The sequence below is a fragment of the Trifolium pratense genome, linkage group LG7 (genome assembly GCF_020283565.1).
Source record: "Trifolium pratense cultivar HEN17-A07 linkage group LG7, ARS_RC_1.1, whole genome shotgun sequence".
In the NCBI taxonomy this organism is placed as follows: domain Eukaryota; kingdom Viridiplantae; phylum Streptophyta; class Magnoliopsida; order Fabales; family Fabaceae; genus Trifolium; species Trifolium pratense.
In genome coordinates, this window is record NC_060065.1 from 18,386,410 (window position 1) to 18,511,947 (window position 125,538).

At 36.9% G+C, this 125,538-nt stretch overlaps 10 protein-coding genes and 1 long non-coding RNA gene across 17 annotated transcripts; 6 read left to right on the forward strand and 5 right to left on the reverse strand.

The window, feature by feature from the left end:
• Positions 1-18,849: 18,849 nt before the first annotated feature.
• LOC123895994 lies at positions 18,850-19,407 on the forward strand. Its single transcript, XM_045946454.1, has one exon. It carries the CDS (start codon positions 18,850-18,852, stop codon positions 19,405-19,407), a length of 558 nt encoding a protein of 185 aa, XP_045802410.1.
• Positions 19,408-22,107: 2,700 nt separating this feature from the next.
• Positions 22,108-26,271, reverse strand: LOC123898376 (aspartyl protease AED3-like). Its single transcript, XM_045949312.1, has 3 exons — positions 25,752-26,271; positions 23,597-24,071; positions 22,108-22,748 (listed from the first exon to the last, which is right to left on the reverse strand). Exons 1-3 carry the CDS (start codon positions 26,220-26,222, stop codon positions 22,390-22,392), a joined length of 1,305 nt encoding a protein of 434 aa, XP_045805268.1. The 5' UTR covers positions 26,223-26,271; the 3' UTR covers positions 22,108-22,389.
• Positions 26,272-37,225: 10,954 nt separating this feature from the next.
• LOC123899735 (hydroxyproline O-arabinosyltransferase RDN2) lies at positions 37,226-44,615 on the reverse strand. Of its 3 annotated transcripts, none has more exons than XM_045950943.1 (9): positions 44,449-44,615; positions 42,942-43,421; positions 41,632-41,699; positions 41,343-41,544; positions 40,480-40,577; positions 40,307-40,376; positions 39,779-39,850; positions 39,413-39,526; positions 37,226-37,581 (listed from the first exon to the last, which is right to left on the reverse strand). In XM_045950943.1, the coding sequence occupies exons 2-9, from the start codon at positions 43,335-43,337 to the stop codon at positions 37,519-37,521; spliced, it is 1,083 nt and encodes a 360-aa protein (XP_045806899.1). In that variant the 5' UTR covers positions 43,338-43,421; positions 44,449-44,615; the 3' UTR covers positions 37,226-37,518. The 3 variants fall into 3 exon arrangements, with proteins under 3 accessions (XP_045806899.1, XP_045806901.1, XP_045806900.1); XM_045950945.1 differs by lacking the exon at positions 44,449-44,615 and adding an exon at positions 44,273-44,382; XM_045950944.1 differs by lacking the exon at positions 44,449-44,615 and adding an exon at positions 43,847-43,970.
• Positions 44,616-50,139: 5,524 nt separating this feature from the next.
• Positions 50,140-52,254, forward strand: LOC123899736 (pentatricopeptide repeat-containing protein At5g38730). Its single transcript, XM_045950946.1, has one exon. The coding sequence runs from the start codon at positions 50,315-50,317 to the stop codon at positions 52,076-52,078; it is 1,764 nt and encodes a 587-aa protein (XP_045806902.1). The 5' UTR covers positions 50,140-50,314; the 3' UTR covers positions 52,079-52,254.
• Positions 52,255-54,026: 1,772 nt separating this feature from the next.
• LOC123899737 (putative disease resistance RPP13-like protein 1) lies at positions 54,027-56,432 on the forward strand. Its single transcript, XM_045950947.1, has 2 exons — positions 54,027-54,442; positions 55,253-56,432. The coding sequence occupies exon 2, from the start codon at positions 55,342-55,344 to the stop codon at positions 55,933-55,935; it is 594 nt and encodes a 197-aa protein (XP_045806903.1). The 5' UTR covers positions 54,027-54,442; positions 55,253-55,341; the 3' UTR covers positions 55,936-56,432.
• Positions 56,433-69,074: 12,642 nt separating this feature from the next.
• LOC123899740 (disease resistance protein RUN1-like) lies at positions 69,075-74,611 on the forward strand. Its single transcript, XM_045950950.1, has 5 exons — positions 69,075-69,873; positions 70,802-71,906; positions 72,153-72,428; positions 72,532-73,329; positions 73,921-74,611. Exons 1-5 carry the CDS (start codon positions 69,323-69,325, stop codon positions 74,473-74,475), a joined length of 3,285 nt encoding a protein of 1,094 aa, XP_045806906.1. The 5' UTR covers positions 69,075-69,322; the 3' UTR covers positions 74,476-74,611.
• Positions 74,612-74,707: 96 nt separating this feature from the next.
• Positions 74,708-80,326, reverse strand: LOC123899739 (putative disease resistance RPP13-like protein 1). Of its 2 annotated transcripts, none has more exons than XM_045950948.1 (2): positions 76,374-80,326; positions 74,708-75,086 (listed from the first exon to the last, which is right to left on the reverse strand). In XM_045950948.1, the coding sequence occupies exon 1, from the start codon at positions 80,162-80,164 to the stop codon at positions 76,418-76,420; it is 3,747 nt and encodes a 1,248-aa protein (XP_045806904.1). In that variant the 5' UTR covers positions 80,165-80,326; the 3' UTR covers positions 74,708-75,086; positions 76,374-76,417. The 2 variants fall into 2 exon arrangements, with proteins under 2 accessions (XP_045806904.1, XP_045806905.1); XM_045950949.1 differs by having other exon boundaries at positions 74,708-75,080; positions 76,374-80,320.
• A 5,227-nt stretch (positions 80,327-85,553) lies between these two features.
• On the reverse strand, positions 85,554-101,780 carry LOC123897985 (nucleosome assembly protein 1;2-like). Of its 3 annotated transcripts, XM_045948827.1 has the most exons (12): positions 101,763-101,780; positions 101,613-101,672; positions 101,469-101,515; positions 100,795-100,848; positions 100,638-100,718; positions 99,821-99,890; positions 99,674-99,735; positions 99,387-99,562; positions 99,170-99,302; positions 99,036-99,079; positions 98,757-98,895; positions 85,556-86,080 (listed from the first exon to the last, which is right to left on the reverse strand). In XM_045948827.1, exons 2-12 carry the CDS (start codon positions 101,656-101,658, stop codon positions 85,763-85,765), a joined length of 1,170 nt encoding a protein of 389 aa, XP_045804783.1. In that variant the 5' UTR covers positions 101,659-101,672; positions 101,763-101,780; the 3' UTR covers positions 85,556-85,762. The 3 variants fall into 3 exon arrangements, 2 of the variants coding, with proteins under 2 accessions (XP_045804782.1, XP_045804783.1); XM_045948826.1 differs by lacking the exon at positions 101,763-101,780 and having other exon boundaries at positions 85,554-86,080; positions 101,613-101,736; XR_006805171.1 differs by lacking the exon at positions 101,763-101,780 and having other exon boundaries at positions 86,068-86,080; positions 98,757-98,890; positions 101,613-101,736.
• Positions 101,781-106,498: 4,718 nt separating this feature from the next.
• Positions 106,499-121,137, reverse strand: LOC123897131 (clustered mitochondria protein-like). 2 transcript variants are annotated; one of them, XM_045947631.1, is made up of 11 exons: positions 120,809-121,137; positions 119,976-120,097; positions 112,637-112,741; positions 111,855-111,973; positions 110,706-110,814; positions 110,523-110,621; positions 109,992-110,123; positions 109,626-109,796; positions 109,377-109,463; positions 107,726-107,860; positions 106,499-107,562 (listed from the first exon to the last, which is right to left on the reverse strand). In XM_045947631.1, exons 1-11 carry the CDS (start codon positions 120,846-120,848, stop codon positions 107,389-107,391), a joined length of 1,293 nt encoding a protein of 430 aa, XP_045803587.1. In that variant the 5' UTR covers positions 120,849-121,137; the 3' UTR covers positions 106,499-107,388. The 2 variants fall into 2 exon arrangements, with proteins under 2 accessions (XP_045803587.1, XP_045803589.1); XM_045947633.1 differs by having other exon boundaries at positions 120,788-121,137.
• LOC123897132 (clustered mitochondria protein-like) lies at positions 112,687-118,095 on the forward strand. The gene is made up of 7 exons (XM_045947634.1): positions 112,687-114,313; positions 114,395-114,435; positions 114,627-114,748; positions 115,610-115,919; positions 115,994-116,101; positions 116,736-116,807; positions 117,129-118,095. The coding sequence occupies exons 4-7, from the start codon at positions 115,620-115,622 to the stop codon at positions 117,654-117,656; spliced, it is 1,008 nt and encodes a 335-aa protein (XP_045803590.1). The 5' UTR covers positions 112,687-114,313; positions 114,395-114,435; positions 114,627-114,748; positions 115,610-115,619; the 3' UTR covers positions 117,657-118,095.
• LOC123897133 lies at positions 118,290-118,793 on the forward strand. The gene is made up of 2 exons (XR_006804833.1): positions 118,290-118,511; positions 118,633-118,793. It is a non-coding gene; the product is annotated as an uncharacterized LOC123897133 (long non-coding RNA).
• Positions 121,138-125,538: the final 4,401 nt, after the last annotated feature.

The following is a 125,538-nucleotide window of genomic DNA, read 5'->3' on the forward strand; positions in this document are numbered from 1 at the left end:
AGGAAACATAAGCAAAAGGTTAAATCGAAACAGTATGAGAGTATTTGGCAAAAGAAAAATGCATATATAAAGCCAAGTTACCTGTAGTCTTGACTTGTTGTTCGATTCTTTTTATCTGAGGTTGAGTAAAACCACTCTCCAACCTCGAGATAAGCACTGCATCTCCTAGGTGTTTGCTGTCGAAATATCGCCTCCACCAGTTGGCAAACTCTTGTGTACAGTAGTAAGAGAGGTTGAAGTCAAATGGCTCGAAGCCATAAACATTCTCACGACTAATCTTCATATACCTTTCATACAAAGTGGAAGTCACAGTAGTCCCAAGCACGATGTTCTTCTTTCTTATATACATGCTCTTTGTTCGAAGCTGTGAGAAACCAAACTGTCTAGAGACCAAATTCGGTTGATACCCAATTAATGCATATTCAGAAGATAAGGTACCAATTCGAATAGACAGGATGGTAGGATCTAAATAGGCTGTCCAGGTTTCATTTATCTCCTCCTCAGCATTTGGATTCAACACTGGTATCTCTTTGACGAACCAAGAGGGACCGATAGTTCTCTTCACAAATGGAGCGTGTTCAGGCTTGAATTGGTCGATGGCTAAGAAAATTTTCATGTACTTCATGAAAAGCTGTTGAGAGTTTTGTTCGAGGGGATTAGGTTGGAGCCTTATCAAGCGGGTGCCTTCGACTTTCCTTTTAGCTATCGAAGCATGATGTTCAGTAGGAATGAACAAACCAAGCTCTTTTTCAAAGGTGGCATTTAACCACAATTGTAATAGCCACATTGGCCCAGCAGCTTGAAAGCATCCATCTGTGGCGGCTTTCTTCGATTTTGACTTAGCAGGGACTAAACCTTTCAGGTTATCACAAACTTCTCCAATAGACTCATACAAGGTTGCCAGCAGAAGGCGTCCTAAGGCAAAATGGCATCCTTCATGTATTTGCACAGCCATAGGGATAAATTTCCTAGCAATTTGAAGAGATCGAGAGCAAAATACATAATGGGATAGCCATAAAGTGAGAAAAGCCACATGTTCTTCATCTGAGACTTCTTCATTCTCAGGTCCTGAATGTTTGAGGATATAGGCAGAAAAGGCGTTCTCTTTGTAGTTCAAAGTGATGTTATCACTAACATCATTGGGGCTGTAAGTTTTGCCAGTGGGTCTTAACCCTGTGATAGCTGACACATCGAACAGGGTGGGTGTCATCATACCACTTTTGAAGTGAAAGGTGTTGGTAGATTTTTCAAAGAAATGCATCGCAGCAATGAGCATTTCAGGTTGGTATTTGGGCCCTATCCTAGAAAATTGTATTAACTCGAAAATTCCATAATCTTTCCAGAATTTGCCAAAGGATTGTTCTATTCGATCAAGCCAAGTTAAGTAAAGGCTATTTCCGTAATAAGGATGAGATCGAAAAGGTTTATAATTTGTCAGCATATATTCAAAATTATAGGGTTTGCTGTCAAAGATTCTGGGTTCGCAAGTTTCGAGACATGGAAATATCTCATCTACTTCCCTAGTCAAGTTCATATCATCTGGAATCGGACCACCAAAAGCATAAACGTTTTTATTAATAGCAAAGGGAATCATTACCTGACTTTCCCAGATTTCTCGATGTTCTTTGCTACCTTTAGGTTCTGGAACGTACTTCGTTCCATCATCAGCAATGGAGAAGTCACTCCATTTTCCAGCGAAAGGGACTTGAGTCTTGTTGGATGAAGACGCCATGGAAGCTCTCAGAAAAAGAAGAAGATGGAAAGATGTAGATCTGAGATCTTGAAAAGATACGAATTGAAGAAGATAATCAAAGATCCGGTGAAGTTGAGAATCGTTTTGAATCTTTGTTGTTTCAAGATTGGGAGAAAGATTTTGAGAGATTTCTGGAGCGTGAGAAGCTATGGAAGAAGTTGGAAAAGTTTCAACTGAAGTGGCAAAGCTTTATTTATAGGCGTTCTTGGATTAAGACAAAATTTATTTAAAAAAGGAATAAATGCTGAAAAAGCGCTTTTTGTCTATTCCGATTCAATTTCTCAGACTGACACGTGTCCCACTACTCAGAAATGGCGCAGAACGTGACAGTTTTGTAAGAAGTGAAACGGTTATCTTCTTAAATGCCATGACATCATCAAATCGAAATAAAGGGATGGCGTTTGGGAATAAAGGTACTTTGAAAAATGCCAATCTCTTATTTCATTCGAATCATTCAAATCGAAATAGGCATTTTTGGGGGCAATTTGTTATCCCATATTTTAGCTCAAGGTAAAATATGTTATAATTCCAGTTCCAAAGACATTTATTGCTATAGAAACCTGTTAAAATGGCTTTAGATAGCCTTAGTCTTTAATGTCTTCAAGAACAAGAGAGATTATCTCTTATCTTATTGTTTAAATGAAGGTTAAGGGTAATGTCTTTAAGAGCAAGAGAATTCTAATGCAAAAACTTCATAGCTCGAGACTGAAGATTATTTCGATAGAAGCCAACGAATCGAAGTAGTCAGAAATTGTGAACTTAGAGCATTTTTCATCATTTAAGTGTGACTCGACTTCGACGGTTACAACGGTTTAAAGGCCTTGGTTCATTTCAAACGCAAAAGGACGCGTGGCTGAAGTTTAGTAGTTTAACGTTAGGGTAGACGTTACTTAGTTTTCTATAAATAGAAGTATGTATAGTCGAAATGGTGGTCACAATTCATTTACACAAAATCTCAAACACTCAAAGTATCCATGTTAAGGCGAGAAACGAGTTACTCGAGAAAGATGTATGAATCGGTGAACCTTTTCAATTTCTTTGTAACTTTTACATTCTTAATGCAAATTTACTTCCATAAGTCTTTACTTTTTAAAGCATTTACAAATTCTGCTTTTCATTAGTTCTCTCGTTCGAGTGAACTTGCTTTAATTATATTTAACATATGTTTCCGAAATTAAACATATGGTTCTTTTGTAAAATAAGGATGTATTTAAAGATAAACTTCCGAATTTCCTTCAAAGAAATGCATGAACAATTGTCCCGAGATTTACTAGTTGATCTCTCAAGTAATTAATTTAAACTAGCGGTTGTTTACCAAAAATCAGTGTAAACAGCGACGTACTCTGCCGATTTGGGATACCACAAGCCGTCGTCACGGACAACGGGATACAATTCACGGACAAAGGATTCCAAGACTTCCTCGCTGCCCTAGGGACCAAGCAACATTTCACTTCCGTGGAACATCCCCAAACTAACGGACAAGCCGAGGCCGCCAACAGAGTAATCCTGCGCGGCCTACGACGAAGATTGGACCAAAATAAAAAGAAATGGGTCGAGGAGCTCGAAAGCGTCCTTTGGGCCTATCGCACAACACGACACTCCACAACCGGGGAGACTCCATTTAGAATGGTATATGGAACAGAAGCAGTCATTCCCGTGGAGGTGGGCGAGCCATCTCGCCGAACCGAGCAACCGCTCGAAGAGGAAATGAACGACGAAGCTCTCCGTGAAGAGCTTGATCTCGTCGAAGAGATCCGCACGGGGGCATCCCTTCGGGAAGCCACCCTTAAACAAAAAATAGCTGCCCGACATGACGTCAAAGTCATCAAAAGAGAATTTGAAGTGGCAGCCTCGTCTTAAGACGAAATGCTAAGGACTCCCAGGATGGTAAACTGGCGGCCAACTGGGAAGGACCATATCGCGTCATTGACAAAACAGAAAATGGCGCGTATTATCTCGAGGATCTTCGAGGAAAGAAACTTCCTCGACCTTGGAACGCCCAAAAATTAAAACAATATTATAGCTAAGTTATTGCCAAAGTAAAAAACACTTCTAAAAGGCTGCTCGGATCCTCTAGCAACGAGCCCGACACCTCGACACCGGAAAGCACGCGGGCACACGTGCTCGATCCAATAATTGAAAAGGAGATACTCTAGCTCAGGAAGGGCAGAGCGTCTCCCCGACGAGGATGACCTTTGAGACAAGCTCCTCGTCTTCGTGCCAAGGCTTAACGCCCAGCTCGCGATGGGAAGTTCAAGCCGCGGGGGCGGGCACAACAACGTGTCGGCGTCCGTATTAGCCTCAGAAACAACTCTAGGCGCTTAGACAATTCCCTAAACTGTCTAAGTTAAATCCGAGGACGACCTCCTCGACGACACGCGCTCGAAACAAAAAACTTGCAAATATAAAAAAACGGTTTTGTTGGGCAGGCATTCGACAATGTCGAGCAAGTATACAAATGACAAGCATAAAGACATGCATATATCACGAACAGGCATAACTTAGCAGAACGAAAACGGTAATTTAAACATACAAACGAGGAGCATAAAATAGACGAGCAGGATTAACAAAACGGGCACTGTCATAAAATACCGGGCATAAAAACCCACTTGTTCAAATATTACAAAACCAGGCACGCAGGCCCCCAAATATTGTTCAAAATAAAACAAAGAAAATTACAAGTTAATGGCGCGCAGGCCCAAATAAAAGAGTCGAGGAGGATCAGGTGCTCTCATCGTGACCCTCTGGGTTATCATCCGGTGCCTTCTCCTCCCCGACGGCTTCCTCCTCAGCTTCCTCCTCCTCCTCGTCATCATCATCACCACCCTCATCATACTTCTCCTCCTCAAGGGCCATTTGCTTATATTCTTCAGGAATAACAATCTGCCCGTTCTCAACCCGTTTGAGCTTGTGAATGCCATCAGTAATCAAGCCATGCTCGGCATTCACAACCTTGAGTTGGGCGATCGCATTCTTCCACCCGTGCACCATGCTCGCCAACATCAGGCCCCCGAGCCTCTTGATTTCCTTAACCAGGTCTGCTCGACTTACCAGCCTGGAAGTTTCAATTGCCTCATCGGCAGCAGGAGCAAACTTGAACTGCAGGTCAGCTATCACCGCTTCCAAATTCTTCTTCTCCTCGGCACCCCGGGTCTCCACCTCCTCGAGCTTTTTCTTAGCAAGCTCCAGCTCATCCCGGCTTACCCTAACATCTTCCAGCAGCTGGCCATAATTCTCTTGCTTGCCCCTAAGATCAATGAGCTCCACCTCCAGCTTCGCGATATGCCCCTCCAGCCTGGCATTCCGGGCAGCCAACTTTTCCACCTCATGAGTTGGCCCCCCTTCATTTAACACCAAGGCTGTCTCCGCCAGCCGGATGACAGCAGCAACATCTTCATTGAGCTGGTTCTGTCGGGCAGATGAAGAAGCGCCCAGGATATAATTCCTCTCCGATGCAGGCACCTGGAGGGGATTCTTATCAAAAAATTTCCTGTTGCTCAAGCACGCGGGGAGGACAAAGCCACCGTCCCCCTCCGACAGGTCGACGATAGGCGTCATCTGCTCCTCCCGCTGCCTCTTTACACGACCTCCTGGGGTCCCCGCTGAGCTCCCCACCGGCGAAGACTGGCCAATGCTCCCCGAAGCAGCTTGTTCAGCAATCAAAACATTAGGCTTGGATTTCCTCGCCTTCTTCTTTGACTTCTCCCCTTTTTGCTCAGCAGCTATCCTCATCAACTCGGAAGCAAGATCAGCCATTCTACCTGCAAAGTCAGAAACATGGTCAGAAACACGGGGAGAAACTCAACATCAAAAATGCTGAATATAAAACAAAGTAAAAAACGGGCAGGAATCAAAATAAAATACCCAGCAAAGTATTCTCAGCTGCAGCAGTCTTGCACGACAACAACAATTTTGTATTCACAAAACGAGGTTCGATCCTCGGTTTACCATGCTTATCTAAAGCAACCTCCCCTAAACTAGTCATAACCCTACACGGCTTAAAGCCATCCACATAAGCCTTAAGCTTCTCAAAGCCTGCTATTTCGGCCGGGGTAAGATCCTCGGCAGATGTTAAATACTCGTCGGTCCTCAACACAAAATGCTCCGACGACCACGACAATGGGAATCGAAGAACCCACTCCATTACTTGCTCCCCTTCCTCGTCCAACTGAGGAGACCCATCCTCGAGGAACACGGGCCTTTCCATGTGCAGAGAGTCCAAAGCAAACTCCGTCACCGGCTTCACCACGTAGTACCTCTCCTTGAAACCCCGAGCAGACTCGACGAACATCTTATAAATTTTGCTCGACTGGTGCTTCAAGGAAATCCAACCCTGCCGGTCCCCGACTTTCTGTCGTTGGATTTGGAAGATGTAGAAAAATAAGGCAACAGTAGCTTCCACCTCCAGATACCGACAAAGGATCTGGTACGCCCGGATGAACGCCAACGAGTTCGGGTGAAGCTGGGAAGGAGCCACCTTTAACCGGCCAAAAATCCCAGCTTCAAGGTCGTTGAAGGGCAGCCGAAATCCCAACTCCTTAAATGCCATCTCGTACATAGTAAATCTACCTCCTGTGTACGACGAGCAAACCCGCTCCCCTTCGGCAGGTGCATGAACTTCCCAGTTTTCCGAACCAGCCTCCTCGACGACAGTAAAGAGCCGCGGATCTTGGGCGGTAATCGTTGAAGCAATTCCCCGAGGCTCGAGCGCAACCCATGCCAGCTCTGGGTCGGTAATGGTGTCGACCAGCTTGTGTTTCGATGTTGCTTGGCTCCCCGTCGCTTCCTCTACGTCGGACATTTTGAAAACCTGAAAAGCAGCGAAAAGACAGTGAATTCGACAGTTATCAAATCCACCCTTTCACCGCAATTCAAGTGAAAGGGCGTGAAAAAGGGCGAGGACGCTGTCCCCGACCAAAAGCCCTTATCAAAATGGCAAAACAAAGACGAAAACAGAGGAAACGAGGAGAACCATTTAACAAAGCCTAAAAACGGGGAGAAGGTCCCCGACACAAGCTCAAAACGTTGCTCGACGCTTAGAAGCAAACTTAGTTTTGCATAAAAACCTAAAGTTAAAAACGGGGAGAAGCTCCCCGACACAGAGTTTCTACAAACTCATTTATCTACAGATATTTCCTAGCGAAATAACGGGGAGAAGGTCCCCGACACAGAGTTTTTACAAACTCAACGAAAAAACGGGGAAAAGGTCCCCGACATTCATACAATTCATAAAGACACTTAAATACTCGCGAAGGCGAAATCGGGGAGAAGCACCCCGACACGAGATTCAACTAACCTAGCTTTTTGCTACAATAAACGGGGAGAGGAAACAACATCTCCTCCCCGACACAAAACGCACAGAATCCCAGAAATTCGAACATTGTTCTTCGTGTTCATCAGGTTTTTCCAGATACATATGAATGTTTATCAACATTCAAGGGGATTTCCCAGAAATCCATCACTATCCGCCCCTATTTTCCAGAAAATTTCAAACGAAATTCAAGGGACATTCATAATGTTCTTTTCAGAACTCAGAAAATCAAGCCAAAACGCTAACATAAAGCGAAAGGCACTGGTAAGGGGCAAATCAAAGCCCAAATCATACCATTTCAAACAAAAGCAGACAAAGATAACCACCAAACACAGTGAGAGTTGGGTCACTAAAAACCCAAAACACTACTACACACAGTGATCTAAACTACTAACAAACCCAAAACAAACAATACAAAATGGGTATGAAAGAAGAAGGCATGCAAATCAAACACAGTTCATGAAAAATTGAAATAAACAAAGCACTTTACCTTTGTGAAGAAGAGATTCGAACTGTGAAACTTGAGGAAAAACTTGAACTTTGCAGAGGAAGGAAGCAGCAAACGCAAATAAACGAGGTTGCAAAAAGAGGAAAGTTTGCAATGGACCTTTCCTCCCTTATTTATAGGCTGTTCCAAATCCGCGTCCCTGTATCACGAAAAGACACACCTTCTCCAGTATCAACCGTTGATCAAATCCAATGGCCCTGATCAAGAGCCATCAAATGGCCAAGATTCAATCTGAAGAGATACCAAAAGACGCGCTGATCTAACGGCTAGAGTGCCTCCTCGTAAAGCGAAGCAATAAAGTGTCGTTTCCCTAGGCAATTATTGCGTCTCCTCATAGCCCACACACGTGGCTTGAAAAGACGAAACGCCTGTCTTTTCAGGTCACTCCAAACTGACGATGCGTTCCTCGAGGAACTCAGCATTATCCCCAACGCGAATATCTCCTCGACTACGCGAGCAGACAAAATCACGGGCAATTGGAACAAACCTCATAAACAAACATGCTCGCAGAAACAGGCAGCATCAACGAGATGCAGTTAACACAACACTTCCCCGACAATCCGTCGAGGAACGTAAAAGCAAATGACTTTCAAAGGCAAAATCCCTTCCCCGTAATTTCCTCCACGAACATCCTGGCACGCATCACGAGCAAAGGGAAGTTTCCTCCTCGGATAATTCTCCTCGTCGTGCCGCGGAGGAATTTACGAGCAACATAACAATGCGCTCCTCGCGCAAACGAGCAACAATCATAGTCAATGAATTATGAACTCCTCCTAGGATTGACGGGGAAAACAACTCCTCGACATGCGGGCCTGGACCTTAAGTCATTACTCCTATGCCTAGGAGCAACGACTTGGGGGGCTCCTGTTCTGGACTGGGCCAAGAGCTGGCCCAATCACTTCTGCCCGACATTTGGGGCACAGCCCACTAAGGGGAGACTTCCCCGACACGTCAGCCAATGACGTGCCCTGCTCGACATAATGGGTAAGCAGCACGTTAAACATGTAACGACCCAATTTTCATATTATCATTTTTATGTGTTAAAATATTTTATTTAACGTGTCATTTTAATTAAGATAGTAACTTTAAGTTATTTATCGAGAGTTTTAGTTAACGCGCGAGTTAGTGAGAGTTAACGCGAGTTGGGCCAAGTTAGTGGGCTTGAGGCCCAATGGGCCTTGTCTCATGAGTGGGGGGCGCTACTTATAGCCCATTAGAGAGAGAAAGTTTCATTTTCTTGTTTTTGGGAGAATGAAGAGAGAAGGGAGAGCATGGAGCTAGAGCAAGAGCTTGGAGAAGGGATTCGAGGAGCAATCTTCGTGAGTTCGTCGATCCAAGGTAAGAGAGTAGATTTCATATTCGTGGGTGACTCGAGGAAGGGGAGAATGTCGATTTCTCCTCACCCGAACTTCCTCCACCCCATTTTCGTTTTAGCTTGGAATGGATTTTCTTGATGGAAATCGTTCCTAAGGTTCTCATTATGTTTAACATGCTTTTAACATGATTAATGAAAGGATTTAATGGGTAAAAAACGAGTTTATGAAAGATTAAACTCAAGAACTTTGTGTTCTTGAGAGTTTGATGAAAAAGTGTTCAATCTTTACTTTTTCGATGTTTATGATGTAGATCTGAGAAATGAACTGTCATTTTGTGTTTATCCATGTTTGTTATGCTTGAATACAAACTCTTTTGGGATTTATAACATGAAAAATGGGATTTTTGGGTGATTTGGTGTAGAAAACGCCAGAGTTTCGCCCCAGGCGAAAATGTTTCGCCTCAGGCGAAAATATTTCGCCCCAGGCGAAAATGTGATCAGTGAGCAACCAGTTCATTCTGCAGTTATTTCGCCCCAGGCGAAAATGTTTCGCCTCAGGCGAAAATGTTGCAGATTTCACAAATTTTCATCTGCTATCTTCCTTTGCATGTAGTTTCAAATCAGTGTCTTATTCTTACATGATTGTTGATGCATGTTGATGCTTATAATGCTCATTGCTAATCGTTAATTGATTGTTAATCATGTATGAAGTATAAATGAAGTATATTAAGGTGTTAATCAACTTAATAAAGAAGGATATTAGAATTATGTTATTCTAATAAAGACGGATATTAAGGTATTGATTATCTTAATAAAGACGGACGTTGGATAGTGTTCCACGTTATTGTTGACGGGCTATATGCCAAAATTGTTGATGAATATATTCATGAGTTTTGAGTGCATGCATCATGAATATTTAGGGATATTGGCTTGTCCAATAAAGAAGGATATCGAACTATATTTGTTTGATAAAGACGGATATCGGAGGTGAAATACTCTGATAAAGACGATGGTACCACATGCATTAGAGGTGTCTAGAGGACATAACATGAATGTGAAGCATTAGATTGCATTAGGGATTATGTGTGCATTTTATAATAAATGATGTTTGACACATACTTGGTAAATGTTGATTGTTAATCCGTATGTGAGGAGCAGAGTCCGTCATGACTATAAAATGAACAACGCAGGGTCCGTCATGACCATAATCTGAACAATGTATTTGTTGATGTTTTGGTATTGTCCGAGACGACGTGAAACTATATGTTTGATGTATTATGTGAATGATTGATTAGGTGATAAATGAAGTATATGCATGATATATGAATATGCATGAATGATAGTGATGTATATGTATAATGTATGATTATGCATGTTTTATGAAGAAGTGTTTAAGTACCCTTTACTTACACTTGTATATTTTGAGTATGTTATCTAACTCTCTTTTATGTGTTATGTGCTGGACCGTTGGGGGCCCAGATTTACAGGTTTTGTGGTATTCGATGTCGAGTCGTCGGTGAAGCTCTGCTCTGATTGTGACACGGGAAAAGGGGTTTTATATGTATATAGAGTCTCCTTATCTAGGTTGTTTTGTATAGCTAATAAATACATTAGTTGATTTAACATTTGTATAAACAAGTATTTTTACTAATTAACTACATTAGTATTATTTTGGTAGAGGAGTGTAATACTCGAACCGACATTCAATAAATTAAATGTGATTTTCCGTTGCGTATTTTGAAAAAGATTTTACTAAGGTAGAAATATATAAATAATGGGTTTGGGTGTTACAATTGGTATCAGAGCCCCGTTATCTTCGGACTGTGTGGGTTATGTGTCGATCAGAGCAGGTCTGTGCAGTCAGACCAAGTGAGTATTGTGTGTCAGTCGTGTTTGTCTAACAATTTTGTTGTGTTTGTTTTGTGAAATCACTTATGCTGTTCATTTAGGAACTATGAGTGATGTGAATTGGATTAAATTATTCGTTCTTTTTGTGAGTAATGGTGTGAGTGCTATACTCCTATGTTTATAATAGTTGTATATGCGTAGAGATTAACCTTTTTGTAGTTTAAACTTGATGGATTGATGCTTATTTGCTAATTGTTGATGATCCGGCATGATATAAAACTGCATGTGATGATCCGGCATGATATAAAACTGCATGTGACGATCCGGCATGATATAAAACTGCATGTGGTAATGATTTGAAATAATTTTAAAAGAAAAACTAATATTATTTCTTGATGATGAAGATTTTGGTGAAAATATAAAATTATTTTCTTTTAAGTGAAAACTAATTTTTTTTTCATGAAAGTGAGAAGAGTAGGATGTTAGTGAATCCTAGTGTGTGTTGTTATATGTTTGTTTATAACATGTGCTAGATGATTACTAGGAACTCGAATTGTCATGCGTTTTATGAGTAAAAATATAAAGATCTCATAATTCTATGTTGTGTTTGTGGATGCATGATTTTAATTGTACTTTCAAGTCTATAATGATGTTATATGCTTGAAGTCTTGAATTTTGTGGATCGGTGAGTCGAGAAAACGAGATTCTAGTGGGCGTAAGTTCAAAACCGTAGCAGAGCACCCTGATTTTTTTGATGTGCTCGCTAGGCGAAGAATGAACCTCGCTAAGTCTTGCTAAATCCTGTGAATGTTTTTGACTTGTCTCGCCGGGAGCTCGCTAGCTTTTGCTAAGCGAGGGAGCCAGACAAGAAATTTATTTTGTTGACGTCTTGTTCTGAGTTGATTGAATGTGAGTATGAATTATTGCTATGCAATGTTCATTTTTCTTGTGTTGTTTTGATTTCCTAACTTTGAGAAGTGAGGGAAGTATAGGTTACTTGAATGCTTGCATGAATTTGTGTTAGTGTTTAGGTATCGTGGGTTAGGTTTTGTCCCCTGTATGCGACATGCGTATAAACGATGTCGATACTAGTTTCTTCTTAGGAAGAATATGTTTAGAGACGATAGAACCGTTAGGTGTGAGCACCAGAAGTTCTAGTGGAAGAGTGTAGGTGGGTCTGAGATAAGTGGGGGAGAAGGTTATATCCCTCCGAGATGTTTCGATCGTGAGAAGATGAGATGAGTAGAGATGTTCTTGAAGCGGAATATTCAGGAATTGGCGACGTTGTTCGAAGTGGAATGAATGGGCGCAACAAGTTGTGAGAAACTACTAGAAGAGAAGTTGTCGGACCGAGTTAGTGAGATTGGTTAAGTGAGATGAAGAGTATGGAGGCGTGTTTTGTGGACCAAAGTTGAAGTATTTGTTTGATCGAAATGAGTCGAATATGAAGAAGAGGGAGTGATTAAGATTCTTGAGGAGGTGATGATTTTGAAGTAAGTTGTCATCCAAGTGGATCGGATGTTGTAGCAGATGCTTGAGTAAGAAGTTTTACATGAGTCGTGCATATGGTAGTAGGTTGAATTGGTTGAACAATTTGGAGTTCTAAGTCTAGTGTGTGGAGTGACTTTCGGAAGAGATCTGAGAAGCTTAGAGAAAGAGATGTGAAGATTAGTGAACCGTTGGTGTTAATTAATCGATGAAGGGAAGTAGGTTTTAAAGTAAATAAGAATGGAATTGAGAAATATCATAATAGGATTGGTATGTTTGTTGAATCGTTGGAAGTGAGGATTGTATGAGTAGTCGAGTTTATTCGAAGGTGGAAGTAGGATAACAATTCGAAAGATTTTGTGAGAGGCTTGCCGAAGAAAGGGTAATTGGATTTGGATAATGACAGGGCAATTTGTGTCGAAGTTGAATGAGATCCTAGAAGTGGAGATGAAGCTAAAAGAGAGGTATCATTTTTGAATGATGAAGAATAAGAAAGTTAGCCGTTGAAGAACGTGTAGAGAATGAGTAATACGAGGTCATGTTGGAAGTGACTTGTGTTAGAGGAGAGTTTGCGAAAAGGATTACCGCACATGTGAGTAGATATGGTGTTTGGGCACATATAGTAAGGAGTTGAAGGCGATGCCTAAGGTAAGTGTCGGAGAGCATTTTGTAGTGCCCACAAGTTAAGAGTGAGTAACTATTTACTAGGAAATTTGGATTTATGGAATAGGAAAGTCGGTGGAGACTAGTATTGTTAGATGCATCGTGGATGTTGATGTAGTATGGTCGTAATCGGTGACAATGAAGTAAAGGATTTTAGATTGTCTCATCATGGATGATGGAACGGTAGTGACTTGGTGTATAACTTAAAATGTATTTTGGACGAGGATTTTAGAAATTTTCTAGAGATGTCATATTGGGATTAGACAAGGAGTCATGAGTAAGAATACTAAGTCAAAGGTTGATTAGAATTTAATGGATAGAGTTAGATCGTATGGCGAACATTTGGAGCTTGTGGATTAAATTCAAGAGTTTGATTTTGGTATCGAATGTACTAAGGAGAAGTTTAAAGATAGCTATCCATAGAGAGATGATGATTAGTAGAGGTTAGAATTGAATAAGAACCGACGGGTGAAGAAACAGAGGAGAAGAGTATGCTTGTTGCAATGCAAGATGATGGGGAACATGGATAGATGGATTGTGGGCGAATTGAAGATGTCGTTTGAAACTAATGAGATAGAAGTTATGATTGTTTGGAGAACCAATTTTAGGCAGTGGTCTAATTTTTGAAGTAGCGAATTACTAAGGAATTAATGAGGAGTGGTATTAGGAAATGGTTGCGTTAAGGAATGCAAATGTTGGTTGAAAGATTACTTGGGAACAGAATAGTCGTATTGAGACTCGACTCAATGATTGGAGGTATGTGAGAAAAGGAATTTGATGGTTAGAAACGATAATTTCTAGGATGTGTCGAGGAAGATTTGAGAATGTTGGTCATCAAGTGATTGTTGGTTATCGAGTGATAAGTTGGAATAAAATTCGAATATGAATAAGTGGTGTACCACGGTTAAGTGATTCATGAGGGAATCAGAGACTTATAGGATTTGTGGAGTTGTGGAGTATTCCACGGGAGTACCTTTCGGAGTGTGTTCAATTGGTTGTACCAGTTTTAGGGTAACGTTGTGAGGTCGTAGAATGTGAATCTATGGATGTTTCGTGCGAAGTTGACGTTTTAGCGGTTTGATAAGAATGGTTTATGCCGATATCATGATTGTTGACTATCTATCGACAAATTGAGGAACTGGCCGTCCTTGATCTCTTGTTGATAAATGGACAAAAATTGTGTTGGATGGGATAAACTAATTTTGTCAAACTTAGTAGTGTGTAGTGTTTTGAGCGTTTCGTTGGAGAGTCGGATACAGGAGTTATCCGGAGTTGTTTTAGTAGCATAATTTTCGAGGGCGAAAATCTTTTAAGTGGGGGAGAGTTGTAACGACCCAATTTTCATATTATCATTTTTATGTGTTAAAATATTTTATTTAACGTGTCATTTTAATTAAGATAGTAACTTTAAGTTATTTATCGAGAGTTTTAGTTAACGCGCGAGTTAGTGAGAGTTAACGCGAGTTGGGCCAAGTTAGTGGGCTTGAGGCCCAATGGGCCTTGTCTCATGAGTGGGGGGCGCTACTTATAGCCCATTAGAGAGAGAAAGTTTCATTTTCTTGTTTTTGGGAGAATGAAGAGAGAAGGGAGAGCATGGAGCTAGAGCAAGAGCTTGGAGAAGGGATTCGAGGAGCAATCTTCGTGAGTTCGTCGATCCAAGGTAAGAGAGTAGATTTCATATTCGTGGGTGACTCGAGGAAGGGGAGAATGTCGATTTCTCCTCACCCGAACTTCCTCCACCCCATTTTCGTTTTAGCTTGGAATGGATTTTCTTGATGGAAATCGTTCCTAAGGTTCTCATTATGTTTAACATGCTTTTAACATGATTAATGAAAGGATTTAATGGGTAAAAAACGAGTTTATGAAAGATTAAACTCAAGAACTTTGTGTTCTTGAGAGTTTGATGAAAAAGTGTTCAATCTTTACTTTTTCGATGTTTATGATGTAGATCTGAGAAATGAACTGTCATTTTGTGTTTATCCATGTTTGTTATGCTTGAATACAAACTCTTTTGGGATTTATAACATGAAAAATGGGATTTTTGGGTGATTTGGTGTAGAAAACGCCAGAGTTTCGCCCCAGGCGAAAATGTTTCGCCTCAGGCGAAAATATTTCGCCCCAGGCGAAAATGTTTCGCCCCAGGCGAAAATGTGATCAGTGAGCAACCAGTTCATTCTGCAGTTATTTCGCCCCAGGCGAAAATGTTTCGCCTCAGGCGAAAATGTTGCAGATTTCACAAATTTTCATCTGCTATCTTCCTTTGCATGTAGTTTCAAATCAGTGTCTTATTCTTACATGATTGTTGATGCATGTTGATGCTTATAATGCTCATTGCTAATCGTTAATTGATTGTTAATCATGTATGAAGTATAAATGAAGTATATTAAGGTGTTAATCAACTTAATAAAGAAGGATATTAGAATTATGTTATTCTAATAAAGACGGATATTAAGGTATTGATTATCTTAATAAAGACGGACGTTGGATAGTGTTCCACGTTATTGTTGACGGGCTATATGCCAAAATTGTTGATGAATATATTCATGAGTTTTGAGTGCATGCATCATGAATATTTAGGGATATTGGCTTGTCCAATAAAGAAGGATATCGAACTATATTTGTTTGATAAAGACGGATATCGGAGGTGAAATACTCTGATAAAGACGATGGTACCACATGCATTAGAGGTGTCTAGAGGACATAACATGAATGTGAAGCATTAGATTGCATTAGGGATTATGTGTGCATTTTATAATAAATGATGTTTGACACATACTTGGTAAATGTTGATTGTTAATCCGTATGTGAGGAGCAGAGTCCGTCATGACTATAAAATGAACAACGCAGGGTCCGTCATGACCATAATCTGAACAATGTATTTGTTGATGTTTTGGTATTGTCCGAGACGACGTGAAACTATATGTTTGATGTATTATGTGAATGATTGATTAGGTGATAAATGAAGTATATGCATGATATATGAATATGCATGAATGATAGTGATGTATATGTATAATGTATGATTATGCATGTTTTATGAAGAAGTGTTTAAGTACCCTTTACTTACACTTGTATATTTTGAGTATGTTATCTAACTCTCTTTTATGTGTTATGTGCTGGACCGTTGGGGGTCCAGATTTACAGGTTTTGTGGTATTCGATGTCGAGTCGTCGGTGAAGCTCTGCTCTGATTGTGACACGGGAAAAGGGGTTTTATATGTATATAGAGTCTCCTTATCTAGGTTGTTTTGTATAGCTAATAAATACATTAGTTGATTTAACATTTGTATAAACAAGTATTTTTACTAATTAACTACATTAGTATTATTTTGGTAGAGGAGTGTAATACTCGAACCGACATTCAATAAATTAAATGTGATTTTCCGTTGCGTATTTTGAAAAAGATTTTACTAAGGTAGAAATATATAAATAATGGGTTTGGGTGTTACAAAACACGTGCTCAGATATCCACGCATGTTGATCCATTCCACCGTAGCTTAACAGCTAAGCAGCACGTTTAGCACGTGCTCCTTTATCCAGCCACAGCTGTCACGGAGCTTATCCCTTACCCGCGAATAGCGGAACGGCTCCAACCAAGATAGAGGCAAATAACGGCCTTCCCCTACGATACAGGGACTATCTTGGCAGTTGAGTCTATTGGGCCGGTTATCCCGGCCCAATAGACCAACCTTTGGCCCAGCGCTGGGGGCACTATATAAGTTCTCCTAGACAGGAGAGCCAGGTATTCTGAATCATTCTATACCTTACTTTCTCTCTCTTCTCTTGTATATCCCTTGTTCTCTTTGCTGACTTAGGCATCGGAGCACCTGCAGGTACAAACCCCCCCTTCGGTGTGGAAGCTTGCTCAACGGACCGGCCTCAACCTTTCTGATCAACAGGTTAGATCACCAGGAGATTACCAAAGAATCGTGAAATTATCGGTACCAGCACCGCTCGCTGTCACCCTCTCTATCCGTTTCGCCGTCGTCGCAGTCATTTTCACAATCAGTGTTACGGTAAATGGTGATTTGATACATTAGTGATTTGATACATTAAAATGTTAATAATTTGATACATTAGTTTCACTATAATAATTTGATACATTAGTTTCACTATAATATTTTGTTCTTCTTCACATTCTTAGTTAAAATGTTAATAATATGTTTACAAATGTTGGTATAATATGTTATTAAGATGTACATGTTTAAAATATTGGTTTCACTATAATATTGGTTTCTGCTATATACTAACACGAAGAAGACTATACTTTTACAGATAACATGAATTCATCATCAATTCCGGTAGTCGATTGTGTCGATAAATGGGTGAACAATATCCATGAACAAAATGTGCAACCTGGACAAGACAGTATTGTCGATAGCGAACCACACTTGGAAATGAAGTTTGACTCTGACACATTGGGATTTCAAGGCATGTTGACACAATCAAGTCTAGTTGACACATTAGGACTTCGCAATTTCTTTTAGACTTATTTTGTATGGCTTTTGATGCAGCTGATTTTTATTACTTTATAATCCAGATTTTGTAGCAGATTTGTGTTACTTTATAATGCAGACTTTTGTTACTTTATAATCCAGATTTTGTAGCAGATTTGTGTTACTTTATAATGCAGATTTTTGTTACTTTATAATGTTGTTACTAAGTAATGCCGAGTTTTGCGCACAAAGCTCTGTCCCAGGCCAAAACCTCATATGCAGCAGCCCTTCGCAAACCAATAGCTAGACACTTAATAGCTTTATAGTGACTACAATTCAATACAACTTGTATCAATTCTTGTATGATACTGTGTTCCTGTACATCATCTAGTATATTATTTTTAAACTTTTGATAACAACCGAAGTGTGATAACAACCTGTAATCCTGCCGGCAATTTCGACTCATCTCACAATCGAAAAGCATGTGCCAAGTATCCTCACTTTCTCTGCTACACAACTCGCAGACTAAAGGACATTGTACATAGTGCTGTCTCAACTGAGTTTTTGTTGGAAGACAGTACCATTTTTTTTTTTAAATTTGCTAAAATTATATATAAATGAAAGAAGGACACTTATCCAGAATAAGATATGCTAAAACACCATCAACACAAAGCCATCAACACATAGTACAAAGCCATCAAAACCAAAAGCAGAAGTACTGTAAAAATAACAATTGTTAATTTTTCTTTATTATAACAATGTAGTGGTACAATATTTTTTTTCTGCATAAAAAAATGCAGAATCTTCAACATAACCAAAAGAGAAATATTACAAGCTAAAATTGAAAGCTAAAATTACAGTCTAAAATTGAAAGTTAAAATTACAGCTACAATTGATTATTACAACAAAACGATCCTAAAGTTGAAACCTAATCGCTCATGGCACTCGTTTGTCCTAAAACTAAAGTTGGTAATAATGGTGAAAATGACGGCGAGCTGCGATGGAGAGAAAGAGTGAGCGCTGCATCGTGCGACGAAGAGGAACAACGAGCAAACCATGTGGTATCAAAACTTTGGCGGCGAACAAATCGAAGTAAAAGTCGGCGGCGTAGTAACTGTGTCTTTTTCTTGCTCTCTTGCTGCAAATTTTTAATGTTGTTGAAATTTCTTCATGCTATGTCGTCTAGATTTTCTTAAGTGTGGATCGAAAAATTGCAGATGGAAAAGAGAGAGAATAGTGGAAGATTGCAGATCGAAAAGAGAGAGAACGGAATCATTGAGAGAGAAAAATATTTTCTTCTGTTTTCTAATTAAAAAAACATATTAATTGCTGAACCGTTTGATTTTCTTTGTGCCACATGTCACAGATCTAGGCAACTAATGGAGGAAAAGGAGAATATACAAATGGAGCTGATCTCAACTCGTTTGGTATAAATAGATATCTCACTTCATTATTTTTTTCATTCACATCTAGCCTTAATTATTTATTCTATCTCTTTTAAATTATTTTTTTCACATTTAATTTGACAATGAACCCCAATCACCATAACTCTTGGTCAAATTATATACAAAATAGTGGCAATTCTTCTCATATTTCAAATCTACAAAATAGTGACAATTCTTCTCATATCTCAAATCAACAAAACTCATACTTTGGAAATGCACCTTTTAACCCAAATCCAACTTTTAACCCGAATTTTCAAAATTCTTCTTTTATTCCAAATCTACAAATTAACCGACACTTTGGAAATTATCCATATCAATTAACTAACCCCACTATGCTTCATGGGATTCAAATGAGTAGTAGTGGCATGCAATCAAATGATCAAATGCCTGAAACATCACATTTTTGCACTCAAGGTGGGTTGGAAACTATTAACCTCGGTGAAGAAGTTGGATCAACGGTTGTTAAGACGCCAAAAACAAGATTCCAACCAAAGGAAGATGAAGTTCTCATTCAATCATGGCTCAACAGTTCAAAGAATGCAATTATTGGGATTGATCAAAAAGGAGAAAGTTTTTGGAAGATGATTGGTGAAGCTTATAACAAGTATCGCGACAAAAAGTATATAGAAAAAATCCAATGACACTAAAAGGTCAATGGCACAAAATATAAATGAGTAAAACATGTGAGACCCAATGGGACCCATTTAAGAGTTTTTGTTGAGTTGCTTAAATAATTGAAAAGTGTAAAATAATACTCGCTCCGGTCCTTTTTATAAGGAACACTTAGGGCAAAAAATTTGGTCCTTTTTATAAGAAACTTTGACCAATTTTCAAATGTTTTAAATGTTCAATTTCACTTATGCCCTTATTTATTATGAGAGAGAATTTAAAAATAAGTAAGTTAGTTGAATAAAGAGTAATTAAATAAGGGTATACATGGAATAAATTAAAATTTATAAGAGTATTAAATGAAAATAACTATGTTAAATGTGCTTCATTGGTCTATGTGATTTTTTCAAAGTGTTCTTTATAATAAGAACCGGAGACAGTATAAAGAATGAAATATGACCCACTTAAAGAACTCATATTGAGTTTTGGGATAATAATGCTTTAAGGTTGCCACACTCTAATTTTCTCTCACCTCTATCTCTCACAGCTTGACTTCTCTCTAAAGATATCTTATCATTTGAATTTCAATGATACCAAATGCAAATATATTTGAAAAATAATCTGAGAGACCTTTGTAATCAGTGTTTTAAAAACCGGACCGGACATCGAACCGGCGAAGGTACTGGTTCATTGGTTTATTGGTCGAACCACTAAGTTATTGGTCGAACCGCATGATAAATCGGATTAAATCGGATTAAACTGGTGGAATAAACCGGTCGCTATATAGTTATTGAACCGGTATATAGGTAAAAAAAATCATAAAAAATATGAAAATTTCATAAACTCGTAATGTCACATTAAAATTAGTAATAAGTCCCAGCCCAACTGACAAAAATCTTTTCTTTTACCATTTGTTTTTCTTTATTATTATTTTTGTTTTTGTATTTGTTTACCATATTTATCCCATTTTATTTCCTTTTTTATATTCCATCCATTAATTATCATAATTATTATTATTCCCTTTTTATTTTTATGCCATTTTTAATTACTACCTACCACTATTATTATTATTATTATTATTATTATTATTATTATTATAAATAAATATAAAAAACAAACAACAACAACAGCAAAGTGTCCCCCACCCCTTCTTTTTCTTTTTTATTTTATTATTATTGTAATTTATATTTAATTTCTATAAAACTCAATAAACCACAACATAAAAAAAAAAATAGTATTAATGTAGTGTTAAACTTATCCTATTTTCAAGGCTTTTATTAACTGCTTTTACTAAAAAATAGCACTCAATTTTTTCATCTTTCACGATGTTATTTTTACTTCACACCAAAATATTTGTGTCCTTCCCAATGCAACCTCTTTTTCTTTCATTCTTTGCCTTCAATAATGGTCTCTTCTTTTTTTTTTTATTAAAAATAAAGGATATTCATTCATTCAAACTGATAGAGTACATCGATGTAATACAAATTCAAATTTGCTAAAAACAAAAAGGATGAATCTGCAAACAAACTCACAACATCCATGTTAATAGCATAAAACGGCAAATTACATAAGCCTACATATATGACTATATTGAAGTGTCTGGAATGTCCATGCCTCCAGATCTGCAGCGTTGATGACACAAAAGTCGACATTTGATAGATTTGTACTTGATCGGATCTAATCCTTCAACCTGAAACAAATGAACACCGCACAAAGACGGGAAAACAAAATACACCGCACAGAGACGACACAACAGAATACACCGTACAAGGACGGGATAACAAATAGCACAAAACCAAACAAATATGTGAAAAATCACACTTATTTAATAACGAGAAAGAAAAAACAATTTGGAGGGGTGATTTTAGGTCAAGATTTGACCTGAAATCACCCCTCTTTGATAAACTAAGAAGAAGAAAAAAGGTGACGGCTAGGGTTAGAACTTAGGAGATGAGTGGTCTCTTCTTTTTTCTATGTTTATATTCAATGTACTGTATTCCATCTTTTTTAACTTCCTACTCAGTGAAATAAAAAAGGAAAACTCATTGTTCAAATTCTTCTCTGTTTCATCTTTTACTTCAACAGTTCAACCCCTCAATTTCATGTGATTTTTTTTTTTTGATAACTCTTCTTCCCTGAACAATCTTCATCTTCCTCACAAAAATCACTATTTTCTCCCAAATACCACCACAACACCATAAAAAACACATCATTTTAAACCAACAGAAACAGAATAGAAACCAAGAAACAAAACAGAACAAAGATGGAAGAAGAAAACATTTTGGGCGAAAAAAAAAAAGTGTAATCAAACCGGCGGTTCGGAAAAATAGCCGGTTTTTCCGGTTTTTTCCGGTTCCCACCGGTCCAATAGCTTGTCCGATCTAACGTATGAACCAGACCGGACACCCTCCGGTTTTCGGTTCGACCGATTCAACCGGCCGATCCGGTCCGGTTTTTAAAACACTGTTTGTAATTAAAAGTGTCACGTCAACAAAATTAGTTAAAAATGACTAACTTAATTGTTTATGAAAGGAAATACTATATTTTTTTACCCGAATAACTTTAACCTTAACCGTGAACTTGTAAAATCTGGTACTCTAAAAAAATATTAAATTCTAGTAAATGCAATAATCGTGTTCATTTTTTTTAAAAAAAAATAAAATAATCATGTTCATCCTACCAAAAAAATAAATAAAAAATCATGTTCAATAAAACAGCTTAACTAAGGGATATATGTCCGTGGCGCATACCACTACAAAGCAAAATATTTATTCTTCACTGAAAAAAAGCTACAATATAAATACTTGATTCAAACTTTAAATCTTACATTTAATAATTCCTTCCATTATATAGTTAGCAATAAACTCTTAGCAATGTCCAAACCCAAATTTCACATGAAGATAGAGATAAAATACCAATTTCTCAAATAATTAACTCACAATCCAAATATGACAAGATTATTATATTATTATTCCTAAACGTGACGAAAATTGATCTTGAAGAAAAACCACTTATTAGGTGCAAATCTCACGAGCAACACCAAGTCTTGAGTTAGGCACATCAAATAACACACGGTGGTTTTGTTGTTGCAAGTTGGCTATCACGTTCAACACCGAGTTCACATTGTCTGGAGCCGCCGCCATGGCTAAACATGTGGTGCTACCGGCGGTGCTGTGTATGAGGATGTTGTCCTGTGGTAGTGTTACATTCATGCCCGAAAACATGAATGTTATATTTGGTACAACTATTGGGACGTTGTAGCATGTGTCGAACCCACCTAGGGTTGTCACAACGAGTTTTGGGCCCACTCGTCGACGAAATTCATTTCTTACGGCAGTGTATACTGGTTCAACTAGGCGAGTGAATACCGTACCTGGTAGAATTCAACAACAAAATCTGATTAAAAAAAGTTCTAGTGAAATTATTATTGCGCTAATATTAATGTATTTTTGTTTCAACTTTGTCAATTTATTTTCAAGGACATCATTCTTCTATCTTTTTTAATGAAAAATGGATGTGCGGTGATTATAATTATAATTGTACTTTGGACCTAACCTCGATCTCAAAATGGTGCTTTTTGTACAAGACATGTGAAGCATGAATACAAGTCATAAATGGTCCAGTCACGTGTAAGATTTTGACAAATATTTTTGTCACAACTTGACCTTAATTTTGTCATCATACATAAGAACATGAAACCCACTTTACTTTGTTTTTTGAGAATGTGAACATAATATGACTACTCAGTCAATATTGCGCCCCATGTTTTGAATTTTGAAGGTATATAAATACTAGTATAAATTATTAGAAAGAAAATACAAAAAACATAAAACCTGGGAAAAATTAATGTATCTACCATCCTTTGTTGGTCAAGAATAATAGTATAAAAAAAGAAAATTATAGTGACCTAACATGTATTGTTATTTAATTATATTTTTGACATTGACAATGAGAAATATTTGAAAGTTAATCCCTATACTAATAAGGAGCTATTAATTAATTTTCTAAAAATAATCATAGTTAAAATGTTAGTATTTGAAATTTAATTATTTAATATGCATCTCCAAAGCTGAAAAATAATAATAACAGTAAATATTTTACTTCAAAAAATAATAGTAAATATTTATAAAAAAAATGAAAATAATAAATTTATGATTGTGCTTTGTAAAACTATACTAGGATGCATTTTTCAACAAATAGAAGTGTTAATTGAAACATTACCAGAATCGAAAATGGTTCCAGCACCAGTGGTTGGGTTGAAGGCCAATGCCGCCGGAGGGATATCGACAATTTTCCGGCCAACTTTAATAGCAACCAAGTTAACATAATAGAGCGATGATCTTCTAGGGTTTCTAAGAAGCGGTGTATACTTAATCCTCTTGGGCTGGGCCACAGGCCCAAGTCTCAATGACCCACTAAAGTTGGATGATTTAAAGCTAGGCAAACAATAAGAGAAGGTTGATTTGTAAAGGTTTTGGGTTTGGGCCAAGAGCGACAACGGGCCTCGACCCAAGCCCAATAAACCTTGTTGAGGTGCTGAAGGCCCAGTTTGTTTTTGAACACAACCAAAAGTGTAGGATGGAATTGGGTCAGTAGCTAAGGTAAGTGTGTCTTGGACCACACTTGCTGCCACTGAGGAGCTACCATAAGTGAAGTTGAATGCACACGCGCTTCCACCGCAACTGGGGTTAGGTACCTGAAAATGAAAAGATTCACATGTTTGAGATTTAAGAACCGTTTATCATTTTGTGGAAAAAAATAGTGGAAAAGTAATAAATAGCTTTTGATATTTTGTAAATCTCGTGATATTTTTTTCCTTTCCTAAAGGTAAACAATACTGACCATAGGATGAGTTTTCACCTTCTATGTGAATAAATGGGGTGTTTGGAGTTTGATGATATTCCACCAAATTAACTAAGTTTACGGAACTCAATTATTATTTTTTTGATAAAGAATAAGTTTCTGAATTGTGTATCAATAATTCGATACACAATTAATGACGAGACACACATTGCTCTTAAAAATTTAGGGTGCGTTTGATCGGCTAAAAAACAGGGGATTCGACTGGACAATTTTTGTTGTACCTTGTTTGATTTGAAATTGATTATGGGGCTGGACAAATTAGGTAACAAGAGACAGGACAAAAACAAGATTTTTTGTCCCTCAATAAACCACAAGACAACTTTTTGTCCACAGTACAATTATAAAAAATACGAATTTGTCGATCAAACGCACCTGTGTCATTCAAATATGTGTATTTACTCTATATACTATTATTTTGTAAATTAAGTTTGATTTATTGTAATAATATGACATCTCTAAATAATATTTCATTCTCTCTTAAAGACATGGAATCCTTAGTTATAGAAAGAGTATATGTCGATGATTTGAATTTGTCGATCCTTCACCTTAAGGCGATTGATTATAATAAAATATACTATAGTGTAGGTTTTGTGTATAGATATGAAATATCAATTCATTTTGTTGATGATAGTCTTAACCAAAAAACTTATATCTGGTTGGCTACTTTTGTTGAGATCTAAATTTTTTTCAATTTAGAAAAGTCGAATCTATAAGATCGTACCTTTTATTTTTAAACATATAATAAGACCATACTTAAGGAATTGTCATTAGGACCATTGTAATGTGTTTGTTAAAGAAAAATAGTGCATTTAAGTTGTACTTCGGTTGCATTCTAGCTTTAGTCCAAACCATTCAGAATTTGATTCATTTATCTACTATGATGATTTTGAACCTATCAAATATTTTGTTCAAGAGTTTGTTATAAAAAATATATATTTTCAAGAGTTCTTCTAAATATCAATGTATAGTTTTATAAGATGAGAGAATTCAATTTAAATCTTATTGGAACAATATTTGGCCAGATCTATATTACTTATCTCCCAACCAAGTATGTTTAATAAAAAAAATGTACCAATAACATATGTTTAACTTGTCTAACATTGTACAAAAAAATAAAAGAAAAAGATATACACTTAAAAGAGAAGAAAAAACCCACTTTCTTTTTGTTTATAATAAAACTGAAGATCGAATCAAGAACATCTAAAATATTCATCTAACATATTATCCAAACCACTCATCATCAGATTAAATTTAGTGGCTTAAAAATCCCACTTTATTATTAGAAGGACCTTTTAAATAATTTTCTAAGTAACATTATACTTTTTAATTTCATCATATATATAAACACACAATAAACATCATTATATAATAAAAATAATGATATCCAAACATTCCACATGCCATAAAAATGTCAATGTCAAAAAAAGGTAAAAAGAACTAAAAGAAAGATACAAAAAATATTCCAAAACAAAACACTAGTGTCAATTAAGTACTATGTTAATTAATTACTAACCTGTTTACACTGAGAAGAACCACATCCAACATTCTTAAAACTTGTGGACTTAATAGGAGCAAAAGGTTTTGAAGTTGAGCAACCAACACAACCAGTACAAGGAATCCAAGCAACATCATTACTAGTATCCAAAGCCAAAAGCAAAGTTTGAGGTGGAGTACCAATTTTACCCTTCACAATGTATGTAGGACTTTGTATAATTTGTCTAGCTGAGGCTATTGGTACAACTGATTTTCTAGCAACTAAACTAGTTAAGTATTGCATTCTAGCTTGGTCCTTAGCTTGTAATTGTAGGACACTTTCTTCCCATGACATTGGTTTTGATGGTTTGAATGGAGAACATTGGCTAAAGATATGGAATACTTTGAGGGTTGAACCATGATCTTGGATGTCACATTTGGAGGTTTGTCCTTGGACTAAGGAGATGAAGAGGCAGAGAAGTAAAGGTGTTAGAAAAATTGGGATTTTCATTGTTGAGATAATGGTGCCTTGTGATAGGAGTGAGTTGTGAGTGGTGCTATATATAAGTAAAAAAAGTTAACTTATGGGAATTTTATTTAATTTTGAGTTCAAAGATTTTTATTATTTATTTTTAAATAAAGATCCATTTTTATCATCCCAACAAGCTTAACTCAGTTGGTAGGAATATTGCATTATATGTGCAGCAGTCGAGGTTAGAACTGCGGACGCTCCACTTATTCACCTTAAGGTGATTTTTCTAAGCCACTAGACTACTTGACAAAAAAATCCATTTTTGTCACTTATAATTATTTTTCACCCTAATTTAGCCATTGAAAAAAAAAATCCCATATTTCTATACAGAAGACAAATTAGCCCTTATGTTAATTTTACAAAGAGATTAATGTGTTCATGAAGACTAAATTAAGTATTACTTCCTCTAATCATTTTTATAAACACAACGCATTGTTTATTAATGAACTACATACATTAGACCGCAAAAAAAGTATGAGTATCAAAATAGATTTTAATGTTATTTTATTGGGATATGGCTGAAGAGGTGTATTATTATCAGAGTATGGGGCACTCAAGAGGTAGTAATGTAATGGGTGACAAATTGAAGTGGGTGCATGATAATATACTGTACTCCATTTGATCCTGTAGTTTCTAGGCTACTTTTTTATGGGGGAGAAATATTCTACTTTCAATCAAGGAATGTTTAAAAATCGGACTAAATTAATTGGTTCAATATGCTTTTAACTCTTTTGATGGTTGGATTTTGATTACACTAATTTTTTATTTTTTTTCACCATCAGTATTCGGTCTATTGGATCACCTAATCTAATTTGGGAGTCAACTCTGATATTAGTGATTTCAATCTCATTCTAATCGCAGTTGCGGAGATCGAATTGTGATTCTCCTATCAAATTCAATGTTAATCATCATTAGATCAACTAATAATTAATGATTACACTATAATCTAGTTGAGTGTATGTTTTAAAAAACAATAAATTTGACAACATCATGATACAACACCTTAATCTATTTTATCTATGATTATTATATATAAATTCTCTTGGGTCTCCAAATTATTTAACCCTAGTTCTAATTTAATTTTAACTCTAATAACTAGCTATTTTACTTCTTTTTTCTTTTCTTTTTGACAAACTGATTTTACTTGGTTACCACCACCTTTTGCTTGGTTCACATTTTGTTTGTTCGGTTCAATTTCATAATTGCTACATACATAAATAAATATAATGAATGCATTTGTTTGCTACAAATAGCATAGGTACATTTCCATTGAAATGCCATAATAGACACATTTGAATTATTTCATTCAATCTTAATAATATGCATTAGTTTGATTGCATTAAACTTCAATGAAATAACACCCTTCGATTGTCCTCAAACAATGCCTATAAATTATGTATAGTTTCTTTTAACTTTCAATCATTTTCATCTCTCACCTTATTTTGTGGTGTACCTCTTTAGATTACTATATGATTCATCCAAGTATTTTCAGTAATTACATTGCATCGCAAGGATTCCATGGTTTGTACTTTGTACTCTACTACATTTCTACTCATTATGTGCTAAAGAAATATTGGGATGGTTTCATTCATACACTAACATTTTTTCATAAGTAAAAATTGAATTATAAGGAGTACAAGGGATATTCAACCCTTACAATACAAAGATAATCACTTTAGTTGCGTTGGAAGCAAACTAAAGGATTATTACACTAATCATAAAAAGTTAAATTAGCATTGCATCATATTCATACACTAACGCTGATTTCTTCATTGATTATGGAGTACTAAATATATCAAATATTGAATTTAATTAAGAATAAGAAATTGTTCTATAGTGTTTATCTTATACTCCTTCCGTTCATTTTGAAGTGTCCATTTAGAATAGTAACACCAAATAAAGAAAGTGTATTTTTGCACCTTATCTTCCTATTATACCCTAATTTTAATCCACCAATAAATTCTTTTTTGTTTTTGCACACATTTTCTCTTTCCAAACAAATTTAATATATTATGTACAGAAAAAACAAAATTTAATATGTTATGTACCAAAAAAAACTTTAATTTTTCAAATATATAGCATTAATTAGTTTTATTGAAAAAGATAAGAGTAATTGACAAAGGGTACAATTGACAAATCGCACCCTTAAAACATCAAATAACAGTTAAATAGAAACGTTAAATCCGACGTTTTTGAACACTTAAAAAGGAACGGATGGAGTAATATTTAACTCAAGAACCTTTCTAATAATTAATAATGTCAGAACTTCCAAATCACAAATTGAGATTAAAAGTTGGCGTGTCAGTGAACCAGTGATGTTATTAAGAAACATAGACCAGTCTTATAAGAATATTTTCCAATGAAACTTAGACTCATAATTACACAGATGAGGAAATATGTTGTTGAAGGAAAGGTGATGTCAGGAAGTAACATTCGTGATAAACTTTTTATACCAAGTTTATCTTTGACACCTTTTGATGCAAGAATTTTTTTGAAATTACAGCGGAGACCGTTTCCATTGGCTATATCATTTGAATGACTATTAGTAAAAGTCAAGAACAATTCTCAAGAACGTTGTATATTTTTCAAAGTATGTGTTCTCGTATGGTCAATTATATGTTAGAATTTGGCGAGTTACTTCAATAGAAGAGTTGAAGATATACTACCTCTATTGAGTGCCTCTATTGAAGATAATGTTAATATTTTTGACCTTTAAAATTTGGACTTTTAACTCTTCAACTCCTTTAAATCCTTAGTTCAAACCAATTGAGCTACCCACTGTACCCGATTTTTAAAAATACTTATTTCAAAACATTGCTTCCCATTAGATTTTTTTTTACACTTGTAATATCTACATTTAAGGGAAAAACAGAAATAAGAGAAAAAAAATGTATGATGCCATGAAGTGTTAAGGAGATTAGTATGATTTGAACACTCATTTTTGTGTGACCAAAAGTTTTCTTTTTTGGGAAGCTACAATTATATAGAATTGTTTCATACATCTATTTTTGGGTAAGAATGATTATATATTGCTTGAATTTGCACCAAGATAAAATAAAAGTTGTGGCTACTATAAGGCATGAATATTTGAATGCATGTCTCAAACTCAATGATGTGGGATTTGGATTAAGTGCATAGTATTTTTATGTAGTTCAACAAACAGTTCAAATTTTAAAATAGGATTTAGATACTTAAGAACATTTAGATGAGATGAACGAGTCTTTTTTAGTTTAATCAAGGTTCTAAGTTTAATCTCTAACTTGAACATGTAACACTGTTAAAATTTTTAGAGAGAAGTTATCATCCACTCGAGTCCCGTAAAACTTAAGGAAATAATGTCTGCAGTTGCACGCAGATGATACTCATTCACACAAAAAGAAAAAAACTAGTTATTCACAAACATAAAATTCAAATTTAAAATGTAGTATGATTTTAATCGGAGAATTCATATATGCTAACCAGAGAGTGCAAATCACTCTCTTTGTATACACAATCCCAATCCAATTATATGATGGCTTACACCTTGGATATATTATCTATGTCGGTATTAGCACAATTATGATGATATCCATATCAAAATATAAGTTATTATGACACATGACATAAGAATGAATAAACATAGCTAATTTATGGGTTAAAGTGTTATTATGCGTTTTCATATATGGAAAAAAAGTGTTATCATGCGCGCCTCATTGTAATGGAAGGTCCATAATCATAATGTATCATTTTTTTACTATTATAGTATTACTACCTTTGATATAATATTAGAAAGTTTCTTTATGCTTCATCATTTTTTTCTCCTCATATTGTGACTTTTATTAGTGGTGAAGCTGATCCTCTTAAATTGGTTTAGTTAGGATTGATGACCTAATTAATCTTAGGAATAAAGGTTATAATTTGATATGATATTTAGATTTTGTGTAATTACTTGATGTAAAATTTCTTGCAACAAGACAAGGCAAACTTTCAAACCAACAAGGACCGTGATTTCAGCTGAATTGCTATGTCCTTCTTATTGATTTCTTGGATCTACCTTTTCTTAGATGGAATTTTACTTGTATGCATCCTCAAATGACCATACAAATCAATAGTTGAAATTATATATACATGCATAATGCCATTCAAAAATAAATAAATAAATAAATGCATATATATGCATAATAAATTATGGGTGGTTATTTTATTAAGTTTTTACTTTTTACAAACTTGATAATAAGGAAGTTTCCTTATTAACAATGAATCGATCAAAGTAGTAAGGGTCTTAGTTCCCTTAAGTATGTGGTTAAGAGTTCGATTTCTAACTCATACATATGGAAAAAATTCAGTTGTACCAATATAATGGATGATTATTGATTAATGGTAACCCGAAAAAAAAAAGCTTCATTATTTTTTTAATAATCACACAAACAATAAACATTATCTAAGATTTGATAAGCTATAAACTCAACTTCTAACATCTACATTTTTCTTTTTCTTTCCGTTCTTTTATATGAGTACATTTTTACAATCATAAAAAGAGCGGTTATAAGAAGGGACAGAGAAAATATATCTTAAGTGGAATCCAACTCCTAGTCACTTGGGGGAGTGTTAGTGTGTGTGTGTATTAATGCATTTTTTCGTGGATCACATTGTAAATCAATTTTTATAAAGATTTGTTTCTCTTAGAGGTAGAAGATCATAGTGATCCCTTTTTTCTCATGAGTGAGATAATGATCTAATCGGTGCTAATTCGATCAAAATGGATAGATAAAAAAATATGAACTGAATTGAGCACTCATACTATTTTCCCTATTTTTATTTTAATAATTAGGTCATTTTCTCACTTAATAAAACAAGTAGAACTCTAATTCATCAACAAAATTTTAAATAATTTTTATATATTAATCCGCCGTGAACCACCTATTAGACTGCTTCACTTACAATTTTGAACTTTCACTTTCAAGAAATAAAATAGTTAATTAAAATAAAAATCAAATAAACCTTTGTATTTCAAAATATAAGTCAACTATCGAAAATATTCCTCTCAATTTTTTCCTCTCATATTTTTTCATATATTTTGATCCCAACCATTAAAATTTATATTTTATTGAAAAAGTTCTCTCTAAAAATAGTTGGTATAAGAGAATTCATTTCCCCATCATGGTCATGGTCTTCTTGGAAAAAAAGGTCAATAACATTATTTTACATTAGGTCAATTTTATTTCAAATGGCTTAGCTAGGCTTTCTTGAATCTAGTTTTGACCTATATGTGCTCTGAATTCTGAAAGATGTGAGAATATCATCTATTCACCGACTAAATAAGTAAGATCACAAGTCTTAGTATATACTATTTTACAGTTTTTGTTTTATTTTTATTTTTTTATAGACAAAATGAAAAAGTCATTGAAAACTTACACACAAAGCGAAGTGACCGGTTCGAACCTTAATCCTAACGTCCAACATTAACAATTTTGACATTTCTGCCAGTTGAGCTAAGATTTGTAGACACGGTTTTTATTTTTATAATAATAACAAAATAGGTTTAAAGTGATGCATAGGGGGAACAACCACATGAAACCAAATCTCATGTCCTTAGTGCCAAAATTATTATGCCCAAGATTATGGTTAATTTAGAAAAGTGTACAAAGATTCTTAGTTATCAATGTATCATAGCTTTACATTAATTAAAAAATGGTAAAAAATCTCAAAAACAGCACTATTATTTCAAGGTAGGACCCTTTAAAAACAGGACTTAATCATTTGTCTTCAATCTAAATTTGTTCCAAAACCGACTTGTGTAAGTATAATATTAATATTAATAATATGAATTAATAATACTAAGAGAATACAAATACACACGTACAAACACCTAATTAGTGGACAATCTTGAAGCATTGGCAGATCTGTTTCTTAATCTTATGTGTTTGTTTTATAAACTATATATATAGCTTTAATATTAGAAGTGAGATCTTGATCTGAAAATTTTAATTAATTATATATAACAGCATGGAAAATTAAGAGGAAACAGCTAAAAATTGTACTTTTGGTGTTTTCATATCATGTCACATTCAAGCCTCTATGATATGAAGGCTAGCTGTGTAGTATAGTGCAGTCAAGCTCAGCTCTGAATGATTTCAGCAACTAACTGAAGTATTGGTCCATTATATTATGACTAAACAATCATTTTAATTTGATTCTTAAAATTGTCTCGGACAATATCACTCAAATTTTGGAATGTATTTGAAAATTCAAAAACATTGATAAGTAGGCTAATATCACATCAATATCAGTTCGGTCCCAACGATGACTTAGTCTGAAGGAGAGAAAAACCTTTCATTTTACTAATTAAAGAGAGTGACGTTACAAAAGAATTCTACAAGAATCAGTCTTCAAATCTAGCTCTATTTTTTTCCCGAACTCAATTCAATATAGTGATTCTTCTAGGTGAATCAAATGGTGATTCAATCCCAATCATAGAGTGTGTTTGTTGCCAGAGAATTTTCTATAAACCCTAATTTGTATGTTGGTCTCAAATCCTTATTTTTCTATGCATAAAATTAAATAGTCTCTATAAAAAAATAGAAGTCTTAAAAGTTAAAAGTAGGGATAGATATGCTATAATTTGAAACATAATCAATGAAGATTTTCTTCAAATCTTCCTTGCATGCACCGGTGCATCATATGGTTATGCACCGGTTCAAAACTCTCTCGGGTTCCGACCTTCGCACCATGCATATGTGCATTCTGGACATGCACTGGTTCAAAGATGCCCTCGGGTTCCAGTACTTCTCGTCATGCACCGGTTTAAGATACTTAGGCATATGCTTTGCACCGGTTCAACTGCAACATGCACCGGTTCAACATACTCCTACTTGAATTCTTCCAAATTTTAAGTTAATCATCACAATGCAATATTTATTAAATTTAAAAAATTATGACTCTTAAAAAATTATGACTCTTACTTGACTCTTAATGACAATATTTTTGCAGTTAAAATATTAACATGATTAACGTCAACTCAATAATAAATTCTAATGAAACTGTCGCTTATTGATTACTCACTCCGTTCTCAAAATATAAGAGAAAATTAGTCAAAGAAAATTAATGTATTTAATTAAAAATTTAAACTAAATACATCAATTTTGTTTGACCAAATTTTTCTTATATTTTAAGACGAAAGGAGGACTATATATTAGTCATATATATACTACTTCATTTTCAGTATGATAAGAATCTATATGGGCAGTCTACATGTGAATATTTTACTGTTGTGATTTGTGACTGATTTTACTAGCTAAGCTAGTGACATAACATGGGCATCCTTGTTTCTTTTATTCAGAAAATCTCAGTTTCTTCTTTTGAAAATACTCAGTTACTAGTAGTAGTTGTAAACTACAATTATTTTGAAAATTTTGATTTTTTTTTTTAAACTTAATATCCAACTTAAAAATCCACTAATATGAAAAAACCAATCTTATACCACTTGGGGAGCCCATTTAAAACCATGAAATTTTTTATAATGAGTAATAAGGTTCAACTCTTCACAAATTAACCCTTAAAATTGACAATAAAGTATTAATCACTTAATAGATTTGAATAATGTTTTGTTCAAAATGTAGTTTCAATTCACTAAATTGAACACTTGATCAATAATTTTTATATAGACAAAAAATAATGAAATAATTTTTTTTAAAAAAATTAAATAACTATATGATGTACATTTTTTTGAATGTGTCAAAATCATCTTTTGTCCACACAAAAATTGCTCCACTTTAATTGTGGCAAAAAGTAATAATAATATCTTTGAAGAAAATACCACCACCGTAACCTTTTTTTTTTTAAGCAAGTTTGAATTAGTACATATACTAGTAATCATCAGCATGAAATAATTGAACAACGATTAAAACAATACAATAAAATAAAATGATAATATGATGCAAAAAACTACTAGTACATTTCCTACGGCTGCAATTCGGTTTGTAGTTTGATGCTTCTGGTTTTTCAAATTTGGTGTTTTGCATTCCCTATTTTGTTTTATTTTCAGAGTTGATTGTGTAGACTTTTGGTTGTTACTATCATAGGGTTCTTGTCGTTTTCAAAAAAACTAACTTAGATTTTTGTGAGAGGTTTTGTTGTTAGTTTTGATTAAAGAAAGGAAATACTAGAAGACATAAAAAGAAAGTTATTCCGTAGTCTCTAGTGTAAAAAATGTGAACACCGTTTTCGTGAACATAACTGAGTTGATAGGGATATCACATTATATTATATAGAAATTGTGGTTCGAATTCGGAACATTCTCCTTATTCACCTATAGTGGAAATTCTAGTCAATAAACAACTAGACCAAAAAATAAAATAAACACTTCGATACACATCGTATTTAGATGTGTATCAGTACGGCGTTAACATGTAATAATCCTTCCATAAATAAATAAATAAATGAATAAACATTAGTTATGAACCTATCAAAATTATCTATCTCAACGGTCTACATCTACCGGTGCATATTCAAATAAGATATGGGAAAAGCTAACATGTGCTCTAAGGACACATATGAGAGCATATGTTAAGAATCCAAAAATAAAAATATTATTTAAAAATTGATTGCAACTTTCAATTTAATATGGTCTTCCTGACGTATGTCCTTAGAGTTACATGTTAAGAATTGAAAAGTAGAAATATTCCCTAGAAAATTTCATAGTTTATAAGTGTTATATTGGTATTTTTAACTACTAGTACTGTACTTAATAAGAGACATGTAATTTGCGTAAAATTTGATAGTAAAGAGAAAAAAGTGATACTACACATGCATGCATGGAGTGTTTAAACAAAAATGGAAATGCTCGTGAGTGTTGCAATGCAATCAAAGAGCAAGAAGACAAGTTTGTGTGGCAACACAATTAGAATTGCACATACACTCTTTCTAAACACTCTTGTGTCTTTTCCGTTGAATTTGTTAGCCACCGCAATCCTTTGGTCGACATACTTAGGATTTTATTGTATTTTCTTTGAGCGTCACGGGACCTCGTTGCATCAAACCTCTAACATTTTGCTTCTGCCGACAGTCACATGCTACAGTACGACCGTCCGTATACGATAACGTCATGCTTTTCAAATAAATCATACAGTATTAATTAAATAATAAAACACTCTACATTAGCACAAAATAGGCAAAATATAAAGGTTTAAAAAGAAGTCACATTACATCACAAACCACAACAACACCGGCTATTGTTTAAATTAGTGTCTGATATTATTTTATATCATATCATGTCACTATCATATATTTCTCGGTTTGAGCATCAAACGAGCCTTAAACTACTTTAAAAATAAATATGATTAACACAAAACATAAACATATGATTAATAAATAAATAAAAATGAGTTACAAGTCATCAAGCACATGCTCAACACAATTAAGTGCATTCGATGAATAATTAGGGTGAGTTTAGTTTGACATATTTTAAACTTACGAAAAATAGTTCATGCAAATAAATAAAATTTTATGTTGTTTCATAACTTTTCGCTAATAAAAATTTTATCTTCATAAATTGATTTTTGGTAATTTTTTTATTTTTTTTTGTCAAGTAGTCTAGTGGTTAGAAAATCAATTTTAAAGGTGAATAAGTGGAGATTTTTCGTATAATATCTTAATAAACTTATAATAATGTAATACATAAAAATTTATTTATAAGTTAATCCAAAGGACCCTTAATAAATTGACACCTTATATATTCATTAACCATCTACCTACTATAGAATATAAGATATTTAAACTATATTAACCGTATAAATTATTGTCAATTTTGTACGTAAAATTATCACAACTCAAAAAGATTGAATTTCAAGTTCAACGGTAAACATGGTATACAGGTACTTACAAGTGCCAACAAAGAGAAACTTTACCTCTAAATTAACTATTTTATTTTATTAATTTTTTTAGATTTTTATTTTGACAGAATAATGAAATTTAATTAAGCAATCATATCAGCTGCTACAAAGGAAATAATACAACAACGACATTTTTGAAATATTTTGAGATTTTTATTTTAATAGAATCTAATCTTAGGAACTATTCGTTCAATTTTACAGGAAGCAAAGAAGATATTAACCCAAATAAGAATTTTCAACAAAATTAGTAAACATCGCTCGAATCACATTAAGAGAATATCCTTCCATGAACCATAAACAGAATCTCCTTCCGCCTAAACAAGACTAAAACCTAAATCAAAAGCAAATTAGAGAGCCAAACGAAAACCTATATATAGCCTCAGTCACATCAGAATCGGGTAAAGCATCAATTTTCCGAGTAGCAATTGCAACAACCACTTAATCATCATTTATAACTAGAGTACCAATTCCCTTATAATTATTAACTCGTCCTGCAACATCGACATTAATCTTATTACAATCTCGTTAAGGGGTAAATGAGTTAGTGTGAGCGCTAGGCGAAGGTGATCAGATGCAACCATTGCAGGAGTATTCAACAATAGTTTGTGCTAATCAATTACTTTCTAAGTCTTGTGAACTATCTTGAATACTCCTGAGGATTTTCCTTTGAATCAAAATTTATTTCGAGCAAGCTAAATGCGAACGCACAAGGGTATGATAGATTGGGTAACTTCTTGAGGAGACGATAAAATAAGAGACTCAAGCAAATGAACTTATAGTTTTTCATTTTGGTCGCGACATGTTGTTAGACATCATAACATGATGTATGATGGTACATTTTACAGTTTGTACGAACACATCGCAACATGACAATTGATCTAAAGATCTCCGAAAAACCAGAACCATTAACTGCATCTAACGATCAAACCATGATATAAATCACCCCAAAGCCACCAACTACATACTCTACATACTCATTTTTCAGTATTACTTCAATCCATGAAGTATATTTCCAACAACTGACGCCGTATGTATACTTTTTATAAATTGCGTTCAGATGTATACTCGATCCGAGCAAGGACAAAACTGAAAAACAAAATATAAACCGAAGTGTAGTAGCGAAAACAGGGATGCAAAAATGTGTCCCCTTTGAAGATACTATTCGGCAATGTGGTACGAGCCAAATATGATTCAGGAATATCACCCCGAAAAAAAATAATATAATCCTTCATTTAAATTGTCACATTAAAGGTGTATAGTGAGGTATTGTGCTGCAAATTGATCTGTGATTCTATGACTAAACACAGGGAGAAAAAAAATAAAATTATTGGCTCGATGTCTACATGTTTTTTTGTAACACTATTAAAACATGCACTTTGAATATCATAATGAATAAAAAAAAATATTTACAATTTGTCCCAATTGGGGATGTTAGCAGTAGCCTCATTCACCATCTTTACAAGAGTCACCTGAAAACATTATAACAAGCAAATAGAAGGTTACTTAATAATGCTTTATATCATGTTTTTGCAGTTGGATAAAGATATTATACTATAATATAAGACTATAAGATCAAAGAACTAGACAGCAATTATCAGTTAAGCAGTGAGGAGCTAAATATATATATTACCATCTAGCTTCTCTCAAGTCAATGAATTACTTTGAAAGGTAAACTGAAAAATCTCAACCATTGATGAAATATAATATAAACACAACAAATAGTGGATGAGTTAAGATATGAACAGTTTTTTACCCAAAAAAAAATCAACAATTTGATTTCTCATTAATGGTTGAGATGTTTTACTTTACCCTCTAAATGAGCTCTCACTATAGAGAAGACAAATCCAATAAATACTATATAAAACTAACACATAATTCTGCTGGAATACCTCGACTGCATGCATAAGGTGTAAAGCTTAGGGGAAAATACCATAATGACACAAGGTATCCAGCTTAGCGAAAAAATAATACACAAGACACAAGATGAAACAGAGTAACACTGAGGAGAAAGGAGTGAAAATGATACACATTAATAGGAGAAAGATGTCCCTCCTCAAAAACAGTTCAAGACTATGATGGTTAAAGTATTTACCAAGTAACCACCACTAAGAAAGTGTTAAAATCAAGAGAATATGTAGATTTTCTAGATTATTTGTTAGTATTCCTAGTATTATACAACTCCCTAGGTTAGTGCTTATTTATTGTTATTCAATGTATGTATTTGTCAATATGATATCAGAATCAAAGCAACAATGTATGAAAGTAAGGTTTATATTACTTTTTTTGAATAAAAGGTTTATACGACTTAAACATTAGTACTATAAGGGGGATCTAAGTCCGTTTCATTTCGGACACTGCAATGAGTGCTCTCCACACATGCTCAAATCAACTATGACGATACTCCATCTCTTTCACAATAGATATCACTCCAACTTCCTTTCTAATGCTTTGATACCTGTTCTGTACCTCTTTTAATGAATAAAACTGACCCTTAATCTAAAATTGTGGTTGAGATGATATAGAAAGGCAATGTTATACTGAAAGCAGATGAACTGAAAATATCTTTAGAGGCTGAAGGCAACCCCGCTAGGGATATCTTACTTGACAATGGTCATTAACAAATCAAAAGATTAACACATCATTATATCGATGTTTAAACCAAGGATACCACTCCATAAGAACGATATCGCTACTTATTAGGCAGTTGCCTTAATTCCCTCGGGAATTTTTCTAGTCAGACAATAGAGCTATTGGAAAACAACCCTACAACATATAGGGGAATAAGTCACACCATGATGAACAATAATATTTCTCTATTTAACGTTATATTTTCCTACTAAGGAGACAGAGAGTAGTGGAACAATGACCAAAGAAATTTGCACACCAGTACCACAATAGAAGAGGAAAACAAGCAAATGTATCGGCATTTGAGAAGTTCTAGCTACAAAAGAATCAAAAGATTGTTTCATAACATTTATCAATGATATAGATCTGGTAAGAAATCACGTTTTATAGTATCACATTTAGAAGATTCCTTCTTTGGTAATTTTTTTTTGTTTGTTTTTGAATTGATTCTTTAGTGATTCACATTTAGATAATTAACATTAACATATACATATACTTCAGGAAAAAAAAAACCACTTTCTTCTCACCTTCCATGTAGGGAAAATGAAAATAAGAATATATGACAATATAGTTTTTTTTTTTAATCATCCCATGTGTATCAAGGAAAGCATTTCTTTTTAAATATTATCAAAATAAGATGAATTTCGTAAATAAACTAGCAAGCTGTAGACATACCACACTTTCAGGAACACCTGGAGGAGGTAAGGGCAAGTTTTTTGGCGGAGGTCCTCGTAGATGCGACCTTTTGTCAAATCTCCACTCACCAATTTTACCATAAGTCAATTCACCCTGAGTATAATGAAATAAATATTAAGAGTAGTACCATAAAGAAACACGTAATTCAATAAGAGTTTATATCTGCTAAAGCAAAGTTCAGAGTTGTGCTCATTGAGAAAGCATATTTACAAGGAATATTCAAAGACCATATAATTTTGTTGACATCATCTGATGGAAAATGGTTTGATTCTTGTCTTTGTTGCTATTATTCAAAGACCATAATTTTGCAATTCAAGTATTAGGAGAAATAAAGAAATAATGTACCTTTAGATTGTAGTCACACCCATAAGTATAGTGAATAATGAACTTATTGTAGGTTTCAACATCCCACGGTGGCTGCATACAATAAAAGTAAAATCAGAGTTGGGTATTGATAACAACCAGAATTATAGAGAGCCTTTGCAAGTTGCGATTTTCATTAATTTACAAAGGAAAATACAATCAACAATGTATCAGAGCAGTTTGCTCTCTCAGAAGATAACTTCTTCTGGCCAAATAACTTCCTAATAACTTCCAACATAATAATAAAAAATAACAAACAGCAAACTTAAATACAATCCACAACCACAACCAATAACTAACTGTTTAAAATTCAAACTAACACACTAATATTATATTACTTATTTATTTTATTTTTGTTTCTCCTTTGATAAACCCTCCAAATGACGGGTTTACCCTTCTCTTTAGTCTGTGCGCTATCAGGTATGCATAATATTTGGTAACCATTTGAGCATGATAACAACATAAACTAAATAAAACATCAAGAGCTATATCTACGATATTGTTTCAAACCTGTAGCATGAAGTCTTTCCGCAGAATATGTTTCACACCATGCAGGGCAGACGCAATAGCATAACCATACCTTGGTTCCAGAATATAGAACACAACATCAGCATCAAAATATCAATAAAATTTCTAGAACAAAAAGAATATGCAGTATTTGTCTGTTAATTGGCAAGACATACATTTCTAGCACCCATCCAAAAGCTTTATCGGTCTCTGGGTCCTCTTTCATCTTCAAAGAAACATTCATCCATGTGGGAGCAATTTTTGAAATCAAATCCTGAAAGGAAAAAAAATGCAGCCCTCACTAGGTGAGCAAAAAGCATTTACTCGCCTGGTCCTATCGAACCAGCATATTCACAAGATTCAAGATAGCACGGTGATATATATTGAATGTATTGGCATTAAGATCTTTCAATGTAACGAGCTATGAACCCCTGACGCAGATACAAATAGCAGACACGTCACTAATACAGACACGTCAACACCTATAATAATTTGAGAAAATGGAAGTAATTGAGTGTAATCACATGTGTCGGCAGGGGCGAATCAAGCCGCAAATTGGTGGTGGGGGCTGTTTTTCTTTTGTTACATAAAACTTAATATAAAATCTAAAATAAATAAAATGGAATTGCTTTAATACCATTGCGTTCTTTTAAATAGGATTAAGAAAATATGGCACTAAAAACATAGAAAAGCATTGGCCCTTTTGATTAAAAAAAGATTGGCCATCGCTTCCTAGATTAATAGGATCATTAGTCTCATGGCTTCCACTATGCACTGTGTTATATTCTTTTTGACACTGCAATATGCACTGAGTTAAAAAAACACAAAATTCCCACTGTCCAGAAGCATAAAAAATCTTTTAAAAAACTAGACACACATCAATCTGTCGGTGCTACATAGATAACGAGTGCACAAGTAACCGATAAGATTAGTAAACCAGAACAATATTAAGGACAGGTGATGTCTATTGAAGTTTCAACCATCCAGAACAGGTATTAATCCAATTCAATTAAATAGAAGTTTCTGAAAGAGATTCTACCTTTCGGATAATTACAGGAGAGTTGCCAATCGGATCAATATTTGTAACCGGTCCATTTTCCTCAGGATAATACTTCCTTACGATTTTTTCGTTCTGCTCAGGCTTAATGTAAAAAAATGGAAAAGCAGCTGGATGTTCCCCAAATGCCAGATTGGGAAGAGGGCGTACAAATATGTGGTCAGGTTCTGCCATTAAAATATATCTGCATCAAAAGCAGCAAAACTAAATCAACTTATATTATTGTCAGTCAAACAAATAGAAGGTAGGTCACTTAGGATAGAGATCTAACTCTTCCTCTATTTTAGTCTTTTCCAGCCACTGAACAAAGGCCCATGGTCTATTCAGAACGACGTATCCCTGAAAAGTTCAAGCAAATATGTCAGAAAATTTAAATTGTATTTACTGATGAAAAAACAAAAATAAATAAATCAATAATAGAACAGTAAGATTATAATGATTGACTATCTATCAAAACATCAATAAGAAAAAGTTGAAAGGAAAGTACGAAGTACAAGGCAATCAAAAACATTTATTTGCACTATGATAGAATGCTGATTTAAGTAGAAGGAAATATAGATTAAATCACCCCAAATTACTGAAATTATAGCAATCTCTTGCTGTCTCGGAGTTTCAGAAACTCCACTCCATGGTTCATAAAATTGTCGCTGAACACTAAAAAAATGCAAATAAAAAGAAAAACACATAACTGTGCCATAAGCTGCAACATTGCAGTCATTGAAACTAGAACACATCAGTCATTAAAGTAAAATCCTAACATGAAAATCCTTAAAACTAAGTCTTAAGTTTCTCACAATAGAATTTCCCGATAATGGACCTTAGTGGACTTGAAGCCTTATCACATTAACTTCATAAACAAATACATATTTTAAATGGTTGGAACTTGGAATTTCATATTGATGCACAAAATATTTATCCCAGCAAATGTTAAACTCTGCAATAATTCCATTTCCATCTTCAACAAGGAAAAGATCTATAAATTTAACATTTCTTCACTGTCTTTAAAAGTTTAAGCATGCCAACCAATTCCAAACTGAAAGCATAGAATAGTTATTCTCAATGATCCTCCCTTTCGTGAATCTGATATCATCCCTTGAATTATTTCAGCACAAATTATTTTCTCGGATTTTACTTCTTTCACCAAAGTATGCTAGTCCAAAACCCCGTCCCTTATATTTTCACATGTCAAAATGGACATTAACAGGCATGGAACTATGCTAGATTATGACCCTGTTTGGATAAACTACTTAATTTAAATGCTTAGGTATAAACTGTATCTATAACAAAAGATAAAGTCAACGTCGAACTATTTTTATGTAAGCTATAAGTTGTTTTCATAAGCTATGATGGAGAGCTTATAGAGAGCTTATAATAGTTTATGGACATGTCATAAGCTATTTTCATAAACTCTCCCAAACAGTTTCACAAGTGTGTATGTCAGTAGATAAACTCAAATAAGTCAATCCAAACAGGTTTTTAACAGCAACTACAATACTATTAATTCAACAAACTGGAAAACAATATAGAAATAACAATAAACCATATCAAAGTATAACTGAAAGTCATAGCAACCAGCCTCACCCGGTCTAGACCTTCTGGAAGAGGATCAACAACAACGGTAGGAATTTCATCCATCAAGTTGTCAGCCTTTCCAGAATGCAAAATTCTAGTGAATCCTCCCATCTCCGACCCAGGTAAACTCCTTTGTTTCTTATACCAGTAATACATGATACGACATTGCCATTTGTTGTAGATAGCATCAGTTGCCGTTAACGCAACATGAAACGGTGCTTTAGATGTTTTTCGGTTCTTCACATGTTCAGGCATCTCGACAATAGGGTCAAAAAACAATCCACCATCCTCGATATCTACACTGTCTGACAATCCGTAGTGGATTATCATTGTCACCAAGTTATATGTAGCAAAGGAAGAACCAAGAACCAAACATATTACAAGTAACGGTGAAGCTCGTCCCATGGTCTTCCTATCACAAGAGATATCAAAATATCATGTGGCTGAACCCTCCTCGGCTCTTGATAGAACAAACAAACACTCTCAGATCTGTGAATAAACAAATTTCGCACTTCAACAGAAGAACTAATGAAAGTACCCTTCGGTCGGTGCAATCAATAACCAAACTAAAAGATGTTAAAGAACAAATAAGAGTGCACAGTAAGAAAAAGAGATTAATTTTGAGACCGTCGTCAACCAATCACAAATCACCTCTTGTTGTATGAAGTAGATATGATTAAAATCAAACATTTTTAGTGATCTAACGATTGTGATTGACTGACAGTGCAAAAAATCTTTACATTATCAGTTCGTATGAGTTAAATCCTAAGAAAATAGAATCAAATTTAAATGACCAGTAAAACTCAGCCAAAGATTTTGAAATGAATACAGCAGTTGAATTATACCAAGATGCAATAACATTAACAATTATTCTGTATTATGATCCTAATCAACTATTTCATCAAATTAAATACCTATAAAATGTTCATAATTCTTAGCAGAAAAAATAAACAATAAAATTAATGTATAACTTGTAAAACCAATAAGAGGAAGAAGAGTGCATAAGAATGAAGGTGAGACATAACACACATTACTAGTGAAGTAGATAGGAAAAAAAAACCAAACTTTAAGAATAGAATCTTAATGAAATCGTAAAAATGAAGAAAGTACATGTCAGGATAAAAATTCACAACATGGTAAACACTGCAACAAAAAAAAAAAAAACATTTTATTAACATCATTATTCTACATAGAAATTAACAAACAAAAAAAAACAATATTCTCTGTTTTGTAACAAATCGTGAATAACATTTTCTTCATTTGATATACAAAAAATTGAACAACAAGAAGAATAAGAGTAAAGAATGCATGATGAATTGAAGAGAAATGGATGAAATTACAGTAAGAAAACAACAGTGGAAGGTGAGGGTCAACGGAAAAATGAAGGAAGTGAGAGAATGATTTGAAGAAGTAGTAGAAAATTGGTATGAAGGAAAAGACAAGTTAGAATGGAAATAAGGATGCAAAGTCAAAGAAATAGTTAGGTAGAGAGAGAGAGAGAGAGAGAGAGTGAAACCTTTGGTTGTGATGGATCGGAGAGAGAGAGAGAGTGTGTGTGTGAGAGAGTTGTAATGTGGTTGTTTCTCCGACGACGATGACGGAGGCAACACGGCGGCGAGATTTTAACTTGGTTATATTTCTTCAAAAACTTCAAGGTTAGTAGATCTGTCAAATTCAAAGAAATTACTTGTAAAAGTTTTTATTTATTATTACCAGTATTATTATTATTATATGTTTTTTTTGACTTACTGTATTATTATGTTTCTGTATTTTTTTGACCAAAATATTATAAATAATGTTTTTTTGACTTATATTATAAATAATGTTTTTTTTTGACTTATATTATAAATAATGTTATTTATTATATTTTTTGACATAATCTTATATTTTTTATATGATAAATTCTAATATGGACCACTTCATCAAGTGGTTTATGGTGGACCAGTCACAAATAACATTATAACGTATACGAATTTTATAAAATTCACTGCTGAATTGAAAGTTTAGATCATATAGATCATCCATATAAAAATTTAGAAAAATTGAAAACCATTTGATATGTTATTGAGATACATCAAGATTAACGGTTTATTAAATAACGTAAATCTTGATGGGTCACAATAACACATCAAATGATTTTCAAAAAAATTTTAAAAATTTATGGATGATCTATGCGATATAAACTTTCAATCCAATAGTAAATTTTGTAAAATTCATATTCGGTAGATCACTTGTCAACGGTGGACCACTTGTGAAGGTGATCTAACGTAGCATTAGCCTTATTTATATTTATGTAGTATTATTATATAAGGAATCTTATCTTTGTTATTAAAATGATTCTTTTTTTTTTTGTTAAGTAGCGGTAAGAGTTTTGGGTAGTACTAGTGTCTTAACACACCAAATGAAATATATGGTGTATTTGATCTGCTAAAAAATAGGGTGCTTGTGTTGTTATGGTGGTGGGTTCTAGTGTTGCGCTTCAGGCGGCCCCTGCCTCGGTGACCTTTGGTTGGGTGTTTGGTGTTGATGTTGCTATGAGGAAGTTCCTTCCTCTGGTGTTTTGATGAGCGGTTGGTCCAGATTAATCACTAAAGCGTCAATAACTCTCTCCAAAATCTTTCGCAGCTGCGACTTTAGCCCTTTATGCCGCTTTTGTGTTTGTTAGTTTTTGATTTATTTGTCTGCTTTTGTGATTTTAAGGGGCTTACCGCTGGTGTTGTTGAAATTCTTCCTTTGTGAAGAGTTTTTGTACGAGGTGATTTTACGGATTGAGCTCATCTTGCGCTCAATTACGTTATTGTTATCCCATATTTTAGTCGAGCTAAAATATGTTTCTATCTTTGGTTCCAAGAACATTAACTCTATTAAAGTTCATTAATTCTGACTTTCATAAAGTGAGACATTAATGTCTTCAAGAATAAGAGAGATTATCTTTAATCATCTCATTTATGAAAGTTAATGGTAATGTCTTTAAGAATAAGAGAGTTCTAATGGAAAGTATTCTGAAAAGTATGGATTCGTTGTCCTATTTCTAAGTAAAAAAGGTAAAAGAGATAACTTATTTTCCTTTGCTATCAGGAAATATTGCCTTTCAATCGTCTGGTGTTCGATTGCAGTTATGAAATCGAAATACTAGTGGTAGTGGACTTAGAAAATCTTTTCATTTTAAATATGATTCGATTTCGACAGTTGCAGCGTTTCAAAGCATTGTTTCATTTCAAATGAAGAAGGACGCGTGGCAGAAGACTATTAGTTTAACGTTAAAGTAGCAGTTACTTATGTTGTCTATAAATAGTAGTTTGTAAGTCAAAATAAGGGTCACAATTCATATACACAAATTCTCAAAAACTCAAAGTATCCATGCTACAGCGAGAAACGAGTACATCGAGAAACATGTATGAATCAGTGAACCATTTTCTTTTATCTGTAAACCTTTACATTTCAATGCAAATTTAAACTTTACAAAGTCTTTACTTTCAAAGCTTTTATCTTCTTGCATTTAAATGGTTCTCTCATTCGAGTGAACTTTCTTGTCATTTATCTTTGATTTATGATTTACATGTTTCTTTTTACAAACTCTACTTTGCAAACTTCGCATTTAAAACCTTTTTGCTTTAAATACCCTTTTATTGCAAATTAATGTTGCATCTAATGACGAACATTCAAAACTTTTTTAATATAACGCACAAACACTTGTCCCGAGATTTACTAGTTGATCTCTCAAGTAATTAATTTAAACTAGCGGTTGTTTACCAAAAATCAGTGTAAACAGTTATTAATAAAATTTAGCCATTCAAAAAAAAAATGTACTGTATTTGATTGTAAAACAGTTTCAAAAACTAGACAAACTGGGAGGCAATGCACAGAATAAAAACAGAATTTTTGTCTCTTACTAAACTATATCACAACTTTTTGTCTCAAATACAAGTTATCTAAAAGTTTGTTTTGTATAGTTCGACCATGTGTTGCGTTGTTCTGTCTTGTGTTATTATATCTGGTAACAGATTAAACACACTCGTTGTATTACATATGAACGAAAATAAATATTTTAATAAAACCATTTTAGTTTTTTTTTTCTCTAAATATAATGTACTCTAAATTTTTAAATACATTTATTAATATTTTCTTAAATATATTATTTTGACTAAAAAAAGTGAGGGAGGAAATAATTACCGTCGAAAAAAATGAGGGAGTTAGTATTTGGTCAAAAAATTAAAGGACGAAGTGACTAAAGTCACATGTTAGCCTAATGCTTATAAAACAATGAAATCGTGTTTTTTTCTTATGAAATCATCATTTATGAAATACAATAATCTACAAATAGTATTTTGATACATAAAATAATCATTAATTTAGTAATTATTTGATCTAATGTATCTATAAATTTAAATTTGATATATGTACCGTAGAAGCTCCCTATTTGTATATATTGTATAGTATAATCTTTTACAAGAGTATATTACTTGAAGGAGTATCATGCAACCAACCAACTTCTTTGTTTTGAATTTAGATTCATTGGTTCATATGCTTGTACTTGTACAGTAGTACAAGTATCCAAGGGCAATAATGTCCCATGCATAGTCATCAACTATGTCTAACTCTAAGAACTTATTATAAGTCTTTGATGCATTCACATGCTTATTGAATTCACGTTTCAGAAAGTTGAGCTGTGCATGATGATCCCCTATAGTCTTGTCAACTTCATTGAGCTTCCTCAGTCATATTTTAATTAACAACATTGCTATTTATAGCGAGAAAAAAATCACGAAAGATTCATGAAGCAAAAACAAGCCAATGAAAAGCAAGAGATCGGTGATCAATGGAAAAAATGAAAGTCAACAAATTGTTGCTGGACAGAATACACATCGCGATGGGATTCGTGAGTTTTCCGTTCGCTATAAATATCATTTTTCTTTAATTAATAGTTCCACCAGAAGGTGGTCTCCCTCAGGTTTGGACAATGTTCCAGCAGACTACCTTGGATGGGGAGTAGTACTAGTAAACATCTGTTAGGATTTAAGCACATGAGGAGAGCCCAACTCAAAAGATTAGTCCATTAGGTGGGAGAGCCTCATGGCTTAAATACCACATTAAGCACTTTGAAATACTCGATGTGGGACTCCTAACATTGTCATGCCCTTTAAGAGTTGACGTCCACGGCGGCTTTCACTCTATCCGCACTGACCCGATGGTAGCCCTTTCCCTTTTGGCGACTTCACTCACCTATCAGTATTCAGTAGAGCACCTTAATCCAGCGTATATGTAGCCCTTTCCGTGGCCCGACTCTCAATGAAAGCATCAATTGTTAGGATTTAAGCACATGAGAAGAGTCCAACCCAAAAGACTAGTCCAATAGGTGGAAGAGCCTCATGGTTTAAATACCACACCAAACACTTTGAAATACTCGAGGTGGGACTCCTAACAACATCACACATCATCTCTAACTAGAAGAATAGTTTCTTCACTTCTTTGAAAATGTGGACAACAATTTGTGACCAATGAATGTGTAGCCGGTGGTGATTAGGTCTTCCAATGGATTTCATGTCATGCACAATGTGTTGAACCAAAATTGGTGGTAGAATAATTACTTATGATTATGGATTTATGGTTTTCATGATAAGTGTTAGTAGTTTTTATGACAACACTTGTATGAGAAAAAATTAGTATTTTTTTTGTCAGATTTTACTTATCTCACGATCAAATTCTAGATTATGGGTCGGACCCCTTCCCATGGAATCAAAGGATTAGCAATTTCAAATAGTATACAAAGAAGGTATACAAAAAAATTTAAAAGCTTTTATGTAATTTTTGTATTACAACAACTACTTTTTATAGTTTCAATCAATCCAAACATAATACTATAAAAATCTTCAATGCTACAAGACACTTGATATCACATGTCAGAACTATTCTTACCTAGGCACAAGCCTAAATTAATTTTTCTTAGGCACACATATATAAGTTAAAAAAATTAAAAGATAAAAGAATGGATTAATATAAGATGATGTGACTAATTTATTTATCTTTAATTTTTTTTTAATAATGTGTGTGTGCCTAAATAAAATTGATTTAGGGTTGTGCCCAAGTTAGCATTTCTCTCACATGTCATTCAAGGCTAATGCTACGGTGGACCATCTTCACAAGTGGTCCACCGTGGACAAGTGATCTACCAAATATTAATTTTACGAAATTTATTGTTGGATTGAAAGTTTATATCGTATAGATCATCCATAAATTTTTTAAAATTTTTTGAAAATCATTTGATATATTATTGAGACCCATCAAGATTTACGTTATTTAATAAACCGTTAATCTTGATGTGTCTCGATAACATATCAAATGATTTTTAATTTTTCTTAATTTTTCTATGGATGATCTATATGATATAAACTTTCAATCCAACGGTGGATTTTATAAAATTCGTATTCGTTATAATGTTATTCGTGACTAGTCCACCATAGACCACTTGATGAAGTGGTCCATATTAGAATTTACCCTCATTCAAATGTCTATTTTGACAACAAAAATTAAGTTGGGGGACGTGTAAAAGGCAAATTGGTTCTCCTCCTTTCATTTTCTCAGCACCTCTCCTTCCTCGGTCTTAATTTTACGGAAGCCCATAAGTTCTAGCTCAATTGATAAAAATGTCAAAATTGTTAGGTTGTACGTCATGACCGGAGTTCGAAGCACAACTCCCACATTTGTATGTGTAAGTTTATAATGACTTTGTCATTTCACATATCTAAAAAAAAAGAATAAAGAAAGATGTAGAAAAATTGAGAATGAGAATATACAAGCCTCGAAAAGGGTTTAGGGGGAAGAAAATTTCACGAAGTTTAAATCGTTAAAAGCATGTAAATCGAATCTGAGTTGTTGCAACTCATTGAACCGAATGGTATCTATTTCATAACTGCTCAGGCTCGATCCACACTTATGTGTCAAGTGTGCGACGACATCAGACCTCAAAATTTTGAGGACCTGAAGCCTTCAAAATTTTGAGATCCTATAATAATAATTATATATATTTTTAATGTTTATAATATATCATATGCACATCAATAGACTAGTGGTGAACTATATTTTTGTTTTGTGTTCAAGGTCTTAGTTCAAATCCTTATTGCGACATTTTTTCTATATCATTTTAAATTAAAATCGATAATTTTTTTTTTGAAAAAACATAAAATTGAAACTTAAAAAAACATATATATTCATTTACAAACTCAATAAAGACCATTTCAATTTTTGCATCAACACATCAAAACATCAAGTTCTTCGAGTGACCAATCAATTCTACTCCCCTGAAGCAACCAACAGATCAAAACACCAGTCCATAATCATTCATTCACCCACATGCAGAAAGGTATCAAATCACAGTGAGACAAATGGTTTTGATTGAAACACACAATCACTTCATTGAAAGTGTTTGTGCAATTGTTGTAAAGGGTCATTGGAACAATCTCTTAAAACTCAAAATCGCTTCTACAATCACTTCCACCACCATTCACCAAGTAATCTTGCATCTCACGCAACACTGTTATGGACCTTCTTTTATCTTCCAATTCTTCAAATGGGTTCATTGTATCCCACATTATACTCATTCCTTACAATCTTCATGGTCCATGGTTCACATACTTACGAAACACAGTAATTTCAAAACTGCACAACAGGTGCTCGATAAAATGGCGCAGAAGGAAATGCTTTCATCGCCTTCGGTTTTGACGTCTTTGGTTAGGATTCATGATGACCCAGAAGTTAATTCACATGTTTTAAGTTGGATTGTGATACATTATGCAAAGTCCAAGATGACCCATGATGCTGTTCAGGTTTTTGAGCAGATGAGTTTGTGTAATTTAAAGCCTCATTTGCATGCTTGTACTGTGCTTTTGAACTGTTTGTTGAAAGATGGGGTTACTAACATGGTGTGGAAGGTTTATAAGAGAATGGTTCAAGATGGGGTTGTTCCTAATATTTATATTTATAATTGTTTGATTCATGCTTGTTCGAAATCGAGAGATGTGGAGAGAGCAGAGTTTATATTGAAGGAGATGGAAGTTAAGGGTGTGGTTCCTGATATTTTCACGTACAATACTTTGATAGCTTTGTATTGCAAAAAGGGTATGCATTATGAGGCTTTATCGGTCCAGGATAAAATGGAAAGAGAGGGAATAAATCTTGATATTGTTAGTTACAATTCTCTTATATATGGATTTTGCAAAGAAGGTAAGATGAGAGAAGCTATGAGGATGTTCGGTGAAATCAAAAGTGCCACTCCCAATCATGTGACATATACTACATTGATTGATGGTTATTGTAAAACGAATGAACTAGAGCAAGCTCTGAGATTACGCGAGATGATGGAGGCTAAGGGATTGTCTCCTGGTGTTGTTACTTATAATTCGATTTTGCGCAAGCTTTGTTCAGATGGCAGGATAAGGGATGCAAACAAACTCTTGAGTGAGATGAGTGAAAGAAAAATTCAAGCTGACAATATCACATGCAACACGCTGATTAATGCTTATTGCAAGATAGGAGATTTGATATCTGCTTTGAAATTCAAAACCAAGATGTTAGAAGCTGGACTAAAGCTTGATCGCTTTACATATAGAGCACTGATTCATGGGTTCTGCAAAATGAATGACCTTGAAAATGCCAAGGAACAACTGTTTGGCATGCTTGATGCTGGATTTTCTCCAAGTTATTGCACTTACTCATGGATTGTAGATGGCTATTGCAAGAAAAACAATACAGATGCAGTTCTAGCACTGCCAAATGAGTTTCTGAGTAAAGGTATTTGTCTTGATGTTTCAGTTTACAGGGCATTGATAAGAAGGTTATGCAAGATAGAAAGGATTGAATGTGCTGAAAAGCTGTTATATCATATGGAAGGGAAGGGTATTTCAGGCGATAGTGTAATCTACACAAGTCTTGCTTTTGCTTACTGGAAATCAGGGAACACAAATGCTGCTTCAAATATGTTAGACGAGATGGCTAGGAGGAGTTTGATGGTAACTGTCAAAATCTATAAATGCTTTGGTGCTCCTGATGCTAGTGAAAACAAAGTGTCACAGATGTTCTGGGATCATTTGGTGGAAAGGGGTCTGATGTCAAGAAATACAATGTATAAAATACAACAAATGCTGATATGATATGATGACAATCTTGATTACTTGAAAGTAGTTTTTTCCTGTAATTGTAGGCAATGTATTTCTTCTAGTTATCAGATGGTATTCTTTCATGTTTTCACTTGTCATGTAGGATCACTTTACTAACCTTGTATGTTTTTTTTTTTTGGTTAAATATGTTTTTGGTCCCTATAAAAAACGGTGACATGCTTAACCTTTTTTTTTTGTTTTGCAAATACTAACCTTGTATGTTAACTATCGTAAATCATATTATATTATTTCAAAACCTGTTGTTTTTAAGAGGATTGGTTTTGCCATTCAAAAAGGGTTAGCGGCGCAACTTGTTGCCCGTTTGCCTTTCATTCATGTGTAATTATCCTGTATTTTAATTAAAAACCTGTTTGTGCATTATCTGGGGCAACTGTCTGTTGCTTAAACACCATTTTTTGGAAACCAAATGGTGAAAATTGGGAGAATATTTGTCACATTCAATGCATAATAATCTAAATGAGCCATTCATCAGTTGTCCTATGCATATCAATATTTATCACAGGAGGAAGAGGGTGGCTCAACCTATACAGATTTGGATAATATTCTATCAAGTTTCATTTCATATATGTTTTTGGTATATTCAACTCAATTGTTGACAGATTTAGCTTAGAGTAGTATTTACCTTAGCTGCTTGTATCCACTTTCTTCACACGTCATTATTTGTTTGTTTTTATTTTTTAAATTTTGAATCCAATTTTGTTGTCATTATGCCACTGCTTATGTTGAATTTCAACCATATATGTTGCCTGTATTTAGTGTTCATGTTTGGGGAGCAGCTGAACACTCAGAAAACGGTGAAGCGCAAAAGTTCTGGTATCCCTTCCATCAAAAGTAAAGTGCAAAAGCTCTTCCACTTGATTATTGGGTAAATTCATTTTCTCACTTGCAAACTGCCTTTAATCTTCTTAGTTCTTACTTTTTACATTATTTTGTAGATTGTTCTTTTTTCATCATAAATTCTTTTCTATTGGTAATGACATTTTCTTAAAATTTGGAGTTTATAGTGATACTCATCATATTTTGAAAAAGCACCGATAGGTGTTACAAGTTTCCAAACTTATTCATGTAAAAATAGGGATATAATATCTGTGGCTCTGTCAAAAAATTAAACAATGTTGCTTTCTGCTTGTTAAAATCTCTGCTAAAATGGAACTAATGCTTGGTAATTCGGATGTGATAGAATGTAGCTGGCTTTGTTTTCCAAAACATTGATGATCTGTTTATATGGGAACATAATGCTTAGATTGGTATGGCCAATCAAAATCATTTTCCACCCCGTTCTGTTATAAAATATAGATAAAACAGTTATTTCTTTGTTTCATTTGCAAAATTAATTACTTGTAATCTATAGCTAATACTCTGTCCATGCCTATTTTTATATCTGTTTTTTTAAGCAAAAATTAGAGTGCAAAGGCATCACAAGGTAGAAATGGCATCCCAACTATATTGGCACCCCTAGACCACCACATACCTATTTTAAATAATTTGATTAATCATTATATTAATGCATTAAGTTGGCTTGAAATTCTGCAAGTTGAAATTTCCAAGCTCATGATGAGAATATAAGGGATCTTGAAAGGCTTTATTGGCTACGTTCTGTGGAAGTCAATATAACCTAGATGTCTACAATGACTTCCAATGATGCAGGTTGAGTTTTTTACTCTATCTCTTCTAAGCTTTGCTTGGTCGATGTTCTAAAGCTACTGTTCCAGATATTTATCTCTGCTAATAACATACTTTGATGAACCTCATAAGTTGTTTGAATATCTAGTTGAAGTTTCTAGTTTCAATGTTATAAGGGGCCATTATCAAGGGAGGAAACAAGATTTTAGGTGGGAAGGGCCACATATAGTGCAGCTATAGTTATTACTATTCAAAACTGAAGTCACTGTTTCTATAGAATATATCTAGTGCATGTGAAAAAAGACAGTTTATTAAAAAAGTAGCAGGGGCCAAGGCCCTGGAGATTTTTACATAGCTCCTCTTAGACAATATCTAGTGTGTTAGAGCTCTCCATTTGCAAAGATTAATCTGAAATTTGATATATACACAAACGCTAAAAAATTCTCAAAAACTAGACATTTATACTGATTATATATTGATATATACTTATTTCAGTCTTATATATCATATTTCATATAGGGGTGGTAAAATGGGTTGAGCCCGTTAGGTTTACCCGTTTAATCCAACTTCTTTGCTGAGACGGATTGAGATCTTCAATCTGTCTTAACCAACCTTGCATAATCCTTAAAACGGGCTGTGAATGGCGCGGGTTGCTGAATGAGATGGAAGTAAAGGGTGCCGGCTGGCCAATAACTGGTAGAACCAACAACCAAGGTTATTTTGTGGATCTCATCTTAATTTTTTTTGTATGGTTGCTAGTTGTATGCTTCACACTTTATGTTTTGAATGGTTGTCGGTTATATGCTTCATGTTTTATGTTTTGAATGGTTGCTGGTTTTATGCTTCATGATTCATGTTTTAATTCTTCGTCCTTGACAATAAATGCTAGTGAAAGTTAGCTCTATTATTGAATCATATTATAATTTATAATTGCAATTTTCCACTGCTGCAGTGTCAAAAACAAATACTGTTATGGAGGAGAAACTGTGCTCTAGTCTGTGATATAGCATTCTGCCAAAGATAATAAATTAGATATCTAAGTACAGATTAAATTGAAAATTGATTAGCTGCATGGTTTAATCATAGATGATATAATACTTGAAAATTGAAATGGAGCATTATGATGGTTTGTGGTTAATTTTTTAAAATTTTAAGTTGTTTCTAAGTTACTTTATGAGATAGAAAGGTGGTGCAAGCGCGTGATTTGGTAGTACCTGAGAGAGCCATTAGTTAGCATGATTTGGAGTACACTGTTAAGTGGAGTGAGAAGTATAATGGAAGAGACACTTATTTTCGACACAACGGAAGAGGCACTTTAGATATGTGGTCCTCTTATATTCTTTTGCTGTTTTCAGAAGCAAACATTGTAATTATACAAATGGCCTTTGATTAGTCATTCTTTGCATCGAGTCAACTTCAATTCACACATTACTGCAATCCTTTCTTTGATCATTGTTTGCTCTCTCCCTTTCCTTTTGTGCCATGGCAGTTGAATTGGTTGGTGTTCTCTCTGTTTTCCTTCAGGTCACATTCGAATAGCTAGCATCTGCTGGAATTGAAGACTACTTTCGAGCAAGAAAACTCAATGAGAAGCTGCTCAGAAACTCAACATCATGCTTCTCCCCATCAATGGTGTGGTGGATGATGCAGAACTGAAGCAGCTGAGAAATCCAAACGTTAGAGCTTTGCATGATGCGGTCAAAGATGCTGTTTTAGATGCAGAGGATCTGCTGGAAGAAATTGACATTGAACTTTCAAGATGCAAACTCGAAGCAGAATCTCAGTCCAGTGCTACTATTAGCAAGGTATGGAACTTTTTCAATGTTTCTTCCAGTTCATTTGACATGGAAATTGAATCAAAGATGCAAGAAGTTCTTGACAATCTTGCTAGCAAACAGGATATATTAGGTTTGAAAGTGGCTAATAGTGGTTCTGGTGTTGGATATGATAGCCAAGTGCTAAAAAAAATCCCATCAACATCTTTGCCGGTCGATTCTGTTATTTATGGTAGAGATGTTGACAAGGACGTTATCTATGATTGGCTGACATCTGATGCTGATAATGATAACCGTCAGCTATCAATAGTTTCGATAGTTGGTATGGGTGGGATGGGTAAGACCACTCTTGCCCAACACTTATACAATGATCCGAATGAAGAGTGTTTTGAAAATTGGATGTGTATGAGAATCACACTAGAGTGGGTGTGAGTGTGGGTGTGTGATACCACAATGAGAGGGTGTGTGTGAAAGAACCACACCAAAGTGTGTAGGAAAGCACAAAGAGTGCTTCCATTTTCTGCACTCAGAACTTCAATGCACCAAAAACAGTGTGTATTCATGACAACTTAACAAGTGAGTTTCATGATCTTCTGTGCAAATGCCAAATGGAAACACATCAAAGGGCTTATGCCATGAGCTTTTTAGGTGTGAAGTATACACCTTGCATCTTATGATGATGTCATATCAAAAAGAAATTTTAATACATTCGCCACTTAAGCAACGAACGGAATCCGCTACCTAAGTAGTGAACAGGGTATTTTGGTAAATTCGTAGGATGCACGAGAAATGCGATAAGGTGGCAAAAGTAATTCTCTTTGTAATTAGGTTTATTTATTTATTGATTAGGTAGCCCACCTACATTGAAACTAGATGTTTTCTCTTCAAACCCCCCGTGATTCTTTTTAACCCCCCAATATTCCAATTTTGTCCTTCCAGAAAAATTCGGTTCGCAGAAGCAAAATTTTCTCTAGTGCAAATTCAGAGAAAATTTTGGTTTGTAGAAACCGAATTTTTTTTTTCAAGGCAAAAAAAATTCCGGTTTCTAAAAATTGATTTTTTTTGCAAGGACAAAATTAGAAATATCTTTAAAATATAGTGGACGCATATTTCTTTCTTTTTATGGGCTGGGGTTTTCTCCTGCGAGGATTTCACCGGAGGTAGTCCAGTGCAAATCCTCACTATTCAATATGTATTCTTCATTACATAGTTAATTTCACAAAAATAATGGGTATGGGAGAGGGTCTGCTCCCATCAAGCTATATATGTGCCTCTCGATCTTTTTTATAAGAAATAACTCACTTTTAGATTCATTAAATAAATAAAGTATTTGTTCTATAATACTCCCTCCGTTCCAAATTGTAAGTCACTTTGAGAAAAAAGTTTGTACCAAATTATAAGTCATTTTACATTACCAATGAATCATTTAATGCTAGTTTTCCTATTATACCCTTAACTATTTATTACTCTCTCTTTTTTCAATTCTTCAAATTATCTTTCCTATACCATTAATGAAGGATAATTTTGTATACTAACTCATAATTTCTCTTTTCCATACAACATTAATTACTGATCGTGTTGACCAGAATGATGCGACTTCGCCGGCGTTTGCGGTGGTTGAGAGCGTTTGAAGCCCCTGTTGGAGCGGAGGGGGGTTGTGTACCTGCAGGCACTCCGACGCTCAAGTCAGTATGTGTGTAAGGTTTTCTTAGCTATAAAAATGCGTACCTTGCAAATGAAGTGGAGATGCATATATATAGCCCCCAGCGCTGGGCTAAGGCCCTTGATGGCATTAATGGCCATCAAGTGGCTGCCGGAAAACGGCTAAGGAGCCATGATGTGCAGTTAATGCTCATCATTCCGGTTTACGGCCGTTACAATACGCAAGGGTATCTGACCGTTAGGACATGTTCGGATGGTATATGTGTTCGACACCCTCTGATGCTCGAGCTCGACGCTCGGCCCAGAACAGGAGCCCCCCAAGTCGTTATGCTCGTAGACGAGGGTAATGACTTGAAGCTTTATCGATTCATCTCGATTTACCGAACACAACAGATCCGAGTTGGGCAGCTGAATTTTCGCAGCGTCCCTGTGGTCAAAGTCAAGCTTTGGAAAGGGAAAATCGTTTATTCCAAGTGGTCAATCCTAGGTTTCTGCAGCCGCCTCTCGCATTTATGGGATGTCAGGTGTGGTGACTGATCCTTTGGGCGGCAAGTTTTGCTATAAATACTTGCTTATCCTTTGGCTTCCCATATCGTGAGTTTGAAGGCTAGCGATGGATAATAGGGATTCCAAGAAGGTTGTTGCTGATGGCTCTGAGTCTCGAAGAGGAAAAAAGAGAGTGGAGGTTCCTAAACCTGCGCCGGCTCGTTCTCAAAAGGGGAAAGAAGCTAAGGTGATGTTCCCTTCCTCGGATACTTCTGATACCTCAAGTTCCGACGAATCGGCGGATTTCATTGGGGCAATCGAGGAGTTCCTGAGGGCTCGTCAATCTCCCCACCTCTATCCTCCTGGCCCTGCCTCTGGCGAAGGAGGGTCCCAGGTTGGGAAAGAGGCTAAGATATGGCCAGAGGAGGTGCTGTGGATTGATTCGGATTCCGCAATTAGCTCAGGTTCCGAGCACGAGGATTAGGTGCTCGGTTCCCCTTGTAATCCTCTTCCCTTTGTAATGGACTATCATTAATAAAATAATTCTCCTTTAAATTTTCCGAGCATAATTTATTTGCACTCATGCTTTATGTATGCTCTTGATTTAATAATGTCGAGGATTTTCCGAATGATTCCGAGCGGACTTTTCGACCGAAAAATTATACTCCTTGTTCGAGCATGTTTTCGACTTTACGAATTTGTCGAGGAGCGCGGTGTTCTTATTCGGTTGCTGCGGCCTTCCCCGTATCTTTAGCAAAGAAATAAGGGGAAGGATTCCGAGGATCTTGCGTTTCCTTATTTGGTCGCAATTTTCTCGGGATGTGGTGTCTTGGATTTCGCGAGATTTGCGCGAGCAGACGGATGTGACTTGAAAGGACGAGTCGCTTCGTTTCCTTTCGCCACGTGTAAAGACTGTTCACATAGCACTTGAGTGGCTATAGCTGAGATTTGAATCTCGAGGTCGTCTTGAACCGTTGGATTTTCGCGCCTTTTCGTTTATCCTGAGATTAAATCTGAGCCACTTGATCGTGATTGATCCGAACCGTTGGATCGATCCTGTGGTTCAGTTGGGAGCGGCGCGGGTTTTCCTGTACGGTCGCGTTGGCCTATATATAGGAGGGAAGGTTTTTCGTTTGAAACTTTACAGTTTCTCACCTACTTTCTCCATCATTTTGCTTTTCCGGTTCAAGCTTTCTCTGGTGGTTTTGCTCTTTTTGTACTACAAACTCCTCACTCCCATCTTCATTTAATCAACAAGTAAGTGTTTTATCCTTTTTAATCTTTGATGATTTTGCTTTGGATTTTACTTTGATTATGTAGTTAGTTGCGTGGTAGGGGTTTGTAGTTTTGTTTCCTGTGTAGCCTGGGTAGTCCTTTTGAAGGTTGTAGGTGGTGATTAGCACCCTTTTCCCCCCAAACTAAGGGTTTTTCGCGGTTTATAGGCGAGAAATCGCTGTTTTTACCAACTGACGGTTGGGTTTTGGCTTAGAACAGTGTCGAGCACCACATGCGTTTCGTGCTCGGTTGTTTGATGAACTTAGCGCTCGGAGAAATTGTTTTGTCACCTTTAGTTTCCGTGTAGTGTTTTGTTTGAGATCCTCGCCCTTTCACTTGATTTGGCGGTGGAAGGGTGGATTTGAATGTCGAATTCATTTTTCCTTCCTCTGCTTTTTCAGGTTTTTTAGATGGCTGAGGGATCTCAAAGTCAATTCTCGTTCATAGATCAACAGCCTTCCTCATCAATTCGTATCCGAGCCGACGTTTCGTGGGTGGCGGATGAACCTCGAGAGACGGCGTCAGTTTATCAGGACTGCGAGAGTGACATCCCGGAGACGATGTGCACGGATATACAAACTCCTCCCACCGAAGATTTCGAGGTGCGGATTCCCACTGCTCGCCACCGGATCTGCGGCAACTGGGCTTGGGGGACGATTCCCATGTACGAGATTGCCTTTAAGCATCTGGGAATTCGGTTGCCCTTCACAGATCTGGAAGTGTCCATCTTTCGCCATCTTCACTTGGCCCCTTCTCAACTTCATCCGAACTCGTTGGCCTTTATCAAGGCTTTCGAAAAAACTGCAGAGTATTTGGGTCTGGGCCCCACCTTGCCTTTATTCTTTTACCATTTTGGCCTTCAACGGAGCTGTCCTCGGGGGGAACAAGCGAAAGGGAAGCTCGCAAAGGGAGCCCCAGTACCGAGCACCAAGCATGGATGGGTTTCTTTGAGGCAACGGAAACGCCTCTTTGATATGTTCGACGAGTCGGTACGAGGGTTCAAGTCCGTGTTTTATGGAGTTAGGCCAATAACGACGAAAGGTTGGAACAATTTCGTTCGTAGGGGGCATCGAATTGATGAGCTTGGACAGGAAGTGTTTGATGAGCAAGGTCTCCCTATAGAGGAGGATTTTGCTAGATTCCCGTTCTATTGGCGCAGGGATCATTATTCCATGTCGACCAAAGAATTTGTGTTTACGCTGGGAGCGTTATCAGCTGAGGAGAGAGCTGATTATAAAAAATTATTAGAGTTTGTGGAGGGCTTGCCTCCTTTCCTTCTGAGTGACTCGAGTGGCGAGCCTTTGTTTGGGGAAGATGGTCGAAGGTTGACCTGCCCGAAGGTGATCGCTACGAAAGAGTTGCTCGCCTGTGATACCTCGGAAGAATTGACTGCTTTTTGGAGTATGCTCGCAGCTTTCTTTTATTTACTTTTTACCAACTGTTTTCGCTTCTTTTATTTGCTCGCCTTCTGTTTTGCTAACTGTTGCTCTGGTTTGTGTAGGTACAATGACCAGTGGATCTGCTGCTCTCCGCAAAGCTCGTGCTGCTAAGAACAAGAGGGAGGCGAGCAGTGCTGCTACAACTTCTTCTGCCCCTCAGTCTCCCACAGCCTCAAACCTGGATCGCTCGAAGAGGATACGACTGGAGGAGGAGACCTCCTCTCGTCAGGAGCACGAGGTAGTGGATCTTTCTGGTCAGGATGATCCTCCTCGCCCCGGTCCTCATAGGTTGTCTGCTGGTGTTCCTGCCGATGATTTCGTCCTTCCTCCACTTTATGCTCATGAGAAACTGTTGACCGGAGAGACCAAAGTGAAGATTGATCCGGCAGATGAGGCCATCCTCTCGGATATGGGTCCTGAGGGTCTCCGGACTGAAATAGCCGCCCAGTCCATGGCTCTGCTCAAATTAGTCGAGGTAGCGACTTTTTTGAATGGCCGGGAATGCAAGTATCTGGAGGAAAGGGATGAAGCTCGCAAGGAGTTGCCTTTGCTGCAGCGGAAGTTGGCAGAATCCGAGGCCTCCTGCATGGTGTTCAGGGAGGAGCGTAAGACCCTCTCGGCCAATCTCAAGGAAGCGGAGGATAGGCTCAAGACGGTGTCCGAGGAGAGGGATAGTGCCGTGCAGAAGGTTGATGAGCAGAAGGGTTTGATTGGCGAGCTGGAAGGGAAATTGGAGAGGCTCCAAGTCACCGGGGTTGTTGAAGATCGGGAGAAGGAGCTCGATCCTCAAGGGGAGTATGCTTCCTCCTCTCGTGCTGATCTGATCGCCAAGATCCAGGAGCTTGAGTCCAACATGGTGGCTGCTGCGACCTTTAGTTTTAACAACGCGGTGGCTCAGCTCAGGATTCTCAACCCCAGCTTGATCGAGGAGGGTTTGGATGAGGAGAAGGAGGTGCGGGATGGAGCTATTGTCACCCCTCCTGATGATGAAGTGTAAATTTATTTCTTCTTCTTTGTTTCGCTCGGGCACTTGCCCTTTTTGATGTAACCGACAATTATGGCCCTTCGGGGTCTTTAACTATCAGTACTTTGATTTATTCTCTTGCCTTTTTACCTTTATCTCATATCTAGACTTAGGCTTTGTATGGCGATGTTTTCAATTTCCTCTGAATGTCGAATCGGCCGTTCGTATGCTTCACCGTTTTTAGGTTCGTGCCTTGATTATTTTTTCGTAGCGACGACCTGTATTCCTGTGCTCGACTAGCTTTGAGGTTTTTAACTTGGTAAATTTCCAAACATTCTATGCGCCGAGCTATGTAATTCTTCGCGCTAGTGTGTGTCTGGATGGTGGTCATCGTTATGATAGCTGGTACCATTGATGCCGAACTTAGAGGGTGCGGGGAACCATTCTAAGTGTTTGGAGATGTTAATCCAAACTAATAACGAGGAGAGGGGCTGTTGTTAAGCTTTCCTCCTCGGGGTGTGAACATCCCATCGCGAGCTGGGGTTCTACCGAGCGTGTACTACGACGATGGTGTTCCGTGGTCTAGAACTATCCTCGCCAACATCATCGAGTTCCAAATGCCTCGACTTTGTTTTATGTTTTAAGATTCATGCCCGTACCTAAGCACTCCTCCGTTGTATAGGCGTGCTTCTCATGGGCGAAGACACAGCCTTCGTCGAGGGATGGCTTGGAGCTTCCCTCAACTGTAGTATTGTTTGAGCTTTTCGGCATTCCAAGGTCGTGGAATTTCTTTTCTGTAAAGATCTTCCAAATAATAAGCGCCGTTTTCGGTTTTGGCTCGGACACGATAAGGTCCCTCCCAATTTGCCGCGAGTTTGCCCTCGCGAGAATCTTTTTGGTTGCGTCGGAGTACTAGTGTCCCAACGTCAAATTCTCGCTTGATGACCTTTTTGTCATGCCGTTTTGCTATTTTTTGTTTCAAAGTAGCTTCTCGGAGGGCTGCGCCGTCTCGGAGTTCTTCCAAGAGGTCGAGCTCCTCTCTGAGCATTTCGTGGTTGTCTTCCCCTTCGAGGGGTACTTCTGTTCGGAAGGAGGATGCTCCGGTTTCTACTGGAATTACGGCCTCTGTTCCGTACGTCAGTCGGAAGGGCGTTTCTCCCGTTGTAGAATGTGGAGTGGTTCGGTAAGACCAGAGTACGCTGTGTAGTTCTTCTGTCCATTTTCCCTTTGCTTCATCCAACCTTCTTTTGAGTCCTCGTAGTATAACCCTATTTGCAGCTTCGGCTTGGCCGTTCGTTTGAGGGTGTTCGACAGAGGTGAAATGTTGGGTTGTACCTATTTTTGCCATGAATTCTCGCACTTTCTTGTCCGTGAATTGAGTCCCGTTGTCTGTAACGACAACTTGAGGGATCCCAAACCTCGCAAGTATATTGCGTTTGAAGAATCGCAACACGTTGAATGTTGTGATGTGGGCGAGAGGTTCGGCTTCGATCCATTTCGTGAAGTAGTCGACAGCTACTATTAAGTATTTATTTTGTCCTGCTGCCGTTGGAAACGGTCCTAAGAGGTCCATCCCCCACCAAGAAAACGGCCACGGGGATGATAGCGTCTTTAGCTCGTTTGGAGGGGCCAAGTGCATATCTCCGTGGCGTTGGCATTTGTCGCATTTTTTGACATGCTCTTTTGCGTCTACTTGCATGGTAGGCCAATAGAATCCTGCTCGCAAGGCCTTTCTGGCCAAGGAGCGTCCACCGATGTGTTGACCGTTTATTCCTTCGTGGATCTCGCCGAGGATCGAAGCTACCTTGCTTTCCTCGACACACCTTAGCAGAGGGATGGAAAATCCTCGGCGGTACATTTTTCCATTTAGGATTACATATGCGCAGGCTCTCCTTTTTACCTTAGCTGCCTCCTTCTTATCAAGTGGGAGGTTCCCAGTGTTCAGAAATTCGAACACGGGTGTCATCCAGCTGTTGGCGTCGATCTCGCATATCAGGAATACCTCGGTGGGTTTCACTATGCTTGGTTTGGATAGCGTTTCCTGAATAAGCGATTGATTTCCGCCTTTCTTTTTCTTAGTGCTTGCGAGCTTTGATAAGATATCTGCTCTTGCATTATGTTCGCGAGGAACGTGCTTAATTTCAGTTTGTCTGAATTTGGTTAATTTTTCTTTGATCAAGTTTAAATATTCTGTGAGTCGCTCGTCTTTTGTTTGGTATTCCCCGGTTATTTGTGATGCGACGAGCTGTGAGTCCGTGAATATTTTAATTTCCTCGGCTTCCATATCCTGAGCCAACCTTAATCCTGCCAAGAAAGCTTCGTATTCGGCTTGGTTGTTTGTGGTTGGAAAGGCGAGCTCGAGTGAAACTTCTATGAGCGCTCCTTCACCGCTTTCGAGTATGATACCTGCGCCACTCCCTTGTGGATTCGAGGATCCATCTACGAAGATGGTCCATTTGTTTTTGTCCGGGGTAGATGGTGTGGTCATCTCGGCTATGAAGTCTGCTAGCACTTGGGCTTTTAAAGCCTTTCTGCTTTCGAAAAAGATTTCGAATTCGGACAACTCGAGCGACCATTTTAGCATTCGTCCTGTCATATCCGGCCTCGCAAGGAGTTGCTTAATTGGTTGATCTGTTCGAACCACGATGGAATGAGCTAAGAAATAGTGTCTTAGCTTTCTTGCGGCCATGACTACTGCTAAGGCCGTTTTTTCAATCTGTAAGTATCGGAGTTCTGGTCCTTGCAGAGCCTTACTCACGAAATAGACGGGTTTTTGCCCTTGCTCGGTTTCTCTTATGAGAACGGCGCTGATGGCCTCCGATGCTACGGCGAGATAAAGATACAAGGTTTCCCCTTCGTTGGGTCGTGTTAGGACTGGAGGTTCGGATAGTGCTCGTTTTAAGTGTTGTAGCGCATCCTCGCATTCTTTTGTCCATTCAAATGCGGATTCTTTTCTAAGTAATTTGAATAAAGGTAGCGCGTGTTGAGCAGATTTTGCGACAAAACGAGATAAGGCCGTGAGCATCCCGTTTAATGATTGGATTGATTTCTTTGAGTCCGGCGTAGGGAATTCAAAGAATGCTCTGCATTTATCGGGGTTGGCTTCGATTCCTCTTTCGGTTAAGTAAAACCCGAGGAATTTCCCAGCTTTTACGCCGAACGTGCATTTTTCAGGATTGAATCTCATGTTATACTTTCTCGCTTGGTCGAATACTCTTTTTAGATGGGCTGTATGATCGACTTCCTCTTCGGATTTGACGATCATATCATCCATGTAGACCTCGAGCATGTCACCGATTTCATTATTGAAGACTTTGTTCATCATCCTTTGGTATGTGGCGCCTGCGTTTTTAAGCCCGAAAGGCATTACGTTGTAATAATAATTACCGGATTCGGTCATAAACGCTGTTTTCTTTTTATCGATTTCAGCCATTTTTATTTGATTATAACCCGAGTACGCGTCCATAAACGATAGTAATTTAAATCCTGATGAATTATCTACTAGTTTGTCTATGTTAGGTAAAGGGTAAGCATCTTTAGGGCAAGCCCTATTAAGATCGGTATAATCAACACACATGCGCCATTTTCCATTCGATTTCTTAACAAGTACAACATTGGATAGCCAGGTGGTATACCTAGCTTCCGAAATAAAATTTGCCTCGAGGAGGTCTTTTACAGCTTTTTCAGCAGCCTCCGCTTTTTCGGGAGACTGCTTCCTACGTCGCTGAACAACGGCACTAGCCCTAGGATCTAAAGTCAACTGGTGACAAGCGACCTCAGGGTCGATACCGGGCATCTCTGCAGCGCTCCAGGCGAACAGTTCAGCATTGTCCTTAAGGCAGGCGATCAGCTGCTTTTTGACCAAGTCGGGGAGCCCAGTTCCAATCTTGATCCCTTTGAGGGGGTCTTCGCCCAAGGGCACCAGCTCGAAATCTCCGTCCGGAATGGGGCGGTAGATTTTCTTTTCAGCATCGGTGAGGTCCTTCTGTTTCTCTTCTTGATGCTCCTTTTTTGTGAGTCGAGCATCGATGTCGACGGAGTCTCCAATAGTGTTTACCCCCTGATTTTTCTTTTCAGTTTTCTTGGGGGTTGCCACGGTGCTCAGATTTTTCGCCGCGGCCTCGAAGCATCTCCTCGCAGCAGCTATGTCACCGTTGATGGTGGCGACCTGGCCGTCCATCGTGTAGTATTTCAGCTTCAGGTGAACGGTGGACGACACAGCAAACAGCTCCGCTAAGGTAGTTCTGCCGATGATGCAGTTGTAAAGCGAGGGACAGTCGACGACCATGAATTGCGTCCTCACGGATTTCATAGTCCTTTCCTCGCCGAAGGTGACGATGAGGTCCACGTATCCCCAAGGTTTGGTAGTCGACCCGTTGAACCCCTGAAGGTCGGGTCCTACATATGGAACCAAGTTCTTCTCCGACAGCTGTAGAGTTTTGAATAGCCCCGAGTACATTACGTCGCACGAGCTCCCCTGATCTACGAGGATGCGGTGGACGTCGAAGTTCGCCATACGAGCCCTTACCAGTAGCGGAATCTGATAGTTTGGTGAGCCCCCAGGAACTTCTGATTTGTAGAAGGCCAGCGGGTCGGAGTCCAGAGTTTTGAATAGCCCCGAGTACATTACGTCGCACGAGCTCCCCTGATCTACGAGGATGCGGTGGACGTCGAAGTTCGCCATACGAGCCCTTACCAGTAGCGGAATCTGATAGTTTGGTGAGCCCCCAGGAACTTCTGATTTGTAGAAGGCCAGCGGGTCGGAGTCCCCCTCAGGTTTGGTGACGGTGATGGGAGTCACTGAGCAAACGTTTTCCAGCTCCTCGAACTTTCTTTTTACCGATCCGAGGGTGATTTTGTTTAGCCCTCCACCTGTTATCACCAGTGCTTTTGGGAAATTTTCCCATGAGCCATTCAGGTGGGCGTTGAAATGCCTCATGAGCGCTCCCTCGTCTGACCCCGGGGATGGGAGCGGAATTTCAGGTGCGGAGATGGCAAGCGCCTGAGGGGCGATGCCTCTGTTTTCCTGCTCAGGAACATCAATGGCCATTGCGACCTCTTGAGGCTCCCGCCTTGGTGGTTGTTGTTGTTGTTGTGCTTGTTCGTCGTTCTGAACATATCTTCGGGCATAACCCTTTTGTATCAGAATCTCGATGGCATCTTTTAAGTGGACACAGTCCTCAGTGACGTGTCCATGGCTTTTATGATAGCGACAGAATTTCGTCCTATCAGTATTTGCCTTCATGGGCTGCTGTCTTGGGAAGTGGATCCCAGCCTTTTTGAAGTCCGCAGCGGAGACTTCGGCGAAAATGCGATCTCTTGACGCATTCAGTGGAGTGTATGTTGTGAATTTTCCCCGAGGAGGTTTGGAATCTTTGATCCTTTCCTCCCTTTGCTTTTCGTTACCTCTTCGCGAGGTTCCAGCTTCATCTTTCTCATGGTTCCTGGTTTTTTCTTGTCCTTTAGGCCTTCTTAGATCTTTGGCCCTCTGTTTTTCCTCGTAGGCAATGTAATTCTTCGCCTTTTCGAAGAATGCATCCAGCGTTTTCGGCTCTTCGATCCCGACAGCTTTAGCAAAGTCGCTGTCCGGATGTAATCCCCTGTCGAGGAGATACAGCTTCATGCCCTCCTCGACCTTCACTTCTACGGCTGCTTTGTTGAACCGTTCGAGGTAGGCCCTTAGAGGCTCGTTCTCTCCTTGGATAATGGCCTCGAGGGTTGCTTCGGTTTTTGGGTGACGCCTCGAGGAAGTGAAGTGAGCCCGGAAGCGGGCGCACAGGTCCGACCAAGAGTCTATGGATCCTGGCGCCAAGCTCTTGTACCAAGCCATAGCGCCTTTCCTCAGAGTTGTGGGAAAGAGCTTACACTTGATAGAGCCTCGTACATTTCTGTACTCGAGGAGAGCTTCAAGATTTTCGATGTGCTCGTCTGGGTCTGTCGAGCCATCGTAGGTATCCATTGCCGGTGGTTTCTCGAGTCCGACCGGTAGGGGAAGTTCTCGGATCCTTCGGGAGAGGGGGCCTTGGTGACTGTCCCTCTCTTCCGGGGATCGGTTCCTTTGGCGGCGAGGAGGGTTGTCCCTTCTAGGGGAATGTCTCCTCGTCGGGGTGGAGTTTCGAGATATAGCCTCGTTTCTCCTTGGGCTCGACCTCCTTTCGCTTCTGTGGCGAGGTGGTGAGCGAGACCTGGAGTAGGTTCTGCTCCTCACAGGTGTGGGTGAACGGCGAGCTGGGCGAGCTTGCGCCGTGACCCTCGACTCAGCAATTGCGTCGATGCGACGGCTTTGTTGCTCGAGCCTTTGATTCTGTTGCTCGTATCGCTGGTTCTGTTGCAGCAGTAAGTCCGACTGGCGGTTGATTGCATTGACCAGCGCAGCCATCATTTCTTGCATGGGAACGCCCGGAGGGATAGCCACTGCCGGAGTCGCCTGTGGCGGGGTAGCCACAGGGATCTGCGGTTCTTCTGGGTTATAGGGCTCGTAATGTGCGTCTTGCCCTCCCTGGCCATCTTCCGTCACGGAGGCGAATTGTCCGTCCAGCGGATGGTACGGTGCGTAGTCCATTGGTTGAACGTTGTTCTCCGCCACGAGCTCCGGGATTTTGTGGTTGTTAACGCCAGCCATTGGTCGTGAAGAGGGTGTTTTCAAGGAAGTTTTAGTTTTTGGTTTGGTTTAAACAGGGAAACTAGCGTTCCCACAGACGGCGCCACTGATCGTGTTGACCAGAATGATGCGACTTCGCCGGCGTTTGCGGTGGTTGAGAGCGTTTGAAGCCCCTGTTGGAGCGGAGGGGGGTTGTGTACCTGCAGGCACTCCGACGCTCAAGTCAGTATGTGTGTAAGGTTTTCTTAGCTATAAAAATGCGTACCTTGCAAATGAAGTGGAGATGCATATATATAGCCCCCAGCGCTGGGCTAAGGCCCTTGATGGCATTAATGGCCATCAAGTGGCTGCCGGAAAACGGCTAAGGAGCCATGATGTGCAGTTAATGCTCATCATTCCGGTTTACGGCCGTTACAATACGCAAGGGTATCTGACCGTTAGGACATGTTCGGATGGTATATGTGTTCGACACCCTCTGATGCTCGAGCTCGACGCTCGGCCCAGAACAATTACATTTCTTAATTTGTGTAATTTGTCAAAAGTGACTTATATTTTGGAACGGAGGGATAATAAACCAAATACATCAATTATTCAATGAACTTAAAAAAATCAATTTTTTCTTATAAAAACGACCGGAGTAATCTTCTCTTTTGAGATGTAATTAATTATTTGGTGAGGCTAAAGAGTGCCTCAAGAGTAATAATTAAGGAAACAAAAGCAAAAATTTTCCTCTTTATGTAGTAAATATTCATTTTTTAAATTTTAAGACATTAAATACACTATTTTCAAGATTAAATTATCATCTTTATATACTTAATCATTTCTCCGAAGACACTATTTAACATTTCCTTAATTATTAAAAGAGATGACGAGCTTCTTTAAAAGATGTCACATCATCACAATATTTGTCTTAGGAACAATATATAGGTCTGTCTTATTCATATTTAAGATTTAAGTTTCGATATATGGTATGTATACTCTGTTAAACACGAGATAATTTTCTATTCTAAAAAATATTATTTAATTGTTTATTTTTAATTATTGAAATGAAAATTACAATATTTTTTTAAAAAAAATACAGAATTCTATTAAAATTATGAATTTGACAAATAAAAAAAAAGATAAGAGTATATAGATATAGGGTCCAATCACTTTTTCTTTAAGTGGAATCATGAGTCATGACCTCCATATATTCAATCAAGTGGAATCATGAGCTGCATTATATTCGATCAAATCATCTTTTCTTTCTTCGGTCTTAAAAAATCTATCATCACTTTCTACCAAAAAAAAAATCTATCATCACTCACTCATGTCTTCCTCCAATTAATTCCTTTACTTCTGAGAAAATTGTATTAACTGACCAAACCCAAAACCGAAAAGCAATAAGGAGCTATGAGATATCTGCGACAAAAAACAATAAATGCTCAAGAACAAGAAAAAATAAGGAACCATGCGAAAGTTATTAGAGCAGCGTACCTCTTTAACACAATGCAGACAAGGAGGTATGAAGTGTTCTTAAGCTTCAGAGGCGAAGACACACGTGCTTCCTTCACTTCACATCTATATGCTTCACTTCAAAACAATGGAATCATCGTTTTTAAGGACGATGATTCACTTCAAAGAGGAGATCACATTTCAACATCACTACTGGAAGCAATCGAACAATCTAAAATTGCTGTTATTGTTTTTTCAAAGAATTATTCAGATTCAGGTTGGTGTTTGAATGAGTTGGTGAAAATAATAGAGTGTCACAGAACCATAGGACAAACACTACTGCCAGTGTTCTATGATGTTGATCCATCGGAAGTACGTCATCAAACTGGTGAGTTTGGAAAAGCGTTTAGTCTCTTGAGTAGGATTTCAAAGAAGAAAGACATTCTCAAATGGAGAGATGCTCTTCGTGAGGCTGCTTCCCTTGCTGGTTTTGTAGTTCTAAATTCCAGGTAATTTTTTTTTTGTTTGGTAAACTAACTTAGTTGCTAGAATTTTTTTACAGATGAATAAGTGGTAGTACCATAGTTCAAACTCTGGAGTATAATTTACAAGAGTCAAGATCCTCTCAATTTTTGCCATTATTAGACATTTTGCAGATCTAATGTATAGGCTTAAATGCAATTTTGACCCTTCAACTTTTTTAATTGTGCAATTTTGACCTCTTTTTTAGGTTTCAAAATGTCTACCAATCGTTAGTTGGTCCGGTGGGGATTGACATTGGTCTTGGCAGGGATGTCATAACTGATCTTCGAATCAGATTAGGCGGTACAATGAGTCAGATAGTGATGAAAATAAAATAAAAAAAATATATTATTTTTTTGGATACATCTGAGACCCAATCGATGGTTTTTAGAAACCCTCTCCAATCAATGGTGTTGCTACCCTTCCATAATGATTAGCTGTAAATTTCATGTACGATCCATTTAGCCATAATAGTCATCTGACTCTGTTCCTGAATAGCTGGGCTGAAACTTTACACCTTTGTGGAAAATAATGTGACCCAAATATTTAAGGGTCATGCCCTCGGGGCAATGGTTAAGGTAATACAAATGGAATCCAAAGCAAGGGTTTTAAGTAGAAGGGATTCTTTTTTAAAATTTCAAGGCATTGAATACACTATTTTTAAGATTATATTACCACCAATTTTTTTTCCTTAACAATTGCCCTCTGTTATAGGCATTTCCCAATGTTTAATTGGTTTTTGATTTGATGGTATTTTTGTCCAAACAAAGGTTAAAAAATTTCTCTCTTAGTTTTTATTCAACCAAACAAAAGAATAGGTATGTGTATTTCTCTTGATGTATGTGTATTTGGTGTGTGCACGGTCATGTGCGTGTGCATATGTATATTCATCTTTTGTTTGGTTCAATTTTATAGGAATGAAAGGGAGGCTATCGATCATGTTGTAGAAAAGGTTACTCTTTTGCTTGACAAGACAGACTTATTTGTTGCTGATAATCCCGTGGGAGTAGAATCTCGAGTGCAAGATACAATTCAACTTCTAGACATCCAACAATCAAATGATGTTCTATTACTAGGGATGTGGGGTATGGGGGGAACCGGTAAAACAACCATTGCAAAAGCCGTTTACAACAAAATTGGCCGCGATTTTGAAGGTAGGAGTTTCCTTGAAAATATTAGGGAAACTTGGGAGCAAATTGCTGGAAAAGCGCCTTTACAAGAACAACTTTTGTTTGATATCTTCAAAGAAAAAACAACCAAGATACAAAGCATTGAGTCTGGGAAAATTACATTGAAGGAAAGGCTCTGTAATAAAAGAGTACTTCTCGTACTTGATGATGTGAATAGTTTAGACCAACTAAATGCATTGTGTGGAAGTCGTAAATGGTTTGGTTCAGGAAGTAGAATAATAATCACAACTAGAGATGAAAATATACTTAGAGGGAATAGAGTTGACAAAGTATGCACAATAAAAGAATTGAATGAAAACGAATCAATTGAGCTTTTTAGTTGGAATGCATTCAAGCAAGCGAGTCCGAAAAAAGATTTTGCTGAAATATCCAGAAAAATTGTTGAGTACTCTGGAGGATTGCCACTAGCTCTGGATGTCCTTGGTTCCTATTTGTTTGACAGGGGAGTAGCAGATTGGAAAAGTGTAATGGAGAAAATCAAAGTAATTCCCAATGATCAAGTACAGCGGAAGTTAAAAATAAGCTATGATGGTTTAAAGGACGATACTGAAAAAGAAATATTCCTTGACATAGCTTGTTTCTTTATTGGGATGGACCGAAATGATGTAATACTCATATTAAATGGCTGTGGACTTTTTGCAGAAATCGGAATAAGTGTCCTTGTTGAGAGAAGCCTTGTAACTGTCAGTGATAATAACAAGCTTGGAATGCATGATTTGTTACGAGATATGGGTAGAGCAATCATTCGTGAACAATCGCCGAAGGAGCTTGGGGAGCGTAGCAGGCTATGGTTTCACGAAGATGTGCTTGGTGTTTTATTTGAACGAACTGTAAGCACTTCATATACATATTTATGTATTTAAAATATTTATAGCATATAAGCAATAAACATTTATGATTTAGTTGTTAACATAAATGTTTTATTGTTGATTAACATAAGAACTTTGAAAATTAGTCATATTGAGAATTTAATTTAGAATTGTCGTGCTTTCTGACTTCTAACAAACTATTGATTCAGTCAGAAGTTTTTTAAACTATCTTGTTTCTTAAATTTCTTCATGTTTTACATTTCACAGGGAACAAAAGCAGTTGAGGGACTAACTTTGAAGTTTCCAATAGATAGTTCAGAATCTTTTAGTACTGAAGCATTTAAGAAGATGAAGAGACTCAGATTACTTCAACTTACTAGTGTAAGACTTGATGGAGATTTCGAATATATTTCAAGAAATCTAAGATGGCTGTGTTGGAATGGATTTCCTTTAACAAGCATACCGTCAAACTTTTATCAAGGAAATTTAGTTTCCATTGAATTAGAAAACAGCAATGTCAGACGTCTGTGGAGAGAGACTCAAGTATTAATTTTTTATTTCAGTTTTTCTCTTTTCATGGTAAATTCCTCAATTTATTTTTGTAAGCTTCTTCCCTAAATTTTCTATAATATTTATGAATTTGCAGAGGTTGGAGATGCTGAAGATCCTAAACCTTAGTCATTCTCATGATCTGACACAGACCCCAGACTTCTCAAATTTGCCTAATCTTGAAAAGCTAATACTCGCAGATTGTAAAATGTTGTCTGAGATTTCCAATAGTATTGGAGATCTCAAAAAAATTCTTCTGATCAGTTTGGAAGACTGTATTAGCCTCCGTAGCCTTCCGAGAAGCATCTATAAGTTGAAATCTTTGAAAACTCTCAATATATCCGGTTGTTCAATGATTGACAAGTTAGAAGATGACTTGGAACATATGGACTCCTTAACCAACCTGATTGCAAATAACACTGCAATAACAAGAGTGCCATTTTCAATAGTAAGGTCAAAAAGCATTGGATATATTTGTCTGTGCGGTTATGAAGGATTCTCAAATGACGTGTTTCCATCTATAATTTGGTCTTGGATGTCACCAACAAATACTCTCCCATCCCCATTTCATACATCTAATTTGTCATCTCTTGTTCCTTTAGATGTATCACACAGTAGTTCCGACTCACTATCATCGATTTCCATGCACCTTCCAAGTCTTCGAAGTCTTTGGGTGGAGTGCAGCTCAGAACTTCAACTTTCTCATGATGCAGCAATAATTTTGGGTGCCTTAAATGCCACAAATTATAAGGAGTTGGAACCAACTGCAACTACGTCACAAGCATCAAATATGACTACTTCTTCACAAGTATCAAAACATTCCCCAAAGTCTCTTTTAATTCAAATCGGAATGAATTGCCAAGTCACTAATATTCTGAAAGAGATCATTTTACAGGTTTGACAAACTTTCTCTCTGTCCCCCCCGCATGTATGTGTGTTTATCATTCTCTAATACATTTGAATTCTTTAGTGTATAAATTTCTTAAGATATTTATTGTTAAATTGTCACAAATTTTGCTATCGGTCATTGACAACTTACTTGACAGTTCAAATACTTGTTTTTCTATAAGCAAATTTTTTTGTTAAACCTCAACAGATTCGCAAGAATACCACTGTTGGGTGGGGTCAGAGAAAATTTATAACTGAAATACTTATTTACTGGTAATGATCATATATCCGAAACGACATCTTACTCAAAAGAACATGAGTATGCATCTTCCATGCTAGTTATGTAGTTGATTTTTACAAGTACTCAATGAATATGAGTTGTTACATCATTTGTATGAAAAACCTGTTACAAACTTACAGTCTTCAAATTTAGAGTTGTGATAGTCTGTTTTATGAATCCAAGCAAATATTTCTGTGTAATGTCAAAATATGATTATTAATTACTTTATAAGAAAAATTCTTTCTTTAATTGTTGAATAATTGATAAGATATTCATATACTTGACAATTAAATTTTGAGTTTATCTTTACTTTCACAGAATATGGATGTCAGTGGGACTGGTGGTTGTTTCCTCCCCGGTGATAGTTATCCAAATTGGTTTACCTTTAATTCTGAAGGATCTTCTGTAACTTTTCGAGTCCCTCAAGTGGTAGGGCGTAACTTGAAGACAATAATGTGCATTGTCTCTACTTCATCCCGAGATAACATAACATCAAGTGGCCTTAAAAACATGTTGGTGAAAAATTACACAAAGGCCACCATTCAACTTTATAAGGGAGAGGCATTAATCTCCTCTGAAGATGAGGAGGGGCAGAGGCTAGTTTCTAGTATAGAACCTGGTAACAAAGTGGAGGTTGTTGTTGTTTTCGAGAATGGTTTCATTACGAAAAAGACAACAGTTTATCTCGTATATGATGAACCCATTGACAGAACTTTGAATCTATATCATTTACCAGATTTGAATGCCAGTTCTTGTAGTGATGATGAAAATGAATGCATTGGTAAGAGGATCTCTACTCGAGAGGAGTCCACTGATGACTTCAATCAAAACAGAAAGAAGAAAAATAAATTCTTATGTTGCTTAAGTTTCTAGATTTTATAATGATGAATATTTTAAGTCCTAAAGAGAGGTGAAAGATTATATTTTGTTATGTTACAATTCTTTCATGTCATACCTTTGAACTAGAACTTAAAGTTGTTCTCTAAATATTACAAGCTACTGTTCCATATACGTTTTTTTTTTTTTTTTTCCAGTTGATTGTATATCATGTGGCTCTTTGCTTTTTGAATGTTCCTCCAAATTCCAGATACCATCTTCTAAAGGATAGAAAGAAACTCGCCCTGTGATAACCAGAAGCTATAAATTGCCTACAAGGCTACAAGTACAAGAAAAAAAACTACTTTCCAATAAGCATTTGTTGTATTTTATACATAATAATAATTTCTTGAACATATGTGAAACCTTGTTTTTGCTAGCATCAAGAGCACTAAAGCATCTATAGATTTTGGAAGCGATCATCAACCTCATCCTCGCCATATCTTCAAACATATTTAAGGAAGCATTTGTGTTCCCTGGTTTCCAGTAAGCAAAAGCAACACAAGTATCACTTGAAATACCCTTCCACATGATATAACAACTTTTCAGCACATTCAATCTCCTTTCTATCTTGCATAACCTTCTTATCAAAGCCCTGTAAACTGAAACTTCAAGACAAAATACATTTACTCAGAAACTGTTTCATGAATTTCTAATTGGCTGAAGGAGGAACCGAAACAAAATAATAGTCAAAAACAAGAAGAAATTTGAGTTTCTTAAAAGTGGCTTGGCCTAGAAATATTCTCCAACTCCCTTTCACAAAATTCCTAGTTAAATTTCTCTTATATACTGTGGAAAACATACATTTAACCATGTCAATCATATGAATAGAGATCAATCAAAACATCCAACAAATAATCCTAGCAACCGCCACTTAAGTAGGAACCAGCTACATTGAGATAATATTAACAGTGTTAATTTAACACACATGCACTATTCTAAAGAATCGTATTGATGGGACAAAATCAAGGGTAATACTTGGCCTAAATCAGGTTAAGCATATGTTTTTGGCAGTGGCATATGTTTCTTATGAATCCATTAGTATCAACATTTTGATTCCAGCAGCATCATAACATTCCTCAACACCCAAAATAGGATTATGCTTAAACTAGCATAAGATGTTTCCCTCATTGATTTTCATTTTAGACAGAGTTTCCGTTGTGGCAAGTGTGAGGTGGGTTAAGTCCCACACTACTTAGAAAAGTGGAGGTTGAAAGTGTGGTGTCCAACTGACTTGTAGAGCTGTTCTTTTTAACTATAAGTTTGACCATCTTATAACCGTCATCGATATCTACCTCAAGTTAAATGCAATATTTTAGAACTAAGCAAATTTGAGAAGAAACACGTGGAAATCCAACAAGCATCATATGAAGCTATTTCAAAGAACAAAATTAAGTTCAAGTGCAAACAGAGAACAAAGGTTAACACCCACATAGTCAAAAACAGAAATGTCTTGCTCTCACAAAAGGTACATCAGGACTTAAATAGTATATTATGTGATTTCACATATAATTTATTAGGTCCATTTGAATTTCTTTCTAAATAATATTATGTGAAATAATAGCTGGTTAACAAAGCCAACAAGCATCATATAAAAAAAATTGTTATGTGAAAGAAAAATACAAATTCAAGTAAATACTATGCCAATCTAAGCCTGCAACAGTTCATCAGATATACAAAAACAGGTATGAAACTTGATCAAATAAGTAGGTCAAGTTATCCTTCTTTAACAGGTACTAGCAACTAAAGTGTAACTTGTGCTAGCATTATTGGCTAACTACAGTGAAACATTCTTGAAGAAATTAATGTATAAAGAATTAATTTAAAAGCGCCAAAGATGTTTTTTTTTTAAAAAAAAATTGAAAGATATATATGTATGTGTTTAGAGTAGGTACCTCGGTAAAAAATTGGATAGTATGAGAATTGAGGCATGCATCATTTAAAAGTTGTAGTTTATGATGCCATCGACTATGATTCTTTGAATGTGAGAAATCTTTCCCCAATCTTCACCATTAGGTTTCTTACATTGCTGTCTTAGCGACGGACAATAACCACTAATTTGTAGAGTTGAAATAGATTTAGGCAGACCCTCCACCGGTAAGCATTTGAGATTGGGGCAATCAGACAAATGCAATTCTACAAGAGAAGAGAGGTGGCAGAGACCCTTGTAGTCCAGTTTTTTGAGATTCAGACAATTACCGATAAGTAGAAAAGTGAGAGAAAGGGGAAGCACTCCTTGATCGGGAAAAGACTCTACATCCAATTCTCGAATACACAGAGTTTCTAGAGAAGTGTCGATTCCGAAAGCCCATTTCAGTGAGGCGATCAAAAGTTCAGAGCATCTGGCAAGAATCAGACGTTTTAGACTTGATGGCAAAATTCCATCAGAGAATGAGTCCAATTGTGGACAACTTACTATCCTTAGATCAATAAGAGATGGGAAGAGGGTGTTCATGCTTTCAGGCAATGCATTTAAATTCTCTAATTCCAAAATATCAATATGCTTCAGATTGGGTGCAGAGAATCCTCCCTTTGGAAATGATACAAAGTTTGGGCACAAAATAATTGACATAGAAGTAAGACTACAATCAAGCTTAGAGTCATGTGAAATCATTTCAAGATTACTACAGCTTTGCAATAAGAGAGTCTGGAGTTTTGGGAAGAAATCCAGCGGAAAGGTCCTTAAAGAGTCACAGCCACCCATGATGTTCAAAGATTGAAGGAAATTGTAGCAATAACCTAGAGGAATGTTCATAGTTGGGCAATCCGCAATTACCAATGATTCAAGAGAGATGTGTGATAAGGTGTGATCAACCCATTCAAGCAACGGTCCTTCAATGCAATGTCCACCAATATTGAGAATTTTCAAAGTAGTTGGATGATAATCAAATTGCAGCTTTCCACAATCAGTTAGATGTAATTCATGAAGGGATGAAGCAGATGAAACAGAACACACAAGCTGTTTGCAATTATAAATTTGAAGTGTCATTAAACATGGAAGTTGCTCAGGCAAACAGCCTTTTAGATTCGGACAATTTGTAATAGAAAGCTTTTGGAGACACGGAAAAGCACCTGTCACAGTTTTACAATCCCATTCTTCCCATCCTATCATGTTATTAAAGGTTAAGGTTTGCAAGGATGCAAATGGAATAACAGGATAAGAGCTGCTCACATTCCCGTAAAATTCACTACCAATCACCACTATCCCTGATAACCCTGTGATCAGCAGTTCCTTGAGAGATGGCAAAATTCCAAGTGGAGGCAACAACACACAATTTTCACATTTTCTCAACTCTAAGGACACCACATTTGATAATGAATTAACTCCAAACCAATCTGGAAACAGTGTACCGCCATACCTCCAGATAGACAACTCCTTCAAGTGTTTGGAAGGTTGTAGGTTCTCAAGCACTTCCCTTTCTTTCACTGAATTATCACTATTTGCATTCCATTTTAACTCTAACCTCACAAGGTGTAATTTTCTTTTCAAATTTGCTGCCACCGCATCAGAGGGATTTACAATGTTTTGAAGCTCTGAAATTGAAAATGTTCCGTGAAGATTGAGTTCGCCTATCTGATGAATATTGGAGCCACTATCTTTACCCACATAAAAAGAACTCAGTACTTGAAGGTGCTTTAGTTTTCCAACATGCATTGGCATTTTTCTCACTTTAGTTCCACAAAAATCAAGATAACGCAAATTAGTGAGTTTATGTAAATTCATGGGCAACTCTTCCAAATACTGACAATACCTCAACTTGAGTGTTTGCAAGGTATATAAAGAACATACTGAATCAGGTAGCTTTTTTATGTTGGTACCAGACAGGTCAAGATAACGGAGATGCTTGAGATTTCCTATGGAGTCAAGCAACCCATTATCCATGGGGTAACATATCAATGACATGACACGACAAAACTTAAACTTTAAGATCAATTCTTGAATAAATGTGTCAGACATCTGGTCATTCCAAGGAAAATGATCGGGTATCATGCATAATGGGAGATATGTGCGCAATCTATCAGCATTGTACAGGGGCTCAAACCTTTCAGGAGATTTATTCACATTTTCTAAAAATGAGAAATGGCGAGTCGTTTTCAATATATTATTTGATTCCTCATCTTTGAATGTGAAGCAAAAATCTCCGGATACATATTTTGCCAAATCATTGAGAAGATCATGCATGATAAAACACATTTCATATTCCCTGGATTGTTGAAAAAATGACCTTGAAAATAAATCATTGAAGTGTAGTTCACCGACTTCTTCCACACCCATACTATGTCGAGGGCATTGAAGAAAATTTTCAGCCATCCATAATAAAATTAAATGCTCCTTTTCGAACACATAATTTTTAGGGAATAAGGCACAATAAGCAAAACATCTCTTGAGATGAGAAGGAAGGTGATGATAGCTCAACATTAAAGCGGGAATAATATTGCTCTCCTCTTCTGGTAATTCCCATATCTCACTTGCCAATATACTTTCCCATTCCACCAAAGATGACTTTGTGTACAGGAGACTTCCAATTGTTTTCAAGGCTAGAGGCAATCCTTGGCATTTTCTAAGTATCTTTTTACCAATCTCCTTAGTGTCGGAATTTATTTGAGGATTTTCATCTAGGAACGCATGTTTAGAAAACAACTTCCAGCAATGATCTTCTTGTAATTCCTCTAGATGATGTATCCTAGTCGAATGTGTAACCGAGGCAACTTTAAGACTGCGTGTAGTGACGATAACTTTGCTTCCATGAGCTCCACAATTAAAAGGAATCTGCAAAGCTTCCCATTGGTCACGTTTTTCGTTCCAAATGTCATCCAAAACAAGAAGAAATCTCTTCCCAGTCAGTTTTCCCTTCAACCTCTCTTGGACCATATTTAGGTCTCTACAATCATCAGTTGAGCCAGTGACACCCTCAAGAATAGCTCTCATTACCTTGAAAACATCAAATTCTTGCGAAACACAAACCCAAGCTTTGACATCAAATTTACCCTCCAATTTTGGATCATTGTATAAGTGTTGGGCAAGCGTGGTCTTACCCATCCCGCCCATACCAACTATCGAAACTATTGATAGCTGACGGTTATCATCCTCAGCATCAGATGTCAGCCAATCATAAATAACCTCTTTGTCATCATCTCTACCATAAATAACAGAATCAACAGGCAAAGATGTTGATGGAATTTTTGTTAGCATTATTTGGCTATCAGATCCAACACCAAAACCACTATTAACCGCTTTCAAACCTAATATATCCTTTTTGCTAGCAAGAAATTCTAGGTTGTCAAGAACTTCATGCATCTTTGATTCAATTTCTTTGTCAAATGAACTTGAAGAAGCATTGAAAAAGTTCCATACCTTGCTAGTAGTAGCACTGGATTGAGATTCGGCTTCGAGTTTGCATCTGGAAAGTTCAATGTCAATTTCATCCAAGAAATCCTCTGCATCTAACACAGCATCTTTGACAGCATCAAGCCAAGCTCTGATGTTTGGATTTCTCAGCTGCTTCAGTTCTGCATCATCCACCACAGCATTGATGGAGAGAAGTGTGATGTTGAGTTTCTTGAGCAGCTTGTCATTGAGTTTTCTTGTTTGAAAGTAGTTTTCAATTCCAGCAGATGATAGCTTTTCGAATGTGACTTGAAGGAAAGCAGAGAGAAGAGCACCACCAACAAATTCAACCGCCATAATTGCACAAAAGGAAAGGGAAAGAGCAAAACAGATTTCAAAGAAAGAAAGGATTGCAGATTTCAAAATGTACTGTATGAAGTGAAGTTGACTCGATGCAAGACACAATCACAAATCAACTGTGTTTAGTCACAAACACGATAATATAAAAAAAAATGACATGATGTGGACTAAATTTTTTTAAATTTTTTTTTTTTCAATTGATTTGAGGGTTGTCATAACCGAACCGGCGAACTTACCGGTTCAAGATTCAATTGGTCGGATCGGGTTCAATCGGGGTCGAACCATTTTTAATTAAATATCTATTTTAATTAATATATAAATAAAAGTATATGAATAATTACTCAATATTTCACAATTTCACACATTAAAAAGATAAAATATCACAAGTCAAAATAAAATAAAATTTATAATTCAAACCAAATAAAAAATTATATAATAAATTAAATTCAATAACACAAAATAGCACCATAACATCAATTGACAACACACTGCCTTCAAAAAAATCAATTCCTTCGATGAAAAACAAACCTTTCCTATTCCTACGACGTGTTGTTTTGTTTCATTTTTTTTTAAAAAAAAAAAAGAAGTTAAAACGACGTCGTTTTGCCATGTTTTTTTTTAAAAAAAATCTGCAGAACCGCTTGGACTGTGCCGGCCGGTTCGCCGGTTTAACCCGGTTCAAAACCGGTTCACGCATTTTTTGCCGGTTGGTTTTCTATCCGGTTTTTGCTCATAATCGAACTGTTTTCATGACCGGTTCACGGTCCGACCGGCGGGTCCGGTCCAGTTTTGATAACCTTGGATTTGAGTGTGCGTAAACATTTCTTATTTAGATTTGTGACGAAGTAAGACTTCCTTCATTTCATCATTATTTACTCTCTCCATCATTTTAAATTTTTTATTTTTGCTTTAAGAATAACATTAAAAACACCCACTTATTTTATCTATTTTTTTTTTATTTTTTTTACAGTTATTTTTTTTTATCTATTTCTAAGCGGAAACAAAAACACAATTTTTTTAAGCTATTAGGTTTGATTCAAGGGTGAGGATTTGGATAATATATGTATGAGGTCCTAGATTCGATTCTCAACTTTATTGCAAACAAAAAAACACAATTTTAAAAATATTATTTTATTTATTAAAATTTATATATGATTGGACGGAAAAACTTCAGTTGTATCATGTTTGATTTTAAAACTATTCATGAAACCTAACAAACTGAGGGCAAAGAGACTATAGACAAAAACTGAAATTTTTATCTTCTACACAATTTGTCTCAAATGCCAAAATAACTTTTTGTTCAAGCGGACTCTAAGGGTGTGTTTGGTTTATAAGAGAAATTGTGAAGAGAGAAATAGGTAAGAGAGAGTGTGAGAAGAGAGAAATAGGTGAAAAATAGAGTAGATTTTATGTATTGTTTGGTATAAGAGAATTAGAAGAGAAATAGAAGAGAGAGAAGTATCTTTATTTTTAAAATGACAAAAATAACCTTTACTAAAAATTACTATTATTCAATTGAGTTTTATATGCTTACTTTAACAATTTTTTCGTTAATATTATTTTTATTTAATTCAAATAATTAGCTTAGTTATATTATTAATGTAAAGAAACATGCAATAAATTGATGTATCATGTATGTATGTTATGTATGTTTTCAGTTATCCTCCACATATATTCTCAAATATGATACCGTGCGGTTTTGAAAAATTAAATTAGGGCAAATAATTACTTGAACCTTCAAGCAAAATTTTCAGTAATTGATAAGAAACAATGTTTGTTTTAGATGGACCACTAACGACGAGTTATAAACTGTGTCGTTCTGGATATTCTTGATGCATCCATGAACAACAATCAAAAGCTTCATTTTTAATTTCTTTGCAATTTTGACTGTGCAAAGAAGACAGGGGCAAAAACGTCAAATTAGTTAAAATGACCACTTCTCTCCTCTTTCTTAGCTCTTTTGCGGAGAAACAAAATACATGTGGATCCCACATTTTATTCTTCTCTCTTTCCTATCTCTCTTCAAACCAAACAAGGGAAATTGGACATTTCTCTTCAAACTCTCTCTCCCCAATTTCTCTCTTCCTTATTTCCCCAAAACCAAACACAGACTAAGGATATCTTTGGTTGTGAGGAGAAAATGAGAAGAGAGAAAGAGGTGAGAGAGAGTTTGAAAAGAGATAAAGATGTGAGAAATAGAATAAATTTGATATGTTGTTTGGTATAAGAGAAATAGAAGAGAAAGATGTGTATTTACTTTTTGAAAAGACAACGATACCCTTATGTTTTATTTATTTAAGTAATTTACTTGATAAAATAAAATTAACATAAATGACTTGTTTCTTTTCTAATACTGTAGTAGTATTCGTAAAAATGATTTATAAACAAAATTAAACAAAATAATGTGACAATTTAGTTGAATTGCTAACAGGTACGATGCTACTTGAATTGCGACAAAATATTTAAGGTGATACTTGATAATTTTTTTTGAACAAGTGCTACTTGATAAAATTAATCGTTGAAAACTTAAAATTAATATTTTTCTACTTGAAGTAACAAATCTAAGTAGTGGCCACTAGCCAATTAAGAAAGAAAAAAAACCACCGCAGGCAAGCAAATTTGTGCTTAAAATGGCTAAAAATTTCAGAAACTGGTGAGAAAAGAAGCAATAGGTAAGAGATAAGGGTAAATTTGTAAATTCAATAAATAAAGTTGTTTCTCTCTTGTTTCTCTCTTTTGTGATCTTTTTCCTGATTTGTATGTTAAAGAAGTGATCAAGAATGTTAAGGTTTCTGAACGTCTGCGATGAAATTGTTTAGTGCCATTATGGAGGTGGAATTGGTCTGAATCGTTGAGTGTGAACGAAGCTCAGCAGCTTACCGAATTACAAGGTCTGTTCGATGGTTTTTCCCTTCACAACAATAATCACGATCAGTGGCGTTGGATTCCGGATTCGAATGGGTTGTTCACGGTTAAATCCTGTTACACGTATTTATTAGACCTGCGGCAGGTTGAGCTTCAAGATGCTCATGTGCTCGAGGCCATTCAGCGCCTTTGGAAGTCAGATGTTCATTCGAAAGTAAATGTTTTCGGTTGGAGGTTATTATTAAACAGATTACCAACTAGAGCAGCTCTTCATCACCGTGGTATTTTAACTAATCATCATGAATTATCATGTGTTTTTTGTTTTCAACAAGCTGAGGACGAAAATCATCTTTTCTTTTCATGTCCTTTTAGTAAGAGAGTATGGAACAAAGTTTTATCTTGGTTAGGGATATCGTTACAAAACGGAGTTGAAGGTAGAGATCATTTTCTTTTATTTGGTGATTTGTTCAAAATGAAAGACAAAGGTCGTGTCCGGTATTTGGTATGGTTGGCAACCACTTGGAATATTTGGAATCTTCGTAATAAAGTAATTTTTAAGGGCAATATTCCGGATGTTTCGTCATTATTGGAGACAATCAAACTTCATTCTTGGTTGTGGTTCACTAGTCGGTATGGGCGTAAGACTTGTACTCCTTTTCCTTTTTGGTGTTTAAATCTTATGTCTTGTATTCTGAGCACTTAGTTTAGTGCTCTTTGTTGTAAGGGTTTGAGTACTCCTTTATACTTCCTTATAATAAAATTTTGATTATATAAAAAAAAAAGAGGTGGGGACCATGGTTTTCTCTCTCTTTGCAGTATTTCTTGGCACAACCAATCAAGAGAACAGAAATGCTATCTCATTTCTTGGCACAACCAACCAATTTTTTTTTGGTACAGAGTGCTAAAGAAAAGAGAAAAAAAAACAAAAGAAAAAGCAACAGGAGAAAAGAAATAAAAACTATATTTTATTCACAAATAAAAACAATGGGAATTGGTAAATTAAAAAAAAAAATAATGATTATGTACAAATAAAACGTGGATTTGAACCAAAAAAAAAGGGAAAAACACTTGAATAAAAAAAAAGAAAGGATATAAAATAGGAAATGTTTGATTATCTATTTATTATGATAAAATTTGTTTTTAATTAGGTGATTTTAGTGTACATTAATTATTTTGGTGACAGTTTTAAGCCATTAGATTAAATAAAATGGATGGATGAGATTTGATGTGAAATAAATTTTGACATCTTGGTGTCAGTTGATCCTAAACTATATATATATATATATATATATATATATATATATATATATATATATATATATATATATAAGGTTAGGATCAATTGACACCGAGGTGTCAAATTAAATTTGACAGCAAATCTAAACCGTTGATTCTATTTAATTTAAAAGCTTTGATTTTATCTCTGATGCCACGTGATAATAAATATTCTAATTTTCAGCGATAAATGGAGTTGAGATCCTCTCAATTTTTAATTATTTTCACGTGATAGAAATTCAAAAAGGGTTTTTTCTAACACGTGCAATATTGCACAGGATAAGGAACAATAAATGCCTCATTTTATATGATTTTTCTAAATTTTATTAATGCACCACATAAAATGGTGCATTTATTGTTCCTTGTCTTGTGCAATGTTGCACAGGTTAGAAAAACTCATTCAAAAAATGTAGTTATGTATTCAGACTATTGAAATTCAACGGTTTTTTTTTAAAAGTTTGTCGTACGTTCAATTGAAGTTATCAGAAAAAGTATCAAACGGTTTTGAATTTTTATAAAAATTTGTGGAGTTGATCTACTCAATGAGATTTTTGAATTCAACGGTTGGATTGAAGAAATATAATGCCGATATCGAGTTATTAAGCGGAGTAAGTCGATGAAGACTTACTCCTGAAGTCAACAGATCCCTCGTCATAGATAATAAGTATATTCTTGAACTCTAGAATAAGAAATGTAATTAAAAAATTAAATAAAATAATAAAGGGAAAATTGAAAGGATATGGATTGCTTATTTTCCTACAACAATGTCTACCTTATTCGAGGTTGGGGTCTGCCTTATGCTAGCCGTTAACTCAATTTCTCTACCAAGACTAGAAAGAAAATCATGTTCCTTTACCATCCTCATTCTATGTTCTTTGAATTTCACACTTTTCATCCTTTCTGCTACATCATTTGCACCAACCATTCTCCTTAAAATGCCGCCAACATCATTCGGCGTGACCAATTACAGATTCCTTAATTAAAAGGAGTCCCTGAGCCCCATAACCATGCGATCAACTAGAATAAATCAGCTAGAACAATTACAAGAAGAACATTGGTGGAAGTTGTTTTCCAAACTTGAATTCCTAGATGAAAATCCTCAAATAAATACTGACATTAAGGAGATTGCTAAAAAAGTAATTGAAAAATGCAAACGATTTCCTCTAGCCTTGAAAACAATTGGATGGGCTGAATTTTTTTACAATGCCCTGGACAGAGTATGAGTATGGAAGAATTTCTGCTTCATATTCAATGATGTGGAATCACATAATGTATTGAAAAAGGCTCGCCATTTTTCATTTTTAAGAAGCACACTTAAAAGTATCCAAAATATTTGAGACCTAACACAATGCTAATAGATTACGCACATTCTTACCATTTAAGACCTACATAATAATTAACTCCATCAAACTACTGGATTTCTAGCACATTGATGAAGGAGTTGTTCTCAAAGTTTTAACTTATTTTGTGTTTTGTCTTTGTCGTTTCTCCGCTCTCAACAAATGGATTCCCGACGCCTTGATTCCAAGTAGTGGGATTATGATCAACCGTAAAATCGGGAACAATTAAATCTGCTGACATGATCGACTGATACATTGAATCATCCGGGAGACTTGTAAGGAAGGAGTCATCGTTTAGACTCTTCGGCTGATCTAAATCAACATTACCAGGGTGATATATATCCTCCTCATCATAGCAATTATATGGTTGGTAGAACGAATGTGAGTTGCTCCTAACCACCTGATCTTGCTGATGATGCTCCATGATTAAGATCTGGACATAAATAGATATAATATATCAACACGACTGTTGATTAGATCGATGTCATATTAACTTTTTTTTTTTTTCAAAAGCAAGTGAATATTGACTTTCATGATATATATATATATATATATATATATATATATATATATATATATATATATATATATATATATATATATATATATATATATATATATATATATATCATGTCTATCCACGGATAATGAGATAAAATTAAATTAAATTTTAAAAGAACTAAGTTAATAACAATTTCAAAAATATCAAATTAAACAAAATTCAAGTTAAAACAAGTACGTTAAAAATTCACGGATAAAAATATAAATTTAATAACTTGTTCATATAAGAGCAAACTAGTAACTTGCCACTACTAAGTGAAGCCAAAAACCATATGACTTTAGCACTTGTTTCATTTGATCAGAAAACTCACTTCTTTCTCTCCCACTCTCACACATAACACACCCTCCACCCTAACTTTACAAATTCAAATTTTCCACTCTTCTTTCCAAAAGAAAAACCCTTGTGATCTTAACTGTTGATCAGAACAGGTAGAAGGCCAGCTGGAAGTCCGTTGAGCAGGTGGTAGGCAGCAGGTCCGAGCAGATGATCCACGGAGGGGGGGGTTGTACCTGCAGGTGCTCCGATGCCTAAGTCAGTAAGGGTAGAGAGCAACAGAGATACTAGAGAGAAGTTAGAGAGAGAGAGTAATTGCAATAATGAATAGTGTCTACCTTGCTCTCCCAAGAGGGAGAGTATTTATAGCCCCCAGCTCTGGGCCAAAGGTCCTCTTAGTGGGCTGGATCAGCCAAGGCCCATTAAGAGGGACTGCCAAGATATTACCCTTAGATAGTGGGTAGAGTAGTAATTTTACCCTATCTTGGTGGAGAGGTTGTGCCATGTTGACATGGAGGTGGTTGGACAAGCCATGTGGACTTTGTGTGAGGGTCTAGGTGGACTAGCATTAGTCTAGTCCAGAACAGGAGCCCCCCAAGTCGTTGCTCCTAAGCATAGGAGTGATGACTTTAGATGTGTGCCCAAGTGCAGAAGGAAATCTCCTTGCAACCTCTCTTGAACAAATGTGGACGAGGAAGGTGCTCGTCAAAGCCTTGCTCGTAGCAAGCGCTTGCAATGTTTTGTTCAAATGTGTTGCTCGTATCTCCTGCGAGGAGATACTGCACAAGATGGAATAGTTGCTCGTATCTCCTGCGAGGAGATATTGCACAAGATGGAATAGTTGCTCGTATCTCCTGCGAGGAGATACTGTACAAGATGGAATAGTTGCTCGTATCTCCTGCGAGGAGATACTGCACAAGATGGAATAATTGTTCGTTGCCATGGCGAAGAGATAACAACGAGAAGTATACCTGCTCGCGACTATGACGAAGAGATAATATCAATTGTTGCTCGTTGCTGCACCTAAGAAGTTAGCAACGAGGAGGTAAATATAGCCCTTTTGCTTGATGGCTTGCTCGAGTGAAATTCGGGGAGCTTTACTCGTTGGGAATGTGAAAGGGTGCATTTACTGCTTTGGTTTTTACGAGGGAGTGTAAGGACCATTGGATCAAAGCGTCTCTTCACTTTCCTGGCTTGATCTATATAATAGAGGAGAGTGAATTTCATTTTTACTTTTCACTCTCTCTCTTCAATTGTGAATCTCTCTGAAGTTTTAACTTACTAGTCAAATCGTTCTTCAGATTTTCTTCATACTCAAGGTAATTCTTCTTATATTTCTCGTTTAGATCTATTTCTTGTTGTTTCTGCCCTGTTTTGGGCGTTTTTCTGGAAATTCGTTCATAGATTGTTATGAATCTATGAACTTTACAATGAATATGCCGGGCACTCTATGAATTTAGTGCCGGGGAGCTTTCCTCCCCTTTGAAACTCTGGGTTAGATAACTAGTGACGGGGAGCCTATCTCCCCGTTTCAAACTTTAGATAGTTTATTTAAGTGACGGGGAGCCTATCTCCCCGTTTCAAACTTTAGATAGTTTGAATATGCCGGAGAGCTTGTCTCCCCCCTTTTTTAACTTAGAACATTTTTGATGAAATTTTATTGCTTAAATTTCATGCCGGGGAGCTTACCTCCCCGTCCTTATTTTAAGAAGTCTAACGAAATTTGTTGTTTAAATTTCATGCCGGGGAGCTTACCTCCCCGTCTTAACTTAGAAGCTTTGAGGAAATTTCGTTATACAGCCTTAGTGCTGGGGAGCCTACCTCCCCGTTTTTGCCTGGCTTACCCTCCTCGGTTTGATTTTGATTGCCATTTGAAAAGGGCTTTGGTCGGGGACAGCGTCCTCGTCCTATCTTGCGCCCTTTCACTTGAATTGCGGTGAAAGGGTGGATTTGGTCATCGAATTCACTTTGTTTTTACTACATTTCAGGTTTTAAAATGTCAGAATCCGAGGAGGTTGTAGAAGCGCAGGGTGCAGAGAAGTATATGTTGGTCGACTGTATAACCGATCCTGCACTGGATTGGGTTGCTCCGGAACCCCGGGGAATAGCTTCGGCGCTTACTCCCAAGGATCCTAGGTTATATACCACTGTCGAGCAGCGGAGGGCAAACGAGCCCCAACAGTGGTCGACTCGTCTACCCAGGGAGGATGAACGGGTGTGCTCGTCTTTTGACGGGCACGATTTTGCTATGTACGAGTTCGTTTTTAAGGAGATGGGGCTTAGACTGCCGTTCAGCGCTTTTGCGGCCAGTGTACTCAAAGCCTTGCAGGTGGCTCCGTCGCAGCTGCACCCTAACTCCTGGTCATTTATAATGGGGTTCGAGCGTCTCTTCGTGTACAAAGGTGTTCGTCTCAGCCTTCCCCTCTTCTTTAGGATCTTTAAAATTCAGCGCAAGCCGACGAAGGAAGTAGGACGAGCACCTCGCCAAAATTGGGTTTCGTTGAAGCATCACGAGGATGTTAAACTCTTTAAGATGTTTGTGGATTCCGTTAAGGATTTCAAGGAGAGGTACTATGTCGTCCGGTCAGAGTCTCCATCTGCCCGGGAGAGTTTAATGGAGCTGGAGGAAGATAGGGACGAGCAAGGTGTTGCTCGTAAGGATGCCAGCGGGCAAGTTATAGTTCGGGCAGTTCCTAAGTTCCCGTTAAGCTGGTCGTACACCCACTTCCAGAAGGAGCCTAAGGAATATACAACCGGGGACGCAGATTTGTCTCCCGAGGACATGGCTGCCTTCGAGAGTTTGAAGGCCTTTGTGGCCGGTTTTACTCCCGGGGTCTGGACGACTCGTAAGGGAGTTACAATAAGAGATGAACACAGGGAGCCTAAGGCCTCTCCTCGTTTTATTAATACTAGGACCCTCCTCAAGTGCAAAAATGCTGGGGAGGTTAAACTGTGCTTGGGTATTGCTTCCTTTCTTTTTAACTTAGAAAAATTTATGTTATTGTTGTTCGTATTCCTCGTCCTTTACTAACGTGCTCGTCATTTTTTTGCAGACGAAATGGAAACTATTGCCGAGCGCATGTTGAAGGCCAAGCAGGATGAGAAGGCGAGCAAGTCTGGCCGAGGAAAAAAGAAGATTGTCGCCAGAGTTTCCCAGGAAGTGAGGCCGGGGACCCCTTCCGTGCAGGTTATTGGGACCTCGGTTGGTGGTTCGGGCACCCCTACTTCAGCTCCCCGGCCTCCTCCAGCGAAGAGGACAAGAGAAGAAGATTCCCCGGTTGAGGAGACGGGCATGGGAGGATGCAGTCAGTTTCCAGTTCCCCGGTGCTATACGGTGGAGAAATTTTTTGAAAAATATCCTCCTCAGGTTTTTGATGCCGAGCGGTCAGCAATTCTTAATCAGGAGCCGGAGGTCCGTAAGCAGCAACATGCTCGTGATATGGCTGCTATGGTGCGAATGATCTCGAGCTCCCTTGTCCTTGGTGACGAGCGGGAATCTTTACTCGAGCAGCTGAACAATGCCCAGGCCAGGCACGAGCGGGCCAAAGGTCGGATCAATCAGCTCAAAATTGATGTGGATGACCTTAAGGAGAAACAAAAACGCTGGGGTGATCAGCTGGATGAGCACCGTAAAAGGGGAGAGGAGTTGGAAGCTGCTCGGGCTGAGATTGAAAGGCTCACTGCTGCTACGGCGCCGGGCGAGAACGAGCACAAGGCTGCCGAGGGGTTGACCACCCGAGCAGACTTGGTCAAGGTGATTGCTCAGCTGTCCCATGACTTTGTGGAGGGCACTGAGTACGCCTTTGGGAATGCCGTGCAGCAAATCAAGTGCCTTAATCCTGACGTGGAGTTGGTGACCCGGGGAATGCATGTGAACGGGCAGGTCATGGATGGCCAGATTGTTATCCCGGCTGGCCTGGGCGACTCTGATGAAGAGGAGGAAGATGCTGAGGTGGTGTTCGAGGAGGGTCATGAAGACGAACAGGGTGACGGGCACGAGCAGGAAGATAGATGCGAGGAATAGATGTCCCCATCCTTTCTATTGTAATTTATTTTGTCTCTTTGAATTTTTGGGGCCTTTGAGCCATGATTTGTAATTTTGGAACAAGTGGGCTTTTGTCCCCGTCTTTTATTTTTATGACAATTCCGGGCAGGTGCCTGTTTATTTATCTATGCTTGTTTATAAGTGCTCGTCTACACTTGCTCGCATGTATGTTTCCTCGTCTTTTTAACTTAGAAAATTTTACGAAATTTTGTTGTTTAAAATTTCAACCGGGGAGCCTCCTCGTCTAATAATAACTTAGAAAATTTTATGAAATTTTGTTGTTTAAAATTTCAACCGGGGAAGTCTGGTCCCTACTTTTAACTTAGCCACATTTTATGCTAATTTCTTGCTCAATATCTGAGCCGGGGAGCTTGTCCCCCTTTTAAACTTAACGAAATTTTGCTGTTAAAACTTTCGTGCCGGGGAGTTTACCTCCCCGTTATTGAGGTGCTCGTCTGGGCATGCTGGTATGCTTATTCGAGCAAGTTGGTGTGCTAAGTTTTGCCTGTTTATTTTTGTATGCTTATCATATTTTTGCATGTAAAAATGCTGCGCTCGTTGTTACTTTGCCGGGGAGGTTTCCCCTGCTTGATACTGAGCATGTTTTATTGAGGGTAGTCTCCTCTGTTTTGACTTAAACAGTTTAGGGAACTGTATAAGCACTTAGAGTTGTTTCTAAGTTACGCGAATACGAGCACGCTAGTGTACCTTTCTTCGCAACCTGAACCTCCCATCGCGAGCTGGGTGCTAGGTCGTGGCGCTGGGACGATGGGCTCGTTTCGAGAGTTATCCTCGTCTAGCAGGAGTTCTATTTCCCTTATGGTGAATTAGTTCCCCTGCTATGGTTTTAGATGAGCACGTGTGCCATGGTGCCCTCCGTTGTTTAAGGTGCTAGATTTGTTGTGTTCTGAAGTGCGAGCAACCTTTTTTGGTGTGGCAATAACTTAGCTGTAATATTGTTTCAATTTCTGAGCATTCTAAGGTCGAGGAAGTTTCTTTCCTCGAAGGTCCTCGAGATAGTATGCACCATTTTCTGTTTTGTTAATGACGCGGTATGGTCCTTCCCAATTAGGTGCAAGTTTGCCATCCTGGGAGTCTGCATTGCGTCTTAGGACGAGGCTGCCCACTTCGAATTCTCTTTTGATGACTTTGGTGTCATGCCGGGCAGCTATTTTCTGCTTCAAGGTGGCCTCCTTTAAGGAAGCTCCCGTTCGAATTTCTTCGACGAGGTCAAGCTCCTCTCGAAGTGCTTCGTCATTTTGCTCCTCGTCTAGAGGTTGCTCAGTCCGACGAGATGGTTCCCCAATCTCTACGGGGATAACTGCCTCCGTTCCATATACCATTCGGAAGGGGGTCTCTCCAGTTGTGGAGTGTGGGGTTGTTCGATAGGCCCAGAGTACATTGTCAAGCTCTTCGACCCATTTCTTTTTGTTTTGGTCGAGTCTTCTTCGTAACCCTCTCAGGATTACTCTGTTGGCTGCTTCAGCTTGCCCGTTGGTTTGGGGGTGTTCGACCGATGTGAAGTGCTGCTTGGTGCCCAGGGCAACAAGGAATGCTTGAAAATCTTTGTCTGTAAACTGTGTTCCGTTGTCTGTGACTACCACCTGTGGTATTCCGAATCTAGCTAGCACACTTCTTTTGAAGAAGCGCAGGATTCTGAGTGATGTGATGTCGGAGAGGGGTTCGGCTTCCACCCACTTTGTGAAGTAGTCCACTGCTACTATTAGGTAGCGATTTTGATAAAGTCCTTTGGTGAAAGGACCAAGTAAGTCCATGCCCCACCAGGCGAAGGGCCAGGGGGAAGACAAAGATTTTAGTTCTCGAGGGGGAGCTAAGTGCATATCCCCATGCCTTTGGCATTTGTCACATTTTTTTACGTGGTCTTTGGCGTCCTGTTGCATAGTAGGCCAATAGTACCCTGCTCGTAGAGCTTTTCTGGCAAGTGACCTTCCTCCTAGGTGTTGGGCGTTAATTCCCTCGTGGACTTCGCGCAGGATGTAATCTGCTGTGTCCTCGTCCACACATTTTAGGAGAGGAATGGAAAATCCTCTCCTGTATAACTTTCCATCAAGGATGACATAGGAGCAGGCTCTTCGTCTGACTATAGCTGCTTGTTTCTGGTCGTCAGGGAGAGTTCCGTGCTTGAGGAAGTTGTATACTGGAGTCATCCAGCAGTCTTTGTCGCCAATGACATTTATGTCCACAACCTTGCTTGGTTTTTCTATGCTTGGTCGAGGGAGTATCTCTTGGATGACAGATTTGTTTCCGCCCTTCCTTTTTGTGCTTGCCAGCTTGGACAGGATATCTGCCCTTTTGTTATGCTCGCGGGGAACATGTAATACTTCAACAGAGTTGAACTTGGTGATCTTTTCCTTTACTAGCACTAGATATTCAGAGAGGTTATCGTTCTTGGTCTGGTACTCTCCTAGCACCTGTGAGGCGACCAGTTGTGAATCTGTGTAGATTTTTATCTCCTTGGCTTGTACATCCTCGGCCAAACGTAGTCCAGCGAGGAATGCTTCATACTCTGCTTGATTGTTTGAAGTTGGGAAGGATAGTGCTAGGGACACCTCGATTAGTAAGCCATTCTCATTTTCAAGAATGATACCTGCACCTGCTCCTGTGGCGCTTGATGCTCCGTCCACAAAGATTGTCCATTTATCTGCTCCGTCCACTGTAGGGGAGGAGCTTGTCATTTCTGCAACGAAGTCAGCTAGGACTTGGGCTTTTAGAGCTTTTCTGCTTTCGTAACGAATGTCGAATTCTGAAAGTTCGAGGGACCATTTGAGCATCCTGCCCGCCATATCTGGTCGGCCAAGCAAAGACTTGATTGGTTGGTCTGTTCGGACCACAATTGTATGGGCCAAGAAATAATGTCTTAGTCTCCTCGCAGCATAAACTAGTGCAAGGGCTATTTTTTCAATTTGTTGGTATCTTAGTTCAGGACCCTGCAAGGCTTTGCTCGTAAAGTATACTGGTTTCTGTCCTTCGTTTGTCTCACGAATAAGAGCTGCACTTACAGCCTCTGAGGCGACGGAAAGGTACAGGTATAATACCTCCTCGTCATTTGGTCGTGAGAGGACAGGTGGCTCTGATAATGCCTTTTTCAGATATTGGAGAGCTTGCTCGCATTCATCTGTCCATTCGAAGACTGCTTCTTTCTTTAGTAGTTTGAAAAAGGGAAGTGCATGTTGTGCTGATTTGGATACAAATCTGGAAAGCGATGTTAGCATTCCATTAAGAGTTTGTATGGACTTCTTATCACTCGGAGTGGGGAGCTCGGCAAAAGCTCTGCACTTGTCAGGGTTGGCTTCAATTCCTCGTTCGGTTAGGTAAAACCCCAGGAATTTTCCTGCTCGGACCCCGAAGGTGCACTTCTCTGGATTGAATCTCATGTTGTATTTCCTGGCCTGCTCGAACACCTTTCGAAGGTGCACGACATGGTCGAGTTCCTCGGGGGATTTTACGATCATGTCGTCCATGTATACCTCGAGCATGTCTCCTATTTGTCCTCGGAAGACTTTGTTCATCATTCGCTGGTATGTAGCTCCTGCATTTTTGAGACCGAAGGGCATTACGTTGTAGTAATAGTTGCCCGACTCGGTCATGAAAGCTGTTTTTTCTCTATCTGCTACTGCCATTAGAATTTGGTTATAACCTGAATAAGCATCCATAAAAGACAACAATTTAAAGTCAGAAGAATTATCAACAAGTCTATCAATGCAAGGTAAGGGATAAGAGTCTTTAGGGCAAGCCCTGTTAAGATCGGTATAGTCACAACACATCCTCCACTTTCCATTAGATTTTTTGACGAGTACAACGTTGGACAGCCAGGTTGTATACCTGGCCTCCGAAATGAAATTTGCCTCTAAGAGGTCTTTTACACATTTTTCTGCAGCCTCCGATTTCTCAGGAGACTGCCTACGCCTACGTTGTACAATGGGAAGTGCAGTAGGATCAATAGTCAGCTGGTGACATGCTACGTTGGGGTCCAAGCCGGGCATCTCGGAAGCGTGCCAGGCGAACAGATCAGCATTTTCCTTCAAGCAGGCTTCAAGCTGCTTCCTAGCAAGTTCGGGGAGCCCTGTCCCAATCTTCACTGCCCTGCTCGGGTCTTCTCCGAAGGGCATCAGCTCGAACTCCCCGTCTGGGACTGGACGACGGTGCTCTTGGCTTGCCTCGTCGTCTTCCTTCTTTTCTTTGCGGAGCTTCTTCTCATCCTTGTTTTCCTGTTTGGAAAAGCGGCTGTCGAGGTCGATGGAGCTGATTTCTGGCAAGGGCAGGGAAGTTGTTGCTTTGGACTTCTTGGACTCGGGGAGCTGCCCGATATATTCATTTCCTTTGGAGGAGGCATTGAAGACTCTCCTTGCAGCTTCAATGTCTCCATGCAGTGTCGCAACTTGGCCTTTATGAGTATAGTACTTCATCTTAAGGTGGGCAGTTGAAGGGACAGCCATTAAGTCAGCAATAGCTGTCCGGCCCAGGATGCACTGGTAGAGAGAAGGGCAGTCTACTACCAGGAATTTCACTTTGATGGTTTTTGAAGTTTCTTCAGAGCCAACGGTGACTAGCAGGTCTACATAGCCCCATGGCTTAGTTGTTGCTCCATTAAATCCGGAGAGATCAGATCCAAAGTAAGGAGTGAGGTAGGTCTCATCTAGTTGCAGAGTCTTGAAAAGTTGGGAATACATGATATCACAGGAGCTTCCTTGGTCGACCAGTACCCTGCGGACGTCCATATTTGCCATGTCCACTCTGATGAGCAGGGGTATCTGGGAGTTTGCAGTTCCACCGGGCAGCTCTTCCATATAGAAGGCTAAGGGCTTTGATTGCCCTTTCGGTTTATCTAAAGTTGCGCTCAGGTTGGAGGAGCCATCTATCAATTCTTCAAATTTTCTTTTGATGGATCCCACAGTCTGTTTGTCAAAACCTCCACCAGAGATAACCATAGCTTGGGCAAGTGCGTCCCATTTGTTCAGTGTGGGAGCAACATAGGTGTTGTCCAAGTAGTCAGGGACAAAGAAGTCTTCAGGTCTGGAGATGGCAAGGGCGACTGGCTTGTGCCCGAATCGTTCTGGTGCAGCTTCTTCAGTGTTGCTGGTCTCAGCAGCTTCTGCCCGGGGAGCATTGCCCCTCTTCACGTATTGTTTGATTTGCCCATTTCTAATCAATATTTCAATGGCGTCCTTCAATTGGATGCAATCGTCAGTCAGATGGCCGTAGCCTTTGTGGTACTTGCAGTATTTGCTCTTGTCTTGGCCAGGCTTTGTGGGTTGTTGTCTTGGAAATTTAATTCCTGCTTTAGTGAACTCAGCTGAGTTGCACTCTTTCCAAATTTCTTCCTGAGTTTTACTAAGGGGAGTATAGTTGCTGAATGTGCTGGGAGGTCCACGGGGCTCCCTAGGCCTTTCGCCTCTTCGTCTTCCTCCTCCTCGGCTGGATTGTTCAGCATTTGAACGAGGAGCAGGCTGGTTGTTTCCTGCTCGCCCATAACGGGCAGCATCTGCAGCTTGTTGTTCCTCATATTGGATGTAGGCTTGAGATTTAAGGAGGAGTTCGCTAAAGGTGCGCGGTTTTTCAATTCCCACGGCTCTTGCAAAGTCACTGTTTGGCCTAAGGCCCCTTTGTATCAGGTACTTCTTCATGTCATCAGTTGTTTCTACCTGGACGGCTTCTTTGTTGAACCTCTCTATGAAACTGCGGAGAGATTCATTATCAGCTTGGAAGATGGCGTCCAGGACTGCCTCAGTCTTTGGTTGCTTGCGGGAAGCAGTGAAGTGTCTGCAGAATTGGTCGATCAGATCCATCCATGAGATAACGGAGCGAGGAGCTAGGCTGTGGTACCAGGCCATAGCTCCCTTTCTTAGTGTAGTTGGGAAGATTCTGCATCTAATTGCTCCGCTGACCCTTAAGAAGTTCAGGGTAGCATTGACTGATGCGATGTGTTCATCTGGGTCAGTAAGTCCATCATAAGCTGGGAGAGGAGGTGGTCGCTCACATCCCTTTGGAACGGGTGCTTGAAGGATGTCGCGAGATAAAGGGCAGCGGGGATCCTCCTCGTCACTCTCTTGTGAGTTTAGGGGAGGTGAGCCCTCACGATCAGGAGTTGGGCTCCTGGAGAATTGGTCAGTGTGGTGGCTGCGGCTTGCTGGCTGCCCTTGTTTGGTCATCAAGTTGAGTCCCTGGGGAGAATGATGACGAGGAGGTGTTCGGTCCACAATTTTTCCTTTTTTAACATTTGGAGAGGATATACCCTCGCGGGGAGGGGAGACATGGTCTCTTTTCTTGCCAGGTTGCTCAATCCTCTCAAGGGCAGGTCGTCGTTGTCTGACAGTTTCCTGACGAGGAGGGGATTGAGAAGTAGGAGTTCTCCTCGGGGGAGAATTGTTCCTTGAGAGTCGCTGATTCCTTTCCAAGCGATCGAGTCTCAGATTCTGCTCGTCCATTCGGCGATTCTGGCCCTGGAGAGCTTCGGTGGTTTGCTTCAGGGCAGCTATGAGTGCTGCTAGTTCAGCATTGGTAACTGAAGCAGCGGACAAGTCGGTCTCTGCTGATTTGCCCTGCTCGGTTTGAAGGCGTTTGCCTGCCTGCCTCTCAGTCAAGACGACCAAGTCGCCATCCTCAGAAGTCCAGGAAGTGGCCTGCCCGTCTCTAGGGTCTGACTCGGGGAGGGCCTGGAGGTCAGTGATGAGAGCAGGAGACAGACGGGGAGAAGATGGAGGAGCAGCGTCCTCAACGTCATTGTTGAAATGAGATGAACTGGCCATGATGAAAAAGTGATTGATTGGTTTTGTTCTTTAGTTTTCTTGTTCGAAATAAAGAAGGGGAGAACTCAGTTCCCCACAGTCGGCGCCACTGATCTTAACTGTTGATCAGAACAGGTAGAAGGCCAACTGGAAGTCCGTTGAGCAGGTGGTAGGCAGCAGGTCCGAGCAGATGATCCACGGAGGGGGGGGTTGTACCTGCAGGTGCTCCGATGCCTAAGTCAGTAAGGGTAGAGAGCAACAGAGATACTAGAGAGAAGTTAGAGAGAGAGTAATTGCAATAATGAATAGTGTCTACCTTGCTCTCCCAAGAGGGAGAGTATTTATAGCCCCCAGCTCTGGGCCAAAGGTCCTCTTAGTGGGCTGGATCAGCCAAGGCCCATTAAGAGGGACTGCCAAGATATTACCCTTAGATAGTGGGTAGAGTAGTAATTTTACCCTATCTTGGTGGAGAGGTTGTGCCATGTTGACATGGAGGTGGTTGGACAAGCCATGTGGACTTTGTGAGGGTCTAGGTGGACTAGCATTAGTCTAGTCCAGAACACCTTGCATGCAAGCTTTTCTCAATCCCATTTTCTCTCAATTCAAGTAAGAAGTGAGTTCTTTGAATCCCTTGCATGCATGTTCTTTGAATCCCATTTTATATTAAACTATTTGTAGACCAATCACAATCATGCACCTAGACCGTGTACAGATACATATCCACATAATATGTGTACCGAAGTGTTCATCTAGAATTTCCCCCGACTTCTAACACCTAAGGTGTAGTATGAATTCACTGAGGTAAGAAGAAAACAGATGATCAGATCATCAGATTGAGCAAGAGAGGTAAGAAGAAAACAGATGATTGAAGTTGTGCACGAGTTTTCCTCTTGCTAATTATTTAGTTTCTTCCTTATCTTGTATTAACACGATGTTATTTGGAACTATGTCTTAGATGTTTCCGTTGTGTACCAAATTGGTTCAGACCTATGTATTTCCTTTTGTTTGAATTTCAGACACTTGATGTATTATTCAAACTAAATATGATGTAACTCTAATGTATCCAGTGCTAGTATTTTATATCCATCTAAATATTCTAGATAAATTTAGTATGGATGTTATATTATTTGGTATCAAAGCACTTGGTACTAAATAGCGTATGGCAAGAGAAGTGCTAACACTCTCTTTGACAAACTCTTTTCAACTATCACTCTATTATTAATCGAAGTTTATGTGTTCCACCATTTTTGATATGGTGGAGAGTGTGTCAAATAGTGTTGGCAACACTCCTCATGTCAGCAATACTTCGTCAGAAAAATACTACCTCCATCCCTAAATATTTTATCATAATTCATGTATCTAATTCACTTTTTAAACTTGATCACAAATTAATTACACAAAATTTAAGAGAATGTTTCTACTTTTGGATATTATACCTTGAAATTAATCCCTAAATACTTTAGCAAGACCCTTGAAATTATACCTTTTTTATCTTAGTCTCTTCCTCTCCTTCATCCTCCTTATTAGAGGAATCCAAGACTCCAAACTCCTTTCCCCGAGCAGCCTCCTCCTTAGTAAACCATGACACAGCACATGGAATGATCTTATCTCTTATTGCTACACTATAAAGATACATTCAAAATTCCATTGAAGCATTCAATATTAGAAATTAAAAAAAGCAATATGAATAACAGTTATACTATAAGCATGATAAATGTTGAACACATAGCTTAGACAACAAGTAAAATGCAATTAAACTTACCCAATGGCATAGTCGTATTCCAACTGATACTGAAGTTGCTCAATCTATTACAAAATAAATTATATTGTTTAAGCAATAGTAGAAAGTTTCATATTTATATTTAGCCTTGAGTTTATATAGATAGCTTGCCATACCACTTCTTCATCAATGTCTTTAGAATATTCAAGGACTTCTGGCTGTTTGAAGAAGTTGAAGAAGCTTTTCTTGGGCTCGTCCGTGAAAACTGTCCGTGTCAGGCATTTTTCCGGAAACCATTCAATTTTGGTCCTGTAAAACCAAAATGCAAAAGTAAACCTTATTCGTGATCAAGCCAGACAAGTTGATAGCATCAGGTAAAAAAAAGCAGCTTACCCAATTGCTTCCTTAGGTTCATAATTAACTGTAAGATATGTCTTTGTCAAGTCCGAGTTTAAAAAATATGGATTGGATTCGAAAGAGAATTTAAGCATGAATCCTTCTGGGTATTTCATCCCGGTCCACTCGATATCTTTCAGATACTTTAGAGCACCTTTATCACACTCCGTAATCTTGTTTGTAGAGAACACATGAAAACATCATTACAAAAGTAATTTTATGGCTAAAAAAACTTAAGCATTTAAGGGTAAGAAGTTAGCAATTGAACCCTTTTCTCAAATTACCTCTTCAGCTAAGAAATCATTGTTTTTCATTGCATTAAGCCAAAATGAAGGCACTCCTTTCTCTGCATAAGTTACAAGAAAATTGCTGAAGATAAAGAACTGAAACAATAAAAGTGTAAAGTGTGGTGGTTCGTAGCTAGTTACTACCTTCAGCCTCAGCAGTAGTTTCATTTGTTACCCCTTCCACTTCAGTAATACCATTCACAATTTTATACCGCTGCAACCATTCATATATGAGTTCTTCGGTGATTAAAATAATACATAAAATGTTTCCATATAAATCAGATTCAATAACTTTTTTTTTGGTCAAGTAGCCTAGCTAGTGACTTGAAATTCCACCTTATAGGTGAATAAGTGGAGTGTCCGGAGTTCAAACCCTGACTCCTGCACATATAGTGTACGTGATGTCCCAACAAATTGAGCTAAGCTCACGAGGACAGATTCAATAACTTTAAACTTAATACTATGTTGTTAATCTCTCAGAGTCAACCCCCTAAAAATTCATGTACAAAGTAAAAATACATCCCAACAACATACATAAATACTAAAACATAGAAAAAACACAAAATTAAAGAGACAATTGCCTCTTAAACAGGTATTAGGTCACCCAAAGGGGTAAGAAAATAGAAAAATACCCTTAACAAATTAAAACAATTTAAAAAATTAAGGTTTTCTGAAAATTTCCCCCTCAAAAACACGATAACAGGCACACAAATGCTATTGTGCCGCTACTCAATCACTTTTCGCAGTCGCTATTGATCACTGCTTTCAGTAGTGCTTAGTGGCCCCATGTCGTAGCGGTGGAGGGCCTCACAGCCACGTTATGCCACTATAGCGAGCTATTAACAAAGTAGAACTTAAATTAAGTAATACAAATATTAAACTGATTAAATTCGACATTAAATAGCATCATGTCAGATATGCAATTTTCTCTGTACAATCAATAAAAGAATCATCAGGATACCTTTGTGTACAACGATTGAATCGATTTTTGGTATTTGGCTTCACAAGCAGCTCTCTCTTCCACTAATGCATCATGTTCAGCCTATACTTATAAAACCTCACACAATCAAACAACCAACAAAAACTAGCATCAAAACTATAATGTTTAGGGAATATACCTGAATCGCTTCGAGATACTCAACACGCTTCTCAACCTGGGATAAACACTTTCTCTGCACACAATTTCGATCAAGAAAAGAAAAATAAAAAAAATAATAGGCAAATGCTAACAAGTGTTGCAGGGCACTTGTAAAACATTCAAATTTAGAAATATTTTCTTGATAGTTGTGTAGCCAACACTTAAAAGTTTAAAATGTTGGTTTTTGCAATGCATAATTTTTTATTTACTATTTTAGCTTTGGCAAAATGCACCCAAAGGTTCTTTAAATTTTATCTATGTAACATATATGTCCTTTAAGTTTTTAAGTAACAAATAAGTTATTTTAAGTTTGTAATGGGTAACATCTAGTCCTACAAGTTTGTTACTTTTTTTTTTTTTTTTTGACACAACCAGTTTGTTACCTACTGTTTATTACCTAAAAAACTTAAAAACTTGTCTATTACAAACATAAAACTTAAAGGATCCCTGGCAAGTGCCTCGGGGACCATTGTTAGCAAGACCCTAAATAACAACTCATCAAATCATCAAAACACAACCCTTAAAAAATGATGTACAAAATTAGGGGTTGATCTAGGGTTTTGATTAAAGCATGAAACTTTACAAAAAAAATAGATACAAAAAAATTTATAATTGAAGCAAAAGAAAGAGTAACTGATGAAGAAACATGCAAACCTTGAGAGCGTTAACTACTACATCTGTTCGATCCTCTTCATTGAGAGCTGCAAAGAAAAATGAAAACTAAATTAAACAAATTGCATAAAAAAAATCCATGAAAGAGTGATTGGGGATAAACAAGGGTTGAGATTATATGCGTACCAGAACTGACCTCTGCGATGCTGAAACCTTCTTTTTTGTTAGTCATTGAGAATCGATTCCCTGCATTCAAATTTGAAATAACTTCTATTTTAATACAAAATCCTCCCATTTAATTCATTACCATATTTTTTATCAATGCAAATTCATTACCATATTATTCCGGTTATATGATCCCAAAATAAATGAACTAATTGATCGTCATTTGTCGATTTACAACTTTAATTATTAATATATTAAGTTATCTATAAAAAAAATCTATAAAAACTAAAAAAAAAAGAATATGCACCGACAATGTAAATTTTACACAAATAATTTTATGCTATCAATTAATACCGACCATATTTTCCGCCGCATCATCCCATTTCACCCCACTTTCTTGATATGTGACACGGCAAACTGATAGTTGTTTATTGGACTGGACGATTGTATAAAACTATTTTACATCGTTGATGCATATCCATTAAACTCTATTAAAAATTATATATTTTAAAAATAATCATCCGGACAAATCAAACACATCTCATATACAATTTCATTTCCTTCCTTTTTCTTATCCACATGCAATTTCATTTGTTCCTGCGCGTTTTGCAAATTAAATTTTAGTTGTTTCAATGCCTCGTCTTTGTCCCGTAACTCTTGAGCAACTGCTTCGCCTCATGTCTCTCCTTCTACGTAATACACCAGCCAGCACCTGTGGTTTCGAGCCATAGATCGCCTCAAATGGCGTACATCCTGTAGAGACATGAAATGTTGTGTTATACCATAGGTCTGCCCATGGAATCCACTGCGCCCAGGACTTAGGTGGGTCATATATGAAGCACCAAAGATAAGCTTTAAGACACCAGTTTGCCACTTTCATTTGACCGTCCATTTGAGGATGGTACACTGACAACATCGTAAGCACAACCCCCGTGAATTTGAACAACTCCTTCCAGAAAATGCTCACAAACAATTGGATCACGATAACTAAGGATTGACTTCGGCAAACCATGAAGTCTAACCACTTCTTTCATAAAAATGGAGGCAATGGAACGAGCCGTGAAAGGTGCTTGAGGGGAAATGAAATGGCTGTATTTTGAGAGACGATCAACTACCACTAAGATAGCTTCATATCCATTACTCTTGGGCAAGTTGGTGATAAAATCCATGGAGATTTCACTCCAAATCAGCACTAGAATTGGCAAGGGCTGCAGCAGTCCACTTAGTGTAGTGGTAGTGTATTGTTTTCTTTGAAAAATATCATAAGCCTTGACACTCTTGAACTCTTTTCATCATTCCTTGCCAATATAAAGTCCCAGCTATTCATCAGTATGTCAGGAGAGTGGCCTCATGTGGGAGAGGAATGAAATTCTTTAAGCAAATCCTCAATATAATTGGAGATTTAGGCAGAATAACCAAACAATTTTTGTAGAACAAGACTTCGCCTTTTAAAACAAAACCGAGTTTAGACGACAAATCAGATTGAATGGCCTCGATGATGCTCTTGAGGGTTGGGTCTTGTAACACTTCTTGTTGCAATTGTCTTCCTTGAGTCCAGATTGGAAAAGACAACATTGCATTCACCGCTGCATCTTCGTGTCTGGATAATGCATCCGCTACCTTATTATCCACTCCTACCTTGTAAATCACTTCAAAATCAAACCGAAGCAATATAGACATCCATTCTTGCTGATTTGCAGTAGTGATTCTCTGATGTAGCAAATGTTTCAAACTCTTTTGATCCGAGTACACAATAATTCTATTACAAGTAAAAAATAATGACGCCAATGAGGGATAGCTAGAACCAATGCCATTAACTCCTAGTCATTCAAAAATTCACATTGACTAAATAGTAGAGACCAAAACTGAGTGCAAGATAATTTTTTAGGGACTATAAATATAATAAAAATTTGGGTTAAATATATTTTTAATCCCTATAAATATCTCAAATTTTGTTTTTAGTCCCCATAAAAATTTCAACAAGTTTAGGTTTTCAAATATTTTATATCATGATTTTTGGTCCTGCTTTTTAGTCAATTCGTATATATCATTCGAAGTTTTAAATTTTTTCCGCAGTAATCTTCATTACATTATATGAATTTTTGTTCAAAAATTTAATTTAATTTTTTTTAACAAATGATGAATTAAATATGAATTTTTTAGTTTTTTGCGCTTAAAATTCATAAATAGTTCATTTTATGTTAAAAAAATCTAAATTTTTGTGAGAGATATTCTTATAATATTGTAAAGATGAATAGAAAAAATCATTCGAAAAAGTAAAATTACATAAGAGTTAATTTAAAAGAAGAACTAAAAGTTGTGATAGAAAATATTTGAAGATCAAAAGTTGCTGAAATTTTTTATTGAACTAAAATTAAAATGAGATATTTATAAAGATCGAAAACTTATTTAGCCCAAAATTAAATAAATACAACTTAAAATTTCGCTATTTTGTAGAGATTAAAATTATATTTAACTCCTAGCCAAAAAAAAAAAAAATTATACTTGACTCGATTAAAATTGGAAATTTTTTCCTCCGGAAACTAGACGGCTCACGACGACTCGACGAGGGATATTAATGTAAAATGACGTGAATTCAAACTCCAACGGTATAATAATTCATTTATCTTTTCTTTTTCTTTTCAAGTGCATCGCGTTTCATGAACTATGTGTAAAACTACTATTCTAATAGCTTTCCTGATGAGAGAGAAGCTCTCCCCTCTCTCTAGAAATTAGGGTTTCTTGGTTCCTCCCTTCTCAATTTTGTAGGGATCTCTCCTCTGCCATCACAGCACCTCCTCTCCGGAATGGAATTTGTCCCCTCCCCTGTGGAAATTCTTCTCCCATCACTGTGGGTATTCTTTTTTTTATCCTTATTCATCTCTATTGTTTCCTTTTCATCTCCACCACCAATTTCCCTCTGTCAACAAGCACTCTGTCTTTAAAAAGTATAAATGTTTTGTATTGTGTCTTTAAGTTTAGTCTATTTCAAGTTCGCTCTCATGGTGTTTGATGTAAGGCCTCAAAGATATGTGGATGCTAAGGAAATTATTTTGAGTAAGGATCTAATAGTGGTTGCTGCAAACAAGTCTCTTTTCTTCTACACTCAACAGAGAAATCATTCATGTGTGGTGAGTTTAACCAATCTCGATAACCCGTATAGTCGATCTGCGCGTCCACAAGCCAAAGTATGACCCATAATTGGATAGATTTTATGACTGTGCGTACAACTGGTACTTTTTTTTTTATTAAATTTTTTTGTGAATTTGAAATGTTATCATTTAATTGATTTTATATATTGTTTGATTTTGATGTTGTTTTAATTTATATGGAACAGTTTGTGGTAAGAACTTCAAGGTTTTTTTTGTTTTCCTTCGGAAAATGACCAGATTAAAGTTGATGATGGGACCATGTATGTGTTTTTTCAAGCTTGAGTTGATTGACAAGGTTGGCTTGTCAAAATTCAAATTTATAGGTTCAAACATATACTCAAATATTAAATCAATGTTGGACCAAATCGAGCCTCGTCCAAGAGTTAATAAAAACAATTACATAAGTTAAGTTAGCTTTCCAAATTCCAATTATAGATATTATCCCTTACCCAATAATATAGATGTACCCCAACTATCCAAAATAAACTAACATATATACCCGTTTAACCAATTCATTCAAATCGCTAGCCAACAGTAATTCGCCGCATCACATTCACATTAATTCAAACCCCAGGCTCGAGTTTTAACAACACATTCTGCGGCATATCGAGACCTGAGTTTTTCGGCGACTGCACAATGGCGGATGGACCCGAGCCACCACAACTTAGACTCCAACGTCAGAGTGCTATAAAATCTAGGATAGGATGGCAATCAGAGATAATGTTTTGTCTTGTCCATTTCCCTTATCCAATGCCTGATCGTCGGGAGTATCGGAATTATGATTCTACTCCCCCGTCTCTGGAATCCTTTATGTTTCATCTACATCTCTAGATAACTACTTCTACTCTCACCAATGTTTCGTTAAAGACGAAGACGTTGTTCTCATGACACAGGAAAACTTCGGTGAGCCCTCCCATGTCTTTTATATGTATTTGATTATAAATTTTTTTCAGAACTAATTATAATTTTTTCTTTAGGACATCTCCGAGAAGTCGGTTGGTTCCCTTTAACTGCTCTTCTCTAGTGGAAGAGACTTTTGTCTCGCTAGCTTTGAGAATTTTACTTGCTTTTATTATTGTTTATGTTGTTATTAGTTTTTATTTATTACTCTCTCTGTTCCTTTTTAAGTGTCGTTTGATAATCGTGTGCACTATTCAAGGAAGCTCTACGATAGCTGCTAAGCGTAATATAAATCTTCTTTATTGTGGGTTAATATAAAAAAAATTTGTCGTATTATACTGTTTCATCCTCCGAAAAAACTGTTCCGATAAGTATTTATCTTTACCGGTATGTTAATTTTATTGGTACACTTTTTAAAAAAGTGTCCCGGTATATTAATTTTATTGGAACACTTATAGTGTACCGGTATGCAACATTTACCGGAATACTATTTAAAAAATGTACCGGTTCGTTTCGTTTATCATTATACATACCGGAAGACTTCAAAAAAGTGTTTCGGTAGTTAAAGTAGGGGTGTGCAGATTCATTTAATCCGACCGAAACCCGAGAAAACCGAATAAACCGATAGTGTTTCGGTCGGTTCGGTTCGGACTGCGGGTCTAAAAATGGCTAATAATTGGTTAACAATGAGTTCAGTCGGTCAAGTCCGGTTTGGGAAAATATATTTATTGCTATCCGAACCCGCCCGAAGTTTACACACAGTACTAGATAATAGAGTCACTTATCTCTATAATAATAGGCGTAACTACTAGATTAGGTGCAGTTTGCTTTAATTGAAAGTTGTACAACTTGAACTACACATGTCAATAAATGTTTTCTCACTACTTTATGCAAAATATTCTGACCATGGTCAATTCCAACAGGTTTATCATCACACTCACACACTATGTATTGGAAGTTGAATTTTATTTATTTAATTACAATTACTACAATATTGTTCTCAAGTCTCAACAAATCAGAACTAGTCATCTTCTCCATCATACTAAATCACCTCCATGAACGTCATCTCTTTTTCTTAAATCAAATCCATTGCAAACTTCTTCTTGTGCCTCTGTTGTGCTCCACCATTATAGGTGATTTACAATTTACTCCTTCTCCTGCAAAGCGCCGACGACCACCGTTAGAAGCTTCCTTCTCCATCTATTGTTCTCTCATGACATAGATATAGTAGTAAACTTAGACCAACCGATCAACCCGTCCATTGAAAACCGTCACCGTTAAACCCGCCACCCGATCTACCCGATGCTTCAAATGGGCGGAAGTGAGTCAAGATTTTCTGTCTTCGGTTTTCAATCAGATGAGCATTTTTTCAACCGAACCCGACCGCACCCGACCCGTGCCCACCCCTAAGTTAAAGTGTTCCGGAACGTACATAAGGGTACCAGTATGTAACTACGCAAAAAGTTTTCCAGTATAAAAAAAAAGTGTACCGGTATGTTAATATTAGTTTTTTTAATTTTAATTTGTTCTTTTATTTTTAAACAGATATGGCTTATCTCTGCGATACAAGTCAAATATTGGTAGATACTACATATGTTTTTACAACTGATCAAAAATTTCCTAGGTCAAATTTATCAGGCGAAGCTTTCTTAAATAAAAGATTGCAATTTTGTGTTGTTCTATACAAGTTTCGTTCTCTTCTGGGTGGGTTCTATCGGTGTCCCCGTTAATATCATATGTTCAAGTTACGCAATAGTTGATACCTCATATTTGACCGTCGCAAATTCTTGAATCTCAGACCAAAGAGTGTCAGAGCTCATATTCATATATGAAGGTTGAGTCTTTCTTAAAGATGCCCTGCCATTCCATCGCACATGTCCCTTCGAATTCTTTCCTGGAGACCGATGCCCTGCATGTTCCTGTAAATTGAAGAGCTAGGATTATAAACTCGTTATCGGGAACTTCAAGGCTTATAAAGTTGTACAGGAAAGCAAATGATGCACTGGATCACAGCAAACATGAACTAACTAATTGGGAAATATAAGTTGCAGTTAACTTTATTTTCAACCATACTGGACATGCCTTTTTATGAGTTTTGGACTGTGTGAGATTAGTAATTAATTTTCCACCAAAAGCTTGACAACTTCCAAATAGGCAGTTCAAGAAATGAGATATTGCCGCTGCAAGATCATGATCCTCTGTGTCTCTCAACAAGTCCTGCAAACAGCACATGATTTTGCACCCGTATCAGAAGACAAACGTAAACATCATATAATTCTCATGCAAGATGACTAAGTAGAATGGTAATTTTAGAAAATAGCTTATAGTCTGCATAAAATGAATTTATATATACCTAACCGGGGAGACATAATAGGAATCCCTCGTGATTAGAAACAAAAGTAACACCTAAACTATCTATAGTAACCATATAATATCATGTTTCTCATACTCAGGTAATATTTAAATCAATGAAGCAAAACAAGGCATTTATTGAGTAAACAATTTAAGTTAAAAACAAACCATTTATTAGTCAAACCACGAATCAAGGGATATGCATATTTGGTAAAGACAAAAATTAAACAATTTAGAAATTACTACTTTTGACAACAAACTACTAAAAGCTATCAAAATTTTCTGATCACAAAAAGAAATTTTGGAAAAGGAATGGCAGATTAAACTCTCCTGCCCTCACAAGTTATGCAAATCAAGCATCGCAAATGAAGATTCAAATAGTGAATCAAAGACTTATCTACATATCATCAATTGAAAGGTTCGCCATTGATTACTAATTAAAAACATGATAAAATATATTTCCGCGCAATAAAACATTACAAACATCTAGATATTAGTATTTTAAAAAGGGTTTTTCTAACTTGTGCAATATTTGCACATGACAAGGAGTTATTGTTTCTCCAAATTTTATTAATTTGCAATTAATTAGCCTTTTTTTCTCTCTCCCTCTCTCTCTCTTCTATTTTTTTTTTCTTTTCTGAAAGGCAAACCACTTTGTCACTTTTATTTCATCTTCCTCCAACTTCTGAAAAATTCGTCCGTATGATGTCTTTAATCTTCACCATACTGATTTCAATTTCTCTTTCTCCTTTGAATATTTGACTTGTTCTTGTTCTTGTTGTTCTTCTCTTTGATGATAATTTGCTTGACAGTGTTCGTGGTAGTGAAAGCATGGTGGAGGGTGTTTGTGATTTTGTGTTTTTATGGTTTTTATCAGTGTTTGAAATTTTAATCTAAACTCAAAATTAACAGAGCGAGTGAAGGGGGAGGGAGAGAGAAACAGGTGCAGAACAGTTTAGAGAAGAGAGAGAAAATAAAGTGGTGCATTAATTTTGTTTTTTGAGAAACTCATAAAGTGGTACATTAATCACTCCTTATCCTGTGCAATCTTGCACAGGTTAGAAAAACCCTTTTAAAAATTCATTATCTAGCTAACAAATTGAAATAGAAACCTCAAGTAAATGAAGATTTAAGTTGTAATCGTCAAAAAGATAAAATTATTTTTACGGACAACACGGTGAGTGCACTCCAAAAATTAAAATGAAGACACAAAACTCCCAAGACCACTATGTATTTGATACTTCCGTCATTATTCCCACGTGAATTTTTTTTTTTTGAAAAATTCCCACGTGAATTAGAACAGAGAATTTTGAGAATGCAAATTACTTAATGGTAGCGGGAAAACAGAGGAAAATGAAATGCTTAAGATAGTTTCTGTCACCTTGATAACATGCTTTGCTGATCTGACAACAATCTCATTATTACAAAGATCCCACAGATGAGGTAGATGTTTAGTCCCCCCAGCCACCTTCACAAAAATAAGGGAATATCAGAAGTAATATAAGTATTTATCAAGACGAGTAAAGCTATATCAAGTAAATCAATAAATAAAATGGCACACAATTCAGTTGACCAGCTATCAAAAGAAATAATTACTTGAAGCAGGTCAACCAAGAAACACAGTGATTACCTTGCCAATATAGCGAACATTAATTCCATGAGCGTGAAGTGCTTCTGTTAATGTCTGGCCATCCATAGGTGAAACTTCTAGTGTGCATAGGTCTTGTACAAACTTCGGAAGTACAACATCAGTAAGATATTGGCTAACTTTTCTCACGTTATCTTCATCAGCTGCTATTTCCTAGTGAATATAATCAAACAGAGCCATGTAAGATTATCATGAAATACTATAAGAGGTTTCATGATGTTTTCAAGCAAAAAATACACTCATACAATATACACATCATGGGAAAATAATGGGAAAATACAACAGTACATGATAAAGACATTGAAATGAAAGATACATAGGTAACTGCAAAAGGAGATTAAAAAATACCTCTGGACTCCCAGCCAGTTTGAATTCAGTGAAGACATTAGGATTGAAAACAATATCCTCCTTACAAGTAGCTTCATTAGCTGCAGATGCAAGTTCTTTGACATCCTCAGTTTTTTCTTCCTTTGCTAAATCCTGCAGAAAATACAATATTCTTACCAGCCGACTTTGGTTGCTCAACAAGACAACTAATCAATTCACAATAGCACAAGCATTTTTTTCAGAGGCAACAGAAAGAAAGAAAAAAAACATGCTAAGATAGCCATTATAACCAACAACACAAAAATAATTGAACAAGGAACAGGATATCTTGAATCAATGCTTCATTGTCCACACTTCAGGCCAAAAGTGATTTTGCTTCAGAGGATGTATTTGAGATGTGATACAAAAAATCTTTCATATATTTTCATCAATAGCTACAACTTTTGTGATAGTTGGATTATGACAGAACATATATACATAAAATAAGAGAATTGTGTTTCAAAAAACACAACTTAGTAAAGTACAAGCATAAGTTGTTCTTATAATACTTACTGGCTTGTCTGCATCAGTGGCATTTTGAGAATCAGTGGACAAGTTTTCTGCCCCTTGAGAAATGATTTCCTTAGGCTTTGATGCCTCAGTTGCTTGGACCTATTCGAACAAAGAGCAAGCTGTGTAAAATGGAATATACAGAGAAAATCCATAATATTGTGAACACTGGCGTAGAATACATACCTGGCAAAAGGCATTAATTAATTCTGGTCTCAAGATACAAAATCGAGAACCAGGTCCACTATAGTTGGCATCACGAGGAGTTACCCTCAACAAATCAAGAAGATAATGCCTGATCGTGTTACAGAAAGAGTAGTGTTAGGGACCAGAATCGCAAACTAACAGTAATCAAGTAAACAATGAAATGAAGAGAAAATTTGAGTACTATTCCTGATAACTGAAAGGGAAATTACAGAGGAAAAAGGTAATACTACTGCCACAGGGCTAAGAGCTAAGGCTCTCCATTCTCTAACAAACAAATGGAATATTCCCAGATGATCTCCAAATGAAATCTCACTCCATTTATTACAACATAATCAAAAAAGAAAAGATACTCTCTTCTAGAAGCTGCCAGCTCATTTAAGGATCACTCCCCCTTCTCTCCTTGCTTTCCTCGGCGAGAATATACTCTCCACACCTTACGTCCGGGTGGTGTGTTGTGGACCAGCCCCTCATGAGGCCCACTATCATCGTGGGGCCTAACAAGTTGAGCATCAGTGCACAGCACTAGCACAATAGTTAATAGATTGGGAAGAAACCCAATATGTAGGTAATCCCAGAGAAGATACAGGCCACAATCAGAATGTAAGATTAAGGCATGGAGCAAAAACATGGAGTATTTTAAAATGTAGTTGTTTGGTTTAATTTTTGAAAGGATTGGATCAAATTCTATTCTAAGTCAATTTTAGCTCCCGTCAAGTATTAGGAGGATTTGGAGGGGAGAGAAGATGTGTTTATAGACTGTTAGAGATGTTGACTAAGTTAACCTTTGCCTTCACTAAAATTTTGTCTTCCCCTCCCCTTGTTGGTACCAAACATACCCTTAATCTTCACCTTTCTAAGTGTTCTAAATAAGGCAGTGTGGCTTCAATCTGTGTACAGTAAGCTCCATTTTCAGATAATTAATCAGGGAGTCATTTACAAGTCTCTGTTTCATTCATTTAGTTGCATTATATAACAAAAATGCAAGTTGTAATACACTAAAAACTTGGGTAATACAACATTATACAACAGTCATTGCTAACATTGCTAACAATGGCCCTGGAAAATCTACCAAGAGGACATCAATAAACAAACAACACACTATAAAATGTAACAAAACAAAATAACTACCGGTCATCACCACCAACAATCCCCTTGCATTCCACTGGTGCAGCTAATTTGAAAACATTTCCAGATCCATCAAGGACTGAATGTTCCTTCAGATGAAGACGTTTGGCAGCCTCTGACACCTAACATAAGGAAAGCTTAGACGAGATACAAAAAACAAAATCCATCCGATAGAGAACACAGCTAAAAATAATGTATAGTTGCAATATATACAAATAATGCAGCCAAAACATACAGGGAATAAAATTCATGTCCCCCACAGCAAATATCTTTTAATGTCACCCACAGGGAATAAAATTCAAATCTAATGTTAGACCTCGTATGAAGAATGTTTATTAGAGGAAGGGCACAAATAATGCATGTTAAATGCTGTCAGTAACAGCTACTGTGTTTAGGAGCAGCAGTTATTACTAAGTAATGCATGATAAATGTTGTCAATAACAATTACTGTGTTTAGGAGCAGTTACAAAAAAAAGAGGCAGTTATGTGTAGAATAAGAAGGGAAACAGAACAAAGTTCTGATTATCCTGAAGTTGTGAGTGTTAGACAATTGGGAGGGAGGGAGAGAGCCAAGCTCTCGAATTGGTTGTGTATTTGTGTCTTGTTATTCGGTATTATTTCCTATAATTATTGTAATGTGTCAATGTGTAATATTCTAGTTTTGAATCACTCTCCAGAATTATTATCAATCAATAAAGTAAGCGTATTGTGAAATCTGTTTCTGTTCTCCGCCGGTTTCTATCATCTAACTGCATCACTAAATTAAACTTCCGCACCCTCCTTACCTTAGCATGAAAATCTTCATTCCAGCTAATTTTCTTTCCATTGTCAACAGAGCCATACAAGAGAGAGTCTGACTTGTCCCCTTGAAGAATGCCTGGCAAAACACTCTGCAAATTGAGAAGAAAGATTCATGGTTACAAACAATTAGTCAAATTTCAAGTATAAGATCCAGCACATCACTCAGGTTAAACTATTTAGCATAAAACTTTCTATAGGGTAAGGCTTCATAATAAATCTTTTTTTTTAAACAATGAAACCAATCTATTTTTATTATTTAATTAATAGAAAACAAATAAGACATCATGAACATTTATGCTGTTTAGTGCCAAATGCTGATATAATAACAGAAATGATATTTTGACACAAATTTGACAACAAATTTCGATAACAATTTGGATGGTTAATTATGTTTGGTGAAATGGTTAATGAATACAATAAGGTATTGCAACTCATTCATCATCCAATGAACATCATAAACCATGATTTTGACATCATTAACAAAGATTTCAGTTGTTCAAATATACATGATATCCATTAACAATCTAAATTGTGTTAAAATATGCATGATTTTCAGGGGTGTTCAAAGCAATGTTATCAAAATCGCCAGTCAACTCGCTGAATCGGACGAGTTAACGAGTTACCCATACCTGAGCGAGCGGAATCGTGCTCAGAATCGCCGGGGAAAAGGATCGGCGCCGGATCGGCGTTCTGAATCGCAAAATCGCAGAAACGGCGTGCGTTTTGATCTGCCAAATCAGAGAAGATCCGCGAATGTGTTCCGGGTCGGGCTTCGCGACCCGAGTAGAAGATTGAAAACCCAGTCTAGTTAAAATGCTGCGTTTGGTCTTCCCATATTTTAGTAAAACACTGCGTTTTGGTTTTCTAAGGTTTGTGTGTCAAACGCATGCGTTTTGGCTTTCTTCATTAAGTGATACGCAGCGTTTTGGCTTTTCATTGACCGACACCATTTGAAGCAATTTTTTTTAATCAATCAAAATTCTTTCTTTCTGAAGCTGCGTTATTTTAGAAGAGCAGTTGAAGACCATAAACGTGAAGCAACTTCCCCCCACTCTTTCTCAATGTTGAATGGTTTGAGTTTTGAGTTTAAGTTTTGAATCTTAATTTTTATGTCGAGTTATCTGTCATTATTAGGAATGTTAGGAATTTGGTTGTGATTTTAGAGGTTACTATCCTACGATTTTGTATTACGATCCTTCTCCGATCTATGATCCTCTATTTTGGTAGGATCTTACGATTCGTGTTACGTTTACCCGAGTTACGAACTACTACCCTCCTCCCGATCCTAATCCGATTTACGTGTTTCACAACATTGGTTCAAAGTGGTGGTTAGTATGTTTTGCATTATTTCAGTATTTTAAACTTGGAAATAATTTTTTTGGATGAAGTGTTTAGACTAACCAAAAATATTTCAATACTACCAGGCCATGTTCTTAGGGTTGCACCCTAGTGAATTAATTGCGCTTCCTAAGATGGCACTTGCAAATGTGTTAAATACTATACTATCAAATAAATTAAAAAATTACGGACATTGGTAAATGATTTTTTTGTGTGCATGTTTTTACCGACAGAACACACTAATGTGCAAGTTTTGTTTCACGCAGGGCATGCTCAGTGAAGCCTACACTTTATTTTCAGAGGCATTTTCCATTTTACAACAGGCATGAAATTCAGTATTATTTATGTTCTCATGGATGAATTACTTGTGCATAAAATAATTATTTTTGTTAAATAACCTGCAGGTTACTGGTCCCATGCATCGGGAGGTAGCTAATTGCTGTCGGTATGTCAATAGTTATTTCTATCATGTTGTTACATGATCTTAAATGTTTTTCTAGTTCAATCACAGTTTTCGATCATCTGCAATTCTGATTGGCATGCTGGTTTAGACCTGGGATAATGGATGTAACTTTGCCTTTATAAGATTCATGGCCAACATTTATGTCTTTTGCTATAATGTGTTGTGAATTTCAGGTATCTTGCAATGGTTTTGTATCATGCTGGAGATATGGCTGGTGCTATTATGCAACAACATAAGGAGCTAATTATAAATTAACGTTGTCTTGGTCTAGATCATCCTGACACTCTGCTCACAGGCATTTTCTATTCTATTCATCTTCGTTGTTCATCTGCATAATATCTTGGGGTCATATTATTCTATATTCTTTTTCCTTTTTGCATATGTTTTATCTGTTGTAGTTATGTTGAGCCAAATTGATGTTACTCTGGCCTACAAAACAAAATTGGGAAACCGAGATGTGTATATGGTTTTGGAAACTTGACTGGACTGATCAAACTTCTAAAACTGGAGTCAAGATCCTCTCCATTTTTTGCTTTCTCCATTTTTGCCATTACTAAAGTTTTGGGAATATAAATGCAATGATGACATTTGGTGGGCCCAATAATTCACTATATATTATAAAACTCTTAAAACTGGAATATCAAAAGACACTGGAATATAGTAATGGAGAGGAAAAATGGAGAGGATCCTAACTCCTAAAACTGGAATATCAAAAGACACTGTCGAGTGTCAAACCATTCAATCTGGTTCAGCTTTTTTTTTTCAGGAACCTTTTTGGCTTTTTTGGTTTTTCTTTTTTCATTGATGATTGTTGTTACTTGTTTACCTATTTTTTAATAATACTATTGGTTGTTTGATCATTTTATTGTATGTCATAGAAATTTGTTCATGTTACATATTTCGGTTTGTCCAAAATAGACACACACAAACACACACACCCACACTCACACATATATATTTGGCATATATCGTTTTGCATATTGTCTTATGTATATCAATATTCATAAATGTACGTTTTGTGGCTTTGCTGTAAAAATATTTGGTCTACCCAGTTGGGTTTTGGTTCAAGGACTTCTCCAGTTTTCAAATATTTGTGGCTATGCTGTAAAAATATTTGGTCTAGAACATTTTGTGATCCATGTTATTGTTGGTGCAGCTATGGAAATATGGCTCTGTTCTACCATGGACTCAACCAGACAGAACTTGCCCTTCGCCATATGTCTCGTGCTTTGCTTTTGTTAAGTTTGTCATCAGGGCCAGATCATCCTGATGTTGCAGCAACTTACATAAATGTTGCAATGATGTATCAAGATATAGGAAAAATGAACACAGCTCTTCGTTATCTGCAAGAAGCTTTGAAGAAAAATGAAAGGCTTCTTGGCGAGGAACATATTCAAACAGCTGTTTGTTATCATGCACTCGCCATTGCATTTAATTGTATGGGTGCCTTCAAGCTTTCTCACCAGGTATATGTAGTGAGATAATTGGTTTTTAGTTGTTACAGTGGGTGGTTGACTGATTTTGACATTTGGCGTTGCAGCATGAGAAGAAAACATATGATATACTTGTAAAACAGCTTGGTGAAGATGATTCTAGGACTCGGGACTCGCAAAACTGGATGAACACATTTAAGATGCGGGAGCTACAGGTATCTGCACTAGACTCATGAGTTATACATTCCCAAATGGAATCCATCAATTTATTTGTAGTAATTAACTGGTTTCTCAAGAATGACAGTTAAATTAAGAGACTAGTACATTAATTAGGGGAATTAGACACTGGAGAAAGGGGAGGAAGAGAGAGAGATGGAGTGTTTTTGCATGCGTGTTGTGTGAGAGGGAGAGAAAGTGATTCTTGATAATGGCAATAAATTCTTTGAGATCAATTTTTGTATGGGAGGTAGAAGGAAGCAAATTAGTTTTTTTTTGGGGGGGGGGGGGGGGGGGGGGGGGGGGTGGCTCTAGTTTGGTGGTGTGTGATGTCGTGCGAGAGGTGGTGGAGTGGTGGAGAGAGATAATGGGAAATGCAATAAACCGTTGAGGTTATTGGTTGTAGTAGATGTCTGGGTGCACAGTTGATCCAAAGGGAGAGGAGTTAGTTTGGGATTTGCCTGCAGGTTTAATTACCTGGCTTAGTTAGTTTCAATTACCATATTAGCAAATTCCAAACATTTTTTCTGTGGTTTTGTTTTATTTGCAAGTTCTGGGACTATAAATGACCGAGTAAAATCTTGCACTCAACTCGTATTATCTTATATTTCACTACTTGTTTTGTTTTGGCAGATGAATGCTCAGAAGCAAAAAGGTCAAACTCTGAATGCAGCTTCAGCTCAAAAGGCTATTGATATCTTGAAAGTACGCTAAAGAACTTTGATTTATCATCTGACAAAGCCAATACTGCTTACCCAGTAGATTTAGCTGATTTCTTGGTCAATATTTATCTTCTATTTCGTTGGTTGGTTAGTCATATTCAACATGTATCCATTCTATTCCAACACTCCAGAGATTGGCAATCCCAATCTCTAGTTTCCCTCAAGAAAAAGCTGTTATAAAAGCTTCTTGAGAGGATTACATTTTGTTCTTGTGTCGGTTTCCTGAATGATAATATCTGAGTCTACACTTTTTCCTCATTTCTCGGGGGTAATATTTCTGACCAAGGATTTTATATAATGGCAGGCTAATCCTGATTTGATACATGCATTCCAAGCTGCTGCAGTTGCTGGGGGGTCTGGAAGTTCAGGTGCAGCTGCTAACAAATCCCTCAATGCTGCAATGATGGGTGAAGCAGCTCTCCCCAGAGGAAGGGGAATTGATGAAAGGGCTGCACGAGCAGCTGCAGAAGTCAGGAAGAAGGCTGCAGCAAGGGGCCTCTTGGAACGTCCCCATGGTGTACCCGTACAAGCCGTGCCGCCCCTTACACAGCTTTTGAATATCATAAATTCGGGTACGACTCCAGATGCTGCAGACAATGGGAATGCAGATGGAGCAACGAAGGATGAAGATGTAACGAAGAAGCAAGTAAATGGTGCGAATAACGAAGCAAATGGCCCTCCTTCAAGTGATTCAACGGATGCTGAAAAAAGTGTGGTGCCTGAGCAAGAGCAAGAACAGGCCCCAGTTGGACTTGGCAAGGGGTTGTCATCATTGGATACTAAGAAACAAAAATCAAAACCTCATGAATTCTTCAAAACCAAAGGGGCTTGAAATTTTGAACATTAAGCTCTGCTTGGTTGTGTTGCTAATGGTACATTTGTTTGAGATCATGAATTCTTTTGAGATTGGTTTGATTCCCCAGGTTCTCAGCTCCTCGGCTTTCGAAGATTGTGCTGAATAGTGGTTAAATTCCCCAAGTTCTCAGCTCCTCGGCTTTCGAAGATTGTGCTGAATAGTGGTTAATTATTTTTTCCTGCTCTTTTCCAATAGGTTTTGGTAGGTTTAGAATGCACAATACAATTTGTAGAATATCTTGAAACATCTTTCATATTGCACTATTTTTTAATAAAGTGGTGGCTATTCTTTCAATGAATTTCTTAATAATACGAATCTAAGATTTTCAGTAGGGGCTGATTTTCAGTATATTTACTTAATTTCATTGGTTTTTCAGGTTACTTCAAATGAATTAGAGGACTAAGCATCTTGTTTAAATATTTCATGAGAAGAGACACAAATATAGTAAAGGGCAGAGTTATCATTGCAGAAAGAGAACATATAGGAATGCCTAATATGTCATCTCACAAACTTAATGCATTTGTTTCGGACGTGACTTCTAAGGTCTCACACAACTCATGCATGAAATATTTAAACAAGATGCTTAGTCCTCTTCTATATCAAGTGATCATCTAATCTACTACAATAAAAATTAGTACAATATAAGTAGAATTCTTGCATAGTTTTATTTGTTCATACTTGTGAACAACCTTTTGTGTATTTCACCTGAAATATCCAAAACTGATGATTGATAAGATTTCAAAATATGCCTATTGAACTTACAACTAGGCTTATTTTGCTGCCGCCGCAGACGCTGACCCAGCCCCTGCGGCTGCCATTGCTGCTGGACCGGTTAGTTTGTTATTCAACTTCTATTTTCTGATATAAACCACCCTATATTTGCTCTCTATATTGTGGTTTTGAAAAGAATTTAATGAATAATTTTGGAATAATTGGTTCTGATTTTTTGCAGATGAGAGTGAATGCGACACTTAACTCAGATGACTACATCATTCAGATTCGGCAGGCAATTGATGGCAATGAACATAACACTATACTCTTTCATCTTGCTGATGGGGAGGACCTTAGGCCAAATGTTATTAACGGGATAAATCGTGAAGTTGCTGCAAGAAACAGAGAACATACAAGGAATGACAGTTTTAGTCTTGATTACCTGGTGCCAATAATTAATTCCCAGCTCCAGGGTTTTGACAAAAAAATTAATGACTGGGTCAACAACAGAAAGAAGTGAAATTGTGTTTGTTGAATTGGGATCCTGCTAGGGTTTTGATGTATGGTGAAATGAACTTAAGTTTTTGTTTGTTTGATTATATTCTGGTATGTTCTTAATCGGTGACTCCATTTTGGGGAATACACTTTAGAATCATTGCAGTTATACATCAAAACCCTAGCAGGATCCCAATTCAACAAACACAATTTCACTTCTTTCTGTTGTTGACCCAGTCATTAATTTTTTTGTCAAAACCCTGGAGCTGGGAATTAATTATTGGCACCAGGTAATCAAGACTAAAACTGTCATTCCTTGTATGTTCTCTGTTTCTTGCAGCAACTTCACGATTTATCCCGTTAATAACATTTGGCCTAAGGTCCTCCCCATCAGCAAGATGAAAGAGTATAGTGTTATGTTCATTGCCATCAATTGCCTGCCGAATCTGAATGATGTAGTCATCTGAGTTAAGTGTCGCATTCACTCTCATCTGCAAAAAATCAGAACCAATTATTCCAAAATTATTCATTAAATTCTTTTCAAAACCACAATATAGAGAGCAAATATAGGGTGGTTTATATCAGAAAATAGAAGTTGAATAACAAACTAACCGGTCCAGCAGCAATGGCAGCCGCAGGGGCTGGGTCAGCGTCTGCCGCCAGGGCTGGGTCAGCGTCTGCGGCGGCAGCATCGGCAGCAGCAGCAGCAAAATAAGCCTAGTTGTAAGTTCAATAGGCATATTTTGAAATCTTATCAATCATCAGTTTTGGATATTTCAGGTGAAATACACAAAAGGTTGTTCACAAGTATGAACAAATAAAACTATGCAAGAATTCTACTTATATTGTACTAATTTTTATTGTAGTAGATTAGATGATCACTTGATATATTTTTGTTTCTATTTTATTACATTAGGCCTTTCATGAGTCTTTTGCAGCCTTTTTGAGATTTTTAAAATTATTACTCATTTAGTAATTGACAAAACAGAACCAATTTCCAGCAATCAAATAAGCCACATTTGTAAAACCACAATATAGAGAGCAAATATGGGTTTATATCAGAAAATAGAAGTTGAATAACAAACTAACCGGTCCAGCAGCAACAACAGCCGCAGGGGCTGGGTCAGCGTCTGCCGCCAGGGCAGCAGCATCGGCAGCAGCGGCAGCAGCACGGCGGAGCGCAATCTTCTTCTGTTTCCTACCCATATTATCTGCAAAAAAATGAAATAATCAGTCTTGAAGATACACTATAAGCTATGCTACAACAGATACACTATAAGCTATTCCCATTATCTGATTTTATCTGCAAAACAGTGAGCATTCTAAGATAATTACATAGGAACAGGGAACTTTCAACATAACTTCTTCTTTTCCACAATACAACTCATACCATAAATCATATCCCAAAACATTAACATTTCAACAGATAATTACAATTAGTTCGCAAAACTCGAGGTCCACAACTTTGCAATCAACCCTAAACCCAAAACATTTATGTAAATATCTCTCTACTTATGCAGAAATTTTGTTGATTAATATGCTATTTGGTTAAACCTAAGTTGAAATAACTTTGTTAATCCGAATAGATAAAATGCTGAAACGAATTATAATCCAATTGAATGACATAAAATAAAATAATCATAGCAGTAAAACAGAATGAAAATAGAAATAGGGAATTTGGTGTTTAACACATGTCACTGTTTGATCTGAGACCGACATGATTGATATAGTGGTTTCAATTAAATTATTCCATCAACAACGAAAATAGGGAATTTGTGCATAAACCAAATCAAGAACAAATCAACAAGTTAAAGATAATCAAGTTTCAAGCAACAAAGTTAAAGATAATATAGAAATTAAAATGACAACAAATACAACAACTGTATTTCACTATTATTTATTTATTTATTTTTCCAATTGACCATCTCTTTCATGGTGTCCTCTCTCTTGTCTGTTCACCATGGCCGCCGGCAGCCTCGCCTGAGTTCACCACGGCCACAGCCGCCGGCATCACATCTCCATCACCGTTCTCTCTCTCTCTCTCTTACACGCCCGAGTTCTCTCCCCTCGTTCACACCCGTCGCCGACCTTCACCACCGTCTAGCTTCGTCGTCTACCACCTTAATCACAACGCCGTCTAGCTTCGTTTTCGCCACCTATCGCCACTACACCGTCACTTTCATCACCATCTCTTTCTTTTGTGTGCTCAACCTAAAATTCATTTGGCTTCTATGTGCTCCAATTTCAGGTCAATAGAAGAAGAAGAAGATAAACTGAATTGACCAAATTGTCCTTCCTTTTTAATACAGAATGACATAATTACCCCCTAGTTGTCTCTATCTCTATTGCATCCAATTTTAATTGTTTTCAAATTAAAAAAAAAAAAAAAAAAAAAACAGAGCAGGTGAGCAAGGGAGAGAGAAGACGATCTTAGCTGAAGGTTTTTTTGTTTTTAAAATAATAAATGCCACAAGAAGTTGTCAAAGGAGTTGTCTATGCTTGTTGTTCAGATTCAGATAACATTTCTGGATTTATTAATTAATTAATCCTCCTAAAATAAACCTAAACATGAACAAGTATCATTCATTCATTCAAACAAAGTAAAGTAAGTGTATCCGAAAACCAGAGCAAGTAATCAACAATAAATCAACAAGTATAATTTATAAACCACAGCAAAAACCAGAAAATAAAAACCAGAACAGCAGGATAGCAAAAAACACAGATAATAAGCTTTAAATGTATCCGAAAAATGAATTATGAATGGAATAGTTGAAATATTAATGGAAAATGAAGTTAAAAACCAGATCTATTAGTTGAATGAAATGAAGTGAGATTCAACAAAAGCAGAAAGTAATGAATTAGTTGAATGAAGTGAGACTGAAGAAATGGTGTGCAATGCAAGAATGTTGGTTGAATGGAAGAAGAAGGAAGATGAAAAATGAGAAAGTAACGGTGTAGCTAGCAGTAGAGGAATGGAATGGAATAGTACCAAATGTTTTCGGAAAAGTGGAAGGTGAGAGAGTCAAGGTTACAACGTGCAAAGGAATTGTTGTGATGCGAGCGAGCGAGGAATTGTTGTGGTGCGAGAGAATGAAGGTTACAGAGTGAGTGATATATAACGTGCAAATGATTGTTGATTGGTTCGTGAACTTCACACATGGATGGTTACATCAAAATATGATTTTTTTTTTTCGGCAAGTAGCTCGGTGGCTAGAAATTCCACCTTAAAGACGGATAAGTCGAGTGTTCGGGGTTCGAACCCCGACTCCTACGTATATAACGCGATGTTCCTATCAACTGAGCTAAACTGATAGGAACCAAAATATGATTCCTTTATTTGTGTGTTTTTTTTTTAAATTAAATTAAGTAAAATGCTAAACAGTGTCCCTGAGTAATAATTAAGTTTATTAATAAGGAAACGTCATCTATCCCCGTGAGTATAACACAGTTGGCAGGGACGAAGAATGGATTGCCTCCCGTGAGATTTTCAATCCAATTTAAATCGCACCCATTAAAACTCCATCTCACTCTTTGTTTTATAGTTTAAATATGGGTCATGTTAACATGTGCACCAAAGGTACATGTTAAGCTACATAAAAGTAGAAATTAGTATTTAATGATACAAAATATTTAATGTTAAAAGAGTTGAATTCACAAACTTTAACATTTAATGTTTACCACATTTATCTTCTTAACATGTGCCTTTGATACACAAGTTAACATTCTCCTAAAAGAATTACTTAATTTTTTTACTTTTAATCCCTACCCAATTTTAGGGTCAATCTTAATGACATGATGAAGTCAATTGTGACATATTAGATGTCACATAGATAAAATATTACATATAACATTAATAATTTTTATTAATAAATTAAAATTATGTTATCCAAAATGAATCCTTAATTCTCAAGTAAACTTCACAAACCAAAACTCCTTCTATCCATAATTCAAACCGTACCTCCTTTGTCAATTCTATAAAAAAATGTATCAAATCAAATATTCAGGAAACCATAATGAATCTCCTTATTCTACAAAATGCTAATATGCTCCTAAACAGAGCATAACGCACAGTAAAGCAAACACAAATAGATTCAACCCAAACAATGAACACTCACAGTAAAGCTATAATGAATAATTCCATCAAAAAAAAAGCTATAATGAATAAGCATTCACGTAAAGTAAAGAAAGGAAAGGAAATTTGGGAAACCTAAATGGAAAGAGATTAAAAAAGCAAAGAGTATAAAACAAAGAGTATGAATGGAAAGAGATTAAAAAAGAAGCCTTAGTTGCCACTTCCGTTAGTTGGTTCAGTGGTGATTAGGGCTTAACTTGGTAGGGAGGACCACAGTTCGATCCCCGCAACTGCGATCGGGAGGGGGTTGAAACCACTTGATGTCAAAACTGACCCCCGAACCAGATTAAACTGGTGGTGAAAAAAAATTATAAGTCACTTTAAGAAAAAAAATTTGTAGCAAATTATACGTCGCTTTACATTATCAATGAAGCATTTAAAGCTATTTTTTCTATTATGCTCTTAACTATTTATTACTCTATCTTCTTTCGATGCTTCAATTTATTTTTTCCTTATCACAAATAAAGGACAATTTTATAAATCAACTCATAATTCCTTTTTTTCATACAATATTAATTACATTTCTTAATATATATAAAAGTTAAAAAGTAACTCAAAATGATTATATTTTGGCTCGATAAACTAGCTGATAATTAAAAAATTAGTAAAATATAATTAAAATAATAAGATTAAAATTAAAATTAAATATAAAAAATTATAAGCTATAAGTTCAAATCTTATTTGAAATAACATCTGAAGTGATTTTTTGTGTGTTTGTGTGTGGAATTTGTGTTCAAATGATTTGTGTGGGGCAATTGAAATTGAAATAGAAAAATGTCCAGTGACGCATTCTTACAATCATTGCATCTTGCGCGTATTTGTGCGTATGGGAGCTGCCACTAATATAACAACAAGTAGTAGTCTTCAAAAAAAAAAAACAACAAGTAGTAATAGTGTGAGTGCCTGGCTGCTGCCACGTGATTCGTACTACCTTAATATTCTTATTCTCTCTCCGAATCAATAAAAATACTCGTACCAACTTCATGCGAAATATACGAAGAGGGTATATAAAAGAGGAAAAATGTTTCATAAACACAAATTTAAAATACAAACCAAACAAATATACTATTAACATATTATTTTAATTTTTTAAATAATATATTTTCTTTTTTATTTGCATGCCCATTCATTTTTTCTCTTGTATTTGATAGTATGTCAAATACGTGTTGAAATTTTTTTTGTTCAAATAACAAGTCTCATAAAAGAGAGTGACGCGAGAGAGAAACCGTTAGAGGGGGCTCCACTCAATCCCTAAATGGTTTTTTCTAATTAACCCTCACATAAATTGAGGGTAGATGCCCTATGATAATGTGACATCAATGAAATTCATCCACATTTATTTAAGTCAAACATAATTAATTTTTTACCATAAATTATTTTGACTACTTTTATTTTCAATTAATTATATTTTATGTATTATATTCTATGAATTTATATTTTGGACCTAATTACTTTTGGTTTGTTTGCTTCTTCTTCAAATTGTATTACGTCTCAAACAACTTTCTTCTTCGCGTAAAAAAAAAAAAAACTTTCTTCTTATCGTCAAAAAACTTTCTTATTCTTCTTAATGCTTTCAATCTCTGCCGCAACCTCCACCACCGTCATGTTAGCATTCTACGGCTCCTCCGCTTTTGTGTTATCCGATGTCAATCTTTACTGCAGCCTTCGCCACCGATCTACCGGATTTCTTCAAGATTCTAAAACTTGTGATTTTCAATTTCTTAGATGTTATGTTTTTTAGCGTATTTTTTCCTGTTATGTCATAGAATGTGATTCCTATTCATCGTCATTTTGTTTTTGTTTTCTTTGGTTGTCCATATCGGGAAAAAATTGAAAACAAAATAGTTTAGAGAAGACAAAACGAAATTAGGAGGAAATTAGGAAGACAAACTAATTCTTGAACTTGTTTAGAAGTAAAAATATAAATAGTTCATCTGAACTAAAAGAAAGGTCGGATCATTGTCGGAAAACATACACACGGGAGCTCGCCCGATCACAAGTGCGGTCTACCTGAAATTTAATTATCCGATCAAAATGAAAAGGTTCGACTATTATAAGAAGACGAACTAACTCTTGAACTTAATTACTTAACCTAATTTTTTCCCCTCTTTTTTCTAAGATCGACATCATGTCAACCAACGTTAATCTATGCAATGATTTAAAGAGATTGAAAATATAAATACTATATACTCCCTCTGTTTCAAATTACTTGTCGTTTTAGAAAAAAATAAAATTAAGAAAATGTATTTTTGCACTTAATTTCTTATTATACCTTATTTTAATTCACCAATAAGCTTAATTTGTTTTTTTCCATGCATTTTATCTTTCCAATAAATTTAATATGTTATGTACCAATTTTTTTTAAAAACAAACATTTTTTTTTTGAAAACTTAAAAAACCAAACTTTAATTTTCCAAAAATATAAATCTTTTACGGTTTCGACTACTCCTAAATATTTGGAATTTACATGAGTGACTTAGATAGTTAACAATTTTTTTTTCTAAAACGACAAGTAATTTG

What these genes read in the sequence shown, in the direction of transcription:
- LOC123897985 (XM_045948826.1), bottom strand. Translation starts at nt 101,721, where the DNA reads ATGGGAGGATTTTGTATTAAAATAGAAGTTATTTCAAATTTGAATGCA. An exon ending in AGTATCTCGAAGCGATTCAG is followed by an intron (nt 100,719 to 100,794) that starts GTATATTCCCTA and finishes TTATAAGTATAG; the next exon opens with GCTGAACATGATGCATTAGT. An exon ending in GAATACGACTATGCCATTGG is followed by an intron (nt 98,896 to 99,035) that starts GTAAGTTTAATT and finishes GTATCTTTATAG; the next exon opens with TGTAGCAATAAGAGATAAGA.
- LOC123897132 (XM_045947634.1), top strand. Translation starts at nt 115,620, where the DNA reads ATGGCTCTGTTCTACCATGGACTCAACCAGACAGAACTTGCCCTTCGC. An exon ending in TTAAGATGCGGGAGCTACAG is followed by an intron (nt 116,102 to 116,735) that starts GTATCTGCACTA and finishes TTGTTTTGGCAG; the next exon opens with ATGAATGCTCAGAAGCAAAA. An exon ending in AGGCTATTGATATCTTGAAA is followed by an intron (nt 116,808 to 117,128) that starts GTACGCTAAAGA and finishes ATATAATGGCAG; the next exon opens with GCTAATCCTGATTTGATACA.
- LOC123897131 (XM_045947631.1), bottom strand. Translation starts at nt 120,848, where the DNA reads ATGGTGAACAGACAAGAGAGAGGACACCATGAAAGAGATG. An exon ending in AGGACACCATGAAAGAGATG is followed by an intron (nt 120,098 to 120,808) that starts GTCAATTGGAAA and finishes ATTTTTTTGCAG; the next exon opens with ATAATATGGGTAGGAAACAG. An exon ending in ATTGTTGGTGGTGATGACCG is followed by an intron (nt 110,815 to 111,854) that starts GTAGTTATTTTG and finishes TAACACGATCAG; the next exon opens with GCATTATCTTCTTGATTTGT.
- LOC123899739 (XM_045950948.1), bottom strand. Translation starts at nt 80,164, where the DNA reads ATGGCGGTTGAATTTGTTGGTGGTGCTCTTCTCTCTGCTTTCCTTCAA.
- LOC123899740 (XM_045950950.1), top strand. Translation starts at nt 69,323, where the DNA reads ATGAGATATCTGCGACAAAAAACAATAAATGCTCAAGAACAAGAAAAA. An exon ending in TTTGTAGTTCTAAATTCCAG is followed by an intron (nt 69,874 to 70,801) that starts GTAATTTTTTTT and finishes TCAATTTTATAG; the next exon opens with GAATGAAAGGGAGGCTATCG. An exon ending in TGAAAGAGATCATTTTACAG is followed by an intron (nt 73,330 to 73,920) that starts GTTTGACAAACT and finishes TTACTTTCACAG; the next exon opens with AATATGGATGTCAGTGGGAC.
- LOC123899735 (XM_045950943.1), bottom strand. Translation starts at nt 43,337, where the DNA reads ATGGGACGAGCTTCACCGTTACTTGTAATATGTTTGGTTCTTGGTTCT. An exon ending in TTTGGATGGGTGCTAGAAAT is followed by an intron (nt 40,377 to 40,479) that starts GTATGTCTTGCC and finishes TCTGGAACCAAG; the next exon opens with GTATGGTTATGCTATTGCGT. An exon ending in GGAAAGACTTCATGCTACAG is followed by an intron (nt 39,851 to 40,306) that starts GTTTGAAACAAT and finishes TATTGTATGCAG; the next exon opens with CCACCGTGGGATGTTGAAAC.
- LOC123895994 (XM_045946454.1), top strand. Translation starts at nt 18,850, where the DNA reads ATGAACCCCAATCACCATAACTCTTGGTCAAATTATATACAAAATAGT.
- LOC123899736 (XM_045950946.1), top strand. Translation starts at nt 50,315, where the DNA reads ATGGTTTTGATTGAAACACACAATCACTTCATTGAAAGTGTTTGTGCA.
- LOC123899737 (XM_045950947.1), top strand. Translation starts at nt 55,342, where the DNA reads ATGCTTCTCCCCATCAATGGTGTGGTGGATGATGCAGAACTGAAGCAG.
- LOC123898376 (XM_045949312.1), bottom strand. Translation starts at nt 26,222, where the DNA reads ATGAAAATCCCAATTTTTCTAACACCTTTACTTCTCTGCCTCTTCATC. An exon ending in GTTCTTCTCAGTGTAAACAG is followed by an intron (nt 24,072 to 25,751) that starts GTTAGTAATTAA and finishes TTTCATTTTCAG; the next exon opens with GTACCTAACCCCAGTTGCGG. An exon ending in TGGAACCATTTTCGATTCTG is followed by an intron (nt 22,749 to 23,596) that starts GTAATGTTTCAA and finishes GAATTCTACCAG; the next exon opens with GTACGGTATTCACTCGCCTA.